At 44.5% G+C, this 143,601-nt stretch overlaps 2 protein-coding genes and 1 pseudogene across 14 annotated transcripts; 1 reads left to right on the forward strand and 2 right to left on the reverse strand.

Annotated features, from left to right (window-relative positions):
• Positions 1-1,812: 1,812 nt before the first annotated feature.
• ROCK2 (Rho associated coiled-coil containing protein kinase 2) lies at positions 1,813-90,690 on the forward strand. 7 transcript variants are annotated; one of them, XR_004971937.1, is made up of 36 exons: positions 1,813-2,456; positions 29,586-29,667; positions 30,893-30,993; positions 42,539-42,676; positions 48,872-49,132; positions 49,417-49,561; positions 52,111-52,249; positions 54,244-54,335; positions 55,025-55,184; positions 56,934-56,994; positions 57,558-57,569; positions 58,919-58,998; positions 59,154-59,202; positions 59,778-59,913; positions 60,012-60,103; positions 60,341-60,587; positions 62,844-62,950; positions 66,046-66,205; positions 69,102-69,262; positions 69,633-69,817; positions 71,274-71,343; positions 71,931-72,034; positions 72,187-72,373; positions 73,709-73,802; positions 73,896-73,990; positions 74,784-74,963; positions 75,142-75,310; positions 75,665-75,841; positions 77,721-77,791; positions 78,713-78,801; positions 79,244-79,322; positions 80,686-80,947; positions 81,029-81,242; positions 81,344-81,415; positions 83,132-83,193; positions 87,413-90,690. XR_004971937.1 is itself a non-coding variant. In XM_036335319.1 (35 exons), exons 1-34 carry the CDS (start codon positions 2,316-2,318, stop codon positions 81,408-81,410), a joined length of 4,407 nt encoding a protein of 1,468 aa, XP_036191212.1. In that variant the 5' UTR covers positions 1,813-2,315; the 3' UTR covers positions 81,411-81,415; positions 87,413-90,690. The 7 variants fall into 7 exon arrangements, 6 of the variants coding, with proteins under 6 accessions (XP_036191212.1, XP_036191210.1, XP_036191213.1 ...); XM_036335319.1 differs by lacking the exon at positions 83,132-83,193; XM_036335317.1 differs by lacking the exon at positions 81,344-81,415 and having other exon boundaries at positions 83,070-83,193.
• Positions 37,638-37,782, reverse strand: LOC118669565 (annotated as a pseudogene).
• On the reverse strand, positions 86,473-101,794 carry SLC66A3 (solute carrier family 66 member 3). 7 transcript variants are annotated; one of them, XM_036335323.1, is made up of 7 exons: positions 100,854-101,280; positions 99,545-99,627; positions 99,343-99,412; positions 97,098-97,155; positions 95,671-95,791; positions 95,200-95,241; positions 86,473-89,119 (listed from the first exon to the last, which is right to left on the reverse strand). In XM_036335323.1, exons 1-7 carry the CDS (start codon positions 101,078-101,080, stop codon positions 88,782-88,784), a joined length of 939 nt encoding a protein of 312 aa, XP_036191216.1. In that variant the 5' UTR covers positions 101,081-101,280; the 3' UTR covers positions 86,473-88,781. The 7 variants fall into 7 exon arrangements, with proteins under 7 accessions (XP_036191216.1, XP_036191218.1, XP_036191219.1 ...); XM_036335326.1 differs by lacking the exon at positions 100,854-101,280 and adding an exon at positions 101,525-101,794 and having other exon boundaries at positions 87,706-89,119; XM_036335329.1 differs by lacking the exons at positions 86,473-89,119; positions 100,854-101,280 and adding exons at positions 92,783-93,673; positions 101,525-101,786.
• Between the last annotated feature and the right edge of the window lie 41,807 nt (positions 101,795-143,601).

Here is a 143,601-nt window from a genome sequence, read left to right on the forward strand (position 1 = left end):
AGGTGCATGCCCTTGACCGGAACTGAACCTGTGACTCTCCGGTGCATGGACTGACTGACGGTCTAACCACTGAGCAAACAGGCCAGGGCAGGGGGAAAAAAAGCTGTTTTGGATCCCGCTAGGGCCTCCTCCTGCCTAAGTCCCAGTGAGGGTGGCTTTAACACAACACAAACAGGAGGCGCCTGGAACGCAGTACTGATTAAAATGTTACTTTGACAAGGTCTGGGTTTAGAACTAAGTTGCCAAATGCGGGCTTATCTCTGGCATGCCATTGAGAATGGCTCTTAAGATTCATTACTTAGTGGGTATCAGATTGTAGCCTTTTTGGAGAGGCCCATCTAAGTTAATACAGTTTTTCAGTTATTGAAGTTTTAATGTTCTCTTGAGCGTCTTTACAGGAAAAAAACATCCCACTTCAAAACAACTGTATCCCCCTTCTGTTCTTACAGCTGCTCGTCTTACACGGTTTTAAATAGTGCCTACATTCCAGTATTGGTTGTTTTATTGAATCTTATTTCCGACACATCTTTCCGCGTGCCTGCCAGCATTTCATGAGCTTGCCATGCCTCCCGCATCCGTGCTAGGACCCTCTCTGCTCATGTGGCGGAGCTGGTTTGGATTCCTCCCCAGGGGCTGGACCCCTGGGTCCATTCTGGTTTGGACCATTCTGAATAACCCCGCTATAAACATCTTTATCCAGTCCCCCCTCCTCCCTCCTTTCCCCCTTGGATCATTTCCTTAGAAATGTACTTCCTTAAATGGGTTTACTGGGTCAAAAGGGTTCACTGAACAGTTTTATAGCTCTTGGCACATATTTTTCCGATTGCGCCCTGGGTGGACCTGGCCAGTGGCACGGGCCAGGAATGTGGAGGAGCGGCCCCTATAACCGCCCCTCTTCCGCCCCCCAAAAGTCAAGGACCTTGCGGAGGCCTTGCCGATGGAAAGCGTTTTTGTTTTTCTGCTGCCCTGCGGGCTTGTGATTAGGGGTGCAGCCCGGCCGGGAGAGGGCTGCAGGGCAGGCGCAGAGCGCTTCTCGGGCTTCCAGGACGGGTGCCCCGGGGCCGGAGGAGCGCGGCCAGGCCCGCCTGCCCTGGGACCAGCATTCCAGCCGCCGGCCCTCTCTCTTCCCGTTTCCGACTCCCACTGCACCCCTCCCAGCCCTCCCGGGGCGATCTTCCCGGCCCGGGCAGGCCCCTCGCGAGCGCCGAGCTCGGCAGCGACTAGCAGCCGCTGATTTTGGCGCGGGTGATGCAAGACCCGCATAGCTGCGCGCTGAGTCAGCCGAGCCCGGCAGGGGGTGGGGGGCGCGGACCCCACCCCCCACCTCCCCGCCCCGGGAACAGCGGCTGCGGGCCGGGCCGGGTCGGGCCGGTGGGGGTGGGCGGGCCGGCCTCTGAGCCTGCAGGACGCCCGCCCGGGCCGGGTCTGGCGGGAGCGGAGCGGTCGGCCGGTCCGAATCCGGGGCGCGTCCTCTCCTCCCCTCCGCGGAGCTCGGCGGGTCAAGGCGGGCGGTGACCCCGCACCCGGCCGTCTACCCTCGGAGAACGCAAAAAAGGGGAGGAGGCAGCGGGGAAGAAGGGAGGCTCGAAATGGAGAAACGCTCCGCGGGGCAGACCCGAGGAAACGAAAAAAAAAGGAGGAAAGGGGGAGAGAGGCGACGGCGGCAGCCCGCGGGCGGGGGCGGGGGCGAGGCGCGCGCGCACGCGCAGGGCGGGGCAGGAGGGGGCGCGCGCACGCGTAAGGCGGGGCGGGGCCAACGGCGGCGCGCTCAGGGCGGGGCGGGGCCAGCGGGCGCGCGCCGGCGGCGGCGGCGGGCCGAGGGGCTTGTGGGTAGCGGCTGCGCGCGGCCGGCGACGGGCGCCGCGCGGGAGTGTGAGGGGGCAGCGGGCTGGTGGGACCGAGGCGGCCGCGGTCATGGGCGCGGGCTGGCGGCAGCCGTAGCGGTCTGACCTGGGCTGCAGCCTCCCGGAGCCGCAGAGGGCGGGGCGCCCGGGCCCCGGGGTGGCGGCGCCGCTTCCCCGCTCGCGCTCTCGGAGCCTGAGGGAGCGAGCTCGCGGCGGACGAGCGGACCGGGCGGCGCGAATCTGACTGAGGGGCGGGGACGCCTCCGCCTGCTCCTCGCCGCTCGGGCTGGGCCGGGCCGGCCCCTAGGACAGCCCCAGGCCCCGGACCGGCGCTGAGACCCGCAGCCGGAGCTCGAGGCGGCGGTGGGCCCGGGCGGAGCCCCGCCCGGAGCCGGCGGTTCAGGGGCGGCGCTAGGCCCTGAGGCGGCCCGGCCGGAGCGCGGGGAGCGGGAGTGCGGGCCCGGCGGCGGCATGAGCCGGCCCCCGCCGACGGGGAAAATGCCCGGCGCCCCCGAGGACGTGCCGGGGGACGGGGCGGGCGCGAGCCGCCAGAGGAAGCTGGAGGCGCTGATCCGGGACCCGCGCTCGCCCATCAACGTGGAGAGCTTGCTGGTAGGTGGCCCGGGCCCGGAGCCCTGCCCGCGATGGCTCGGACCCCCGTCCTCCCTCCGTCCACCGCTCAGTGCCCACCCATCCGTGGGGGAGATCTCGCCCCACCCTGCCCCGCTTCCGGCAGCCGGGCCGGGCCGGTGACCCTGCGCCGCGGCGACCACGTTCCGGGAGGGAAGCCCACCTGGGAGCCCTCCCCGGACCCCCGGAGCTGGTGTCAGACCCGCTGCCCCTTTCTGGGAGCGCGGGGAGGAAAACACCCCTTTTCTCCTTCCCTCCCACCCGCTCGGCGTGGGGAGGTGGGGCGGGGAGTCGCTACCCTGCACCCCCAGACCAGTCCGGGTGAGAGGGTGTCGCGCGGCGCGGGCCTTGGGTCCCGGGGGGCGGGGGAGAGAGCCGGCGCTGCCCCGGTGGGGGCGCCCACCTGCCCGGGGTGCACGACAAAGAGCTGCCCTCGCGCTCTCCACCGGGTCCGCAGCTCTGAGACGCGGAGCCAGAGTTTGCCTGTTCTCAGTTGCCTTGGAACATTCATAGTTGCGATTTCGTGCGTGTTAATGTCTGTAAATTAGGTTTCCCGTCAGCGGTTCTCAGCCTGTGGATCGCGACCCCTTTGGGGGGTCGAACGACCCTTTCACAGGGGTCGCCGAAGACCATCGGAAAACAATATGTAATCACATACTGTTTTTGTGGTTAATCACTATGCTTTCATTATGTTCCATTTGTAACAATGAAATTGGGGGTCACCACAACACGAGGAACTGTGTTAAAGGGTCGCGGCGTGAGGAAGGTTGAGAACCGCTGCCTGAGATGCTAGCGCCAGAGCCAGAGAGTCAGTCTGGATTCAGAGCGGAGCGAATCTTTTTCATTGTATCTCTCTCCTCCCGGGCCTGTGAAATCCAGATGGGCAGCCCCTGATGAAGACAGGACCGTGTTTTCACAGATGAGAAATGCACGGGAGAAAGTGTGCCCGGTCCTCATTTCTGTGAGGGTAGGCGGCGGTGCTGCGCGGACCCTGCATCAGCGTGCTCTCGAGAGGCGACCGTGGGGACCGGGGCGGGGGCTTTTCCCGGGGAGGATGCGCTGCCTGTTAAACGCGCTCTGGAGGTCCTGGGTCCGGGCGGTGAGCCTTAGGTTGTTTTTACACGGTCTCTCCCAGGACTCCTTCCTGCTCAGTCCTCCTCCGGCCGGGAGAAGCCCATGACTGCTGAGAAAGAAGGCGTCCCTCCCTTTCCAGGGACGGACTTTTCTTCAGAAGCAGTTGCTTGTTCTCTGAGGTTTCTGGACTCGTTTGCAGAGTGACTCAGTGCTGTTTGGCCAAAGTGCAGGAACGGACTGGAGGGCGCGCACCCAGCGTGCAGACTGTGGGATGTGCTACTGTCTGCTGTCAGGGCGGCCGACGTCTTCTTTCACTGGTTTTCACACGAGTGTGTTGGTGGTGTGTTTTCCTGGGGTCGTGACACCCCGGACAGCCTGTAGGCGTCTTCCGTTGGGGGAAGGATTGGCCAAAGCAGAGACTCTGGGCTTCACTCCCAGCATGTTCACTGTGGTATTTTGCTAGCAAAACTTTGACCTAAGGCCAGAAAGTTCAGTTAAAAATAGTACAGCAAATCTCAAGTATTCATCAGGTTCAATCCCAGAAAGAAATTTTTTCTGCTTCATTTTTGGGGTCTTTAACTGATGTTAATGATAATTATTAGGGTTATTTTGAGCTTGAACCTAAGCTATTTATACATATAATATACATTCTCTTTTATTAAAGTGTTTTCTAAATTATCAAAATTAAGGTTGTTTTAAATGAAACATTACACATGCTCAGGAAACAATTTGGTCCATTCATTTGATGAGCAGCGATCAATATGTACAGCCAACACACTTTTCACTTTGGTTAGGTGACATAGTACTGGTATGAGAGTTGACATCAGACTTTGTCATTGCTGTTTCTAGTTGTTTACAGGGCAGGGCAAAAGCAGGCTTACAGTTGTATGGGAAATAATACTATAATTAATAAATAATAATACAAGAGTAAGCTCTTTCGTGTACTCATAGTGTAAACCTGTTTTTGCCCCACCCTGTATAGTCTCCTCACATAGAGATAGCCATTGTTTAGGTTAACATTTTTGCTATAAATTTATGTCTAAAAAAATTAAAATGTAAGAAAAGTAAAATTACACTGTACACATGCCTTGTCACTTTTTTTAAATACTTAATGAATAGTAGAAGCTTTCATGTAGTCAAATTTATCAGTCTTCTCATCATAGAACAGTGATGGCGAACCTATGACACGCGTGTCAGAGGTGACACATGAACTCATTTTTTTGGTTGATTTTTCTTTGTGAAATGGCATTTAAATATATAAAATAAATATCAAAAATATAAGTCTTTGTTTTACTATGGTTGCAGATATCAAAAAATTTCTACATGTGACACGGCACCAGAGTTAAGTTAGGGTTTTTCAAAATGCTGACACGCCGAGCTCAAAAGGTTTGCCATCACTGTCATAGAGTGATTTCTGACTTAGATGTCATACTTAGGACATTCTCCATGACCGAGATTATGATATCATATACCTGAATTTTCTTTTAGTACTATAATGGTTTGTTTATTAATTAATTAATTTAATATGTGTTTATTGATTTTAGAGAGGGAGGATGGGAGGTACGTGCCCTTGACTGGGAATAGAACCTGTGACCTTTGGTTCACCGGAAACACTTTGGGACTAGGCTCCAATCAACACTGGCCAGGGCTGATGGAAAGTATGAAGCAGGGGTACAGAAATTTTATCAGAAGATTTGACTAAGTATTAGTATTAGAAACATCAATGGGAACCTCTGTTTATAACTGTGTTCTTGTCATAAAAATTTCTATTTGGAGAGTGGTGTTTGGGGGTTGGGGTGAGAAAGAGTAATGATTATGGGTTTGGTCTCCATTGGGGCCTCTTTGAGTTTCTTCAGGAAATACTACTCTACAGCTATATTTAAAATCCTATTCTGTGCTGACATTAAAAAACATGTATGAGCTGTTAGTGATAGGGTTACTGATGAAGAGAATGGAAGTGACTCAGAGCAATTTTAGTATAGCTTTTGGGAAAAAACAAAAAGTAACATTTCCCATTGGTAGGTTAGCTTATATGAAGCTTAATATTTAAATTGATGTGAAATCATGGTGACATTTGGGATTCTACTAAGTCTCTTCTTATTTATCCTTGATGGGAGTCATTCTCCTGTCCTTTCATCTGTACTCCCCGCTCCCCTCTTTAAAGTATGATTAACCTATAGAGATGTATTTGTGAATTCTGCAGTTGGTTGTCCTAAATGACCCTCACTTATTTTTGGGAAAGCATTGGGGTCACAATGGTTAGCATTTATCTTCACACACGTGTTTGTGTGACAAAATGGAAATATTAAGATTATTATTGGCTCATCATTGATAATCTTTTGGGGAATGTTTCTAAGTCCAAGAGTGTTACATGGTTTGTTGGTTCATTTTGGTAAGATGTGGGTTGTTCAGATATCAAAGGGCTTTACAATTGTTTCTTATAGTTAATTGATCACTTAGTATTCAATGTCTAATTTCCTTTATTATTTTAAAGAGATTATAGACTTGGAACTAATTTCTAACAATTCATTATTGGGGTTGTTTTTTTATGCCATAGAAATGAATAGCAGAGCCTCCTCCCAAATGCTTTATGTAGATGGAAACAGAAAGCAGGGTTGGTTTCATCTTAATGACCTGGGTGATTGTGATGAGCATTGCTTAATATTTTAAGTGTTGTTGTCTTATATACATACTTCTTGTTTTTCTTTTAGTTTATTCAATGGGTTGAACACAGGCTGAACACTTTTAGGAGATGTATCTTTTTTTGTCTTCCTATTGTTGTGTCCTGTAAATATTTGTTGAATGAAGTAACAATTCTTTTTTAAGTAACAGGAGTTACCTGTAGAAATATATCCCTGCTTGAAAAGATATTAATGTACTTCCCAAATAAACATTTTGATCTATGTTCACTTATTTCTTACCTATAGGAAGACAGATAAGTAAACATCTGTATATACAGAGAGGGTAGGTTTGAGTGGTGGAATTAATTGGAGGTCAAGCAGGAAAAACATTGTGATTTGGATATTTTCTGGATTGTGCTGAAACAGTTTGTCTTGGAAAGGATTTAAGCTAATTTTATTTAGTGTTTTAGGTGAAGTAAAAACACCTTGTGTGGTGGACTGTATAGCCTTTATTGTTTATGATGTGTCATCTGTTCCCTCTACCCCCTAACTTTTCTTTTGGTTAAACATATCCAGTTCCTTATATACTTAGGTGATGTCTGTGTTGAAACCATACTTCATGAGTAAGAGCAGATGAAATGCTGGTGGTGTAGTCACAGGATGAAATTCTTTAAAATGGCATATTGGCTGTTATTAATAATAAGGCAATATTTCAAAGTAAAACCAACCCCCAACGGACATGAGAGATTGTGATCAGAAGTCAAAAGTGTTATTATAAGTCAGTATGAATGAGCTGTTTTGAAAATGTATCAGATATTATCAAGCATTCAGATTGTTAGCAGTTTGTTTTGTTTTAATCCTCACCTGAGGATTTGTTTTATTGATTTTAGAGAGAAAGGAAGGAAGCGGGGGGGGGGGGGGGGGCGAGCAGGAGGGAAGGAGCGAGAGCGAGAGCGAAACATCAATGTGAGAGAAACATTGATGTAAGAGAAAAACATTGATTGGCCCGGGCACTAGCAGTTTTATTTAGCTTTAACATGCAGTGGTGGGCAAAGTAGGTTTTTATGGATCATTTGAGCAGTGAGAGAAATTTTAGGACATAATTCCTTTAAAATTTAAGATGCCTAAATGTATTTAAAAACAACTAGAAACATTTTTGGTTGCAGTGATATTTATTTTTCTAAAAGGAAAGTGCACTAGCACAGTTGTCATGAACTTTGAGGCCTGCAAGATCCAGTGGAATGTGTTTTTGTATGTGAAGGCTCTGCAGAAGTATTTAAAATATTAAATGTCTGAATATTAGTATGACTTTGAAAAATGTTTCACCATTTTGGAATAATGTTATTGTAAAGTTACATTTGTGGCACTTTGGACTTTTATACATTTGAAAATATATAGCCATATTTTGTGTTACATAGTGAATTAAATTCAGGTTGAAGTTGAATGGTTAAAAATGACTAGTTTGCCTTTGTTGAAAGAATCAAGATTTAAAAAATTTTTCTTTGTGTGAACCATTAGATTTCATCAAGTGCTAACAGGTCATACAATCAGCATCTATGGGAATTAGTACAGATTAGAGGAAAAATATATTAAAATAATGTTTTTCTTTCAAGAAAGTGAGATACCTAGTCAGAAACTGGGAAAAGAGATAATGTAAAATACAAAGTTAGTGTTAATAATAATATTGCAACTACTCTAAATTTAGAAACATTTGTTTGAATATTCAGAGTTGCTTTTAAATATCTAAAACAGGGACTTTGAATTTTTGAATTTTGGCTTCTTCATGATTATATTTCTTAAAATAGAATCACTGAAATTAATGTCAAATGGAATAATGATGAACTTTTCTCTGAACTTTAGATGCATGCTATGATCCTATATTGCATTCAATAGGAAACATTTTTTTGGTCTTACATTCAAAAAAGGTAATTGTAAAGGTATTTTAATTGAGTAAATGCATTGAAAAACTTTTCCTATTGGATTGGAATAAAAAGAATACTGTGTGTGTGTGTGTGTGTGTGTGTGTGTGTGTGTTTAAAACGTAATTTAATACCAATGTAGTTTATATCCTGGCTCTTTTTAAGTTAAGATTTTTTAAAATCTATATCTGCTAAATCCAGTAACTTAGGCAGTGATTTCCAAGCTTTGGTATACATAGATCTCTACTAGAGATCTTTTAAAAATATTAAAGACTGGCTTTCACCCCCAGACATCCTATATAATAAAGAAATAATATGCAAATTGACCATCACACCCTCACAAGATGGCTGCCTACAACCAGGCCGTCAGGGAGGTTAGTGAAGGACGACCAAATGACTGAACAAGCAGGCTGCGTGGGGCGACCAGGCCGGCAGGGTGGTTAGTGAGGGACGACCAAACAACTGAACAAGAGGCTGCGTGGGGCGACCAGGCCGGCAGGGGGTGCAGTTGGGGCAACCAGACCAGTGGGGGTGAGGGCAGTTGGGGGCGACCAGGCCTGCAGGGGCGGGCAGTTAGGGGCGACCAGGCTGGCAGGAGGTCAGTTGGGGGCAATTAGGCTGGCAGGGGGAGCAGTGAGGGGCAACTAGGCCGGCAAGGGGGGCAGTTGGGGGTGACCAGGCTGGCAGGGGGGGCAGTTGGGGCAATCAGGCTGGCATGCAGAGGCAGTGAGGGGTGGTGATCAGGCTGGGGGGGGGGCGGGGAATTTAGGGGCAACCAGGCCGGCAGAGGGGTCAGTTGGGGGCCATTAGGATGGCAGGAGGGGCAGTGAGGGATGACTAGGATGGTGGGGGGGCAATTGGGGGTGACCAGGCTGGCAGGGGGGCAGTAAGGGGTGACCAGGCGGGGGGGGGGCAGTTAGGAGCAACCAGGCTGGCAGGGAGGGGGCAGTTGGGGGCAACCTAGCCAGCAGCGGGGGCAGTTAGGGGCAACCAGGCCGGCAGGGGGGGCAGTTAGGGGCAATCAGGCCGGCATGCAGAGGCAGTGAGGTGCGATCAGGCCGGTGGGGGGGCAGTTAGGGGCGACCAGGCAGGCAGGTAGGTGAGCGATTAGGAGCCAACGGTCTAGGATTGTGAGAGGGATGTCTGACTGCCGGTTTAGGGCCTAAACCGGCAGTCAGACATCCCCCAAGGGGTCCTGGATTGGAGAGGTTGCGGGCTGGGCTGAGGGACTCCCCCCCCCCCTCCCCCCGCCCATGCGTGAATTTCATGCAACAGGCCTCTAGTTCTAATATAATTGCTATGTGATGTGACCTGGGGATTAGGAGTTTTAAGATTTTCACAGGTGATTCTCAAGTGCATGAAAGTGTGGGAACCACTGAGCTGAGGGGTGCAATATTGTAATTCAAAGATTGGTGGTGGGGGCGGTGTGTGTCCCAAATGTATCTGAGAAAAGGAGAACACTCATTTTTTTTTCTTCCTTTATTTTTGTGGTACACTGAGGCTTGGATGAAGCCAGAAAGTCAGAATTATCTGATGGAAGCCAGAATCACACTTAGGATGGTTGGTGGAAATGGTGTCAGATCTTTTGATTTAGATGGTGTGTGGGGCCAGGAATTTGCATTTAAACAAGCATCTCAAATGATTCTGATGCAGCATTCTACAGGTCACAGTTTGAGAAACACTGTAGGTGTTGTTTCTTTCTTGTACTGACTGATTGAGAAAACCAGAAACAAATACTAGTTGAGATCTCTTTGGCACACAGAATTGTGTATGTGGAAAAGGCTGGCATATGGAGAGATCCAAGATTTTCTGAACTATCAAGGGTCATTACATTTTATATCTTCTTTTAGTGTTCAGTAGGAATCAGACCAAGGCTCTTTTTCTTATTTTAGAAGAAAATTTAATTTGACAAGTTTTTATGAAAAGAGAATCAGACAAGATCTACACCAAATAGAAATGAAAAAACTTTTTTATTGTGGCAAAATACAATATACACTTTCAATATAGAAATGTTATTACATTTTATCCTTCTGTGAAAAATATAGTGTGCAGAGACTTATTGGCCTGGAAATATATAATTTTGTTGTTTCACATTTAATAAATGGCGATGGGAAAATAGTGATAGCTTGTTTAATCATTAACAGTTGATATAATTTAGAAAAGCATTGTCTTTCAGGGCATAGCATTTAAAGCAGGATGGTATATGTATAAATGTTATTGTACCTGTGTTTAAAAAATAATAAAATAATTCAAAAATTAAAAGTAAGCAAAAAATGTAAAATATTCAAAACCTTTATATTAAACTATTTTGAAATTTTATTTTCAAAGCAGCTTTTAAGTTATTGGTTACATTACATAATCATTAACATGCTACTATTTAGATTTTTTAACATTTGTATTCTCTGCAATTATCTTTTCACATCATTTAAAATTAAGAGATGACCAAACGATTTATAGGCAATAAACTATTCATATTTTTCATCTTCTAAAGTATTTGTGTATCAGATTTCCTGCTCTTTGGCCATCTTAATTTTGGTGGTTAAGGGTATGCACATATTTCAGAAATTTGAAAATTAAAATTTACATTTATTAATTCTTGTGATAATAGTTATGAGTTGTAATTTTTGTCTTTTTAAATATTTGATATATTTACCAACTCACTTTTTGAAGACCTTATCTTGTGGCTAATAAAATTGCATATACTGCCCTGACTGGTTTGGTTCAGTGGATAGAGCGTCGGCCTTCGGACTGAAAGGTCCCAGGTTCGGTTCCGGTCAAGGGCATGTACCTTGGCTGCGGGCACATCCCCAGTGGGGGGTGTGCAGGAGGCAGCTGATTGATGTTTCTCTCTCATTGATGTTTCTAGCTCTCTACCCCGCTCCCTTCCTCTCTGTAAGAAATCAATAAAGCCCTAACCGGTTTGGCTCAGTGGATAGAGCGTCGGCCTGCAGACTGAAGGGTCCTGGGTTCGATTCTGGTCAGGGGCATGTGCCTTGGCTGCGGGCACATCCCCAGTGGGGGGTGTGCAGGAGGCAGCTGATCAATGTTTCTCTCTCATCGATGTTTCTAGCTCTCTATCCCTTTCCCTTCCTCTCTGTAAAAAATCAATAAAATATATTTTAAAAAAAGAAAGAAATCAAGAAAATATATTTTTAAAAAATAAATAAATAAAATATTTGACCAAATGCAATTTAATCTGATACTTCATGATTTGTTATGGCATGTCCATACTAAAATATTCTAAGGCATTATTTCTGCCTATAGCTTAAATGGAATATATAATTCATGATTGCAACATTTAAAATTTGAGTATATGCTTTGTTAATGTTTAGGCTAAAGAAGAATTTAGTCATAAAAGAGAGATGATATGGGATAAAGAATGAGAAAACTCACTGAAAGGATTTGCTGGTAGTTCTAAAACACAGTTTCTTCTGCAACCATATATTTTTGTAAATAGGAGGAAACTGTAATATTACAAATTGAAGGCATTGCTGAAAACAGATTTCTTTTTCATATTTGAGACATTTCCATAATAGGAGAACAACGGATGATACAAATAAAAACTAAATTTAGAACTAATAAAAGGAAAGTCTAGTACAAAATTAGCTTATGAAATTTCCTTTAGAGGAAAGTCATAATGTAAAACACTGAATAAATTTGTAAAAAGTTAATTACTAATTTTTTGAGGGGTGAATTGGGAAGAGGTGATTATTATAAGTTTTAGCAGGGAAGTTTTGTCTCTCAAGATGATGTGGTGACTGTAACTTCCTAGTATAGTGCTTTACTGTGCTTTTTCCCCCTCTTATAAACAAAATTCTTTACTTTGGTTCAAGTTACAACACATCTATTAAATAAAAGTTTAAAAATCCGAACAATGGCTTGCTCATTTCAAATCATTTTTATAAATAAAATTCCATTAAAATAAGCCCAAATAGATCTTGTTTAAACTGTGTTAGTTAACGTGAAAATATAAGTTAATTATTTTTCTTAAAGATTTTTTGGGGGTCGGGGATAGTAAAGATGGATAAAAATGAAGGGAAATGACTTGATTATTTTCTAGAGTATTTTAAAAAGAGAAGCAGAGTAGTATAATGGAAATAACAGTGACTTTGGAGTCAGAAGAGCTAAGACTGGTATTTAGTTGTATTATCTTTTTGACTGTAAGTGACATCTTATAAGTCTATATGTGTCTGCCTCAAGATGTGGATTTGAATCCAGTGAGAAACTATACATGCTAGTGTTTTATAAACTGAACCGAACTTGAGCTTTTTGCATCCTGTTGAAGAATTACTTGTAAAACAGCACACGCTGCATATGCCTGTAAGTGCCTTTGAAAAGGTATCTGCAGACAGAATCAAGCTTCTGATGTTAACCTGCTTTTCCCTCAGAGAGGTAGCATGATGCTTGGCACATACTAGGTTCTCTAAAGTATAAAAGCAATGAATGAAAGTTAGGTGACATTTTTATTTTTTAGTTCACTGAGAATAATTAGTTGCATTGAGTGAATATTGGCTTATATTCATTTTTTGGATTAGTCTGTTACTTTCCAAACATTACGTTTTCCTAGCTAAAGTTTACTCTTTTTGAGTAGTCATGATTTTGAACAATCAAAACAGAATCTATATAAAGTTTTAGCAATCCTAATATATAAATATAAGAAAAATTCACAATAGAATTTTTAAACCTTTGCATTCACTTCCAAAAATGTTAATCGTGCTTCATATAAGGCTTGAAGGAGCTCTTGAGTTGTACCAACCATTCTTATCTACGGCTGAATTAAGCAACTTTTGTCCTACATTTAGTAAGAAAGGTAAGTTTTGGGACAACTATAAAGAATAGTTTGGAATATGCAAACTTCTTATGTTACGCTGTCTCACCTCTGATACAGATTTGGTCCTTAGGCATATCAGGGTAATTGTAGTTTTATCATGTAGAAAAATATATACAAATATTGTATGTGATATGATAGATCTGCATTGATGCCCATTGCAGTAATCAGTAACTTTAGATTTTTTTGGATCATGTAATTTTAAAGCTGATTTTAGAGTTTAGGATTTGGTAACAGAGCTGGGTCTTAAGTCTATTGCCAACCATTTAATATCCTCATGGGATTAGAGTTTGTACTTCTATAGGCTAGGAAAAACTGGATTAGTACCCAGTATAATTAATATGAATATGGGGAGAAGCCCATTGGTAGCCACTGTTATGGTGATACACACTTTTTCTGTTGTGGCGTTTATGAATTAAGAAATGCATTTTATATACTATTCTTTTTTTTTTTACTTTTTCATTTTTTTAAATTGTTTTATTGCTTAAAGTATTACAAAGAGTATTATATATGTCTCCTTTTTTTTTCTCCCCTTGACCTTCCCCTTGTCTCCCATACCCCCCAGTGTCTTGTGTCTATTGGTTATGCTTATATGCATGCATACAAGTCCTTCGGTTGATCTCTTACCCACCCCCCCAACCCTCCCCGGCCTTCCCGCTGTAGTTTGACAGTCTGTTCAATGTTGCTCTGCCTCTGTATCTATTTTTGTTCATCAGTTTATAATGGTCTTAATTATCCATAAATGAGTGAGATCGTGCTATTTTTCTTTCATTGACTGGCTTATTTCACTTAGCATAATGCTCACCAGTTCCATCCATGCTGTTGCAAATGGTAAGAATTCCTTCTTTTTTACAGCAGCGTAGTGTTCCATTGTGTAGATGTACCACAGTTTTTCTAATCCATTCATCTGCTGATGGGCACTTAGGCTGTTTCCAGATCTTAGCTATGGTGAATTGTGCTGCTATGAACATAGGGGTGCATATATCGTTTCTGATTGGTGTTTCTGTTTTCTTGGGATATATTTCTAGAAGTGGGATCACTGGGTCAAATGGGAGTTCCATTTTTAACTTTTTGAGGAAACTCCGTACTGTTTTCCACAGTGGTGCACCAGTCCGCATTCCCACCAGCAATGAAAGAAGGTTCTCTTTTCTCCTCATCCTCGCCAGCACTTGTCCGTTTGTTGATTTGTTGATGATAGCCATTCTGACAGGTGTGAGATGGTACCACATTGCCGTTTTGATTTGCATCTCTCGGATGGTTAGTGACTTTGAGCATGTTTTCATATGTCTCTTGGCTTTCTGAATGTCCTCTTTTGAAAAGTGTCTATTTAGGTCCTTTGCCCATTTTTTGATTGGATTGTTTATCTTCCTTTTGTTAAGTTGTATGAATTCCCTATAAATGTTGGAGATTAAACCCTTATCGGTGATAACATTGGCAAATATGTTCTCCCATGCAGTGGGCTTTCTTGTTGTTTTGTTGATGGTTTCTTTTGCTGTGCAGAAGCTTTTTATTTTGATGTAGTCCCATTTGTTTATTTTCTCTTTAGTTTCTAATGCCCTAGGAGCTGTATCGGTTGAAGAAATTGCTTCGGCATATGTCTGAGATTTTGTTGCCTTTGGATTCTTCTAGTATTTTTATGGTTTCCCGTTGTATATTTAAGTCCTTTATCCATTTTGAGTTTATTTTTGTGTATGGTGTAAGTTGGTGGTCTAGTTTCATTTTTTTTGTATGTATCTGTCCAATTTTCCCAACACCATTTATTGAAGAGACTGTCTTGACTCCACTGTATGTTCTTGCCTCCTTTGTCAAATATTAATTGAGCATATTGGTTCGGGTCGATTTCTGGGCTCTCTATTCTATTCCATTGATCTACATGTCTGTTCTTGTGCCAGTACCTGGCAGTTTTGAGAACAGTGGCTTTGTAATACAGCTTGATATCTGGTATTGAGATCCCACCTACTTTGTTCTTCTTTCTCAGGATTGCTGCAATTATCTACTATTCTTATAAAGTGTATTTCAGTGGTTTTTAGAATAGAGACTTCAGTGGAGACTGCTTTCTCTATTGTGGTTTGTCTATGCTTACATGCCTATCTCTCTGTCTCCTTCATTAGAAATAAAGGAAGGGGTTGGGTTTGTCTGGAAGACCCTTAGGATCAGGAGAAAATAGCAGGGCAAAGTCTTGGTGGGGTTTATGGCTCGTGAATGATGGGCTTTGGGCTTCTTCAGAGATGTGGAAAGAAAAAGAGTGAGCAGGACCAGGGGTAGAGGCAAACATCCTTTGGCTTATAACTGAATACCATGTATCTTTGCTTTTGTCTCTACCTGGAATGATCTCTCTCCTCTGCTTTGTCAGCTTACAAAAAACAAACTTCATGTTTTAAGTTACAAAAGTAATACATGACTACTTTAAAAATTGAAAGTTACAGAAATGTACATAACATCTAAGTTCTCTTCTTAGCCCTCTCTCGATGTCAATCTTTGACGACAACCACTTTGTAACCTGTAGTGTACCACTTTCCTTTTTCTATATAACAACATAATGATATACCCATTTTCATTGCATATAAAAAACACTAATATATGTAGGCTGTTTATTTAAATACCAAAATGCAAATATACCATATCTATTGTTCTGTATTTGCTTTTTTGTGTGTGTGTGTATTTGCTTTTTAAATTTATTTTTGAGGTCTAGTTAGACATATTTCACCTACTTGTTTTTAAGGGTTGTGGAGTGTTCCCTTATCTGGATTTACCATAATTTATTTTAATATAACAATATTGATAGGCATTCAGGTTGTTTTCTGTTATAAACATTGCTGCAGTGAACATAATTGTAAATATTTTTGTGCATATATGTGAATATTATATTGTGATTATTTACTTACTAGAGGCCCAGTGCACGAATTTGTTCATGGGTGGGGTCCCTCAGCCTGGCCGGCGATCTCGGCCGATGGGGGCTGTCTCACCCAGTCCCGATCAGGGCTGGCCGGCGGGGGGGGGGGGGGGGGGGGGACACAGGAGGTTGGCTGTGGGAGCGCACTGACTACCAGGGGGCAGCTACTGCATTGAGCATCTGCCCCTGGGTGGTCAGTGCACGTCATAGCGACCGGTCGACTGGTCACTTAGGCTTTTATATATATAGATACTCTAGGAAGTCCTCTAGGGTTGTGAACATGTAGTATTCACTTTTAAAAACTTTTACATCTCAGTTAATTGTCAATATGGAGCCTAAACCTTCTAGGTTTTAGAGTAATGGGGCATAGTGCTTTAAATAGTATTTCTTTTTTTCTTTCAGTTTTATTGATATATAATGAATATATAGCATTGTATAAGTTTAAGGACCACAGCATAATGACTTGACTTACATATGTTGCAAAATGATTACCACAATAAGTTTAGTTAATATCCATCATCTCATGTAGTTATGTAGTAGTCATCTTTATATCTCTTCCCAGTATCTAGCACAGAGCCTATAACACTTAGTATGGGTTTAGGAAACTTTATCAAGTAGTTAGTCTGATTTCCAATTGGACGTCTATATGTAAAGTTGGTTGCTTCCTCCTTTTGGGGGGAGGGAGAAGGTTGGCTCTTAACTTAATGGTAGTAGTTCTAGTTCTGTCCTTTCATTTTACAAATGAGGAATCAAGTCTAAAAGAGGAATGTCTTATTTGATTATGAGATGTTTTTATTTCTTTGCCACACCATACTAGGTGTTACAAAACAGCAAAGTTCCAAACTGGGGTCACTTAGGGTCAAGAACAAATGTTGATTTCTACAATTTTAGGTAGAGGGTGAGCATTTATTCGTTCTTAACAGACTAGGGCCAACAAATGAGGCTTTTGCCCGGTGGCCTTAGCATGTAGACTTAAGCCAGCACAATTCATTCAAACTTCATTTGGCTCCTTCCAAAGAGGTATGAGTCTTCTAATCATAATTATCCCAGGCACTGCCTGACTCCTGAGAGGGCTGATATCTTTTCTTCCAGAGAACTCTTGAAACCTATCCAGTAGCCACCTTCCCATGAAGTGACCTCACCAAATCTCATTTCATTGTTGCCTTTTCCTGCCCAAGATACAAGCCCTTAATGCACTTCTCATCTTACTTTTTCCCCCCACCTATTCTTCCCCTCTTTTTCAAACATCTCTCACCCTTGTTCTAAGGTTAACATAATTGCATCTTCAAACTCTACTGAATGTTACTTTATATTTGCTTAAATAGCACCTATCTTTCTCCTGAGGGGAAGCCCTCTCTAGTGGAACTTGTACCGTCTTTTATTCTCTACATGCATATCTCAGTCTAGGAACGGGTAGGAGGGGGTTTCTTTCTTTCTTTGCACCATGGTGCCTGTACTAGTAAAACCTTCCTGTTAAAATTTCTGTTGAATCTCGTGTAGTTGGAATATTTATCTCTTGCTCGTTGAAGACAGTGTGTTTTTTTCCATTCACGGTTATGCCACCATTCCAGGTGAATTCAGTGTTTATGTAAACAGAGTACCCAGGACTCTGGCTTCACAGTTTTCTCATCTCTAGTGGTTTTTATCTTCATTTACTTCCATGAAGCTACTCGGACCTCACCAAAAATCAGCTTTACCTTTGAGATTAATGAACACTAGAAGCCCAGCGCACGAAATTGTATGGGTAGTATCCCTAGGGCCTAGTCTCCTGCAATCAGGGCCATCTTCTGCCCTTTCGCCAGTCCCCAGGCCAAATGCTGCCTCTGCTGCCGGGCTGTCAGGCCATTGGGATCACCAACTCATCCCCGGCTGCTCGGGGGCTCAGGCCTGTGGGAAAGCAGGCGCCGGACGAATTCACCTCCATGTGTGTGCACCAGCTGGCCGCTGATGGAATGTGCTGCCAGCTTGGGGCCGCTCACGCCGTCGCTGCTGCTGGGGCTTGAGGTGCTGACAGAAGCTGCGGGGCGCACCCGTGACCTACCCGCCCTGGCGTGAGCGGTCCGAGTGGGCAGTGCATTCCAGCAATGGCCAGGCCGGCGCCCGCGCATGGAGGTGAATTCGCAGGCACCTGCTTTCTCGCAGGCCTGAGCCCCTGAGCAGCCGCGGATGAGCTGGTGGTCCCAATGGCCTGACAGCCAGCCCGGTCCTCCTGCCACCCACCCCGATTCCTCCGTTCACCATCGCTGATCCATTGGAACCTGTGGGCCAGGGGCAGGGACCAAGAGGTCAGCCATTCAGCCAGCTCGCTAGTCCCCAGTCCCCAGTCCCGCCCCGCCCCACTCGTGGGCGGGGGGAGTGGGGAGGGACTGAGAGGTGCTCAATGTACCTCATGGTGACCGGTTGCTTGGTTGTCACAGACACTGGCTTTTTATATATATAGATTCTGCTCCTGACACTATTCTTTTTTCTAAACCTATTCATTGATGCTTTTGAGATATGTAGTTGTTTGACACCTCTGTCCACCAAATGCTTCCTGTGTAAATAGGCAAGAATTCCTTGTCCATCACTTCTTACCTCTTGCCAGACTTCTCTAGGCACTGGCTGACTCCTGAGAGTTTCCTTACCTTACTGAATTTCTATCATATGCATCTGGCAAAACCTAGATTTTGGATCAGTTTGTCTCTCTGGCCTACATAGGAGGTGCTTGTTGAGCACTAATGGAGAGAAATCAAACAAGTACCCAGATTAGTGGTGCTTCAAACTCATGGTCTTCAGTTCTTGCATGAGCTGAAAGAATGTATACAATGCTATATATCCATTATTTCTTTTGGGGCTATTTTAAACATTCTTTTCTTTCTTTAAACTTAAGAAACAAAGTATTCTCCACAGATGGTATTTCTACTTCATGAGAAAATAGAAGCCATCAAAAAGAGATCCCTTAAATTTCCTGTTACTTGACTCACCAGTTTATTATCTCCTCTGTACCATTTGTTCTTCCTTTTCCTTCTGTTTCAGTGGATGAGATCCCATATTTTTGTCTCAGGCTGATTCTCCCACTGTGCTTTGTCTGTTTGTCTTTAATCTTTCCCTTAATTCTGATTCTTTTTCATCTTGCTAAACTTGTTCAAATGCCTCATCTAAAACAAAAACCAATAACCAAATTACCCCCAGAAAGAAATATCAATTCTTTCTAGCTTCTGCCCACTTCCCTTATCAGCAAAAATGTAACAAGAATCATATGTTGTATATAACAGACACTTACCTGGTACCTTCTTCAGGTTGCAATCTGGTTGGCTACATTTCAGATACTCAACAGATAGGCTATTTCTGTTTTGTTCAATATGGTACCCCTTAGTCACATGCGACTATTGAGCAATTGAATTAGCCATGTGTAGTTAACAGCTATCATATTGGGCAGAGGTATATTTCTATACATTCTGAGACAGCTCTCTTTTTAAAAAAAATTACTGAATACAATTACTCTCAACTGGTAACAGTCAAACTTAAAAACTTGAAAAAGTAGACAAGTACTGTAAAAACAGAGAGGAAAAAAATAAAACATATATCCAATATCAAAGGTTGGTGAGAAGGGAGGCAGTGGATAGGTTTTAAAGCTCAAGAAAATTCAGAATTTATACATTTGTATATATAATATTACCAGTTTTAAATGATTTTCCTTGTTAAATTTACATCCATACATTGTCACTAAATAAAAAAAACATGCTAAATTTATAAAATAATAAAAGTAGCATTGTGAAATTCTATAGCATAGTGAACATGTGACCAACTGGGAATGGCAGATTCTTCCGTAGTATTTAATTTCCTGTACTCCAAAAAAAAGGAAAGACTCGACAAACTACAAGGTTACACAAACAAGGACTTATTCTTAATGGTTCTGGCATCTCTCTCTCCCACCAGTGAATTTCTCTTTCAGGTATGCAATCAGTCCTGACTTCATGTAAGAGATAACAGGTAAAACAGGTTCTAAAACGCGCAGGCTTTAAAATTATTTTGCCATAACCGATTATAAAAATTAAATTTCTTCAAAAAGTAAATGTTTTATGTGATTATGTACTTTAAGTAATTCTTGGCACTCTTACGACCTAGGATGTGATGTTAGTCCTGTGACTGCTATTATGCCACTATAAAACAGTAAGAGTAGGCTAAAACAAAATAATAAGAATAACCACCAAAAATACATCAAAATTTCTTAATGAATTAAGAGATTTAGAATTGACTAGAAGAATCAAGCTGTTTTCCTCAGATACTAAGCACAACAAGTTAAAAGTAATCATTCCTAGTACGGCCGGCGTGGCTCAGTGGTTGAGCATCAACCTATGATCCAGGAGGTCAACTGTTGGATTCCTTGTCAGCGCACATGCCTGGGTGGAAGGTTTGACCCCAGTGGGGGGTGTGCAGGAGGCAGCCAGTCTATGGTTCCCTCTCATCGTTGATGTTTTGATCTCTCCCTTTGCTTCTTCTCTGAAATCAATTAAAAAAAATAAAAACAAAGAAAAAACTATTTAATACCTAAAACTAAATCTTCAATTGATGAAGGACACTGGCATAGTTAAAAGACTTAAGCAAAGGCTAGGTTGAGGTCTTCAATATAACCATCATCGATGGTTGTGTTGACCATGAGCCTACGGTTAATGGTGGTTTTCAACTTTGCATATTCAGAAGTTTAACTTCTCATTCTTCTTGTTAATGAGCAAACAAAAATAAGTACCCTGAAACAACTACTTTAGTCACTTGTGTAGCGCACCTTCTAAGTAAAGAGATTAATTTATCAATCAGAAGGTGTCTCAAGAATAAAGGTTTAAAACAAAGGCATTAGAAAAGTCATGGTTTAGTGAGAAAAGTGTGTGATTTGGAGTTAGAAAGACTTGAAATGGAATATGAACTCTACCACCACTACCAACTTACATAACTTCTTAACCTCAATAGGATCAGTAAACAGAAAATATTACATTGCAGGATTGTTACAAAAAAAGGCATGCTAGATTTATAAACGTTTGCTTATAGAAATCTCTTTTAAAATAATATTGCCTGTCATTTTGGTTACAGTTATGCAAGAAAGGAAGGTCAGTTGTATTATCTGGTGGCATAGGAGAAAAAAGCATTTATAAAATGAGATGCTACTGTTTGGCCACTGTAGAAACCGTAAGATCATTTTGCATACTTTTGGATTATACTTCTTTCTTAAATATGAACTATTTAGTATGTTTGCAGTACGTTACTTGAGATCATTGTGCTTAGCTTTAACTATACTCTCGGTAGTTTTTCAAGGAAATGGGGTAGTAAAATATGAGACCTCGATTATATGTCCCTTGGTTTGCACCACCGACTTTATTTGAATTACTTTATCCTTTTTTCCTGGAGAAAATTTGCTTTCTCTGTGTATCTGTATTTTTCAGTCAAGTCTGATAAGGTTAATTCTTATTTGTCAGCATTTGGATTGTTTCTACTGTACTTCTCACATGCTGTTTATAGATATTTTCTTGTTATATTAGCTGGCTGCAGTGTTACAGCATTACTTTCTGCTGGAAATAGGTTTGCTCACTAAGCTCCTTGGAGCCAGGAACATTAGCTCATTCATTTATGCTGGAGACATATTTGTTGGCCTGATGTCCCAGAGCTATCAGATTAACGGTAGAGTTCTTTTTACCTGTTTCAATATCCCCTTGCTATGATTGGAAAGTGAACTTATTTTGTAATTGTACCTTAAGTCCTTTGTGTTCCAAGTACTTTGTGTACATTGTCATTTAGTAAATATTTATTTAGCAACTACCGCATGCCAGGCCCTGGTTCCAGCCCTGGATTAGGCCCTGGGAATGTATCAGTGAACAAAAATTCCCTGCCATCAGTTTACATTTTAATGGGGAGCTGGAGAATAATAAAAAATTAAGTTAATTGTATGTAACATGATGATTTATGGTAAGGAGAAAAAAAGTAAAAAAGAAAGATACGAATCTAAACTTTAGAGTTCTCAACCTTCCTAATGCCGCGACCCTTTAATACAGTTCCTCATGTTGTGGTGACCCCCAACCATAAAATTATTTTCGTTGCTACTTCATAACTGTAATTTTGCTGCTGTTATGAATCGTAATGTAAATATCTGATATGCAGGATGTATTTTCAGGGCTTGCGACCCACAGGTTGAGAACCGCTGCAAAGGGTTCACAGTTAAGATATTAAGGTATTCCTGAAAAGGTGACTTAAGTAAAGACCTGATGGAAGTAGGAGAGCTAGCTATACAGATACATAGATGTGAGCACTTCAGACAGAAGGAAATAGCAAATCCAAAGGCCCTAAGTCAGGAACATACCTTGGTATGATTTAAAAACAAACAAAACCCAACTTTTTATTGGAAAGAATTTCAAATTTACAGAAAAGTTTTTAAAAAAATTCTGTATACACTTTGCTTAAAGACCTCATTCAAGTTTTGTTAATTGCCCAAATAGCAACATTCTTTAGGTCAAAAATATCTAATCCAGGATCACTCATTGCATCCAGCTCTCATGTTTCTTTAATATCCTTGGGTTTTTCGTGCTGTTCACAATTTTGAAGATTACAAGCTACTCATTTTGTAGAATATCCCTCAGTTTGGGTTTGTTTAATGTTGCTTGATGATTAGACCCAAAATAATGTGGTTTTGGCTACAATTTCACAGAAGTGATTTGTTCTTAATGAATCCTATTTGGTGGCATACAATTTACTTCATTAGGTAGTGTTAACTTTGATTACTTAATTAAAAGTGATGTCTACCAAGTTTCTATTATTCCTCCTATTCCTTTGTAACTAATAAGTATTTTTGTGGGGGGTTTCTTTGAGACTATGTAAAATTGTGTTTCTATTCATATATTTACCCACTAGTTTAAGTATCCATTGATGTTTTTCAACTAAATTAATTTTTACCAAGATGGTTGACAAATAGTGATATTTTGACTCAAGTATTCCTTCTACATATATTGGCATTTTATTGTAAGAAAGAGAATTAATTAACAAATCCATTTACATCAGGAATTCTTGTTTTATTCAATGGGTTATATTCCATTACTATCATTATTTATTTTAATACTCAAATTGTCCCAAATTTGCCACTGGGAGCCCTTTCAAGCTGGCTTGTATGTCCTTTTGACATGTTGCCATCAACCTTTGTGTACTTCTTTACTTTTTAAGAAAACTTTTATCTTGGAATAATTATAAGTTCATAGGAAGTTGCAAAAATAATACAGAATAGTTCTGTGTATCCTTCCCCCAATTTCTCCCAATGCTTATATCTTACATATAGTACATAACCAAAATCAGGATATTGGCATTGATACACTGTATATGTTTAGTTCTATGTCATTTTATCCCCCATGCACCTCCTTAACTTTGGGCACAAGATGCTATAGATTTTCCTGTTCAGTTCTGGAATTGGCCATTTCTCCAAGGAGCCCTAATTTCTTTTAGTGGAGAGTGGTATTTCAAAATTGCAATCTGGGTACTAGGTGGGTTCAGTGCTCTTGGAGCTGTACTTAAGACCCACACAGGCACCTACATCTAAATATCCATATCTTCATATATTGAAAACCGTACATTTAGACTGCTACCTCCAATTTCAGGCCAACACATGTGTTCATTCTATGCACCCACCCATATTTGTACTTCTCCCATTAGTAAGAGCTGGCACCTGGTTATCATATAGTTACTGATTTGCTCAGTTCCTCCATATATAGCCAGCTCCCCACCCCATAGGACTGTGATGCTGCTCAGATGTCCCTTCTTGTGAAGGCTGCAACTGAGTTACCTTCCTACTCCATTCCCACTTACTCCTCGTGTAGGGCCCCTGTTGAGATTTTAAAACATTTGGAAGGCCAGTGTAGCTGGAGCAAAATGAATGAGAAAGAAAGTAATAGGGGTTGAGGTTTGACAGTTAATTAAGGGGATAAGGGCTGATCATAAAGAGCCTCATAGGTTATAGCTGGGGATTTCTGCTTTACTCTCAATGATGTAAAAGCCATTGGAGGTTTTGAACAGAGGAGTGATGGGATCATCTCTGTTGCATTGAAAATAATCTGAAGGGGAAGGGAAGCGCAAAGCTGCAAGTAGGGAGACATGATAGTAGGCTTTTGCAGTAATTGAAGTAAAATGATGAAGTCTTAAACTAGGGTGGTGGTAGCGAGGGTAGTGAAAACTGGTGGAATTCTGAATTTATTTTGAAGATAATGCTGGCAGGATATGTAGGTGCTTGGATTTAGGTTCTTGAGGGAGAGAAAAAGTCAAGGTTGATACCAAAGATGTTGGCCTGAGTATTTGGAAGGGTGAAATTGCTATTAACAGAGATGTGGAAGACTGAAGGGTGAAGTGGTTGCCGTGGAAATGGATAGGGCACGGTTTTGGACATCAGCATTTGAAATATTTATTAGACATTGAGATAAGCTGGATGGCACATAGGCAAGAGGAGATAGGGTCTAGAATTTAGGATTTTAGGTATCTGGGATAGAGATAATGAATTTGGAAGCCATCAGCACTTAGAGGCAAGATAAGATTTCTTATGGAATGAGTGGATTTGAAAGAGAAGAGACCCAAGGACTGAGGAGAAAACCAGCAAAGAAGACTGAAAAAGGGCAAACCATGTGAATGCATTGTCATCAAAGTCAACTGAAGAAAAATTTTCAAGAAGTAGATAGTGAAGGATTGATTGTTCAAAGATGTTTATAGGTCAAGTAAAATGTGGACCGAGAAATAATAATTGGTTTCGCAATGTGGAGGTCATTGGTAGACTTGAGAAGAACAGTTTAGATAGTTTGGTTATGGATGTGGTGGTGGGAAAGGGGGAAAACTGATTGGAGTTAGTTCCAATGAGATAGGAGGAGAAAAGCTAAAAACAGTATAAATAATCTCTTTCAAGGAATTTCCCTATCATAGGTTCTTGCAGTGGTTCTCAACCTTCCTAATGCCACGACCCTTTAATACAGTTCCACATGTTGTGGTGACCCCCAACCATAAAATTATTTTCATTGCTACTTCATAACTGTAATTTTGCTACTGTTATGAATTGTAATGTAAATATCTGATATGCAGGATGTATTTTCATTGTTCGCGACCCACAGGTTGAGAACCGCTGCAAGGGAAAGGGAGAAATGATATGATAGCTGTATGGGAAGTGGAATCAAAGGGATTTTATTTTTTTAAGGGTAAGAGAAATAACATGCCAGTGGCAGTAATCATGTAGAGAGAGAATAAGAGATGAGGGGATGATGGGATGGCTATGGTAGGGGACAGAAGAATTGCTGTAGTGTTGTCTTCTAGTAGGCAAGAGGGGAGGAGAGATTGTGCACAGGTGGAGAGATGGTTGTGGCTAGCACTATAATATAGGAGGAAAGAAAGTAAAATATATGGATACAGATGTAGGAATATAGACAGATTTGGTATGAGAACTTGTACAAGTTCTTAATGAGATAAGAAGTCAGGACTATAGCTGAGAATGAAATTAGGAGAGGAGATTTTTGAGGTTTGATGAAAAAAATTTGAGTAGAATGGGAGAGAAAATGGACCAGGGAAATAGTCTAGGATTGCCAGTCAGCTAAGGGTCACTTGAACATGGTTGTGTCCTTTTCTTAAGACAGATTTAGCTCTAGGAAGTTCAAATACTAAGTAGAAAGATAATTGGATTTAACCAATGATGTGCTTTTTCAGAAGAGTATGATTAAATGAGAAGAACAAAAGAGTAAGTGCAGGACAGTGATTATTATGATTGACTGGAATTTAAGTATATAAAGAGTCAAACAGTCTGGCCACTGTGGCTCAGTGGTTGAGCATCGACCTGGGAACCAAGAGGTCACTGGTTCATTTCCTGGTCAGGACACATACCTGAGTTGTCAGGGTACACGCCCAGGTTGCGGGCTCCATCTCCAGTAGAGGGTGTGCAGGAGGCAGCCGATGGATGTTTCCCTCTCATCGATATTTCTCTCTTTCTATCCTTCTCCTTTCCTCTCTAAAATCAATAAAAACATATTTTTGAAAAAAAGTATAACATAGGAGGGGGTGGTAAAAGACAATGGAAAATGGTAAGGTTTGGATTGAAGGTTCCTGGTGAGTCAAGAGATTGTTGGAGTAGAAGTATTAGTGAGAGTGAGCTGTAAATATAAGAAGGTGATGATCAATGAGTAGAATGTTTAAAATTGACATTATGCAGGTTGCAGTTACTGGACCACAGGAGTGAGTGTCCTTAATATTAGATATTAAGATATCACTGTTCTCTGTCTCCTACAAATCATATGTTTCCCCCTCCTTTCTCCAGAGTTCTCAAGTAAATGTTGCTTCTGACCAAAACTTGAATCTTTATTGCGATCTTTATAGGAATTTAAAATAGGATATGTTTCAGTAGAGATAAGGAGAGCTGTAAATTCTATATGAAATTTTTTTAAAGTATGTATTTATTAAGGTGTGTTCTCTAATACCTTAGATTTTGTTCACTTAGATTTTACTATATTTTTTCAAGATTTTTAGGTTGTTTTGAATTTTTGCTCTTGTAAATAATGTTGCTCGAAATGCTTATGTGTTGTATGCAATCTCTCCCAGATTTTAATTTGCTGAAATAAAATTTCAAGCTACATAAAATTGAAGTAAGATTGAAAAGAGTTTTAAAAATTGATTACAATCTAAGTACATTTATAACAAAAGGAGGTAGCAACTAGTACTTTTCAGACTTACCTTTATTTAATTTGGCTTCATAAACAATACTTGATTAGTTGCCAGACTAGCACTGTGGTAAAGATATTGGGAATAAAAACATAAAAAGTAAAATAGTTTTCTTTATGGAACACATTAAATTAGTGAAGAAATGGTTTTTGGCTTAATCTGTTAGTATCAAAGATGTGCTGATAAATTTAGATGTTAAAGTTAAATTAAAAACCCTTTAAACTCTACATCTCTTTAATTAATCCTTAAATGCAAAGTTTGTATTTAGGTAATATTGAAAATAATGGAAATAATAATAACCAACATTTATTGAGTGATTGATCTTATTTGAGAGACTTTTTGTAGAAAAAACTGAAATTTAACTTCACAACTTGTGGAAAATGGTTTTCTACAATTAGGTTCTGGTGGGTGGAAATCATATGGGCAGACTTCTAGTTATAAAATGAAAGAGAAGGTTCTATTGGTTTAATGATCTGAACAATTGACTGGAAACTGGTTTGGAGGACTGTGTTTTGTAATGTTGTAGAAATGTAACCAAGTTGTTTTACCTTCTGTAAACAAAGCACTAGTAAACAAAACTTTGTTCATCTGTTTATTTTACTTTCAAAATTAATAAAAGGCTGGAACAGCTCTATGGTTAAAGTGGCTTCCTCCCTCCCCACACACAGAGATAATAAGCAAATGTTTTGTGTTGATGGTCAGCATCATCCTCAACATCCTTACTTACTAATAGACTTTGCAGTAAAAGCCATTTTTCTTTTTATTTTTTTTCTCCCTCCCTTTGGCTCAAAATTTTTCTTTTAAGTAATCCAGTCTTCTCTGGAGTGCCTCTTTCATGGAGCACAGTATAAACAGACCTTGCCACCAATGTCCTTAAAATATGGATGTTGAAACCACTTGGCTTAAGAAAATGATGCCAGTGAACTGTGTCATTATTGTAATATCAAAATACTGAGACCATGTAATTTTATTAATATTAATTCTTGTAATAATACCTTATGCCTTATCAATTTAAATTTTTTCTTCCTCTGGAGATTAATGGAGGCATAGAAGAATGCTTTTCACATGAAAGCACCTTTCTTTGATTTGAAAGTTTAATACAGAGTATAAATATGGATATATCTAAAAATATAAATGTTTTGGATTTCACATTTAAAATTTTTTAAAATATCAAAATTATACCACTCAAGATATATTGCTATTTGGTACTTAAAAATATCCTGGTATGATAAAATGCTGGAGTCTTTGAAAAGCAGTTCAGCTGTTATGGAGATGGGAATTGTGGGCATCGGGTGGGAGATAGCCTCAAAATGAATTAACAATCTTAACTTGACTGGAAGTTGGATATTTATTACTTTTAATGTATTTTTCTTTCAGTTAAGGAGAATCTAGATCGTTTAATGTGTCTAAATCATTTTAATTGCAATTGAAAATATTTATAGTTTATTGTTAGTACCTTTGACATTCTGTTTTTAAAGAATGTTTTTATAAAGTACTGACATTTTTTAAAGAATGAAAAATTTATGAAGTATAACTGAATGGTAAAATATACTATGTGCAGCCCTAGCCGGTTTGGCTCAGTGGATAGAGTGTCGGCCTGTGGACAGAAGGGTCCCAGGTTTGATTCCGGTCAAGAGCACATGCCTAGGTTGTGGCTTGATCCCCAGTAGGGAGCTTGCAGGAGGCAGCCGATCAGTGATTCTCTCTCATCATTGGTGTTTCTATCTCTCTCTTCCTCTCCCTTCCTCTCTGAAATCAATAAAAATAAATTTAAAAAATATATAGTATGTGCAATTCTTCTAGAACTAGTAACTTAAAGACCCGTTACCTTTCTAAGTTTTGCATGTGATTTTCCCTCAACCCAGACCCCTAAAAGGTCTCTTTATTGCTGTGTTGTTTTTTTCCCCTGCAATCCTCCAGCTTACTTCTTTACCCTTCCAAGTTCCCATTGGTGTTAGTCGGGTCATTGAGACTAGGGAGATGAATTAAGTATATTGGACCTTTTAAGATTTAGGTAGTATCCTGCTGGTCATTTCCTAATAGCATGACCTTGGGCAAGTCTAAGTCACTTAATCTAAGCCTTATTTTGTTATTTTTAAAATGAATATATTTTATCCTGCCCTCCTCAGAGTTACTTGAGGATGAGACAATATATATGATAGTGCTTTAGAAACATGGTTTCCTACACAAGCACATCCACTGAGTAATTTGTTTCTTAGTTTTTTTCACCCCCACCAAGTTATATGTACGTATATGCTTTTTCCTATTTTGATTATAAATTTAATGCGTTTTAAAAATATATTTGTATTGATTTCACAGAGGATGGGAGACGGGGAGAGAGATAGAAACATCAATGATGAGAGAGAATCATTGATTGGCTGCCTCCTGCATGCCCCACACTTTGGATTGAGCCCGCAACCTGGGCATGTGCCCTGATGGGGAACCAAACCGTTTCCTCCTGGTTCATAGGTCAACACTCAACCACTGAGCCACGCTGATCAGGCAATTTAATGCATTCTTATAGAAAGTCTGAAAAATATAGAAAACTTAAAGAAGAAAATAGAAATCTGAAAAATGCATCATCCTGTTTTCATATTTTTATGGGAAATTTAGTTTTGAGGCTGTTTCCTGAAGGTAAGGATAGTTGGTGTATTACTTATTTTTGAATTTTCTATTCTTTGCACTAGGCACAAAATTAATGATTGTTGAGTGAATGGCAACTTCCTTAGTCTGGGTATATTTCTTAAAGTCAAAAGCTTGGTGAAATTTTTCTGGGCATTTGAAGAGAGAAAAGAAGACATCTAACCCACAAAAATAATAGTGGGTGCATATTTTAAAATGACTGTTTCTTTTGGCTAAAAGAACAAAGGAAAACATATTAGGGTCAATCTTAATTGTCTGACCAAGTTAGGAAATCAGTTAAAGATGTTAGATACTGATCTACTTTGCAGTTTCATATCAAAATGGGTTGACATTTATTCAGCGAGAATAACATATGATAAAATGTAAAGACCTTTTTTTTTTAAAAAATGCTTGGAAATTGTAACAATTTTCTTTTTCCTTTTTACATTTTTTATTAAATAGGATGGCTTAAATTCCTTGGTCCTTGATTTGGATTTTCCTGCTTTGAGGAAAAACAAGAATATAGATAATTTCTTAAATAGATGTAAGTATGTTAAACTTCATATTTGATCCCATGACTATACTTTGATGAGAGATTTATGTTTGATTAACATTATTAAAGTCCATAAACTTATTAACTTATTAAACTTAAGTAATTTTCAGCTTGCCACTTTAATATACTTTTATTGATTTCAGGGAGGAAGGGAGAGAGAGAGAGAAAGAAACATCAATGATGAGAGAGAATCATTGATCGGCTGCCTCCTGCACACGCCACACTGAGAGTCGAGCCTGAAAGCTGGGCATGTGCCCTGACTGAGAATTGAACTGTGACCTCCTGGTTCGTAGGTCGATGCTCAACCACTGAACCACACCGGCTGGGCTAAATACTAATATTCTTTATTTTCAAAGCAAAACTGCAGAACCAATTGTAGCATATAATGTAGGTAAAGTTCAAGATTTTGTATAAATTATTAAGACTAGTGGTTTTCAGGACAGGTTATTTATGGCAGTTTCAAGAGAAGTTTTAAATTAATATTAACAACACTAAGACCTCTACATTATCCGGAAGACTTAATGAGCTTTATGTTTGCATAAATGTAGACATTTCAATCTAGTTAGTAAAAGATAATGTAATAATTATTGTCATATAAGTGGTAACTCTTAATATTTTGTTGGTATTGATGTTGATGTGAAGGTGTAAATGAAGTTGAATTCTAAGAATAAGAAATTTTTAAAATAACTAATACATATTTTATATCAACACAGTAAGCTCTTTCATTTGGAATTGTCAGAGACTGGACTGTTTTCCTAATTCCACAATCTTGTCTATAGTTACCATATCTATAATATGTGGTTACTAAAGAAGTAGGCTTCCAAAAATTCATTGCTAAGATTAGCCCTGCAAGTAATTTTATAGCAACTTTCTTTCATGACTTAGAATGCACTCAGGATCACTGGGGTCATTACTGTTTCAGCTGTCATCTAACTTGCCAAGCAACAGAGTCAGAAACAGAATAGCTTAACTGCTACTTTTGGTAGTAGTGTTTGTTTATATATGTTAATAAACCATAGTGTTTTGATTCTTTGACGTGAAGTTAATGTGTATCTTAGATTTTTAAATAGCAACCTTTAAAAACTGACAGATATAGCTGAAAACTAAGCCAAATTCCTTGGAATAAAAATTTGTTTACAAATATGCTGATTATTTTAAAATATTGTTTATAAATGTGATGATTAATATTATAAATATGGTGACCTTTTTATTGTAGATGAGAAAATTGTGAAAAAAATCAGAGGTTTGCAGATGAAGGCAGAAGACTACGAGGTTGTAAAAGTTATTGGAAGAGGTGCTTTTGGCGAAGTCCAGTTGGTAAGAAAATATTAGTATTGTTCTTCTTATTATTTTGACGACATAGTTTGTGAAGCATTATCAGTAGCCCTGGAGTAGATCTAACTTCTTTGCCCAGCCAGGCCAGAGTTAGCTTTCTGAGGTTGGTCAAGTCATTCCATCTCTGAGAGCCTCGGTGTGTTCATCTATAAAAGGAGGCAGTCCTATATAATAAAAGCCTAATAAGCAAATTGTTCGACCAGGAGTTTGGCCACTTGCTATGATGTGCGCTGACCACCAGGGGCGAAAGAGACCATGGCTGTCATTAGCGACGTGGCACTGACAATGGGCGGCAGTGGAGGCACTGCCAGCCCTGATGAGCCCTGATGAGAGCAGGACCATGGCGGGATGGTGGAGTAGATGAGCAAGTGGTGCCAGGCCAAGGTGGGTGCGAGTGGGGGCCTGATCGCCCTGCCCATTGCCCCACAAATGGCAACCAGCGGTGGGGGGCAAGGCCACCACCTGGCTCCCAGGTGCTGAGGGAGCTGGGCGGGGGGCCTGGCCCTGACCAATCGTCTTGTAGTCAGGATGGTGGAGCAGGTGAGGCGGCAGCACCAGGCCACGGCGGGGTGCCAGGCAGAGCTGCGAGACTGGGGGCACGAGCTAGGGCTGCGAGCCTGGAGGCATGAGCTGGCTCCCAATCCCCGCAGGCCCCCCGAAGGGCCCCATCCGTGCATGAATTCGTGCACCAGGCCTCTAGTTGTGCTGTAAACACCAGGTCTCTTACTAGCTCTGAAACAATGAGATTTAGAAGAAGGCTTCACACATGCTCTCCTAGTGAATATTCCACCAGAACTACTGTGTTTTATTTATATGTTCAGATTAATAGCATCTCTGCTTAATTAACTAAGGTTTATTCAGATATATCAGAAGCCCAGCAAAGACACTTTAATAACTGAAATTTATCTTTACAAGACATAGTGGTACCAACTAGAAATATTGTAAATGTTTGTAATGAATATTTCATTTATAGTATTAAATGAGAAACTATAATAATATTCCTGTTTCTATCACCTGTGTATGAAACTTCTCTGTGTCCTTACAGTTTAATTATGGACTCAAATTCTGTATTTTACTCAATAGTGTTTTATTCTTCTTGACTGAGCACTGAGAAAAGCTGTGATTACTATGTACCAGCCCAGGGTTTCTCTAGGAACAAGTCATGACAGACTAATGTTTGTCTTTTTCTTCCCTTTTATTACCTCTTTCTTTGATATATTTATTGAATTTATAGATCAGAGTAGTGTAATAGCTGTAATATGTATCTGTAATAGATTTGAAAAAGTCTGACATACATGAGGATGTTAAGGAGAAATGTTAATAAGCATATGGGTAGGCAGCTTTATATTAATTTAATAGGTGTATTCTAATGAGCCTGATGAAGACATAAATGGTACTTTGGACAGAGATACCCAGGGACAGGCTCTAGGGTTCTCTACTCTCTTATTAAATATTTTATTAATAAATTTTGTGGAGGCAGTGGTGGAATGTTGAATAATTTTGCAAATGAGCTAAACCTGAAATAATTTTAGATGATGAGCCCAAATCCAGAAGTCATCAGTTGGGAAGATAATTATCTAGATCAGGGGTGGGCAAACTTTTTGACTCGAGGGCCACAATGGGTTCTTAAACTGGACCGGAGGGCTGGAACAAAAGCATGGATAGAGTGTTTGTGTGAACTAATATAAATTCAAAGTAAACATCATTACATAAAAGGGTACGGTCTTTTTTTTTCAATAGTTTTATTCATTTCAAATGGGCCGGATCTGGCCTGCGGGCCGTAGTTTGCCCACGGCTGGTCTCGATAGAAGTGAAATTTAACCAGAGTAATGACCTATAGTGGGATTTGAAGAACTCAGGAATAGATTGCTTAATAGTAATTATGGATGAAAGAACAATTTTCCTTGAATGTTCAGACACAGTCACATTCTGAGGTACTGTAGGTTAGGCCTTCAAAATATGACTTGGGGGGGGGGGGGATACATAACTCATCCCATAAAAGCTATAGGTACTAGAGGCCCGGTGCATGAAATTCGTGCATGGGTAGGGTCCGTAGTCCTGGCTGGTGATCAGGGCCAATTGGGGCCTTCCTTCATTCCACGCTGCCTCCTGGTGGTCAGTGCACATCATAGCGAGCAATCAAACTCTCAGTCTCCCTGTGGAACTCCCGAGGGGACACTTTGCATATTAGCCTTTTATATATATAGATGCTGGGATGACCTTCAGTGACATCAACCCTTTTGACCACAGTATAAATGCTTCCTTGTTTGTTTTTTAGTTTTTTTTTTTTTTACTAATTTATCTTGGATATAACCCTCTTTACTTTGAAAAAGAAGGTTAGAAATTCTAGCCTTGCGAAGGTTTTCTTAAGTTAAATATGGCTTTCATCTCTATTAATATATTTACTCTTCAAATATTCCTTTGGTTAATCCATTAACATGTTTATTGAATGTCAGGTACCATTTTAAGTGCTGGCAGTACATTATATAGGTCAGTGATGGCAAACCTTTTGAGCTCGGCGTTTCAGCATTTTGAAAAACCCTAACTTAACTCTGGTGCCGTGTCACATATAGAAATTTTTTGATATTTGCTACCATAGTAAAACAAAGATGTATATTTTTGATATTTATTTTATATATTTAAATGCCATTTGACGAAGAAAAATCAACCAAAAAAATGAGTTCACGTGTCACCTCTGACACCCGTGTCATAGGTTCGCCATCACTGATATGGTGCTCACACAAGGCACCTGCATTCAAAGAGCTTTTATTTTGACCTGGTCAGTATAATAGTTTCAAAATGAAACTGTGGTCTAAGTTCTAAAAATAGTTCTAAATTAACCTTTTGAAAACATAATGCATAAATATTAGGAACTAGAGGCCCGATGCATGAAATTCGTGCGAGGGGCTGAACCCTTGCAGTCCTGACTGCCTTGGCCAGCCCTCACAGCCCTTGCAGCCTTGGCCAGCCCTTGCAGCCTCAGCTTCATCTGGAATGTCGTCCGGCTGTTCGGTCTAATTAGCATATTAGCTCTTTATTATATAGGATTACTTATATGATTGTTTATTTGGAGGAGGTATAAGAAAGTTTTCATGGTTAGCAGTAGAAATATTTTTAGCAATTTTTATTTTTGAAGTCTTCTTATTTTTGGCATTTGGGAACCTTATATTTAGCTAGGTTTGTGATATTGCCTACTCCACTTGTTCTTAAGAAAAGTGTTAGGTGACATTAAATTTTTCCCTGATGGTTGTTTTATTTAAAACTACACAAATTAGTATATGAATGCATTCTTACTCTCAGCATTCTAAATTATTTAGGATTAGGTAGAATGCATTGATAATTGGAAACATTTGGGGATGTTGGAAAATTTGTGTCAAATTATTTTCAGTGGATATTTATATTTTATCCTAATTACTTTTATTTGAGGAAAGTTGAAACCTTTTCCTATTATTTAGAATGATTTAAAAAGCTTTTGTCTAAAAATGTTTCAGGAGATCTAGGTCACTTTAGGATTTTCCATGCATGTCTCTAGTTACATGTACGAATGTTTTATCTACTTAAAAAAAATTTTTTTTAAAGAAATACATATTAGCCTTAGCCGCTTTGGCTCAGTGAATAGAGTGTCGGCCTGTGGACTGAAAGGTCCCAGGTTTGATTCTGGTCAAGGGCACATGCCCGGGTTGCAGCTCGATCCCCAGGTGTGCAGGAGACAGCCAATCAATGATTCTCTCTCATCATTGATGTTTCTGTCTGTCTCCCTCTCCCTACCTCTCTGAAATCAATAAAAATATATTTTAAAAAAAGAAGTACTTATTAGCTGTAGAAAATACAAATCACCCAGAATTCCATCAGCTGAGATGAAACCACTGTTAAACTCTTTTTTTAGGGAGAGAAAGAAACATCAGTGATGAGAGAATCATGGATTGGCTGCCTCCTGCATGCCCCCCATGGGGATTGAGCCTGCAACCTGGGCATGTGCCCTTGACCGGATCGAACCTGGGACCCTTCAGTCCGCAGGCGGATGCTCTGTCCACTGAGCCAAACCAGCTAGGACAGTGGCCGGCAAACCGTGCCTCGCGAGCCACATGCGGCTCTTTGGCCCCTTGAGTGTGACTCTTCCACAAAATACCACGTGCGGGCGCGCCCGTACAGTGCAATTGAAACTTTGTGGCCCATGCGCAGAAGTCGGTTTTCGGAAAGGAGACAGACGAAACAAGTATACAAGATGAGTGTGGATGGGAGAGTTGGAAGGGGTCGACTTCAGCGAATGTACCTCAATCAGATGGAGGACGTTTTTAGCAAAGGCCAGCTTAGGAGTACCCTAATTAAGTTAGTAACAATGTACCTACCTATATAGTTTAAGTTTAAAAAACTTGGCTCTCAAAAGAAATTTCAATCGTTGTACTGTTGATATTTGGCTCTGTTGACTAATGAGTTTGCTGACCACTGAGCTAGGACTATTGTTAACTCTTTTGGCCCTTGCCCTAGCCGGTTTGGCTCAGTGGATAGAGCGTTGGCCCGTGAACTGACCAGTCACTATGATGTGCACTGACCACCAGGGGGCAGTCGCTCCGACTGGTAGGTTAGCTTGCTGCTGGGGTCCGTCCTATCAGGACTGGGTGAGATGGGCTGGACATGCCCTGGAGCCCTCCTGTAGTACCTCCCTGGCCAGCCAACCTCCCATGGTCCCTCCCTGGCTGGCCAGCTGTGATCGCCAGCCTGGCCGAGGGACCCCACCTGTGCACGAATAGTTACAAAATTATCTACTTCGAATGTTGATTTATGTTACCTTTGTAAAATCTGGAGCAATTACACAGATATCAACTGCATCATTATCAACTATGAGTTACTATAAGTGAACGACTCATAATATTCTCCAAAACCACTATTATATTGCAATGTCATTATGGCATAAATAAAGGACTTTCAGCAATAGCCTGTGTGCCCTGGTATATATATACCCCAAATATTCTATATAATAAAGAGGTAATATGCAAATCGGCCCTCACACTGTCACAAGATGGTGGCGTGCACAGCGGGGACGGGGCTGGCGGCTGCTCCACGTGGCTTCCGTTGGGGTTCCTGCAGCCTCATGGGGCCGTGGGGGTCCCAGCGGCCGCTTTGCACGGCTTCTGCTGGGGTTTCTGCGGCCCTGCGTGCATGCTGTGGGGGCGGGGCCCGGTGGCCACTCCACGCCTCCTGGAGGCGGAGCATCGGGCGGCACTCCAGGACTTGGGGCCATCCCTTGGCGCGCCAGCCAAACAGGGCAGGACTCTGGGACTCGGGGCGGTCCCATGGCGGGGGTTGAGGGGTTGGAGGGAGGGGTCCCAGGTCTCGTGTGATTTCACGCGACAGGTCACTAGTCCTATATAATAGAAGGCTAATATGCAAATCAACTGAACAGTGGAACAACCGATCGCTGTGACATGCACTGACCACCAGGGGGCAGATGCTTAACGCAGGAGCTGCCCCCTGGTGATCAGTGCGCTACCACAAGGGGAGCGCTGCTCAGCCAGAAGCCAGGCTCACAGCAGCAGCGGTGACGGGAGCCTCTCCCGCCTCCGCAGCTGCGCCAATGATGTCTGACTGCCAGCTTAGGCCCGCTTCCTAAGGGCTCCCGGACTGGGAGAGGGCGCAGGCTAGGCTGAGGGACTCCCCCCTCCACCCCTCCTTCGAGTGCACGACTTTTGGGCACCAGGCCTCTAATTCACCTATAAAAGATTAAACATACCAATAGCTAACTATTTTTTAAATTAAATATTGTTGAAAGTATTACATATGTTCCCCTTTTCCCCCCATTGACTCCTTCTAGCCCACCCACACCCCCTGCCCCAGGCCTTCACCACCTTATTTCTGTGTCCATGGGTTATGCATATACCAGTATGCCTACAATTCTTTGGTTAATCTCTTCCTACCCATCCACCCTCTCCCGCCTTCCCTCTGAGATTCTGTCGTCTATTGTATGCTTCTGTCTGGATCTATTTTGTTCCTCAGTTTATTTTGTTCATTAGATTCCACATATCAGTGAAATCATGTGATACTTGTCTTTCTCTGACTGGCTTATTTTGCTTAGCGTAATGCTCTCCAGGCCCCTCCATGTTGTGTTAAAGGGTAAGGGACCCTTCTTTTTTATGGCTGTGTAATAGTCCATGGAATAAATGTACCACAGCTTTTTTACCCACTCATCTACTGATGGGCACTTGGGCTGTTTCCAGATCTTAGTTATTGTAAATTGTGCTGCTGTGAACAGAGAGGCGCATACATTCCTTCTGATTGGTGTTTCGGGTTTCTTAGGATATCTTTCTAGAAATGGGATCACTGGGTCAAATGGCAGTTCCATATTTAATTTTTTGAGGAAACTCCATACTGTTTTTCATAATGGCTGAACCAGTCTGCATTCCTACCAGCAGTGTACTGGAGTTCCTTTTTCTCTACATTCTTGCTAGTACTTGTCATTTGTTGATTTGTTGATGGTAACCATGTGGGTGTGAGGTGATACTTCATTATCATTTTAATTTGCATTTCTCTGATAATCAGTGACTTTGAGCATTTTTTCATATATCTCTTGGCCATCTGTATGTCCACTTTGAAGAAGTGTCTGTTTAGGTCCTTTGATCATTTTTTTTTAATGTGCCTCAGTCATGAAACAGCTCTGGCTACCGACACAGGCATCAAGCTAGGATGAACTAAGGACCGTACATCTGCTTTGCCCCTGATTGATATAAGAGCAACACCACCAATCAGGTGTCTCCTTGCCCATCGCCAGGGGGTCCTTTGCCCATTTTTAAATTGGATTGTTTGTCTTCCTTTTGTTAATTTGTATGAGTTCCTTACATATTTTTGATATTAACCCTTTATCAGATGTATCATTGCAAAATATGTTCTCCCATTCAGTGGGCTCCCTTTTCATTTTGTTGATGGTTTCTTTTGCTGTGTAGAAGCTTTTTGTTTTTAACTATTTTTTTTTACCAGCTGACAAATACCTTTTAATTTCTGTTCATAACTGTACCTTACAGCAGAATTCTTAAAACTCTTTTATGGTCTGAGTCAAGCATAAATTAATTGATTGACTCAATGTTATATGGAATGTTTTTTCTAATGAAGTTAGGAAACACTCAAAATTTAGTTTGTAGTGAAGGGTTGAAGAGTGGCATAAATGTGGAAGAGGGAGTACCTTAGCAACCTTTTTAACATCATTTTAAATATTTTTTAAAACAACGTATAACAGCAGTGCTAAAATGAGCATTTGCCTTGAGATAATTTGCTAATTCAACATAAATCAAACATCTAGTCTTATCTGCTGTGCAAGGTATTTCTAGTTTTAAGGCTAGGATCCTTTACCCCTTAATCTACCTACCCATGTTTTCATATTGCTTTCCCCATGCATTTATTTTCAGCACCCTATAAATGTTATAACACTAAATCGAAGGAATTGTTATTCCAGTTTAATAAGTTAATATAGAAGATGGATGTAATCTTTGACCCTCATCATAATTTATTTGGCTCTTTGCATATATGAGTAGATTCTTTTCATGTACAGTTACAGTATATCAAAGTAGTTCAATGATAAGTGATATAACCTATTGATGTAATAACCTTTATACTTATAATTTGATTAGGCAGTTTTCATTCTGCGGCTGTATTTTCTCTGTAGCCATATCAAAGTTTTGTTTACTTCTTATATCAAGTACTGAGGGGATATTAAAATTTCCAATTGAAATCATGGATTTGTCTTTTTTGTTTTTCTTTAATTCTGTCAATTTTTGCTTCATGAATTTTCAAGCTCATTTATTAGATGCATACATTTTTAGAATTTTTATGTCTTCCTGATGTGTTATACCAGTGATGGTGAACCTTTTGAGCTCGGTGTGTCAGCATTTTGAAAAACCCTAACTTAACTCTGGTGCTGTGTCACATATAGAAATTTTTTGCTACCATAGTAAAACAAAGACTTATATTTTTGATATTTATTTTATATATTTAAATGCCATTTAACAAAGAAAAATCAACCAAAAAAGTGAGTTCACGTGTCACCTCTGACACGCGTGTCATAGGTTCGCCATCACTGTGTTATACTCTTCTCTGAATTATCCTTTTATTCTCTTTGCTTTGAAGTCTACTTTGTGTGTTATTAATATTTCTCTGTCCACTTTATTTATTTATACACACACACACACACACACACACTAGAGGCCCAGTGCACGAAATTCTTGCACTTGGTGGTCCCTCAGCCTGGCCTATGCCACTCATAGTGCAGGGAACGGGCCTAAGCTGACAGTTGGACATCTTTAGCGCTGCCAAGGAGGCCGCTGTGGTTGCCAGCCGTGAGCATGGCTTCTGGCTGAGCTTCGCCCCCCCTGTGAGATCGCACTGACCACCAAGGGGGCAGCTCCAGCTTTGAGTGGGATCGGGGCCGAAATGGGCTCTCTGACATCCCCTGAGGGGTCTTGGATTGCAAGAGGGCGCAGAGGGACCCCACCAGTGCAGGATCACCAGGCCAGGGAGGGATGCAGGAGGTTGACCAGCCGGGGAGGGACCACTGGAGGGCTCCAGGGCTCAGTCCTGATTGGCCAGACCCCAGCAGCAAGGTAGCCTACTGGTCAGAGTGTCTGCCCCCTGGTGGTCAGTGCATGTCATAGCAACTGATCAACCGGTCGACTGTCTGCCCCCTGGTGGTCAGTGTATGTCATAGCAAGCAGTTGAGTGGCCTTAGCATATCATTAGTTTATTACGCTTTGATTGGTTGAACAGACGACTGGACACAGCATATTAAGCTTTTATTATATAGGATTTTTAGTGATTTCAGAGAGGCAGGGAGAGGGGGAGAGAGATGGAAACATCAATGATGAGAGAAAATCACCAATCAGCTGCCTCCTACACGCCCCCTACTGGGGATCAAGCCCACAACCCAGGCATGTGCCCTTTATCGGAATTGAACCTGGGACCCTTCAGTCCATAGCCCGACGCTCTATCCACTGAGTCAAACCAGCTAGGGCTCTGTCTACTTTCTTACCTTACTGTTTGCATGGTATTTCTTTTTTCATCTTTTCATTTTCAACCTCCTTGGTCTTATGTTTAAAATATATAAGGTTAGGTTTTGCTTTTTAATTAATTCTTATAATTTTTGCCTATGAATTGGAGTGTTTAGTCCATTTATATTGACACATATTTTAGATGGTTTAAAATGGCCTTGCAGGCCCCCGAATCTTTGTTTATTTTAATGTATTCGTCTTTCTCTTTGTTCTTCAGATTGATTTGTGTTCATTGGTTCCTTCCATTTCCATTCTCTGTTTAGCCCTTCCAATGAATTTTCCATTTTAGTTTTTTTTCAGTTATAGAATTTCCAGCTGGTTCTTTTTTTGTAGTTTCCATTTCTCTGTAGATATTTCCTTTTGTTCATTGAAGGCTATTTTTAAAATTTTTAAGTATTTGCTAGCTAAGTCCAACATCTATTGGGGTTTTCTATTAACTGCTTCTTTTTTTTTTTTTTTTTTTTTTTTTTTTTTGAGGATGAGTCTTTTCCTCTTTGCCTATCAAGTAATTTTTAAAATTATATACTGGTCCTTGTCAATATGTGATGGAGACCCTGGATTTTTTTGTTTTTCTTTGATGTTGATTTTTATTCTAACAAGCTGTCCAGTTGCTGATCACCCTTACCTTGTGCAGGCGTAGTTTTATACTTTATATGTAAATGTAGATGCGTGAAAGACCAAGTTGTTTTCCAAATTCTTTTCATTGGCAAGAGTGAACCTCTCAACTCTAATCCCCTTTTGTTCTTTTAGGGCATGGTATTATTAAGCTTTGTTAGGGAGTTCTAGAGTAGGCCTTGGTTTAGAATATAGTTCTTCCTCCTAATTTTACCTGGATGTCCAGAAAAGGTTTCTCCACTCTTTGTGACTGGAAATCAAACGTCTCTCCAATGCTGTCTAAATTGTAGTGTCTCTGTTCTGCTATCAACCCCGTAGCAGTTGCAATCTGTAAACCTTTGGTACTTTCTCTTTGGATAGTACCCTTAGCCAAGGACTCACATGGTATTTCTAGGGACCTCCCTCTGCATAACTCTTTACTTTCCTGTTTTTTTGCTAGCATAATCCTTGTGCCTCACCTGTCTTGAACTCTGATCTCTGCTTCCTCAACTCAGCAGGACCACTGTGCTTAGCTTAGGTGATCACTTGTATGCTGGTTGAGATAGTGTTTGGGTAATTATGGTGTTGACTTGGTGAATTTCTCTTCTCTCAGGAATTGTAGTCTTGTGCTGCCTATTTGATAAAGTCTGAAAGCAGTTAGTTCACATGTTTTGCCGTTTGGATGGTTGCTTACAGTGGGAAGGCTAGCCGGTACTAGTTACTCTACTCTGGCCAGAAGTGCATGGTTCTGAGTGATAACATATTTGTATTTATTGTTTCATGCTAAGACCTGTCTATCTCTTCTGTCAGTGATATGTTCAGGTCCATTCAACCAGGAACATTTCTTATGTGGGTTGAGGGTGTTCTCTTTACTAAAGAGGTACAGCACTGTATGATTTTCTAAAGTTTTATTGCATTTTATAAAATATCAGATCTGTAAAATATCATATCTTTGCTAGGGAGAACATGAGCATTCCTTTGGTTGACCTTTATTTTAATCAATATAATAAAAATATTGATTCTATATATGGATAGTACTTAATGAAAAATAACTAGAAATATTACCTGTTATTTTCTTATAACTGGAAATTATTTATAGTTTGGCCAATTATCAAATACAAAATTTTCCCCCAGACATTTATTTATTCACCAAATATTTAGTGAGTGTCTCTATTCTGTTATTAACCCTATAGCAGTCACTCTCTGGTAAATCTTTGGTACTTTCTGGAAATATTACCTGTTGATTATTTTCTTATAACTGGAAATTCATAGTTTGGCCAGCAATATAATATAATTTTTTTCACAGACATTACTTTTTTCATTAAATATTTAGTGAGTGTCTATTTTAATTGCCAGTGATGACATTGTACTTGGCACTGAGAGTACAATGGAGAATAAAACAGGCATGAGAAATCTTTACCTTCATTGAGCTTACATTCTAATATGGGAGACACAATAAATAAAAGGAAACAACATCAAAAAATTATTAAGTATGGTATCTGCTAGGAAGGAAACATGTAGAGTTCTAGGGTAAGGAACAATGAATTCCTACTTTGGATAGGGTGGTCATCCATTTGAGGGGTTTATATTTCAGCTGAGTGAAGAAGGGCACATGTGGGAGGCAACCAGTCGACATGTCTCTCTCACATCAATGTCTCTGTCTCTCTCTTTCCCTCTCTCTTTCTCTCTTCCTCCCCCTTTCTACTCTCTCTAAAAATTAATGGAAAAAATATCCTCAGGTGAGGAGCAGCAAAAGAAAGTTAGGTCTTTACTTTTTATTAGGTAGCTGAGGATCATTTTGTTTTGTAACTAAAGTCTCTTAATAATAGCATTGTAATGATTTGTTCACCTTTCTCATAAAATTAAAATGTTAATAATTTTTGTGTTTTAAAAATCAATAGGTTCGTCATAAAGCATCACAGAAGGTTTATGCTATGAAGCTTCTTAGTAAGTTTGAAATGATAAAAAGATCAGATTCTGCTTTTTTCTGGGAAGAAAGAGATATTATGGCCTTTGCCAACAGTCCCTGGGTGGTTCAGGTAAGCATACTAACTTTTATAAGTTTATTTCCTTCTTTTATAAGTGCTTATCATTCTTAATTATTGATTTTGTGTGCTAAATATCCTACATCTCCTTTACATAGTGACAGTGCAGTTATTTTTAATAAGATCTGATTTAATACGCTTGTTTAATGTTCCTAAGTAGTATGTCATATAGACATGACATACAATACTTACATTTTGTGTGTGGAAGCAAGTATTACTTGCAACTTTTTCTTTTTTAATTCCTTTATAAAGAATTGTGTTGGGTTGATTAAAAGTATGCCTACTCTTTGTTGTGATTTATGTAATAAAAACAATAATCGGACTATCTTAAAGGAAAAAAAGACTTCATGCAACAAGGATTTTGAAAATTCTGTTTCTACAGTCCTTTATATATTACCTATAATGTAAGACAGTCTTGAGGTTCCTAATTCAGCCTCATATTTGACTCTTAAGTAAGGAACTGATGTTCTATTTTATCTTCTTTTCAATTATATTCCTCACCGGCTTTGTCTAAAGATTTTTTATACTAATATCTAATTTTACAAACATTTTGAACAAATGTCATGAGTAAGGTTAGGTATATACCAATGCATGTTCAGAATGCTTAAATGATCTGGGAGTTTGATATCTTGCTTGTGGAAGGCAATTTGGATGTAAAAAATATTGCCACATTGATGAATATGTAATTTAAAAACTTATATTATTGCTTTTTTTTATTATGTTGAGCCTCAACCCTTCTCCTCCTCAATTTTTTTATTCAGTGAATAGAAATTCTGATAATGTGCAGCTAAAACTGATATATGATTATAACAAGTCATATATAATGGTAATTTACCTGATTAAGGAATAATTGTAATAAATTATTCCATTTTTAGCTTTAAATTGCTTTCATAGTATCAGAGTCATTGACATTTCTAGTTTATAATTTTGTAAATTGATATCTTTAATCTTTAATTCTGCTAAATGGACCTTTACAAAGTGTTCACTGGTATTGTGTGCTTGTGGCTATTGGAATGTCAGTGCTCTCAGGCATTCTCAGTGGATTGAGTCTGTACACACACACACACACACACACACACCCCTCTGTTTTTTTCTATGTCCACTGTAGATATTGAAAATCATAAGTTCACATTGATGCTTCTTAATCTAACTCCATAGGGTTCATTTTAGTTTTATTCCTCTTTGTATTTGTGACCTTTTTTCTCCAGTTGTGCGAAATGAGGCTTCCATTACCTTTAATACATTTAAATAGTTGATCGGTCCACCTGGTGCAGCCTGCATAACCAGTGTCTATCTTTGCTGCCCCAGTCTCCTCCATGAACCCCCACCCTCTTTTCTCTACTTGGGCTCTGATTCTTTCTTCCTGGATATCTCGTCCCTTCTCATCCCTTTTAGGCTCTCATATCCCTTGTCAGACTGCCCCTCTGCCTGGATGTCCTCATCACCCTGCTTGGGCCTTAGTAACCCATGGCAGCCATCCTCATGCAGGAACAGCCCTCCTTACACTGTAGAGCTCTGATACCAATGTGCAGCTCATCTTTTGACTCCTTTAATAACATGTTTTGATGAATAGAAATGTATAACTCTTATGTAGTACAATTTAATAAAAGTTTTATGATGAATAACCTTTGGTGCATTTAAGAATTTTTTTTATTATCTTGATAATATCCTACCTTAAATTTGATGAAGATAATCTGTTATGTTACTTTTTTAAATTTTTAAAATTGATTTCAGAGGGAAAGGGGGAGGCGGGGAGAGAGGAGAGAGAGAGAGAGAGAGAGAGAGAGAGAGAGAGAGAGAGAGAGAGAGAGAGAGAGAGAAAGAAACATCAGTAATGAGAATCATTGATTGGCTGCCTCTTGCACACCCCCCACTGGGGACTGAGCTCGCAACCCAGGCATGTGCCCTTGACTGGAATGGAACCCAGACCCTTCAGTCCGCAGGCCAACGCTCTGTCCACTGAGCCAAACCAGCTAGGGCTGTTATCTTTTTGACTTTTTGTTTTTTGCCTGTGATCACACCAGGATTGATTTTTTAAAATAGGGTGTTACATAAGGATTATGGGTGTGTGTTTTTGTTGTTTGTTTGTTTGTTTGTTTGTTTTTTAAGTGGAAGAGAGAAGGAAAGATAGAGACATCAGTGTGAGAGAAACACATCCATGGGTTGCCTCCTGCACAAGCCATGAACAGGGCCCAGGCCAGGAAGGAGCCTGCAACTGAGGTATATGCCCTTGACTGGAATCGAACCCGGGACTCTTGGGTCCACAGGCCGACACTATCCACTGAGCCAAACTGGGTAGGGCAAGGATTATGTTTTATTTGTTTCCTTGTGGATATCTAGTTGTTCCAACATCACATTGGGGAAAAAAAACAAAACAGTTTTCCTTTTCCTATTGGTATAGTTTGCCTCCTTTTGTAATACAATTGTCCATGTATGCATGGGTCTATATTGGGGTTTTCTGTTCCATTTAGTTGTTTTATTTGTCTATTCTTGCCACCAAGTACCACAGTGTTTTAATTAGTTCTTTTTAAATTGCTTGATATTGATTGAGCTTTTTAGATCTATGGGTTTAGAGATTTCATAAAATTTGGAAAAATTTTGGCCATTATTTCTTCAAGTATTTTTTTTCTGTCTCAGCTCTATCATACATAACTCTCAGCCTCTTTCTCAGCCTCGAGTTACACGTATATAATCTCCTTGGTGTTGCCCAGATAGTCTCTTTATTTGTTGTTTTATTTTTTTCCTCGTCTTTTGTTGTTGCTCTGCTGTGCCTCATTTTGTATTATTTGTTTGAGCTATGTCTTTAAGTTAACTTATCTTTTCTGCTACAGTGTTCATTCTAACTTTAATCCCATCCTACCTGGCTTCTTCATTTAGCAAAATTGTTACTGAGATTTATCCATGATGCAGTATATCAGTAATTCATTCCTTTTTAATGCTAAATAGTATTCCATTACATGATACATGATAATTTGTTTATCCATTCATCTGTTCAAGGACATTTGAGTTGTTTCCAATTTTTGTCCCTTGTGAATAAAGCTGCATTATTAAGTTACTTGCAGATCAACTCGTATAATTCAGTGATTTTTTTTAGGAAATTTACAGTTGTACACCTATCACTGAAATCTGATTTTAAAACATTTTTACTATCTCCAGATGATAACTTGTACCCATTTAGAGTTATTTTCCATCTTCCTCCCATCCCCAGGCAACCACTAATGTGCTTACTGTCTCTATAGATTTGCCTTTTCTGGATATTTCAGGGAAATGGAATATACAGTAGTTGTCTTGGATCTGGTGTGTTTCCCTTTGCATACTGTTTTGAAGTTCATGCATAGTGCAGTATGTGTTGTACTTCATTTCTTTTTAGTGCTAAATAATATTCCATTGTATGGTATGGAATAGTAAAGAATATATTCTCTTTGTCCCCAGTTCCTAAACACAGAACTTTTAAAATTGCTTGAATTTCCAGAGTGATAGGAGTGTCTTTGTTATGTTAATGAGGCAACTCCTGGTAGCCTTTTGATAGCTTTGAGATGAGATTGGTTGCCAGAAAGTACAAGCTGCTCAACCTCCAGGGAGGGGAAGAGAGTTGAAGGTTGAGTTTAATCACATGGCAATGATTTATTTAATGATGCCTATGTAATGAGACCCTAATTAAAATTCTGGACATTGGCACTCAGTGGAGCTTCCTGATTGGTTAACACATTGATGTGCAGAGTGTGATGCATCCTAATTCCACAAGGAAAAGGCACAGAAGCTGTGTGCTGTCTCCCAGACTTCACCCTATGTGCATCCTTGATAATAAACTGTGATCATAAGTATAGTGCTTCCCTCTAAGTTCTGTGAGTCATCCTGGTGAATTATTGAACCTTAGGGGGTTATGAAACTCCTGAATTTTTAGTCCTTTAGTCAGAAATGCAGGCCTGGGGACTCTGGAAGTATGACTAATGTTTGAAGTGAGGGCAGTCTTGTAGAAGACTGAGCTCTTGTGGGATCTGATGCTAACTCTAGGTGTTTAGCATCAGGATTGTATTGCAATATACCTGGTTGGATGGAAACACCGTATATGCATTATACTCAGTTTTGTTTGTCCATTTATGCCGGGGTCCAACCCCAGCAGGTCCAGGGGTCCCCAAAGGTGTGGATGGAGTCGGCGAAGAAGGAATGACACGGAGATGGAGTTCAGTTGATCAGCAGCCTAGCCAGGATCTCTAGCCAGGATCTCCAGCCAAGTTCTGGTCTGGATCTCCAGAGAGGTTCTGCTGTTTATTGTTTTGTTACATCCGTATTTATACCAATTGATTTTAATCCTGTCAATTTCTATTACAAAGGTTAGGGCGTTTCTTATCTCCATACCAGGGAGTAAAGATTATGTAGCTTAAGCATGATTGTTTGTAGTGATTAACTACCCGCCTGGCACTTAGTTAAGGAGTTTCATCCCCTCCCTAACTTCAGGGAAAAATTCCTACCTGGGGAAACAACCTTTCTAGGAGAGGCATCCCCTCCCTGACTTCAGGGAAAAATTCCTACCTGGGGAAACAACCTTTCTCGGAGAGGTGACCTTGGTTAAAACACACAGCGCTAAGGGGAGCAAACATATTAAGAACAGTATGCTATATACACCAGGTCCCTTGAAACATATGCTGTGCAGATGTTTCTATCCTGCAGCGACTGTGTCAAGCAGCAAGGATGGACCGGCTTCCGGCACATTTACTGATTGATAACATTTGAATTGTTTCAACTTTGGGACTGTTATAAATAGTGAACATTTGCATACATGTCTTTTATTTCATTTGTCTAGACCAGTGATGGCGAACCTTTTGAGCTCGGTGTGCCAGCATTTTGAAAAACCCTAACTTAACTCTGGTGCCGTGTCACATATAGAAATTTTTTGATATTTGCAACCATAGTAAAACAAAGACTTACATTTTTGATATTTATTTTATATATTTAAATGCCATTTAACAAAGAAAAATCAACCAAAAAAATGACACACGTGTCATAGGTTCGCCATCACTGGTCTAGACAGAGCATAAAAACTGCAAGATGAAGCATATCAGGGTTAAAAAACGACTAAAAGAAAACCCAGAGAGACTATCAGTTACCCATAGGACAACACCAAACAGATTACATATGTATAACTACAACCTGAGAAAGGGGTGGGGCAGAAGCTGAGAGAAAAAATACTTGAAGAAATACTTGAAGTTTTCCAAATTTGATGAAATCTATAAACCCGTAGATCTAAGAACCTTAATCAATATCAAGCAAGTTAAACAGAACTAATAAAAACACTGTGGTACTTGGTGGCAAGAATGAAAAAACAACAACAATTACATGGAATAGAAAACCCCAATATAGACTCATGCAAATATGGGCAATTTTGTTGTTTCTTGAATTGCTTTATCTGTATGTCATGGTACTGGTTTTTCTAAAATGTTGATTTCTTGGTTTTGTTCTCTTTGTGGAAACCTTTTCTGTTTGCAATTGCTTGCTTCTGGGTGGAGTGGGACATGTTTTAGGATGGAATATGGATAGCTTTCCTTCTGAATTTGTGATTTCTCTGTCTCTTGGAAGTTAGTAGCAACCTAGCTTGGTGTATTATTTCTCTGGTCCCAATGTCACTATTTTAGTGTGGATGCAGGTAGCACTGCCACTTGCTGCTTATTATGAGCAAGAAGATGGAGAAGGGAAGAGAGGAGAAGGACCTGTTCCAAATGTGACTACCAGCTGCTCCCTCTCCCAGTGGAATGGGGCTCGCTCCCTCTTCCTGTGGCCATTGAATCTGGTATCTTTTAGGTTTTTCTAAACTGCGACTACCTCCCCAGCTCCCTTCTTTGTGAGTTATGTGCAATAATTTGTTGTTTGTCTTATTCTTTTTCTCTTTTAAAAATATTTCTATTTAAATAGATTCCTATATTCTCCAAGAGGGAAAAATGATATGTTTATACATATTTTGTTAGTAAGTATGAAGAAGATACCCATATCAAAGTTTTGTCTGTTAACTATTTTTCCCTTAAAGATGTCCAAATCTAAAATCAAACATTTCATAAAATTCAAGTTGGTTTTGGATATAAAGTAATCTGTCTTTTTTTTCAATAATAAAAACAGTTTTGGGGTTTTGTTCTGTTTATGGTTTGAGTTTTCTTTCTTCTTAAAAATTCTTTTCCTTCCCATTTTATTTTTCAGCTCTTTTGTGCCTTTCAAGATGATAAGTATCTGTATATGGTAATGGAGTACATGCCTGGTGGAGACCTTGTAAACCTTATGAGTAACTATGATGTACCTGAAAAATGGGCCAAATTTTATACTGCTGAAGTTGTTCTCGCTCTGGATGCCATACACTCCATGGGTTTAATTCACAGAGATGTAAAACCTGACAATATGCTTTTGGATAAACATGGACATCTAAAATTAGCAGATTTTGGCACATGTATGAAGATGGATGAAGTAAGTTATAAGCAAGTAAAAAAATGCTGGGTTGTTTTTTAGAAACAAAAATAAAAGAAACACTTCAAATTGGGATTTTATAGTTTTAAACAAAGATAAATTTAGTTTTGCTTACTGTGTATGACTCAATGCATTTGTCCTCTCTCCTGCCAAAGCTGTGTCAGCAGTGAAGTTCTGTTGGTAGCAGTTTATATCACTTATATGAATAATAAATGAATTAGTTGCATTTATGTGTGGGTGTGTTTACATGCATCTTTTTCTCTTTATCTCTGCTATTTACCCAGACAGGCATGGTGCATTGTGATACAGCAGTTGGAACACCTGATTATATATCACCCGAGGTTCTGAAATCACAAGGGGGTGATGGTTACTATGGGCGAGAATGTGATTGGTGGTCTGTGGGTGTTTTCCTTTTTGAGATGCTGGTGGGTAAGTAAATATTTAACATTCTTTTTCAAAACCCATCTTATAACACTTTAGTTCTAGTTCACAAATTTTGGACTATAAGGAAATTAATTGCATGTGTCCTAGGGAAGAAGTAGAATTTATGAAAACTTTGAATTAGTAATGTCTGATATGACAGATTATTAATTGGAGAATTAAAACCAAACCTTATACTGCCAAGTTGAGTAAAATAGGAAAGGAAAGGAAAGGAAAGGAAAGGAAAGGAAAGGAAAGTATGCTGCTGGGAAATATTCCTCAAGTAGACCTTTTGAAATTGCTTTTGATGACCATCCAGTGTATGTAGCATTGATCTTGCTATATGCTTAGTATTATGGCATAGTATGACCTACTATGTTTTAGACCTTTGTCTTTGTAGTGTGTCTCTTTGTATTCACCATATGTTTCCAGGTAAACAGTCCATTCTCCCCACCTCTGGCCCGATCTGATGATGCATTAGGTGTGTCTTGTAATCATTTGAAAGTAGAATGTATTCTATTATTTGTGTAGATTCTCCAAACGATTTAGAAAATAATGTATTTTGTAGGAAGTCTCATAGCTCATTTGAAGAGATTTAAATTTCTGCGACTGTTCACAACCCTGAGAGATAAATGTACTGAGTTTAAATGACATTGATTTGCAGTATTCTGAGCTTGCTCTGGTGCTTGCTCAGGTTGGTTGGCACTGGAGTTCATTTAAAGGGTTCTGTTGCAATTAAAAATGGCACTAGAAGCCCAGCTGGTCTGGCTCAGTGGTTGAGCATCCATCCAGCAGCCAAGAGGTTACAGTTCGATTCCAGGTCAGGGCACATGCCTGGGTTGTGGGCTTGGTCCCTAGTAGCGGGTATGTAGGAGGCAGCCAATCCTTGGATGTCCTTCTCTCATCATTGTTTCTCTCTATCCCTCTCTCTTCCTCTAAAAAATAAATCAATAAAAACATACTTTTTAAAATGTCACTAGAAGAATCAAATTCAAAGCTTTCCTCCGTGCCCCTTTGAAAACAAATAAAAACTACTTACCTGAATACCCCTTTTGAAGTTTTGGATTGGCTGCTTGGGAAAGTCTGTCTTATACTAAAGTGACTTGTAGTTGAAGTATTCTAGCAGGACATTTAACCCTGTGGCTTTAGATGAGAACTGGCCAAAATGATACTTTTCAGCATTTTCTGTCTTTACACTTGTTTGAATATCTCTTTATCATAGTCATTAGTCAGCAGGAACACTGCACTGGGAGACCATTTCTGCCATTTTCAACTCTAGATTTGTGTCATTGTAGGCAAATCACATGTCATCTTCTGGGCCCGGCTTCCTCGTATCTATAATAATAAAAGCATAATATGCTAATTAGACCAGACAGCTGAACGACCTTCCCGATGAAGCTGGGGCTGCAAGGGCTGAGCCCCTTGCATGAATTTCGTGCATCGGGCCTCTAGTATAAAATAATAGGGCTGACCCTGGCCAGTGGGGCTCAGTGGTTGGGGTGTCACCCCAAGTACTGAAGGTTCTCAGGTTTGATTTCTGGTTAAGGGCATATGCCTGGGTTGTGGATTCATTCCCTGTCTCCTGGTCAGGGGGTGTGCAGGAGGCAACCAGTCGAAGTGCCTCTCTCACATCAATGTTTCTCTCTCTTTTTGTTCCTCTCTCCCTCCCTCCCTCCTACCTTCTCTGAAAAGCAGTGGGAAAAATATTCTCTGGTGAGGATGAATAGATAGATAGATAGATAGATAGATAGATAGATAGATAGATAGATAGCTGGTCTAATTCTTAGAGCTGCACTGTCTAGTCCAGTGGTTCTCAACCTTCTGGCCCTTTAAATACAATTCCTCATGTTACGACCCAACCATAAAATTATTTTCATTGCTACTTCATAACTGTAATGTTGCTACTGTTATGAATCGTCATGTAAATATCTGATATGCGGGATGGTCTTAGGCGACCCCTGTGAAAGGGTCATTCGACCGCCAAAGGGGTCGCAACCCACAGGTTGAGAACCGCTGGTCTAGTCTGTCATGATGAAAATGGTTTATATCTGCGTCCACTGTTCTAGGCACTGGCCACATCGAGCACTTGAAATGTGGTTGGTGAACTAGGGAAGTGATTTTTTCATTTGTTTAGTTGCAGTTAATTTAAATTGGTGCATGTGACTAGTATAACAGAGTTCTAGAGAATAATCTCAAAAAGCTGATCCGTGATCTAGCTTAAGCATTAGACAGGACTCTGATCTGACCTCACTTAGTAATCTTTTTCTTTAATTATTTAGTAAATTGTTTCCTGTCCCATTATTTAAAACTTCCTACAAAATTCTAGAGTTATACTTAGCCTTGATTTTTTTACTCATAAGGGTTGATGATTCATTGGTATGGTTAAAATTTAAATATATTGGTGTGCACCTTTTTGTTTTGTCTGAAACTTCTGGCCCATAACCATTCATTTTTTCATGCATGTGTCAAATTTAAACTTAATGTACTTAAATATTAGATGAAAAGTGTTTAATTTGCTTTCTCTATTACACTCAATGTCTTATTTCTTGGAATTTTAGGGGATACTCCATTTTATGCAGATTCACTTGTAGGAACATATAGCAAAATTATGGATCATAAAAACTCACTATGTTTCCCTGAAGATGCAGAAATTTCTAAACATGCAAAGAATCTCATCTGCGCCTTCCTAACAGAGAGGTAATATACATTGAATGTCTTTGTAGAGATGGCTCCTTTTACTTTTACATTTGTAGAAATGAAACTTATTAACGTATGAAATCAGTCTCTTTATCTAAATGCATTTAATTCTGGATTAGCCATTTTATTTTTATTTTTTTTTACTGCTAAGCTTGGTGTTGGGTTACTCTTAATCATTTTGTATGTGCAGCCTAATTGTAATTTAACTCTAACCTTAACCCTCATGTCTAAAATGAAAAAAATAATGCATTTGAGAGAAATAAAACTTTTGTATTATTCACATTTCCTCTAAGGTGGCTTGAGCCATGTTACCCTTGATTGTACAGTTTTTGTAAGGAGTATTTTGTGCAGATAAATACTGAACAGGTTATAATCTTAAAAACTGAGCTGGGAGTGCCTCCTTTCCAACCGGTTTTTATTTGCATTTGAATATGAACAAGTCTGTCCTAGTAATTCTATATTTCTTAAAACAAAATAGATGAACAGCATTTTGAAAACCTGCCTCAAAGAGAACAACTAGAAAGTTATTAAGAGTTTCTTCCTTGGCCTCTCCATTCAATTCTTCTCTGGTTTCTCTTCTATATTTGTGAGTCATCATATCAAAGCACCAACACATACAAGAGGGTACTTGCTCCCCCATCCAAATTTGACTTACTAGCTTTATGGTTTAAGGATATTATTTTACTCTTCTTGGAAATAATTTTATTCATCCATAAAATCATGGGATCAGAATAGATTAAAGTAAGGGCATTTGTAGCTCTAAAATGCTATGATTCCTTATGTTTGTTAGCTAGTTGCTATTATAAGAAATTCTATAGTGACTATCCTCATACAATCATCTTTGCATACTTTTTGTAGGATAAAATCTTAAAGATGGAATTCTGGGAATTGAGTGATGTTGCAAAATTGACCTAGAGAAGCCACATCAGGGAATATTTTCAACAATAATTTTTCCTCATTCTCATCAAACTGAATATTATGAATTTTTTCCTTTTTCCATCTGAAGCAAGAAAAGTTATTTTTATTGTTCCTCATTAAAGAGGTTAATCATTTTTACATGTTTACCAATCATTTGTAGAATAAAACTTTAAGATTTGTTAATTATATGATTAATGTACAATCCATGCTGTTAAACTCAAAACAAAACCTGTATCATGTTTTGACTTGATGGGATGATCATAATTTGTGCTGAAAGATCAAATATAAAATAGGATATAGCATATGTTATTGAAATGAGTATCATTCATGAAAGATTTGTCTTAGCAATTTATTGGGAGGGAGGTTGCAGGAAAGAATGATTGTAGGTAGAGAAAAGATATTTTGAAAATAATTTAATGCCATTAGTGTGGCTAGGAGCACTTCCCTCTAAAGTTTACAGTTTTTTCTCTTAAACATAACTCCAAGGCATATAAAAAAAAGTACTTTTTATTTTCAGTCTATTTTATTTTCATTTTTCATACAGTCTTAATTGGAGACTCAAAGGGTCAAAGAATGAAATTAACTTTTTTTGTATTCAGAGATATAATTTATCAGAGTAAATATGGATAGCTTCAAATATAAAATGTGATTTTTTTTTAAGAAGGGGAGAGATTTTTAAAATAATGGTTTTATTGGAAAGGTTTTGATAATTGTTCTGGGCCAAAAGTTAGATCTTCATCCATTTTGCGTCTTAAAGTTGGTTATGCAATTTTGACACACGTAGGTGAATTTTTTTATTTGAAAGTCTCATGTGTATTTTTTGTTTGGCACAAACTACTGATTGAAATATATTTCACTTTCCATGACATTTCCTATATACACCAAAGTCTTCTTTATCTATAGAGATTATATATTATAAAATTGAGATTGCTTTTTCTTGAGAAACATTTATGCTATACTTTTAAAAAAGATATCTCAAACTCATTTGTGATCCTTATGTTGATTATTGTCTAGATAAAAGGTTAATGTTGTCGTCTTTTCATAACCTTTTTACATAATCTTTAACTGCATCGTAGGGAGGTACGACTTGGGAGAAATGGGGTAGAAGAAATCAAACAACATCCTTTCTTTAAGAATGATCAATGGAATTGGGATAACATAAGAGAGAGTAAGTCAATACATTTAAATATTTCCATTCCACATTTTAAATTGATTCTTAATTTGAATTAAGAAGCATATTTCATATACTTAATACTAATTTTAAAATTGGGAGTTCCATTTCATATTTGTTCAGTGGCAATATTTATAACTAAATTCATATTACCTCAGTATTTTAGCAAACTAAGCATACGATAAATATGTATTTATTAGCAATATTTCCCAATACTTTTATAAAAACATAGGTTTCTTTATTTTTCATGTTAAATTTGATGGATCTCAATAATTTTCAGAAAGGGGAAATATAAACTTTTAATTTGAAGAGTAAGAAATACTTAAAGAATATAGAAAAATGAAAACCAAAGAATGTATATGCAACATATTGCTGTTTGTAATTTTAATGCCTAGAGTAATATCATATTGCTTTTTTTGTTTAATTGGTTTATCTGTATTTAAAACTGCTTTAAGGAAAAAAAAAATAAAACTGCTTTAAGGTAGTAATAAAATACTTAAAAATTTTAATTCTTTGAAATGATAAAATGTTACTAAAATTTTCTATAGTAAATCATAGATATGTTATTAATTATATATTATTGTACAGCATGTTAATATTAATATAATATATTGTTCATAATGCAAAACGAAATAGGGGTAGTTTATTTTTTTATTATGAGTGAAATAATTTCTTTCTTTTAATAGCGGCAGCTCCAGTAGTACCTGAACTCAGCAGTGACATAGACAGCAGCAATTTTGATGACATTGAAGATGATAAAGGAGATGTAGAAACCTTCCCAATTCCTAAAGCTTTTGTAGGAAATCAGCTGCCTTTTATAGGATTTACCTACTACAGAGAAAATTTGTATGTGATTTGTTTGTTACATTTTTATTGTTTCAGAGTCTAGCTATAAAACATTGTCTTACTTTGGGACTGGATTGTTTTAAAAAGTATTAATTTGTTTTAAACTTTGAGTTTTTCTAAAAGGACTATCAAAAGAGTTATTTTTAATTTCATTTTATTTCTCTAATGCTATATGACATTCATTTACAAATGAATGCAAGGCAATGCTCTATATTATTTTGGGCTACAGATAAGACCAAATACCTGTTTTTGAAGATTGTCAACTAATGAGGGATATGAGAAGGTTATATACTCATAATGAAAGGTAGAATGTGATATTTGCTCTAAGAAAGGGACCCAAAACATCTAAGATGCTTTGGAAGAAAAATAAGTCATGTTTGTTTGGGTTGAGGGTAGGGAGAAGTTAGGCAAGACCTCAAGGCAGAGATGGCATGTTAGCCAAATTTAAAGATAAGAAAGGGTTTTTTGAGTGGCCGAGATGTGGGGAGGTGAGTAGTGGAAGCAGAGTTTGGAATGTAAGCATACATTGAGAGCAGAGTAGTGTAATCCAGTGGGGCTCAAACATAGGATATATATTAACTGGCTTATGACCATTTGGAGGACTTGATAAGACTGTGGCTTTCTTGCCCAAATCCATCTAGCACAGAGCCTGGCACAGGTCATTCAATACATGTTGGTTGACTGAAGTGATTTTTGGGGGTAAGATTAGAGAATAGATTGAAGTTGGAGTTTAGGGGAAGAATAATGCAATAGATGATTGTTATGTGCTAAGGGACTTTTGACTTTATAGGCAGTGAGGAGCCACTGAAGTGTTAAATAGTTGAGTGAAGCATTAAAGACATTGGAGAAACTCTTTGGTCCTTCCATGTGTAATGATGAGGGTGACCAACCATTATGATTTTCCCAGGACTAAGTAGTTTCCTAGAATGTGGCGTGGGACTTTCATCCTAAAACATTTTTTCTCTTTAAAACTTATAAAATCCAGGCAAACCAGGAAGACTTGGTCACCTGTTACCAGTAGTGTTCTCAAAACTATCGTAATGCTGACTAAAATGAAGGTATCCGTGCCAGGAGAATCCCACGAATGTTTATAGGCAGTGAGGAAGGACCCAATTAAGAGAGAGATTGACAAAAGTGATCATTTTATGTGTTAAGCCCTTATCTTTGAAAAGGAGGACAGAAGTCTCTTTCTAGAAAATGTCTAGAAAAGAAGAATAAAATAGTTACAGAACTTGAGATGAAGAGGAAGCAAGTATAGTTTCATTTAGAGACTCCAATCTCAACAGTGTTAAATAACAGAATATCTGGTAAGAGTGAGAGGCAAGAAAAGTTTAGCATTTTATTTTTTATTATTTTTAATATATTTCTTTATTGATTTCAGAGAGAGAGGGAGTGAGAGAGAGAAACATCAATGATGAGAATCATTGATCGGCTGCCTCCAGCATGTCCCCTACTGGGGATCGAGCCCGAACCCAGGCATGTGCCCTTGGCGAGAATCGAACCTGGGACTCTTCAGTCCACATGCCAACGCTCTATATCCAGTGAGCCAAACAAGCTAGGGCAAGTTTAGCATTTTAAATGATGGAAAGTCTAAATATCCAGAGGGGAAAATGTTGCTTCATTTAAAATAAATTGAAGTGGAAAGACAAAGATCTTGGTGATTATAATTTAATTCTGAGAAGAAGTTGGTATTAGAAAATTGATTAAAATTACATGTAAAATAATTTATTTTCCTGCCTTTTCTTCTAGGTTATTAAGTGACTTTCCATCTTGTAGAGAAAATGATTCAATACAAACAAGGAAAAATGAAGTATGTACAAATTTTACTTCTCTATTTTAATCACATGTCCAAATATTTTAGTAATGTCCATGCATTTTTAAAAGTTTCTTTGATGCTACTTTTTGAATCATTAGATGGTATTCTTTATTGCAATATAGTTCAACATAACATTGAACTAATTAATTTCTTTGACAAATGTCATTGTGTAAGATACAATGGCTAGTAAAACGATGAATTATACACGGCTTTAGGCTTAGTTTTAATACCAAACATGACAGTAGGTTAATGAACAGCTATAATACCAGTTACAAAATGTTATAATCTTAGTTCTATAAAAGTACAGAAAATAAGTTGTAAAAGTATAGAAATAGTGGAGAGATTCAAATTTTGAGTATTTAGCAATAAATTCATATAAAGGATGATTTTATCAAACAGTTACAGTATTTTGTGAGGCTAACCATTTTTCTCTTCAAAACTTATAAAATCTAAAATATTTGGTTGAATAACTTTGATACAGTTTGTGTTTTAGGAATTTGATAAAGCAAAACAAGCATTTTAATATTTTCTGTTTTTTTTTTCTTTGTTTTAAATAGGAAAGTCAAGAGGTATGTTGATGTCATATATCTTGGAAAAACTGAGACAACAGACTCATTACTCTAGCAGTGGTTTGATATAGCCTTATTCCACTTAGCATTTGGAACACTATATCTCCCAACAGAAGTTCTCAACCTTTTTTCTACCAAGTATCCCTTTTATTATTGCTCCTATGGATCTGTCATTTAAAATGTATATTATGTATTTTTATGATTTCATTTATCAAAGACATAATTGGCAGCAATTAGCATGTGACAACTAGTGTGATCAAATTATATTAATGCAATAGTAATTACATTTAACTAGTTCATTGGTCTGTATATTCTTATTAGGGGAAAAATATAGTTTTGTTTAAGGTATATGAAATTTTTTAAAACCTTGGAGAACCTAATCACTAGAAAGAATAGTGGGAAGAATATTGGCCTTGGAATCTCAAAGACTTAGGTTGAGTGTTTTTGTTCTGCCACTTATTAACTATATTGTCTTGGCCCAGTTATTCATCTTTTTTGGATTTTAGTTTCTTTATTGAGTAGGTATAGTACTACCATCTTTTTAGGGCTTTTTTTTAGGATTAATGAAACCACATTTGTCAAGTGCCTGCCACTGTTCCTAAGACATGAAAAGAACTCAAAAGTTAAAGCCTTTATAAAAGTAATAATGCTCCAAAAGTGGATTATTTAATACTTTCTGTAACTTTAGTTTGCTTACAGACTGACAGATGTAGCCTAGAAAGGAGACAACCGATCAATGATTCTCTCTCATCATTGATGTTTCTACCTCCCCCTCTCCCTTCCTCTGAAATAAATAAAAATATATTTTTTAAAAGAATGACAAGATGACTTGTAACTCATTATTTGTCATTTACTCAATAAAATTATTGATTATAACTCTTTACAGTACGGTGCCCAGCACTGTAGAAAGATATAAAGAAGAACTTATATTCTTATTTTTAAGAATACTAGTATATTTGAGCATGCTCAATCAAATTTTCTGAATATTTGTTTTGTATATAGGCCTTTTATAAGCACAAATGGTAATAGTATTTTTACATAAATAATCTGCAGAAGAACAGTGGAGGCTATCCTTTATTCCTAATGAATGAGAAACTTGTGTCAGAAGGTTCTTATTCACATGTTTACGTAGTGTGGTTGTACATACATGTTTACTGTCCTAGACAGAAAGTAAGAGATGGGGGATTGCCCCCTGTCAATAAAAGCCACATTAGAAGGTATAAATATGGTACCACTATAGAGGAGATTAAATTAAGCTAAAAGAAAAGAGAAGCTTATCATTGTTTTCTTTAAGCCTCTCATCTTTTAAGTGTGACCAAATTTTATAATTATAATTTCTTTTCTGACAGATTCAGAAAAAACTATACACATTAGAAGAACACCTTAGCACTGAGATACAAGCAAAAGAGGAAATAGAGCAGAAGTGCAGGTATATTTTGTAGATAATTGAATAGTATATTATAAAATTTAAGTTTAAACATATTACTAAAAATGTAATTATATGATTATTTTTAAATTTATACTAAATTATTTTATTGTAAATTAGGAGTAATTTTATTTACAGTTTCTTTTGAAATTCTTTAGATCTGTTAATACTCGCCTAGAGAAAGTAGCAAAGGAGCTAGAAGAAGAGGTAAAGTTGCTCTACACTTTTATTTAACATTTTTGTTTATAAAAAGTTTTGATTCCTAGTGTTCTCTTGGTACCATATTAATATACATCTTGGTTTATGATAAAATCTACCAGTAGCATGGGTGGATAGGACTAAAATTATAGGATAATCATGATAATAGGCTTCATTTTTGTTGTGTTTTTGCAAAACTTGAGTTAATTTAGCATGTGTAGATATTTAAAGTAAAAAAAAAAATTGCATTTGTATTAATGACATGGCTTAAAAACAGAAAGTGACCATTGTTTCTTTTTTAAAATTTTTATTCCTAACATTTTTGACCCATGCTTTTATCACGTAAAAATGGTTCAGTGGTGACAGAATGTTATCGACAGTTTGACTTTCAATAGTAAACAAAACACAGTGTTAAGAGTAGTGTGCTATTTTTAAAATATGGAAAACAGTATTGTAGTTTTAATAATATAGCAGTTACAGCTTTTTATGTTTTCTTATCTGCTTGAAATAATTGAAATAGTTTTTGTTTTATTATAATTTTTATACATGCTTTTTTCTGATAATAACTTGAAGCACTATTTCAGATTACCTTAAGGAAAAATGTGGAATCAGCATTAAGACAATTAGAAAGAGAAAAGGCGCTTCTTCAGCACAAAAATGCAGAATATCAGCGGAAAGCCGATCATGAAGCAGACAAGAAACGGAATTTGGAAAATGATGGTTTGTGGTATAGAATATTAAATACCAAGAAAAAAATTAAGTGTGTGTGTATGTGTGTGTTATGTTGACTCTTGCCACTGAAATGCTTTTTATCATAGTTAACAGTCTAAAAGATCAACTCGAAGATTTGAAAAAAAGAAATCAGAACTCTCAAATGTCCACCGAGAAAGTGAATCAGCTCCAGAGACAAGTAAGTTGATCTCAGTTTGTAATAAGGATATTGAATTTCGTTTATGACTGCCCATTAACAGCTTTGTCAGTGTTACTAGAGGATTTTACCTCTAATTTTAAAGTGAAATCATTAAGAAGTATTTTCAGGTATTTGTTTATTTTAAGTACTTTGTAATGGGGTAAGAAATTGAGGTATTTTCATCATATACACCTGTGTTTGTTTGTTTGTTGTTGTTTGATTTGAATGGAATGACAGCTGGATGAAACCAATGCTTTGCTGCGAACAGAATCTGATGCTGCAGCCCGGTTAAGAAAAAGCCAGGCAGAAAGTTCAAAACAGATTCAGCAGTTGGAGTCTAACAATAGAGATCTACAAGATAAAAATTGCCTGTTGGAGACTGCCAAGTTAAAACTTGAAAAGGAATTTATCAATCTTCAGTCGGTTCTAGAATCTGAAAGGAGGGACCGAACCCATGGATCAGAGATAATTAATGATTTACAAGGTATTAACATAGATATTGCACTTGAATTCATCTTAATGATTTATATTTTGGAAATAATTTTAGATGATGGATAATGTACTGGAGTAGCACATTTCTGAATATGTAAAGTTAGGGTATTAGAAGTACATTAATATGAAATTTTGTGAGCAAAAGATTTACTTTCAAATAGTTTGAAGTATTTTAAGTATCAAGCTGCCTCCCAAGGTCGTAGATTGGGTTCCAGTTGCATTAACTATAAAGCAATATCTCAACTATATCATCTACACCAACAATTATAAAACTTCTCCTCATAAATACCAATTTCAAAGTATGAGGTGACATCCAAATTTTTTACTCTTAACATATATGTGTGTGTGTGTGTGTATATATATATATATATATATATATATATATATATATATACACACATACATACATACATACATACTAGAGGCCCGGTGCACAAAAATTTGTGCACTGGGCGGGGGGGGCGGGGGGGAAGGGCCCCTCAACCTGGCCTGCGCCCATTCACAGTCCAGGACCCCTTGGGGGATGTCCACCTGCTGACTTAGGCCCATTCCCCGGGGGATCAGGCCTAAGCTTGCAGTCAGACATCCTTCTGGCAGCCAGGGAGCCCTCAGGGGATGTCCGACTAAAGGCTTTGGCCCCCAAGGGATCAGGTCTAAACCATTGGCCATTCTTAGTGCTGCCACGGAGGTGGGAGAGGCTCCTGCCACCACCACTGTGCTGGCCAGCCATGAGCCAGCTTCTGGCTGAGTGGCACTCCCCATATGGAAGTGCACTGACCACCATGGGGCAGCTCCTGCATTGAGCGTCTGCCCCCTGATGGCTAGTGCACATCATAGCAACCGGTCATTCTGCCGTTCAGTCAATGTGCATATTAGCCTTTTATTATTATTATATAGGATGTCCCTGTTTCCCCCCTTTTGACCCCTCTACCCAGCTCTTACCCCCCACTTCTCTCGGGCCATCACCATACTGTTGTCTGTGTCCATGGGTTGTGCATATATTTTCTTTGGCTAATCCCTTCTTTAAATTCACTTCTTAAAATTTTTATTTTCAGATAAGTGCTTATAACTGCACTATTACATATTTTCTATTATATCATTTTTAGAATTAAGATATTTTTTAATTGAACCCTTGTAAATTTTAGCACAATTTAATAAATTATGCTAGAAGCAATTAGGAGATTTTTAATGTAATGCAGATACATTTCAATTAATATTTTATTTTTAATTTTTTAATACTTTAATTTGAAATAATCTCATACATGTAAAAAAAACTATTAAATACTACAGCACATTTTTTAAAAAATATATTTTACTGATTTTTACAGAGAGGAAGGGAGAGGGATAGAGAGTTAGAAATATCGATGAGAGAGAAACATCGATCAGCTGCCTCCTGCACAGCCCCTGCTGGGGATGTGCCCACCAGCAAGGTACATGCCATTGGCCGGAATCGAACCTGGGACCCTTCAGTCTGCAGGCCGACACTCTATCCACTGAGCCAAACTGGTTAGGGCTCTACAGCATATTATATGTACCCTTCACCCAATTTCTTAGGTGTTAATAATTTAAAGATAACCGTTATACAACTAACAAAATTTGGAATATATTTTTCTTATAATCTCTTTAATGTTACTTAATCCATTTTACTTTGTTTTTGTTAATCTTCACCCAAGGATATTTTTCCATTGAATTTTAGAGAGAGTGAAGGGAAAGGGAGAGACACATTGGTTGGTTGCCTCCTGCACATGCTTTGATAGGGACTGGGGATCAAGCCAGCAACTGAGGTACATGCCCTTGACTGGAATCGAACCTGGGACCCTTCATTCCATGGGCTAATGCTCTATCCACTTAGCAAAACAGGCTGCAGCTTAATTCATTTACTTTTAATCTATATGTGTCTTTATATTTAAAGTGGGTTTTGTTTTTGATTCACCCTCATAATCTTTTAATTGGTGCATTTATGCCACTGACTTTCAGAGTACTTACTGATAGAGTTACTACCATATCAGGCGGCTTCTGGGGCCGGCCCGCCCTGGATGGCGGCACGCTGGCGGCTCGTGCTGTCCCACCCTGCCTGCAGTATGCAAATTAGCCGCCATCTTTGTTGGTGGTTAATTTGCGTATCGCGCTGATTAGCCAATGGGAGGTGTGGCGAAGGTACAGTCAATTACCATGTTTGTCTATTATTAGATAGGATACACATACACACTTTGTGGATTTATTGTTCTTTTAAATGTTGCAATATTAGGTAGAATATCTGGCCTAGAAGAAGATGTAAAGAATGGCAAAATCTTATTAACAAAAGTTGAGATGGAGAAGAGACAACTTCAGGAGAGATTCACTGATTTGGAAAAGGTAAAACATATTAATCTTTATATTTGTGTAAGAGTTTCAGATTGGAAAACTTACTCTAAAATAAGAGAAACCATTTATTACTGCGTACTTATGGATTCTTATATTTAGACTTGGTTCTGTAGACTAGGGACATATATATATGTGTGTGTGTATATATATATATGTATTTTTTCATATGTACATATTTTTTAATCTTCACCTGAGGGCATGTTTCCATTGATTTTAGAGAGAGAGGATGGGAGAGAGAGAGAGAAACATCGATGTGACAGAGATGCATCAGTCGGTTGCCTCCAGTACGCATCCCAGTGGGGGATCGAACCCCAACTTGGGTATGTGCCCTGTCTGGAAATTGAGCCTGCAACCTTCTGGTGTATGGGACAACTCTCTAATCAATTGAGCCACACTGGCCAGGGCAGGATATATATTTCTTAAGGTTGCCATAGCCCTACATAAGCAGCTCTTAGTATGTTAGATGCTTATGGAGGGACTCTCCTGGAGTGTGTATAATGAGGATGCTTCTCTCTAGAGGTCCAAGGAAAACTCTCATTTTCTCTTATAACAGGTCATAAAAATTATACATAGTTACGACTTTTGGCATTCAGAAGTTTTTCTTTAAAAATACTATAAGCTAGGGATAATTTCTAGACTCTGTGAAGTTAATATTTTATTCTGTTTACTCATTTCAAGTATTTAGTATGTTCTATGTGGTAGAAATATCAGGATGCAGTCTGTACTTTTAACAATTTTACAGTCTAATGGGTAATTTCTAAAGCAATAGTAACTCAGAGATAATTATAAGGCAGTATGGTAAATAGAATGATAGAGGTATGGACAAGGGACGGAGTAGGTGCACAGGATGAATTCCTGACCTGACAGGGCAGGGTTGGTTGACAGGGCACATTGTGAGTTGGGGAGGAAAGCATGAGCAAGGCACAGAGGGTGGAAAATAAAAAAGGTCTAGTCTGTTTAAGTATAAACTGTTCAATATTTCTGGAGTATAGAGCAGGGGCAACAAATTTCAGTCTTTTAAGGGAAAGACAGTAAATACTTTAGGCTTTGTGGGCTTTAATGTCTCTGTTGCAACTACCCAGTTTTGCTGCAATACATAAAGGAGTGGGCATGGTTGTGTCCAATGAAATTTTTAAAAAATGGCAGGCCAATACAGTCCTCCTGTAAGAGTGAGAATTTAGTGGCTAGAGTGAGGCTAGAGAGCTAGGCATGAGCTAGATCATGCAAGATTTTGAATATTCTGTTAAGAAACTTAGTTTCTTTAAGTACTGGACTGGCCACTGAAGATCCTTTTTATTTTTTCCCTTTTAATTGATTTCGGAGAGGGAGAAAGAGATAAACATCAGTGATAAAGAGAATCATTGATTGGCTGCCTCCTGCACGCCCCTCCCCTCCCCCCGCACTGGGGATCAAGCCCGCAACCCAGGCATATGCCCCTCATCGGAATCGAACCTGGGATCCTTCGGTCTGCAGGCCCACACTGTATCCACTGAACCAAACCGGCTAGGGCGCTGCTGAAGATCTTTAAGTTGGTAGATCACTGTATATCAGGAGGAGAACAGATTTGAGGAGGATAAGACAAGTCAGACTCTTTCAGTATTCAGATAATGGAGACTTTTCTAGTGCAATGGTTAAAAGGATGGGAACTAGAGGTGAATCTGAGAAATAATTTAGTAAAGGAATATTTGGCAGCAATTAGTAATTGGTTAGATGTGGCATGTGAGTAGTATAGTACTCAAGGATGAGTTCAGGTTCCTACTTTGTGAAGAAATATGGAATAGTGCCATTAATTTATTTTAAAGAAAGGAAAAATAGCTCTTTTAGAGGAAACAATGATAAATCAATTTTAGTCCTAAGTGTGAGGGGCCTGTGAAACAGCCAAATTAGGATATCTATAAAGCAGTAAGTTATGGTAATAGAAGCTAGAATTATTTGCAAGTCATCGGTATAGAAGTAGCTAAAATCATGCAAATGGAAGAGCCCATCTGGGAAGAATTTGTTTAGAGCAGTAGTTTTTCAGGACAGAGACTTGTGAATTATTAGTTTGAAAAAATTATTTCAGCATTAAATATTTTACTTAAAACACAAAAGAAATATCTATATTTATGGTACAAACTATAGAAAATAGAATTAGGAAATCTTTCGAGGACATATAGAAAATAAACTGATTTCTGTTATTAAAGATTCTCAACTTAAAACATGTCTCCTACATGTTGAAGATAAGTGTGAATGGTAGAGGATCCTGAGATCTTTTAAGATAGAGCAAAAGGAAACATTTGATATGTTTTATTTTATTTATTTTATTTTTTTTTTAAATATATTTTATTGATATGTTTTAAAAGTTTAAGATATAATAGTATAGGAAGAGGAGAAGCATTGGCTAAAGAACACTGCCTCCAGCAAACACCAATGTTTAAGTCTACCAGACCTGAGGCCCTGAACCTAACTGTCCCCTATACCTGGGCTCCTGAGCATTAAAGAGAAAAAACCAACATGATATAGAAAATTGTTAGTTACATGCAAACAAGTGGTTAGAATAAGATGGAACTTGGAGACATTGTAGAAAATAGGTCTACGCATTTTTTTCACGTACTTGGCAAAGTACCGAAAATTAGGTATAGCGGCAGATTCGGAAATTACCGAAAAATCGGTATAGCGGTCTGGTAGGGTTAAGCAGTGATTTGGGGGTAAACTTCACAAGCAACAGAAAAGATGAGAGCAGAATGGGGAGAACCAAGTGAATTCAGTGTCAGGTAGGTCAAGGAAGTAGTTTCAAGGGCAACAGTGAGTTCAAGTGAGATAAAGACTGAAAGGTGTCTGTTGAATTTGATATTGAAAATATCATTGGTCACTTTATTGAGATCAAACCATCTCAATACAGATCTCAGAATAGTAGAGCGGAGTTGTGGGAGGTTAATATAGTGGGAAGAGAACTGGTAGAGTTATGTAGATTACTTATACAATTTTAATGAGTAGAAAAGGGGAAATATTGGACATTCTTGGTAAGTGTATTTAAAAAACCTTTGTAAGCTTTTGAAATTGTCAACAGTCTATTTGTTGATAGCTGCCATTTTCATGTTTAATAGGAAAAGAACAACATGGAGATAGATATGACCTATCAACTAAAAGTTATACAGCAGAGCTTAGAACAAGAAGAAGCTGAGCATAAAACTACAAAAGCACGGCTGGCAGATAAAAATAAGATTTATGAATCTATTGAAGAAGCTAAATCAGAAGCCATGAAAGGTATGCATTTTTATAAGAGGGTTTTCTAGCATCATCTTACTACGAATTGATTCTGTATTCAATTCTTTGATTTTGAAAATATTTGTTTATATTTCATTGCCAAATACTGGAGGAGAAACACTATTAGGGAAGCTTTACATATATAACTCCACCTTCCCCTTTAGCAATAATTTCTAAGACAGGAAGGCCCCCAAAAATTACTAGATTAAAGAGAAATTACTATTTTCATGATATCGGAAATGACAGGAATGCAGAATGTGAAGTTCTCAGATTTGGGGGGATATGCTTTTTTTTAATACTTAGTTTAACATTCCATCGGCTTATGTTTCTTGCCACTTTCTTCAAGATAAAGATTTTAAAATAATAGCTGAACTAACTAGAATAGAAGCTCACTAAGTATTTTGAGCTCTGGCATGATGAAGGTATTAGTTAGATTTGGTCAAAACCTTACAATACTAATGAATATAGGGTAAAATTAACAAAATTAACTTTTTCATAAACCAGCTTGTATCTTGGAATTGTTTTAAGCTAATTACTTGTTTTCCAAACTGTGTTTATAATTATGATGGATTTGCAGTTACAAAGGAAATCAATATTCTTATGAAAGATTCATAAAACTCTTAATAGAAACTTTATTTCATATTGAAATATAACATTTATGAATAACTTAGCAAAAAATAGGCTTATAATTATTTAATGTATTCATGGTGGAGATTTTTTGGTTGATATTACTTTAAGGCACTAATTCAGGATGATAAGAGATGAAATGGCTCTTTTTCTGTCTGTGGCCTAGAAGACAGATAGGAATTTCTTTTGGAGTATAATTTGGTGCAATAAAATGCAAACATTTTTTTACATTTGTAGTGCACAATGTGTGACTAGCACCCAAAACAAGGTATGGAATCTGTCTTTTCATCACCTCAACAAATCCACGTATCACTTACGCCTCTTTTTATTTTTTCTCTGTCTACATTAGGGTGATTGTTTTTTTAAAATGTGTATATTCATTCATAGGTTATTCTCTAAACTGATGAAAAGAAATTCAGTATAATAATACCTGCCATTTTTTTTCAAACTCCTTGTTATAACACTAACATAAGATACATGATGACGTTAGTATTTGAAGGAGTGCACAAAACGTAAATGTTATAGGTGGTGATCAAACCTGGCTCTAAAGCCTTGGATCTTCTCACTGCAGATCATTGCCTCCGTTGATTAAGAATATGCCTTCACCATCAATGAATTACTAGCTATGTGACTTTGTCTGGTTACATAACTATCTGTGCCTTGTTTCCTACAAAGGGGCAATTAAAGTATTAGGTTGTTGTGAAAACCAAGTTCAGTGATACATGAAAAGTGCTTAGAAATGCTAGCTATTAATAGCATGTGAAGAATAATTTCATTTTCCACACTTTTGAAGACAGTTCATTAAAAACTGAACATTCAAAGGTTTAATTTTTACTTAACATAACTTTATAGTAAATGATAATTAGATGTTCAGCATTAGATATGAAGGAGCAGAGGAACCTAGTTGGATTTGAACAGATTTTCAAGTATAAAAAAGTAAGTAAAGATTAATCATAGTCGTAGTAATCAATGTTATACTTTTATATTTTCTCAATTTTGTATAGTTTTTCTTTTTTCTTTTAAAAAATAATTATGAACATTTCCTTAAGTTATTAGAAACTCTTTTTAAATAGTGAGCACTTATTAAGTGTTTGCCATAGTTCAGGCAGCATTTAAGTGCTATACATACATTAACTAAAAATCTGTATAATGTCCCTGTGAGGGTAGGTATTATCACCATTCTAGACATAAGGACACTGAGCCTCAGAGAGGTTAATTAACTTGACCAGTGAAATAATTAGAAAGTGTCCGGGCCAGGGTTTAAACTCCAAGAGTTTGGTTCCAGAGCCCTGTCCTTGACCACCTCCCTAAAACGTAGTTGTTATCCTCTGCCTGGTAATATGCTAGTATGGAAAGAGCCATAGAGGTAATAGACTCTACCTTAATGTCTGAAGATAAGACAAGTAACACTGAGGGGCACAGAATAGCAGGGGGAAAATCTTTATTTAAAAGATATAAGTATCTTTTTGTATCCTCCCCCGAGGATATGTTTATTGATTTTTATTTTTTTTAGAAAGAAACAGAGACAGAGAGAGAGAGAACACGAAACAGATGTTCTCAAGAGAAAAACATTGATTGCCCCAACTGGGAATGGAACCCTGAAAGAAACCTAAGTATATGCCCTCCTAAGTATGTGCCCTGACCGGGAATCAAAACTGCAACCTTTTGGTGTATGGGATGACGCTCCAACCAACCGAGCCACCCAGCCAGGGCTAAAAGATATCAGTATCTTTTAGAACCATAAATAAAGGTAGAATTATTTTATTTCCATTAGAACACATATAAAATTCCAGAATGTGGTAAATTTTTATATCCTGTAAATGAAATACCTAATTTTCAAGCATGAAATTGTTGACATTTCAAATACGTTAACAGGAGTGATGAAAATACTAAACTGAGGATTTAAAAATATTTTTATTATTATTATTATTATTAGTTAAGGTATTACAAATGTGTCCTCATCCCCCCCCCATTAACCCCCAACCTTCCCCCCCCCCCCACCCCGCACACTCACGCTCCCATCCCGCTGTTGTCCATGTCCATTGGTTTGGCTTATATACATGTATACAAGTCCTTCGGTTGATCTCTTCCCCTTACCCACGCCCTCCCCTACTTCCCTTCTGGGGATTGATAGCCTGATCGCTGTTTCTCAGTCTAAAAATATTTTTAAGAAGCATCATTTACTATCATTTTTATTAGCACTACATTATGTATTTGATATGCTTCTTTTGTTTATAAATTCATGGTTATGTTTATTTTGTGGCAATAGAAATGGAAAAAAAGCTCTTGGAGGAAAGGACTTTAAAACAGAAAGTGGAGAACCTGCTGCTGGAAGCTGAGAAAAAATGCTCCATATTAGACTGTGACCTGAAACAGTCACAGCAGAAAGTAAATGAACTCCTTAAACAGAAAGATGTGCTTAATGAAGATGTAAGTATGTTTTTAATAAATAATATATTATTTAATGAATTAATAGTAAACTAGGCTTATTTGTAAAGGAACAATGATGATTTCATAATGTAAAATATTTTTCCTATAAAATAACATTTTATAACCTTTAAATTTTACTGAATTTGGATAATATACTAAACAAATAATAATTTTTAAAACTGTAAAGTTATTTTTAATGTAAAAGCCATATTTTATTTTTTAAAACATTATCAGAAATATTTTACTGTGAAATGAATTCACTGCCTGAGGGCAAAAATCTGTTTTGGATCATCATCTATGCTGCAAACTTATTGATAAGAAAAATCAAAATAATTTACTTACATACCAACTACACAATTTATTTTTTTAGGTTAGAAACTTGACATTAAAAATAGAGCAGGAAACTCAAAAGCGCTGCCTCACACAAAATGACTTGAAGATGCAAACACAGCAAGTTAACACACTAAAAATGTCAGAAAAGCAGTTAAAACAAGAGAATAATCATCTCATGGAAATGAAAATGAACTTGGAAAAACAGAATGCTGAACTTCGAAAGTAAGTTAATTGTTTGAGACAAAGTTTTACTAATATGCACAACTATCCACATGTAAATTCCCTTAATTTTGGTTTATCTGAGGATTCTTTTGGACCATTGTATTTTCTTGACCATGTTTTTTCTTGTTGTTGTATAAGTGGTGTGTAGAGTGCCACTATCGTTCTTTAAGAAGATTACTAGTATATTTGCTTCCCCAGCAGTGTTGTACTACCACCTTATTGTGATGCAGTGACACAGGGAGTGGTGGTATTGGAGCGGAAGAAAACGTCTGGGATTTCACCCCATGCTCTTAAGATTCCTCTTGGGACTGTCTCTCAAGCTTACTTCCCATGTATTCTTTGTTTGTCCCTTAGTACCTAGGACTTGGAAATGTTTCACTGTTAAGGAAATACCATGTAAATTTTTAAAGCTTTTTTTAAGGATATACTCTAGTGCCCTATTTATTAGAAGCTAGAAAACATTAAGATATGTTTTTGAAAAATTATAATTTATTTTTAATAAGCCTAGAATTAGGCTTGCTTTTAATTTAATTTTTTATTTAACTTTATTTCTTTATTGAAAATTAACATACAAACAGAAAAAGTACACAAATAAGTGTAGAACTTACTGCGTTTTTGTAAAGTGTTTACAAATCTTTGCATTTACCATCACATTTAGCTATAAAACCCTGTACTCCTAATGTCCACTTAGGCCCTCTCCCAGTCACTTCTTAACTCATAAGATAACCAATTTGGGGGTGCTCTTTTAATTCTAAAACTTGGTTGGCATAAGTGGCTGATTAACAGTGCATGTATGAAAATATGTAATTTTGTGTTACTGGTTTAATATAGCACTATTTGGTCTTAGAACCCCTTTATACTCTTAAAAATTATTGAGGGCCAAAGAATGTTTATTTTATATGAGTTACATCTAATGATTTTTTTTCTTAGAAATTAAAACCATTTTAAAACATAAAAGCATACATTTCATTAGCTGTTGGAGTGCTGACATCATGATATCTTTTACCCTCAAGAAAAGTCCGTGTACAGCTAGCGAGGGAATGGGAGTTAAAAAGAAGACACACCAACGAGCCCGAGCTGGTTTGGCTCAGTGGATAGAGCTTTGGTCCTCGAACTGAAGGGTCCTGGGTTCAGTTCCAGTCAAGGGCTTGTATCTCGATTGCAGCCCTGGTTGGGCACGTGTGGGAGATAATCCATGTGACCATCTCACGTCGATGTTTCTCTCTCTCCCCCTCCCTTCCATTCTAAAAAAAGAGTCAATGGAAAAATATGCTTGGGTGAGGATTAAGAAAACAAACACAATGATGCTTATTTATTAGTGTTATGAAAATGATGACTTCCAGGATTGTCTGAAAGGGTCTCAGGGACTTCCAGGGTTTCCCCAGAACACATTTGAAGAGTCACTGACTTAATATGTGTATAACTTATTTAAACATTTGACTTAATGTTACCACAGAGAACGTCAAGATGCAGATGGGCAAATGAAAGAGCTCCAAGATCAGCTTGAAGCAGAACAGTATTTCTCAGTAAGTTCCAGGCACATTCATTAAAAAATTATTGAACAAAAAATATTTTTGCTGCAGAGCCAGGAGAATGATTCTTGCCTTTAGAATAGTTTCTGTTATCATTGTTAGAAAAATAGTTCTAAGCACATGCCCATACTTTATGAAGTTGATTAAAAGCATTGCTTTTAGAGGAAGACTGTGAAAGAAATAAAATTGTCATTTTAACATTTGTACTTTTTTGAGCTCAGTTTTAAAATATGAAATAGTGTATGTCACCTCTGTTTCATTGATTTAAGCCAACAAAATTTCTTGTTTTAGTAATATTTTTTTGCCTCTTCATCCCTATCAGTCTACATCATTTAATGAGAAATCTCAGTATGATATTCTGTTGAAAATCACACTTCTAAATTATTAGCTGAACTTTATTGGTTAATTGGTTGATTATACGAAATCAAAAAGCATATTAAACTATAATTTGCTCAGGGGGCTCAACATTTCTCAGTGTTATTAATATATTTGTATGTATCAACTTTTTGTCTGGGTAGTTTTTTGAATGTAGAACGATTCTTGATGATGATGATATATGTCTATTATATTTTGCTGTTTAGACTCTCTATAAAACACAGGTGAGGGAACTTAAAGAAGAGTGTGAAGAAAAGACCAAACTTTGTAAAGAATTACAGCAGAAGAAACAGGAATTACAGGATGAAAGGTAAGGACAGGGTCCTGTCTCTTGTTCATAACCACATGCCCTGCCCCTAGAAGAGTGCCTACTATACTCCAAATAAAAGTTGTTGATGAAGAATTAGACGTAAACTTTGACTTCAGAGTGAAAATTGAAGATGCTATGTCTCTAAAATGTAGGGACTCATTGGCTGCTCAACTGGAGATCACCTTGACCAAAGCAGATTCTGAGCAGCTGGCTCGTTCAATTGCTGAAGAACAGTATTCTGATTTGGAAAAAGAGAAAATCATGAAAGAGCTGGAGATCAAAGAGATGATGGCTCGGCATAAACAGGAACTCAGTGAAAAAGATGCTACAATTGCATCTGTAAGTAAAATTCTTGGTTCATTTTTTTATTATAATTAAATTACTATATCATAAATCTTCCTTACAAGGTCTAGTAAAATAACATAAATCCAAATGAAACATTGTACATGCTGGCTACGAGATTTTCGATCCACTTAACTGGCTGCTTTCTAGTGTTTTTTCCACCCATCACACTGGCAGAAATTAAGTACCTTGATTAATTTTAAATGTTTGAAGGATGTTTGGAAAATGGCATTTGTATTTACTGCTATGGGGAGTGTAGATTTAGTATGGCATAGAAGAGGATTATAAATAGTATGGCAGTTTCCAGTAATTTTTAAAAAAATACATTTTATTGATTTTTTACAGAGACGAAGGGAGAGGGATAAAGAGTTAGAAACATCGATGAGAGAGAAACATCCATCAGCTGCCTCCTGCACGCCCCCTACTGGGGATGTGCCCGCAGCCAAGGTACATGCCCTTGACGGGAGTCAAACCTGGGACCCTTGAGTCCACAGGCCAACGCTCTATCCACTGAGCCAAACCGGTTAAGGCAGTAAATTTTAAATATTTATATTATCCAAAGAAAGTCAACATTAAGATAAATGTGCTAGAGGAATTCAGGCACAATACTCATAGCAGTAGGTATATTTGTAATAGCAAAAATTCAAATGTCTTATCAATAGAGGAATGAGTGGATGGATGAAATGTGATAGAATATGCAACTCTGTCAGTTAAAATGAATTAATTAGGTCTCTGTATCAACAACTAAATATAATATCAAGTGAAAGTAGGTACAGAAAGATAAATACAGCATGGTGCTATTTATGGACAATTTAAAATCACATGAAAATCCACTATATATTATTTCATGTATATATAATGAAAGTGCACGATCATGAATGAAGGATGAACACACAGTTCACAGTGAGAATTCCTTCAGGAAGAATAGAATTCGGCGAGAATACAAAAGGACATCAACTTCTTTAGTAAAATTTTATGTTCTGTTTTAAAATAATGTTCTGAAAGAAGTACTGCAGTTTTAACTTTTGTTTATTCTGCACGGTGCAATGCAGAGCTTTGTTACAGTATTTGCGCTTGTTTTTAGTTTATTAAGTTTTTTCTCACTAAAAATACTGCTGAGGATATTTAAGAAGAGGGCATTTTTTTGGCTTCCTGGGGTGTATATGAAGTATATTATGGTTTAAATTTTCTTCAAAAGTGAAGTTTGGTAAGGTAGTGCAAAGACAGGAAGTTTAGAGATAGATGTACTTAGAAAAACAGGAGTTTTAGTAACAGTCTAGGATATTTTCATTTTGAATTCTTGCTTGATAACTTAAATTTTTAATTCCTTAGCTTGAAGAAACTAATAGGACATTAACTAGTGATGTTGCCAATCTTGCAAATGAGAAAGAAGAATTAAATAACAAATTGAAAGATGCCCAAGAACGTATGTATTAACAAAGAATGTTAATTTTAAATATACCTAATGGTGGTCAGTGGCTTAGTTATAATATAATGGTGACATTTTTCTGTGTTTCAGAACTGTCAAGGTTGAAAGATGAAGAGATAAGTGCAGCAGCTATTAAAGCACAATTTGAGAAGCAGTTATTAACAGAGAGAACACTCAAAACGCAAGTATGTGTAATAAACTCTAAATAGGACTTTGAAATGTTTTTAGTTTGTCTTTTCTATTTGACTTCTGGCATTACACATTGGCTGTAGCTGTCAGTGAATGTATCAGTATTTATGAACAGTCCCAGTTATCTGACTTTTGCCAAGGTAATAGAAGTTAGGTTTGATTAACATTGTTTAGTTCAATATTTATTAAAGTTTTTGTTAATTTTTCCATGTGGAATCACATTCCCTCCTAATTTTTTATTATAATCTGATAAGTTTTTTTCTGCTTTTTAAGAAACTTTAAAGAATGACCATTTGCTGACAGCCTAAAAAAGGTCATTCTGAAAAAGGTACCTGTGATATTGACCATCCTTCTGTCAACTCTCATGGTGGTGTAGACAGCACCAATACTTTTGAGTCCCACATGTTTTGCCCTGTGCTTGGACATGTAATTTATTAATGGAGTACAACTGCAAAATTCTCTTCCAGATCAAAGAAGATCTGCCTAGTAAAAGTCTGTCTTAAAACCAAAAACTCAAAGTGGAAGAAAGTGACATCAGATCAGACCTATAAGCATTTTAAATCACAGTTCTCTGAAAACAGGAATGAAAAACTAGTAGAATAGAGGTTGGGGAAGGATAACGAGTAATGAAAGGAGGTGTGTTTCCTAATCTGTAAGGTGTTTCTTTGTGGCCCTGTGTATAGGGAAGGAGATCATTAGTGGCTATGTAACTTGCTATTGGTAAGTTACCACGAAACCACCAATGTAATGTATTTTTTGTTTATATATTTTTATTTTTATGTTTTTAAGGCTGTGAATAAGTTGGCTGAGATCATGAATCGAAAAGAACCTATCAAGCGTGGTAGTGACACAGATGTGCGGAGAAAAGAGAAGGAGAATAGAAAGCTACATATGGAGCTGAAATCGGAACGTGAAAAATTGACCCAGCAGATGATCAAGTATCAGAAAGAACTGAATGAGATGCAGGCTGTAAGGATACCTTTGGAATTCTAGTTTAAAGACTTCTTTTTAAAGAAGTAGAATTGCTTTCATGTCTGTATATATTTTATTGATTATAGAACATTTATATTAATAATTACTGGACTAAGAAGCAACATTATGAGATGTATGGCATCCAGTTAATTTGATACAATTTAATTCCTCATAGCAAATAGCTGAAGAGAGCCAGATTCGCATTGAACTGCAGATGACACTGGACAGTAAAGACAGTGACATTGAGCAGCTGCGGTCACAGCTCCAGGCCTTACATATGGGCATGGACAGTTCCAGTACAGGCAGTGGACCAGGGGATGCTGAGGCAGATGATGGATTTCCAGGTACAACAAACTTGTTTTCAGCCCTATCTTTATTTTCATTAAAAGCCTTTTGTCTTAAATATAAACCTGTTGATTATTTAAACCCTGTGACTGACTTTGTTCTTGAGGAAAAGTGTTTGTCATTTCTTTAAGGCAGAAACCTACTCCTTGGAGTAGGGATTCAAACAACAGTTTTAACTTATTTTACTTTAGTGATCTTTGACAACATCCTTCATTAAAAATGCAAAAAAAGTTTCACATATTTAGATATTTAAATTAGCTCATTACATATTATAGGCAGCTCTCTTTAAACTTTCATTTTATTTTCTCTTAACTCTTTTCTGCATTCTTACTTTTTTTATGTTGCGTGTTTAGTTCATATCACTCAATCACACACTATGGAATCCATGTCATTCACCTACCAACGTTCCTCTACCTCTCTCAATATTGCCACTAAACCTTCCAGCTCTCATGTGCTTCTTGACTCTGGTTCTGACTCAGAAGAAGAATCTTTGCCTTACTTACCTATTTCATCGGAACCTAATGATACAGGTGATAGCCTGAAAATCTTTCACCTTTGAGGTTTTTCTGACTACCCTTAATTTTAGTCCTTGTGGAAAACTTTTGTAACATTAACTAATATTCACTAACTCTAACAAATTGCTCTAGTCCCAGTTAAAAAAGGGACTCCTGCATGGACAAAGAGTTTGTTTTGGGGGGCATTTGCACTTGGCATTGCTGTGACAATTGATAGACTTATTTAGTCAGCTTACAAAAAATGAGACAGTACTTCGTATCATTTAAGGGCATGTGGTTTCACTGCCTGTTTCAGCCATTTTCAACCAAGAAGAAACTCTTTTCAAGGCTTCATATCAAGAGTGACAGTACTGAAAAAGCATGTAGACTGTCTCAGAGATCGCGTTTGGGTTTTTATCAAGTGCTTGCCTAGGCAACATTTTGCCTGGCCTTAAAAGAGAGTATAAGACAATTTGACCTGATCCTTGCTCTTATCGTTTAAATGAAGAAACAGGATAGAAAAATACATGAAATTATGTTTAACACAAAGTTAGTCGGGATACAAAAACATGTAATGTAAATGCCACAGGAAATTAATATATGAGCAGTTGAATGTCAGGTAAAATTTAGTCTCTTATTAGTTGAATTCAAAGTAAAATAACTATAGTTACTTACATTGTCACCACATTTCCCAGGTATATAATATAAATCATAAGTGATCCTGCTGAAGTTGTTTTAGAGCTTAGCAATAAAATTATTTCAGTCTTATGCACAGTGTTAGATGTCACCTGACTTAGTGCCTTAAGCTGGCATAGGACCATGTCCAGACAGTCGAGCACGTGGGCTCTTTTTTAATGACAGCGTTTCCTTCTGTTCAGACAGTTTGGAAGGGTGTTGATGTCCGAGAGTATATAGGCGCTGGAGTCCCTGTGTGACCTTTCTATGGGGGGTAAGAGTTAAGAAAGTTTAGGTAAAGCATCTAGCACGGATTCAGACATGTAGTAGCTGTTAAACAAGTGATAGCTACTTTTATTAATAGAGTAATATCCAAAAATGCTTATTTCACTTAATTATTTTATTGAAAGATGCTGATCAAATGCCAGTAGAACAAATTATAAGGATTCAGTCTTTACTAGAATTTTATTGATTTTGATATTTTGGAATTTAGAAATCATGTGGTTATATTGCTATGCATTAATCAATTTTAATCTGTAATTTACATAATTTTATTATAGCCATTCTAAAAGTTAATTTTCTCTGAACATGCAATTACTCCCTTAAAATGTTTTCTCTTCTTTGCCCTAACCAGTTTGGCTCAGTGGATAGAGCGTCGGCCTGCGGACTCAAGGGTCCCAGGTTCGATTCTGGTCAAGGGCCTGTACCTTGGTTGCTGGCACATCCCCAGTAGGGGGTGTTCAGGAAGCAGCTGATCGATGTTTCTGTCCCATTGATGTTTCTAACTCTCTATCCCTCTCCTTCCTCTCTGTAAAAAATCAATAAAATATATTTTTAAAAATGTTTTTTCTTCGAAGAAAATGTGCAGTAAATCTATAATGAGGCCTCCTTCCAAAGGAAAAACCAAGGGTTCTAATACAGGTGTATAGTGAGAATAAAGAGCTGCTTCTCTTCTTTGCAGCTTTTCTGCTGAACTGTGCAAATGCATGCATTTAATCAGCAGGGCATTTGACTTTATAAACTATAGGATATATATTTCCAATGTGATATAACCTGGATTTTGTTTTGCATTGCATAACTTGCTTTTACTGATCCCGCATTGTTATTATATCCTAGATAATGAGCAATGGTAAATTCTGAAGGATATAATTGATTTGTTTTGTGACTTTAATATTAAAATATTGTTAAATTTCTCATTTTCTTAGAATTGTTATATTTATCCTCCTATGTGTATTTATAGAATCAAGATTAGAGGGATGGCTTTCATTACCTGTGAGAAACAACACTAAGAAGTTTGGATGGGTTAGAAAGGTAATTGTTACTTTTCATTGTGGTTCTTTTGCTTTGCTTTTGGTTGGTTTAGCTACATACAGTCATTTCACTTTTGTAGGTATAAAGAACATATAAGTAATATAACTAAAACATTCAGACACATAAAACTTTTTTGCACTGTCTGATCTGGAATGACATGGTTTTATATATCTTTGTAAAAAATAACTTTTATCATTAATATATTGTTAATAATAAAATAAGTTTTGGTGGGAAACAAATCTGGATATGACAGAAAGACCCATTTATTTATTTTCCTCTGTTACTATGAGTATTGATGTTGTGTTCGTCTTTGAGGTGTCTTACTTCATTGAGGCTTATATACTGCAACTCGGTAGCTTATGAAAAACAGAAACTTATTTCTCACAGTTCTGGAGGCTGGAAGTCCAGAGTGCTGGCCTGTTTGGGTTCTGGTAAAGTCCTTCTCTCAGGTTGCACAATTCCCGTTGTGTCCTCGCGTGGTAGAAAAGGCTGGGTCCTCTCTGGAACTCCATTAATCGCATTCATGAGGACTTTGCTCTCATGACCTAGTCACTTCTCCAGAGGCCCCTCCTCCTCATATCATCCCATTAGGAGTTAGGATTTAACATATGAACTTGGGGGGAACATAAACATTCAAACCATAGCTATAGGTTGGCAACCTATGTTATTGGATCTTAAGCTGAACCAGTCCAAAAAAATATTTGAGTTCATTTTCAACTTGCTTATTTAAGTTATATACAAACAGAATTTCTCATTATCTTAGGGAAAACTTTTCTAAGGGTATATTAAGAACTTTTTTAGTTATTTAACTTAGGTTTTTTATATGATTTTTATTGCTGATAGAGAATTTATTTTCAAAGAAAATAAGATACATATCAATTTTAAACATTGTTTAATTTCTTCCCTTCCTCTTTTTAACAGTATGTGATCGTAAGCAGTAAGAAGATTCTTTTCTATGACAGTGAACAAGATAAAGAACATTCTAATCCATACATGGTTTTAGATATAGAGTAAGTGTTTTTATTAGAATATTTAGGAACTTCATTTTTTAAAGTATAAGAGAGTAACATGACATTTTTTGTCAAATTAATGCATGTATTGGTCACCTGGTATGTCTATTTACTCATATAGTATAGCTGCTGCTGGACTGTTGTTACATTTTCGTATATTTGCTTCATGTAGATGGACATCTGAGATATAAGTTAGCTAAGACATTTTTATTTCATGGGTCTTTACTAGTTGTTTTCTGAAATGAATTAGAAAGTTTTATGACTTACTAAAATTTTCTCCAAGTCTCAAGGAGTGATTGATGTAATAGAATTAGCAAGATATTCTTTCTGACCTTCTAGCATGGGTCAAAGTAGTCAGTTTTAATTTCTGACTAGTATAGGATAACTAATGTAATTTCACCTTTTGCTAATAGTTTATTTCTTTATTAAAAATCTTTTACAGCAAGTTGTTTCATGTCCGACCAGTTACACAGACAGATGTATATAGAGCAGATGCTAAAGAAATTCCAAGGATATTTCAGGTAAACATAGTTTTATTTCGTTTTTGGATGGTTTGTTTTTTGTTTTTTGTTTTCTTTCACCTTTAGAGATTCTAAGAGTGACATAACATAACGATTTTTCTTATTCTTGGGCTATCTTCAAATTACCTTTAAATTTTAGTTCCATTTAAAGATGGTTCATTCTTTTGTGATTTTCATGCCTATTCTATTTGGATATATCTTCATTTCTCCATTTTACATTTTAAAGTCTGTAGTGTATTTATATCATGTTTCTGGCCTTTGCTATTCTTTTGTTCAAGGTTGCTTATGACATTTTTTTAAGCATAAACTTTCCTCTTCTGTTGATGGTTTTATGCTCAGCTCTCTAGGAAGTGAAAAAAGTTGCTTGTGAAGTTAAAATGTGAACCCAGTAGCCCTTTCCTTCTGATTTAAAGTGAAGCCTAATTCTTCTTTTTACTACTTCCTTTTTAAAATTAGTCAGACCAGCCTTAGCCAGTTTTGCTCAGTGGATAGAGCATCAGCCTGTGGACCAATGGGTCCTGGGTTTGATTCTAGTCAAGGGCACGTACCTTGGTGGCAGTCTCCTCTTCAGCCTGGGCCCTGGTCAGGGCACGCGCAGGAGGCAACCAGTCAATGTGTGTTTCTTTCACATCGATGTTTCTCTCTGTCTTTTCCTCTCTCTTCCACTCTCCCTAAAAATCAATAGAAAAATATCCTCGGGTGAGGATTAACAACAACAAAATTAAAATTTCTTAAAAAAAAATTTAGACCACCAGTTAGTTATTGATGAGCTCCTTCTGTGTAAAAGCCATTATGTTTGGTGTACTATGGGGAAATTATTTTCTGGTGCTTATCATGTTTATTTGGAGTATATCATATATCTTTTCCTTTTTTTCTTCCTTAACTCTCCAAACACAAGTCTTTTCAGTTATAGCTGTGTTTACAATTATCACCAGTTGTCTATTTTTGAAAATCATAAAAGCATCAAGTCATATAATTGCCACATCTCTTCAGGCGATTATTTTGAATACTCCCTCCCAGAAAAACTTTCTAACACCCATCACGTGCAAATTTACCTTGCTAGCCTGTTCTGCTAAGACTGTTCTGCTAAGACTGCTGAACATAGTAAGATATCATGGAGAAAAAAAGAGGCGCCATTTGAACAGGAATGATTCTTTTGAAATTAACCAAAGCGACTATATAATGACTTTTCTCCTATAAGCTCTTGATGAGATAGAATCTACTGATGTTAGAACATCAGGTGCATTTTCTTCTTATTGAATAATTTAGGTTAATTTCATTTTATTTATGCTATAAGAATTGTTACTATTTAAAAAATAGCTTTTGTTTAGAAATCACTCATTGTGCTTTTTGGTATTTATAGATTCTGTATGCCAATGAAGGAGAAAGTAAGAAGGAACAAGAATTTCCAGTGGAGCCAGTGGGAGAAAAGTCAAATTATATTTGCCACAAAGGACATGAATTTATTCCTACTCTCTATCATTTTCCAACCAACTGTGAGGCTTGTATGAAGCCATTGTGGCATATGTTCAAACCTCCTCCTGCTTTGGAATGCCGTCGCTGCCATATTAAATGTCATAAAGACCACATGGACAAAAAGGAAGAGATTATAGCACCTTGCAAAGGTAAATAGTAAACTACTCGCTCCATCAATATTTATGTTCATATCATTTTAAACACATTAATTTTTTCAAATATTTTTGTAGTCTACTATGATATTTCAACGGCAAAGAATCTGTTGGTATTAGCAAACTCTACAGAAGAGCAGCAAAAGTGGGTTAGTCGGTTGGTGAAAAAGATACCTAAAAAGCCTCCAGCTCCAGACCCTTTTGCACGGTCATCTCCTAGAACTTCAATGAAGATACAACAGAACCAGTCTATTAGACGGCCAAGTCGACAGCTTGCCCCGAATAAACCAAGGTAATAGCTAAAAATGTGGTAAAGATGAAAATATTTTTAGAAATATTTTACTATTCATATTCAAACTACAAATTTTTCTAATTACAGTTTTATTTTCCTAGATATTTTAATGAATTATGGAATACCAAATCTTTGAAACTATTTAAGCATGCATGTCTCATTCATTGATTGAGGTGAATGTAATATAAATTTATTTACTAAATCACATATATTACACTCAACCAAAAATATTTGAAGGGCTAATTTTTTGCCATGTTTAGGTCTATAATCATAGCATTCTAGGGGTGGATAAGCACATTGACCAACTTCATGCTTTAGTAGGCAGGATGCGCACCCAGCTCCAAGTGTCAGGCACGCACATCGTGTTTGATATTGCAAACTCCTAAACCTCTTTCATATTAGATGACTTGGGAGGTAGGACTGAAATCTTAATTCAAATTTAAGTTTAAAACAATAATGTGTCTTTTATTTAAAGGGCAATATAGATCAGCTTTAAAATGCAGATATTAACATGGGTGAAGTGGACATTCCTTGTATTGAGGTGGAGTTGGGAATATGGCGTAAGTTCAGAGAGGATCATTAATGCACAAAAATATTTTGGGGGAACCACTTTTATATGGCGACAGTATAGTAATGTAGTTCTTTATTCAGAATAAGCCATGTCTTGTCTTACTAGATACAGCATTGATAATGTTGCTATTTATTAAAATGAACATGAAGAGTTGGTTAGCTAAAGGCTATACTTAGATCAGGTGTCTAATTTCAGGTACCCTCTTTGTTCCCTAACACAGGACCTTCAGTATATAAATAATGATGTTCATTGGCTATCCTATCAGAAATCTTTTCATTCTAACCACAGACATCTTATATGAAACTTTTCTTGGGCGGGGGGATAAAATGGACACATATGTAATACCCTTTGTAATACTTTAAGCAATAAAAAAAAAATAAAAATAAAAATAAAGAAAAAGAAACTTTTCTTGAAACTAATATCACAAGGAAATAATTTAGAATGACAAAGGTAGAATTGGTGTTTCAGCAGTGAAAATGTTGAATTTTTATGTGAGGTATGCTAAAAAGATTACAAAATTAGTGATTATATGATAGTAATTAAGCTGAAGAAACTTAAAGAATTCAGAGACGTTCAGGGTCATTTCCGTGTGCCATGTACCAAACATCTAAAAACTATTAAATTTCTAGTATTAATATTATAGAACTATTAGCGTATTAATGGCATTTTAATACGCTATATCATGTTCTACAGCTTTTGAGGTGCTTCCATATATAATTTAACTGTGTATTCTTTTATTTGATCTTTAAAATACTCCTATGGGGTAGATTTGGTATTATCTTTTTCTTTTTTTTAAATATTTTATTGATTTCAGAGAGGAAGGGAGAGGGAGAGAGAGATAGAAACATCAGTGATGAGAGAGAATCATTGATCAGTTACGTCCTGTGCTTCCCACACTGGGATCAAGCCTGCAGCTGAGGCATGTGCCCTGATGGGTAAGTGAACTGTGACCTCCTGGTTTATAGGTCGGCACTCAACCACTGAGCCATGCCAGATGGGTGGTATTATCTTTCTTTATGATTTAGACTCGAAGGACAAATAATTGGTTTAGTTTCAGGACTGTAGGAGCAGTAGTCTTTTTTATATTTTTTATTCTTTTGTCCTGTTGAATAAGTTAATGATGTCACTACATATGATAACACATAGAATTAATTTATATAAAGAAGTAATTTCCAGACAAAATGAGGCATACTTCACTTCCATAACCGTTTCTCGTTCACTGACTTTCCTTTTTCTCCCCTCCTCCCCCAATTCAGCATCATGGTCTATTTAAAGGCACCTTTACTTTTGATTTTTGTTGCTTTTTGTTTTGTTTTAGTTCTGGCCCTGCCCTTCGAATCATTCTTCATTGATTTTTTAATACATTTTGCGTAGCCAACAGTAAGTAATAGGGATTTCTTTCTCTCACAACTGTGCATGTAGATAAAACTAATAGTAAAACTGACTGTAAAATGCATAGGGTATTTTTGTGAAAAAATTTTAATCTAATATACTCTGACATTTTAAATGTAAAGATGGGCACATTTAAAATATGATTTTGTTTTTTATTATGCCTCTGCAACAATATTTCCATTGTTTTTAACATCTATGCCTCCATTGCTTCATTAACTCATAAAATTGTATATATCTTGTCTTATATGAATAACCATACAGTTTGCACTCGTTTTTTGGGTGTCACATTTTGAGAGTAAAGTGCTGACTTTTGATGAAGATAGTTTGGGGAGATCCTAATTTGTTTGAGTGCCAGACACAAAATACTGGTCTCTGCTGAGGACCATTTCTCTTTAATTAGTTTTCTTTTAAAGATCTTTTTTTGTTAACATAAATTTATTGGGGTGACATTGGTTAATAGGCTCATATAGGTTTCAAGTGTAGATTTCTATGATGCAAGGTCTATATATTGCACTGTGTGTCCACCCTCAAAATCAAATCTTCCATCACCATATAGTAGGCCCTTTCACACCACCAAAGATCTTTTGTTAAAAATGCAATATTTAAGCCTTAAAGAAAAGGGTAAAGCAAAAACTCAAAAAAATTCTCTTCCAGTTTTATGAAGTAAGGCATTGCAAACACAATTTTAAACTTGGAGTGGAGGGAGCTATTATGTCATTATTATCTTTGTTGGTTTTTTTTTTTTTTCATTTCTAAATATCAGAAAATTAACAGTAATTTTTTGGAAAAAGTTAATAAGGTTATATACAATTTGAAGTGTCAAAAAAAATCCATAAATGAATTAGAAGAAATAATGTATCTGATCTTAGATTGGAGAATTTTCTAAGAATAAAAACAAAGGAAGAAAAGAAAGCTACAAATTGACTAACCAAAAATAAAGCCTCATAAATTTTAAAAACACGCATCTATTTGCAATATTATATATATATATATTTCTCAAAGAAATCATTAAGAAAAAGGAGGTTGCCTCTTCCCAATATAAAAATTAGTGAGGAATATGCAGGCATTGCCATAAAGATGAAAAAGTGCAACCTGGTTATTAAGCGAAGAAATTTAAATTAAAACTAAAATGTTAAAGTCATTTTCACGTGCCAAACTGGTCTGGATTAAGAAACTTAGTATTGGCAGGGTGTGAAGAAATGGGGACCCTCATGTTCTGCTAGCAGAACACAGAATTAAATGTACCCTTTCTGAAGCCGTCTTTGGCAGTAAATTTCACAGGCCTGGAGTGTGATGAATTAAATGAATGAGATAGACAGTTAAACAGATACTTACAGTAAGCTTAAATGTTTATCATAGATTCATTAATATTATGGAGGCCAAAGGAAAGAGTGGAGAATTTTGCCTGAAGGCATCAAGAAAGAGGTCCAAAAAATGGGTCTCAGTAATTTTCTGGGAAAAGACAATCTCAGGCAAAATGTGATATGCAGAGGGACTAGACTGTCAGAATTCCTTAGTGTTTGTGGTCTTTTATTGGAGTGGTAGGGAATGGTGCTGGAGAGGAAGTGTTGAGCCAGGTTGAAAGGGACCATGTACGTTTTGCTGCAGGAGTTTTTCTTTTGTTCTTCAGATTGAAGTCTTTCACAAGAGGTTGGTATGTTTAGACTTGATGAGGTCCTGCCCTGAAGAGCTGACAGTGGGAGAAACCAGGCTAACTGAAAGATTTAAGTTGAAATGACAAGTATTAGATGACTGGGAGGGGTTGAGGGATAGGTTTTAAGGGAAGTGCTTGTCATGCACTGCTACAAGAACTAGTGATTATACTTTTAAAATTTGAAAGGCACACACTTCAAAGGTTTGGAAGGATTTAAAGTGCAGGTTTCTCATAAAATAGCTAAAATTGGGTGGACACCCAGGAAGGCCTACTGATCTCAATCTGCTGAGCGGGAGAGTCGAAACCATAGCTAAAAGTTGCTTTCTATGTAAGCCTAGAAAAGTTAGTATGTGTTAGATACCTGTTAAATAAATAATTATATCGGAGTTTGTATAGTTTTTCAAATATTATTCTGCATTCAGCCCATTTTTTAAATAGAGTAATTTGAGTTGGTTTGTTTACTTTTAAATTAGGGTAATCATCCATCAACCCACTCTGTCAGTGATTCTCAGAGCCAACCAACTGCATCAGTATTTATCTCGGGATTTAATTTAAAATGCAAATATTTGCCCTCCTTTTGTTCAGTCCAATTATATCAGAATCTCCTGGGATATGTCCTGGGAATATATATTATAAATAGCATTGGGAAAATCACATATACTAAAATTTAAGAACACAGGACAGTGATCACAGATGAGACTTTAGGGACCAGATGAGTTCCTTGACATAAGTTGATGCATGAACAAAAGCTATTCCTATTTTTAAAATAAAGATGATTGCAGTATTTTAGATTATTGGATTGGGTTGGAAAGAAGACCACATATATCTCTGCTGTAAGTCCATTTTCTTGAGCCAAGATAAGTTGCTAATGTTGTTACATACCTGTGGATTTTCCCTCATCTGTAGTTTTTCATGAAGTGCATAACTGTTGGTGACCCATTGAGCAAGTAAGGTCCTACTGGAATGGAGAAAGCTGCATTCTGAAAACTACTTCCTATCTTTGTCTTCAGTTCTCTGGTATTCTAGAAAGCATACCTGGCCAACATGATTATATACATTTTTATAAAAGAGAAAGATTTCCTGGCTGTTTCCATCTTAATTATGTTATTGATGGAGGGAAAGTAAACATGCTCATGCACATTCAAAGTGTGATTTCTAGATCATAATTTATGAAACTGCCATTTCTAAAGAGTATTCGTAAAGTATAAATTTGCAAACCTCCCATTACAGATTGCTTGATTTGGCATTTAAAGACTGGGATTGGTCATTTGATGATGTTGATGGTGGTGATGATGATGACGATGTTTTTGATTTCTGAAGAAATAAATGGGGTAAATCAAAAAGTGAAAAATGAGTTATTTTACAACTTTCAAGTAGCGCATGCGGTTTGCACTTGGGTTTTCATTATTTTTTGCTACTTTTGAAATTTTATTAATTTTTTAATAGTACATATCTAAAAAGTAGTTTTCAAAAAAGTTCCTAACAAATTTTTATGTTAAGTAGAAAAGTGAAATGCTATGTTCAGATTCTTTTTTGGCTATATACTTTTCAATACAATTGGAATTATAATTTTTTATCTTAGGAACAAAACATGTAGAAATAACAAAAGCAGCTAAATATGGTACTTTCTGTTTATTCCAAAGAAGCCATATTCAGAGAAGTACAATTTGCAATGTTTTCAAGTTTCTACAACTGTATTAGTTTGTGAACATAGCATGAGGTTCCTTTCTCCTTCCATCCTCTCTCCTTCCCTCCCTGCCTTCCTCCTCTTTCCTTTCTAACTGCAAGAATTGAAACCGTTAAAACGTTGTAAGTCTAATAAGTGCTGTGAAATAGTTGTTTCTGATCTGGGCTTCTTTGTGATGCTGTGAAATGTTTGCTTTTTGGAAATGTAATGTTTCTCTTGCTGAAGGATGCCAGTGATCTGGTGTGGGAGTTCTTGTGCTTTTAGAAAATGTAAAATAGTTTGGTTAATAGTGGCTGGAGTAGATTTGAATGAAAATTTAACCTGAGTTAAATGTTTTGCATGGGATGGATTTAAAAAGAGGTCTACCTTAATCTAAGTAAGCACATTGCAAAACATACTTCAATCAGGTAATATTGGCGATCTGTTTATAACAAGGATATAAAGAACATTTTATTTACTACAATGTGTATGTTTCCATTTCATAGATTTTAAGGGTCAAATAGTCAAGTAAATCCTGGTCCATAAGTCCACTGTTCTTTGAGCTACATGAGGCAGCTAGCAGTTAAACTCCAAGTCAAATTTATGTTCACATGAGTTATTCAGTGACATATTGTCTAAACCTGACAGTCAGTTAATTGTATTAAAACTGTGTGTCATGTTTGTAGGCAATATGGAAAATATGAAAAAGACTATAATTGCATGTACCTAAAAATAAAAAAAGTAGCACGATAAATATGTTTTATGCATGACTTAGGTATTAAAACTTGTCGTTGGAAGACTATCTAGCTTAATGGTGTACATGGAATGCTTAACAATCTCTTATTATTTCACTATCTCGGCTAACTTTATTTTTCCTTTCTTTGCAGCTAACTGCTTTCTATGAATGCAGTCATTATTCAAGGTGATCCTATTCTTCCAGTTAAAACAAGACTGAAATATGATGGCCCAAAATTTATTGAAAAGCTGTATTTTCCTGAGAGACTGATACACACACATACATATTCCCTTTATTCCTGCAATATAAATTATAAATCTTGGAGAGATTTTTCTAGGCTCCTTTGGCACAACAGGTTGAACCAGCGGAGATTGGTTAATAGAGTAAGAACATCATACACAACTCTTCCAAAAGCTCCATAAAGCTCTCTTGGTGGTCACTCACACTCACACTACATGGCACAGAGGGTTGAGAAGAGTCAAAGGAGTCATCTGTTCAGCTTCAGCAGAGAGGTTTCACCAGCATGTTCGCCGGAAGAATCAGAACGGATTTCACTACAGTGATATAGACTGCATCTTTAAGAAGTGACCATTATACTGTGTGTGTGTGTGTGTGTGTGTGTGTGTGTGTGTGTACATATACATACACATATATAGTACTGTAATACTGCAGGAGGGTTTTTTAACTTCCCACTTTATTTTTTATACTCATTAATCAAATATCATTACTACAGTTGCAACTATGCACTTGTATAAAGCCATAGCATTGGGGTTATACACTCATCTGTGTGGACCTGATGGAGCTGCATGTTCATGTTGCTGTAACAGAAACTTTGAACTTAATTATATCTGTTTCCTAATGCTTCATGATAGGCAACTTTATCCATTTTGAATGCCTTAATTTAATTTTTTCCAAGTCTCAGCCCTTTTCTGTATTAAAAACAAGTGTTTACCAACTCTTAGAATGCAAATTTGCTTTGCAGAAGATAGTGCACTATTTTTACAAATAATAGTTATCAATGTCGGCCTATTTTGATTGTCTAACAATTTTTTAAAGTATGGTGATAGAAACAATAATGGATAGTATTAGAACTAATATATCTTTTATGTATATCTATTATCCATCCAAGCCTTTTTACAGACCTCAGTATTAGTGTGTGACTATGAAATGTTTTCTTTGCTTGGAATTTGCTGACTACCCTAGATATGTTTTTATTTCTGGTAAGGATATTTGTGACTATTTTTACATTTCACACTCAACATTCAAAAATTATCTCAAATATAAAGAAAACTAAAATATACTCTAGATATATTTTAAGTATTGACATGTGATCCCTCATCCACACAATTGTGTATGGCAATATTTCAGTATTGGGTTGTGAAAACTGGTGCCTAGGAAGAAGTGGCCTCAAAGGCACTTAACTTTTTATTTAAATGCTGTTAAAATTGCAGCACATGCAGGACCATTTCTGCTGTATTTCTCATCCCACAGAAGTCTGTTTTTTACTGTGACAGTATGCATCAGTGAGAAGCATCAGGTAAAAAATTGTGTAGTCTTTTATCAGTCTCTATATACATAAACACATACAGTTTGGTGTGATACTGAAATACAGCATCTGATATTTCAATGAAGGAACTAAGAGATTTTTCATTGTTCCCTGGGGGGTCAGTGTGGAGATGTTTAAAGTTAGGTCCCCAGTTATAGATACTGTTGTGGAAACTGAAGAGTGGCCTGTGGCTACCGACGTCCTGAATCGGAATCTCGTTACTCTTCCCGTGTCGGTCGGCACGCCCTCGGCTGTTTGTGCTGAAACTCGCGGCATGCGGGAGGCGGTCCCTCGCAGGTGTGTTCTGTGGTCCTGGTTTGGGGGCACAGATTTTTTTAAAGTAAGATTTTAAAATGAAAAATATATAAAATTTATATAGAATAAATATTTCCACTCATTAGACTTGTTAAAAGGAGACTGAATTAATATTTTATATAAAGATTTTGTTACACTATGGGAGGTTCTATCATATTATTCTGAATTGGAGAGTATATATATATATATTTTTAATAAACTTTATTAAGGTAAAATAATTTGAAGTTTACACATGAATAATTGAAATATTTGAGTAAAAATGGCAAAAGTTTAAATTTTGAATGCTGTATATATTAGAGAATATGGAGAATCATGGTGTGATGCAGCTATACAAGGAAGATCAATGTGACTGTTGGGGATTGGGGGAAGATAATCTAAGGAGTGAACCAAGTCTCTCCCATGGAGATTATTCACATTATGTGGTTTGACATAAGAATTTATAAAGCTGTCCAGCTAACAGAAATGTGCTTAATAAAAGATTCTGACCTTGGGTAAGAATTTGCTTTTTACCCTGTTGCTGGTTTCATGTACGAACATGAATGATGCATGCACCTACCCAAATGTTCTCTTCCCAGCACTCACTCAATGTGATACTGACTTGGTGTAACAGCCAGATTTTGTGCCAGCTTCTCTTTTTCTGGAGGCTCCAAAGCTTCCAAGATAAATAAAAGACCAAAAGTTGCTTCTTTTCTCACACCTGATTTCTCCTAGAGCCATAAATACCTCCTATTGAGAACTAAGAAGTAGTGAATACTGGGATTTTCTTAGAGTTTTGTACTTTCGTGGGGATAAGTGAGACAAGTAGAAGTAAAATTGGTATTACTGTTGAAAATTGGTGTATAGTGAATTTTTGAAAAGTATTTAAAAAATTGTTATCTAGAAGCAAGAATTTTTTTTTTTTAATCTGAACTTTTAAAATGCTGTAGCCAAAGGATAAGTGTCCCAGTCAATCTAAAATGTAGGTGAGTGTCTGCAGCTGGCCTACGCTGAGTACAGGAGTCTGGCTCGCAGGTGCGTTCTGTCTGCCTGGGTCCTGGAGGAGCGCTCGGCGGCCAGACCCCATTGCAGAAGTGCTGCGGCTGCTGCTAATCTGGTCTAGGACCCTGGTGGCCACCAAGCCTCGGCACCACGTGCCCCTGTGGAGCTGCTCCAAGAAGCCTGTTTCTATACTCCGACGGGAGGAAGTCACACCTGAGCTGCTCCGCCTGCACTGACACTGCTGCTGACTCCCGTCCTCCGGTGGGCTTCAGCTTCCGCCGGCGGGGAGAGGCCGCGGCTGTGGCTGTCCCGGGAAGCACTTTGAGGAAGGGCGCTGTGTGACAGTGCCGGGTGTTATGCTGGGGGGACGTCATGTCGGCTCCTTGGTTCCCTTCCCCATGAGTTTTGTTTGAAGTTGTACTAAGTTGAACTGCATGGTTTAGATAATCAAATATTTGATCAGCTGTCCCCTTTGAACAAAAATCATATCCCCCTGATTTTCTTTCTTTTAAATTTGCTGCATCTTTGTAGTAATGTAATTGTATTTTATGCCTGCTTTTTATATTAAAAAATAAATAATTAAGACACAAGCATTTTTATACTTTTCCTGTGAAATACTCCTGGCATGCTGCAACCTAAAATTTACTCCCAAAATTTGCCTTCCCTAAAAAGATGGGTATAGCCAACAAGTCATAACTAAACTTAACCCATTGTATACCATAAGCATCTGTAGACACAAGCAGCCAGCCTTCCTCACACACCACGCGCGTCTCTAGGAAGAAAATATTTTCCCTAAGTGGCAGCCCTGACCAACTTTAAAATCATTTTTCGTGAGAATTTTCAGCTGAAAATATTCAAGAACAACCGAATTGTGAGTAATATATTTATTTTTATAATATTCATTGCAAATTTATTGTATTTTTATTTGTTTATTTATTTTAATATATTTCATTGATTTTTTACAGAGAGGAAGGGAGAGGGAGAGTTAGAAACATGGATGAGAGAGAAACATCGACCAGCTGCCTCCTGCACACCTCCTACTAGGGATGTGCCCGCAACCCAGGTGCATGCCCTTGACCGGAATCGAACCTGGGACCCTTGAGTCCGCAGGCCGACGCTCTATCCACTGAGCCAAACTGGTTAGGGCTAGTTGTTGTTTTTTTAAATTCAAAATATCGTGGCATGTGGGGATGGTTTCCGTTTTGGATGCATGGTGGTTAACTTGTGAATCTTTGGCCCTGTCGTTTACGCGCAGAGAAATACAAAAGGTAGCTTCACCCAGGGGTCTGCCTCTGATTTGATGTTGGCATTTTAAGGGGCGTGCAAACCTCCGCTCTTGTGTTGAGAATAGAGGAGAGCCAGGGTGCCTGTGTTGTAAGACTAGTGTGTTGACAGGTGGTTTCCAGGAAGCATTTCTCTGGTAATCAGTGCGTTCTTTCCTGGACATGGCTTGGCTCTAACCTGGGCCAGGCCGCTCACCGAGCTGAGTGCCTTCATCTGCAAAATGGAGATGGTTTACTGCCAGGGTCCTTGTGGGATTAGCTCGGAAACTGGTGTGGAGGGTCTGAAATGGCTCAAACGTTTATTCCCTTCCCTTGGATGGAGACTGCCCTCCAAGGGGGCATATTCTTAAAGGAGTGACTTTAAACCAGCGGTTCTCAACCTGTGGGTCGCGACCCCTTTGGCGGCCAAACGGCCCTGTCACAGGGGTCGCCTAAGACCATCCTGCATATCAGGTGGTAACATTACGTTTCATAACAGTAGCAACATTACAGTTATGAAGTAGCAACGAAAATAATTTTATGGTTGGGTCACAACACAAGGAACTGTATTTAAAGGGCCAGAAGGTTGAGAACCACTGCTTAAACAATGATAAAGTACTAATAAGAAAAGTATGTGTAAATATTTGTTGGACTAAAGTCACAATTTGTATGTATACCAACAGATTGTAACTGCACACGAGAAAGGATTTACTTGGATTTTTAAAAAGTGACAACTATGATCTAAGAACTACGGAATGAATGATGTTATTTTTAGATGCCATGTTTCTGTTCCTGCTGTTCCCAAGCAGTCGTTCTAAAAGGATTAACCACAATCTATATTTTTAAATGGCACTTTACATAACTGAAAACTAATCACATTGAAACAGTTTTAAGACTCAGCAGATTTCAAAATTTGAAAGTTTATTTTACACAGGAAACCAAAACATCCAATAAGCATCATTTACTTACTGCATATATGTATATACACAATAATGCCATTCAGTTATAAGGGGGAAAAGAGTTTTTTAAGTGTTAGGCTTTATAAACTTTTATAGAAAAATACCATGTATAATAATAATCTTGTCATGTTTAGAATGATACTGTAATGAGAATAGAATCCATAAGGATTGCCAGAACTCAGCGATACCCTTTACTACATATATTTTCAATACACAAAACCTGGTCGAGATAAGCTGTATTTTGTACCAAATTCTAAGAATGGTTAATTGCATGGCTGTGGCCTCTATAAAAATGACAGCATTGCCCGGCCAGTGTGACTCAGTGGTTGAGCGTTGTTCTATGAACCAGGAGGTCACTGTTCGATTTCTGGTTAGGGCACATGCCTGGGTTGCAGGCTTGATCCCCAGAGGGAGGCATGCAAGAGGCAGCCAATCAGCGAAATGATTCTCTCTCATTATTGATGTTTCTACATCTCCCTCTCCAGAATCAATATATATATGTATGTGTATATATATATGTGTGTGTATATGTACTAATACACACACACACCACACACATATATTAAAAGCAGTTTTAAAAAAAGGCAGCATTGTGCTTAAATCAGAAAGTGAATTGCTTCATCACAGAGATTGCATCCAATAGTACATTTTGTTAGGAATTACTTAAAGGCACAGTATGAAGTTAAAGGACTGCTGTGGCATATGAATTCAAGCCAGTTACATTTTTGCTTGCCCTGAAGGACTTGTGACACGTAAGCAGGTATTATACTGTATTATGATACAATAAAGCCATCCTGTCATATCTGTTGCAATTAGACACTAGTCCCAGAAAGTGAACCCCTAGTAATTGAATACAACTCTTCTGACCAAGCAAAACCCACTTGATGCTCATTTTTTCTGTGGAGAGGACTTATTTCTTAAAAGATTTTGAAAGCTGAAAAGTCAGCTCTTTGGAGAGAACTTAATCATGACTTTTAAGAGGCAAAGCAATCTCAAAATGGTTGTTGGATGGTTTCCATTAACCACCAACCTTCTCAACACTGCAGATGTCCGTGTCCCAACTTGACCTAGTAAAGTGGGGGGTGGAGGGTCATTTTTAAACACGTGTTTGAATGGCTCTTTCAAGTCTAAAATACCTTTGGCTCCCGAGTTTCAGAAATGATTGACTAATTTATAAAAGACCTCGATTTAGCAATGAATTCTTCTTTCCTTTGGTTCAGTTACTCCAAATCCACTTTGTGTGTCAGAATTACCCATCCATCATTCAGCCTTTACACCCGTCTTCCGGTAGCGGAGGACTGTCGCTGTCACCCACAGGTTTAAAGCCAGCGTGACCACAAAACGTATAAGGACTGAAGGCAGCCAAGAAGAGAAAAAGTATATGTTAAATACTGTTTTCACATCAGAGAACAAAATCATTCTGCTCTAAAAGCCTAAATAAAGCTCCACACACCCCTCCCCCTCAAAGAAATGAACTACAGATCATGAGAACTTTTGAACAACTTTGGTCCCAAATGTGGTTCCAAATATTTCTGGGAAAATGATCTTCCCATCATGACTACCATTGGCCACTTGGCCTAACTTCATGAATAATTCTCATCTTCAGTGTTTAACTTGGAGGAATCTGGCTCTGGCTGACAAGGAATATTACAACTGTTCACTCCCCTTTAGTCATATTTTTAAGTCTTGAGGGCAGTGAGGGGCGTCTCAGAACACCGCATGGGAAGGAAAGGTGTGGAGCACTCTCTTAAGGTCAACCTGAAAAAATGCACGACGTCAAAGCCCAGTCTATATTGAGGTAACCATGGAAACATGGCTCTCAAAAAAAGTGCTGGTGGCGGAGCACTCCTGGGAAAGACTTGATGAGGTCTGCCTGGTGTAAGCCGCTTACTAGTATGAGGTATTAATGAGCTGAACGGGTTTTCAAAGGTCATCTCCAGATGCAGGGATCACTTTCTGGGACAGGTGTCACAAAACAAGTGAGAACGTTCTCAATCTTTAAACTTAATTCTCAGTAGCAGGTGGTTCTGTTGGGTTATGGTTTGGCCCTTCTTTCCACGCAGGGACTTAGGTCCTGTGAGGAAGGCCTGCCTCCTTCCCTTTCCTCTCTTGGCCCAAGTTTGTGCTTCGACCACAGCACGCTCACTCCCTCACTCCCTCTAAGAGCGACAAAGTGTCCGCGACAAACCCCATCTGTTGTAAACATTTCCCAAAATGTTTGTACAGGCACAGTTTGGGAGTTAAAAACTCGTAGGGTAACCCACGCATTTTCTCCATCACAGGAACCCTTTTAAGAAAAGCAAGGACATGGAGTCAAAAGATTCTGTCCCTCCCCTGCTTTCAAGGGCCTCCGCTGCTGTGGGCTGTTTGAGGGGCTGGACCATCATGACACCACCTTCCCTGCCCTCCTCGGGCACCCCATGTGCAGTCCCGCCTTCTGACACTCCCAGGCCAGGCCTGTGTCCTCTCTGCTGCTGACCTCACGCTGCTGCTTGTAGCAGTCTCTTCCCACCTCCTCCAGGCCACCCATCTTCAAGCGGACCTTCCCAGCTTCCTCCATCCCGGCAGGCTCCCTGCGGGTGCCCATCCCGTCCTACTCTTTCAAACACAGTTCACAGTATTTTTCAGTAGCTAAGTGTGTGGTTGCTTTCCTGTCCATTCCCACTGGCCGTGCGGACGCTCCACAAAGATAGGAACCGACTACCAGGCACCACAAAGGAGATGCTCAGTACAAACACGGTGACTGGCGGAGACCAGGAGTATATGCCTGGCCTCTACATGCATTACACAGGGGAGCCGGTGACCTGCTAAGGACATTGACAAACGAAGGCGGCAAAAGGCATTGAAAAAGGAAGTGGCAGAAAAATATTTTGCTTACTTGTGAGGTCATTGGTGGTCATTAAGGTAGTTATTATTCTTGCTGCAACAGAAGATTTTTGGCAATAAATACCAACTCGCTTCTCAGACAGTTTGGTATTTAGCGAATGTCTTTTCACTTTAAAGACAGGACTTGATGCTCACTGTTCCTGAAAGACTTGGCTAGCACAGAACCCTCACTAGCGCAGTATTTCATAAAGCAGCAAAGCCAGCCATGCCCCGGCTGAGCTCCCCTTCCGCTCTGTGCTAACTCACACTTGCCCACCCCAAACCCAATTTTTTGAAAATCTCATTTACATAATAAGCCCCTGAAAAGGTTCATTGAAAGGCTCCCACTAACTAAAATCCATGTTAAATCACTGAAGTCTACCCCCTTATTTTATAAATAAAGGAAACGGAGCTCCCCCTCCCCTTCTTCCCGGGGTGGATGCGGATTCAGGGAAGGACTCCCGTGGCAGGAGTCTGTTCTTACTGGCGCTGGTGTAGGAAGCCAGGCCCCAGGTCAGCACGCTCACCGCCCCGGAGTCCTGCGTCTTCCACAGGCACTGCAGCTGCGCAAACTTACTGGCCGCGCTGATGAAAGTACATAAATTCTGTGGCAGGTAAAACGGGAGAAAGTTAGGAGTCCCCTCGTGAGAAAAGAGCATCAGAGACGGAAGGCCACCATTTCAGGTGAGCGAATAGCCCATCTATACCAGGGCAAGACCCAGGTTAGTGATAACCCGCCATCTCCTCTGCTGGGTGAGCACCTGCCGCCTGAAGCTGGTGAGAAGATGGGAGTGAGAAAAGTCACTGCTTGGCCAGGAGGCTCATCAGCCCCCTCCCGCAATAAAAAGAGAGGCCCAGCCCGGCTGGCTTAGCTCAGTGGTTGAGTATCAAACCTATGAACCAAGAGGTCACCGGTTCAATTCCCAGTCACAGGCCTGGGTTGTGGGCTCGATCCCCAGTGTGGGGCGTGCAGGAGGCAGCCAATCCATGATTCTCTCATCATTGATGTTTCTATCTCCCTCTCCCTTCCTCTCTGAAATCATTTTTAAAAAAGATATTGAAGAATAGAGAGAGAGAGACTTTACTGTGTTTCAGAGCCCAGGGAGGGCCAGGCCGCTTTGAGCTACAGGCTCACAGAGTCACAGCAGCGGCTGGGGCGTCACCTCTGGACTTCTGGCTCCTGTAATGAGCCCACGTGGTGACGCACCAGGCCCTGCACCCCTGCCAGGACCCCGACCCGCTGGCCTGCTGCCTGGCTGCGCCCACCCAGCACCTCTACAAACCCACTTCAGCTGCGGGTGGAGTAGAGCATTTCCTTTGGGGACTAACCAAGGCCTGGACAATCCGGTTTCTCTGTCACAGAGTCCAACCCAGAACGGGACTGGAAGGAAGAAGGGTGCTTAGATGTTGGGGGGAAGGGGGTGAAATGCATGGGTTGGGTGTGGCAGGCAGTAACTTGTGCCCTCTCTTCCCCTGGGTGTAAACCTCCACTCTGTCACCTGGAGAGATCTGTAGTCACCTGACCCCCATTGGCATCCTATTCCCACAGCATGCGCATTTGGGCCCTTAACCAGGAAGGAAAGAAGCACTAGTATAGAGCTCAGTACCCTCTTCCAAGGAGGACAAAAAGAATTCGTAAGTGGCCAATATGTAATGACTAACCGGACCGGAAGCTCTTTAACTTCGGCTCAGGTCCCAATCTGGTTCTCCAGGGCGCAGAAAGGGAAGTAAAACACTTCCCAGCACGGACGTGGGAATACTGGCTCCCTGTCTGGAGAGCCTGCCCCTTCTCCCCACCGCCCTTCCGTGCGGGTGGAAATGAGCAGGTTGAACATTTGATCTATTGGGTGCTCGGCGGGGCCGGTGACAGGGAGAGGGGAGTGGCAGGCTGCTGTCTCGGGCGGCACTCACCACGGCCAGGTCTATGATCCACTTCTGCAGGGTGAGCAGGAACCAGGACGTCACAAATCTTACCAAGTGTTAAGGAAGTGGCTTCCCTGGCGGCTCCGGCAGCCTCGCCGGTGCCATGGAAACTACCCCAGACCCCGGTGAGAACTTGGTAGACTTGGAAAAGACAAGGCTGGCTCCCAGTGCTCGTGAGCCAGGAGTCCAGTGCACAGCAGCGGCTTATGGGAGAAGGCACAGAGCCCTGAGCGCTCGGCCTGCTGCCGGGTTGGGAATTCCCAGGGTATTTTAGCTTCCGGTTTCATTCCCGACCCTGCAGACGTCGCCTGTGTGATGTCCTGAGTTCAGCTCTTACAAGGGGCCAACATTATAAAGCAGGCACGTCCTGCAAACCCGTGTCACATGAAACTCTTTCCCCTCTTCCCGAGCCCCTGTGTGAAAATGGGGTGACAGCAGCGGGCAGCAGAGCTGGCTGACAGGAGGAATAGTGCAGCTGGGGAAGCTGGACAAGCTGAGGGGCGTGGCCAGGCCCTGAGGACCGCCGGGACCTCTGCTGTGACCACGGGCAAGTTCAGTCCTGTCTCTCCACCTTGGTTTGCTCATCTGCAAAATGGACTTAACATTCTTTGCCCCCTCTTCCTACTCAGTGCTTTGTGGCTCATTGTAGGGACCCAGCAGGTTGCTGTGAGTGTCATTAAGAACATTATTTAAATGAAGGGACTGAAACAGACAATGTTCTGTGCTAAAAGTCAGTAGACTAGCTACTAGCCACCTGGGCGACACCAGAAAGGCAGCCTGAATCCAGGTGGATGAAAGCTGGCTCTGTTTTAAAAAAGAACATTTGCAGTAATTTTTGTCCAATATTCTACCACTGCACCTCATTCCATTCATCCCTGATAGACATTTTATAAAACTTGGTCTACACTAGCCACTACCGAGATCCTAGAGATGACTTTTCTGTAGGGTGGCTAGATTTAGCAAATAAAAATACAGGGCACCCAGTTAAATGTGAATTTCAGATCCTAAACAATTGATTCATGTAATTACGTCCCCTGCAATATTTGGGACATATTTGTGCTAGAAAGTCATTCATTACCAAGGTGGCAACCCTACTTACTTAGGTGCCATATGTCACAGCCGACAGGAGGCGGTGATGAACATCCCGCTGACATTCCAGAGGTGCCGAGGGCACCCACATTATCGAATCTGCAGCCTCCCCACTGGCACAAAGGGAAGTTGTTGCATTTTATTTAAATAGTAAATCACGCCACGCTGTTCAACGTCAGAGTACTCTGTGCTCAAAAACTTTTAAGCAGCTGGGGCTAACCTTGAAGTGCCCAAGGGCAGGAGGACTGTGCGATCCCTGGGTTTGCAGAGGGAAACTGAGTCAGGGGGAAACACGATCAAACAGCAGAGGGTCGGGACTGTGCACACCCAGCTCCACTCTGCAGAGGGGCTTCTAGAAAAACAGCCACAACGACTGTGCCAGGCCCTCAGCCTGTCCTGTGCTCCCAGGACTTGCTAGTTCCCTCAAAAACCCTAAAGAGGCATCGTTGTCCCATCTCACAGACGGGCAGCAGCAGCTTAGAGGGGGTACGGGCCATGGCCAGGGCTGCCCAGGGCGGAGCGGGGTCAAGGCACTTGGGGCAGACAGGCCGGCAGCACCTCCCCCTCTCCTCTCTGGGAAAGACCAGGTCACAAGTCCCAGGTGTGGCAGGTTTAACTGACTGCCAATCAAAGGCTTGCCTGGCCCTTTAAGGTGTGAAAGTCAACAAGAGAGGGAGTTTTTACAGAGTTGAAAGCCAGTACCTGGCTCAAGGAAGATGGGATGTGTCTGTGTGAGGACCGCACCCCCGCTGAGACCCTCCTGAAGTTTGCACGAGGGGCCTGACCTTGACCTTGAGCAAGCTAACAGGTGACCAGGTGTGTCAGCGCACTGCGTTAATGTCAGACATTCTCATCACGTAACTTAGATTCTGTGGGGACATCTCCCCCTAAAGAAAAGTTAGAGCTGGTAGCAGGGGGGGCTTCTGCTCAGCAGGCCCAGCAGGGAGCTCCCAATCCACCTCCCATGCGGCCAGCTGGCCCCACGGGTGCCCTGGCCTGGGAGGGGAGGGCACCTCTGGGCGGTGGAGACCTTGGCTCGCATGGAGTCTGCATTTGGGATTCTTTTTAGCGCCACCAACAAGGCACGGTGGGTAACGGGCCTGCTGAGCGAGGCCCATCTCCACCCTCCAACGCAGAAGGATACAGGGCGACGTAGGGCGCAGCCCGGTACACGTTCCCGCTGAAACGGAACACGCAGAGGAGCAGGACGAAATCTGGGGGGAAAGGCTCCGTGTGAGAGGGAGGCGGGGCCAGGGCAGTGCCGGGGGGGGGGGGGGGGGGGGGGGTGTGGAGGGGTGGAGGCTGGGGGGCTAGAGGGGAGGAGGGGGGAGGGGAGGGCGCCTCACCCTGTGCGATGAGAATGGGGTACTCCAGGTAGGTCAGCAGCGGGTACTCGTAGTAAACCTGGTACCGGAGGAACACCAGGAACCTGGGGAGAGGGAGGGCACCCCTGAACTCGCTGACCCAACAGGGAGGCCAGCCGCACCAGAGTGGTTGCAGCCCGAAGGTGTGAGGAGGAAGATGGAACACAGGGTGGAATGTTCAGGTCATGATCTCTGTGGTTTTTGGAGCATCCCTCCCGGCTGGGTTCTGGGTGTAACCCGCACAGGCGTTAGGATGGTCACAATGATTTTTACGGAGGGCAGTGGGCTGACCAGGATTGGAGATGGACAGGTCTGCTGTCCCCAAAGCTGGAAATCTGTCTGGACAGCTGTTCCAGTAACAGCAAAGTGACAGCAGTCGTCTGTCCGCCCCCCCCACCCCCCCGCAGCTCCGGGGTCCTCTCTGTGTCCAGTCCTCTCATTGGCGTCTCTGTGCGCCAGCCTCCACGCATGATCCCTGCCGGACCCTTAGACCAGCCACCCCGCTCGACGCCCACCCCAGGCTCCGGGGCCAGAGGAGCCGCAGCCCTGCCAGAGGGCTGGTTTTTGCTCAGGAAACTGTTAGATAAGGTGACAGGGGAGGGGCTGGGTGAAGGTCAAGCCCTGGACTCCTTTATCTCCGGAAGCCGGAAGCCGGGCAGGGAGTGGGCAGGCTCCTGGCTCTACGGGCACCTGCCAGTCTTCCCGGTGCAGGTTCATTCATCTTCCCGCCCAGGGGGTAGGGTCACTCACCCTCCCCTCTGCCAAGCCTTTCCAGACAAGGCCTCTCATTGGCTGGGCCCCTCACCCTCCACCCCCCCCCCCCCCCCCCCCGCTCCTCTGCCGCCCTCCTTCCCAGACTGGAATCCCCATCCGGATCCCGGGGGTGCCCCACGGCTGCCCCTCCTCGAGCGCTGGTGCCAGGGCAGGCCCTCAGAGCCTCCGGGAGATGGGAGGGGGGTGGGCAGGAGAGAAGGGGGAGCGAGGGGCTAGACCGCTAGGTTTCTAGGTTGTCCCCCTCATTCGAATCTTCCTGGCCAAGTCCTCCTAGTCTGCGACTTCCTGTAGGTCTTTAGACACGGAGTCAGGGCCCGCACCCCGATTCTGATGGGTGAACCTTCGTCTCCGGGAGCGGCCTCTGCTGGTCTCCCCACCCTTCAACCCAGTGTCCCTCCTCCGCGGCCTCTAAAGAGCCCCCCATTCTCCTCATCCGCCCCACCCCACCCCACCCCACCCCAAAACGTGGAGTTTTAAAGTCCCAGGGTCCTCGGAAAAGTCCAACCCCTCATCTTACAGGCGAGAAACCGAGGTCTGAGCCAGGGAGTGAGGCTGGGGGGGTTGGGGGTGATGTTCAGTCAGACCCCTGGAGGAGGGGTTCTGGGAGATGCATCCTGCTGCCGGTCCGCCCTGCGAACCTCGCCGGGGCGCCGCGATGCCCGTCACGCAGACAAAGCGGGGCGTGGCCCGCGGGGGGGGGGTGCGGTCATTCCCGGCGGCGGGGGGCGCTGCGCACGCCAGCATCGCCCAGGCCCGCGGGGTGCGGTGTCCGGACACTCCCCCGGCTCAGGGACCGCTCGCCAGGCGAGAACGATTTCAGCTCCAGGGTGACCCGGAGCACCGTGGAGGTGCGGCCGCGGGGACCCGGACGCCGCTGGGTGACAGGTGACGGCACCGGAGAGCCTGCAGGTGCAGCGGCCTGGCTCACGGCCACAGCCGCTTTCGTCACTCACGGGGGAGTGAGAGATGGTTGACTGGGCGCCGGTTTCCTCATCTCAGCGTGGGTGTGCGCGCTCGGGTCCTTCCACGCAGGAGGCTGGGCAGCAAATCACGAGGGGCAGTGATGCCCGGGAGGCGCCCTCCCCGCGGTCAGGGGCTCTCGCCCCCACCCCACCACCTCCTCCCCGGGCTCTCGGGGCTCCCGCAGGCAGAGGCGGGGGAGGAAGGCCCGGCCGCCAGGGCACTTACCCCGCCAGCTCCAGCAGCAGGCTCGGGAGGCTGAGGCCCCGCGCGCTGCGCGCCGCCAGCAGGGCGGAGATCTGCGGCAGCTTGAGCGCCACGCACACGCCCAGGGCGCTCCAGTTGCAGAACCACAGCAGCGCCGAGTCCATGGCGCCGGCCGCTCGGGGTCGGGGCGCGGGCTCCGCGGATCCCGCCGCAGCGCGAGAGGGAGCGGCTCCGCGCTCGGAGGCTGGGCTGGCCCAGTCCTTCCGCCTTCCCTGGCCTCAGGCCTCCGCGGGTGCCCCGGCCCCCCGAGCCCGAGCCCGCCCAATCGGGGTCCGCCCAGCCCGAGCCCGCCCAATCGGGGTCCGCCACGCCCGAGCCCGACCAGTCGGGGTCCGCCCAGCCCGAGCCCGCCCAATCGGGGTCCGCCCAGCCCGAGCCCGCCCAGTCGGCCCGGGTCGGCGCTCCCGCCCGGATTACCACCCCGCCCCCCTAAGTGTCCACTCCTCCCACCCGGCCCCGCCCTTCCCTGTCTGGTCACGCCCACCCAGACACCCAATTGGCCCGCCCACGTCCGAATGGTCCAATCAGCTTCCACCCCGCTCCCGGGTCGCCCCGCCCAGGCCCGCCCAGGCCACAATGAGTCAGCCCTGCGCTGGGCCGGCTACGCCCGCTGCTGATTCACTTTTCCGGGTCAAGTCCAGCCGCGCAGTGCTGAGCCCCGAGACCGCCTCCCCCGGCCCCGCCTTCTCACGGGCTGGGTGGGCAGACCCCGAAGGGCAGATGGGCACCCCTCGCAGGGGGATGTATTGTCGGCGGCTGAAAGGCACCGGGTGTCTGACCGGTGGGCTCAGGCCAAACCTGGATTTAGCAACCTCCCTACTTGGGTTCAGGTCAGGAAAGAATTCAGAGGCAAGACCCAAACTATAAGAGAACATTTATTGGGTAAATCACAGGAGTACAAGAAGTAATTCCTAGAAGAAATGGGCTTAGGAAACGAGTTATGGAGGTAAAGGAAGGGCCCTTGGAACTTGGGAGTGAGGAAGCTAATGATAAAGGGGGGGGGGGGGGAGCGGTATCCCTGAAGGGGAGGGAGGGGAGGGGAGGAGAGGGAAGGGAAGGGAAGGGAGGGGAAAGGTATGGGCCCGCTCCCGGGAGGGAGAGCACACGGGGTCCTCCCTCCTACTGGCTTTAAGGGCGGAGACTGTAGGCAGCTCCCAGGGAAGATCTATAGAATTTCCTGCGGTTTTCTAGGTGGGTCCTTGTAGGGTTGTGGTCCCCACTGGTTGGCCGGCACCTGGGCAGGGGGTCACTATTCCATGCAGCTGGTCCTGAGGTCAGCGTGGCTGGTTTGGTTGCTTATCTGGCCCAGAGCTGCAATACAACTGAGGCCTGGATGTTATCTCCCGGAGGAAAGGTCAGGGGGTCTAAACCCAGTGACCAGGATAGCTAGGGAAGGAAAGGTCACACTGGGGGCGAGGCCCCACCCTACCGCTGATTGTCCCTTGCCAGGCACCTGGGGCCTTCCACCTGGCGCCCTTCCTACCAGGCCCATCGTCCTTGCTCTGCTCACACCCGTCTAAATGCCTACAGCGGATGGACCATCTTGTTGGGATTTTTCACTTCCTAAAAGTGTTTTTCTTTGGTTTTCTGACTACTTGTTGCAGAGATTAAAGCTTGTAACGACCTTTACTACCCGCCTTTGTAGATGAGCATCGTCCTCCCTTTACAGTCGGGAAACAGTCCTGGGGGGACAGAGATTCCCCGGCTGAGAATGGGAGCGCCCCTGCCCCGGACACCTCCTCCCTGGGGGCTAGGGCCTTCGCCGGGAACCCGCCCCGCCCCCGCCCGCCTTGCACTGCAGCACTCCACAGTGGACATTTTCCTTAAGGCGGTAAAGGAGACTTCTGTTGATAAAAGAAGGCAACTTAGATGGCACAAAAGGAGGGATGGGCATTTTTCAAACTCAGAATTGCATGGGTATTGATCCAGGTTATGAAGCAGAAAAAAGCACACAATGCAATGCCAGCAGGATGGCTGGCTTTGTGCTCCTAACCTCAGCCTCTCTGTGCCCCAGCCTCCCTCTTCCCTCCTCCCTCCTCCCTCCTCCCTCCTCCCTCCTCCCTCCTCCCTCCTCCACCGGGCCTCCCCTGGCCTCCCCTGGCCATCGTCCTCTCCCTCTGGAAAAAAAGAGCTGGTTTCGAGTCCTCCTTCCAAAGCTAAAGGAGAATAGGATGTTTAGCAGGAAAGTTTTAAGAGATTATGCTTGTGTGTATGTGTTTAGTCCTTATCTTTTAGGCATCCATCCTGACATATTTACAGCTTAAATATTACGATGTCTGGAATTTCCCTTAAAATGCTGAGGGTTTGGGTGAGAGGGTGGAGATGTAAAGAAAGATTAGTGTGAAGTGAACATTTTTGAGGTCAGTTATGGTAATAATATGGCACATAATTCAGCCATATATATACACATTTTCTGTATATATTCACATGCCTCATGTATAACACACACACACACACACACACACACACACACACACACACACACTGACCCAGAATCTTCCTTTTAACAAAACTCCCGCATTGCACACACACCAATTAGGGAGTGTGACTGCGCCCCCTACAGGTCCCTTTCATCAAGACGGGTTCTCTTGGCCAGGCTTTGCCAAGGATAGCAGTGGGTTTGAAATGCCACTCCCTGGCATGGGTTTAAAATGCACCTAATTGTCCTCGCTGGTTTGGCTCCGTGGACAGAGTGTCAGCCCAGGTTCGGTTCCAGTCAAGGGCACGTGCCCGGGTTGCAGACTCGATCCCCAGTTGGGGGTGTGTAGGAGGCAGCCGATCAATGATTCTCTCTCATCACTGATGTTTCTCTCTCCCTTCCTCTCTGAAATCAATGAAAATATATTTTTAAAAAAATAATAAATAAAATAAAATGCCCCTAATTGGCAAAGGCTGCCCGCTTTCACCACAGCCCTTGGGAAGGTAAGAGTCAACATTACTCTTCTTTTTTTTTTAAATGTGCCCTGACCAGGAATTGAACCGTGACCTCCAGGTTCACAGGTTGACATTCAACCACTGATCTACGCCGGCCGGGGGACACCACTCTTCTTTGGGTCACAGAAGTGCATGCTTGAGAACTCGATCGCCATGGTAAATTCAAAATGGGTCCTAGATGAGCCACTCGGACAGGGCCCTAGGAGACGATGGAATGTTCTGGAAGGACGAGGGGTCAGAAAGATCTCTGTCAAGGAGATGGCATGGATGAGAATTCGATTGCAGACCATACAGCCTTCCTCTTCAGTGAGCGTATTAATTACCACCAGGAACATTAGGCAGTATGCTGCATCACCTACCAGCGTTACTGGCAATGCCGGCTTTGGTTCTTGAGTTCAGCAAAGAGAGAATTCAGAGCCAAAAACGCTAGCACAAGAGGAAGTGAATTTAACACGCAAAGTGAAAGTACACGGGACGAGAGGATTCGATCGGGCTGCTCAGAGGCTGCCTCGGCCTCTTAGAAAGAAAGCCACAGGCAGAAGTGAGCCAGCTGGCCGCGTGGACTCAGGGAAACAGTTACAGGTTGGAGACGGGTTCAGGGGGTTAGCCTGGGACGAGGAGCCGCTGCCCGCTGGTCCCCTGGTTGCAAGTCTCCTGGGAACCTTAGAGCTTAGAAAAAAGAAAGCAAAGATACATGCGGATAACTCTCTGCTCCTTCCTGTCGAGAAGTGACAGGGCCAGTTATGTAACGAGACCCTGGCTCCCACCTGGGAGAGTCTGGCCCAGGTGGCCGCGCTGCTGGGCCATGTGGGTGTCCGTAGTCAGGTTGCTATGGAAGCCGCAGCACAGAGAGACCCCGTGGGCTGGAAGCCCGGGCCAGGAGCGCGGTGTAGATTTCAGGTCCCAGGCACGGAATGTTCTCTCGCGGAGTAGACCGGAGCCCATCAAGGCCAGCAGCGCCGACGCGAAACCTTCCCTAACCCTCGCAAGGTCCCCGTCAGTGTGGCCACCGCCTTGGTCAGCTCACTGCCTGCTCATCTCCCAGGCGGTCCTCTGACCACTCTTCCTATGGCCAGAGGAACCCGGTGTGGGGTTCCTGAACTGCAATTCATTTCCCTGGGTGCTGGGCATGGGGGGGCAGGAATGACGTCATCTTTGCCCTTTCTCTGAGGGAGCCCACAGCCTGGGGAGACCGAGCTCTGCAGCAGGGCATGCTTCACCCAGGAACGGGTTAGACACGCTGGAGAGTAAGGCGCTGCGTGGTCTGGTCAAGCCCATGAGGAAGGGGAGACTCCCCAGGTGAGGAGGTCCCTGGAGTGGGGTCTTTTTTTAAAAATATATTTTATTGATTTTTTACAGAGAGGGAGGGAGAGGGATAGAGAGTTAGAAACATCGATGAGAGAGGAACATCGATCAGCTGCCTCCTGCACATTCCCCCCCCCTCCCCCTCCCCCCTCCCCCCCACTAGGGATATGCCTGCAACCAAGGTACATGCCCTTGGCTGGAATCGAACCCGGGACCCTTAGGTCCGCAGGCCGACGCTCTATCCACTGAGCCAAACCGATCAGGTCAGGAGTGTGGTCTTGAAGGATGAGTAGGAGTCCATCAGGCTGACAAGGTGGGAAGGGCATTTCAGGCAGGGAACAGCATGCACAAAGGCATGGATAAGAGAGTGCGGGGTGTTCAGTGTGGGGCAATGCAGGGAGGCAGGATCAAAATCCTGCTATAAGTCTAAAAAGAAAGCAGACTTATCGAAGGACTGTAAGCCGGGGAGAGCGACGGTCAGGTTTGCAGTTTAGGAAAATTACTCACCTGGGATACAGCGGAGGCGGTGCTCTCTGAGGCTGGAACTCGTTTACAAAGGGTTTCACCCAACTCGCTGTCACCCCGTCTCATCAGGTGAATAGTGTCAGTTCCATTTTGTGGAGGAGAAAACTAAATCCAGGACAGAGGCAGCGAGTGAAGGGCCGTGGAGCCCGTCACTTAAACCTCCCTATAGACTCCACGCTGCAAGCAGAAGCCGCTCTGCACCTGAGGTTTGACAGCGAGCCCACACTCTGCAGCTGGGCGCGTTTAGGGCGGGAGCTGAATTGGGAGTGATCGCAGCACACGTGCGGGCCAGCAGGGGGCAGCCTGTAGCTTCGCATGCTCCATCCGGGCTGCCTCTCCATCCCAGGGCACCGCCAGGAGCCAGGCACGGGGAGATGTGAGCCCTTTCCTTCCCGAAGACCATTTCGGATCCGAGACAGAAAGTGAGCGGCATGGCAGGTGCCCCGAGGGAGGCCAGCAGGGCCTGGGAGAAGGTGCGGCACGGAGCCCTCAGGCCCCAGCAGGCTACTTTCCCTGTTCAGGAATGGGGCGGGGGAGGGGGGGGGTGGTAGGGAGGGAGGGGTCTGAGCCCTGTCACGCCGAGCTGGCCCAGCTGGCGGTGGCCATGGCCGTGGCCTGTGGCCTCCCAGGCGGACTCTCACGGGAAGTCTGGTAACAACAGGATGGAGGATCCAGCGGAGCTTCCATCTGTGGGTGGCCCAGGTCACCCAGGGGAGGGAGGACTGAGCTCAGGGGAAGATGAGCCCCACCCCAAATAAATAGGATTCAGGTGGCATCTCCAGGCCAGGAGCGGGGAGGTCGGGAGCGGGGAGGGTCTGCAAGCTACTCAGCTCCTTCCTTTCCCAGCCCACGGGCCAGACCGTCCACAGACCCACAGCCACCAGCAGCACCGACATGGTAGAGCCGGGGGGGGGGGGGGGGGGGAGTGGCAGCCGCCTCCAACCAGTTCTGTCACCTGTGGGACTTAATTACTTACTCCTTTACCCTCAGCTGTGCCCTCCTCAGCCTTTCACAGAGTTTATTTTTATTGCTTGCTCTGTGCAAAGCGCCTGCCCCTTCCGGTTTAGCTCCTGCACCTGTAACGTGTGAAGGCTTAGACTAAACCAGTGGTTCTCAACCTTGGCTGCCCATTAGAATCCCCTGGGAATCTTTTTTAAATCCTGATTTCTGGACCTCATCCTCCGGAAATTCTGTTTCTTTGTTACTAATGTTGTGGCCTCACCCCATCACAAAGAAACAGAATTTCCGGAGGATGAGGCCCAGAAATCAGGATTTAAAAAAGATTCCCAGGGGATTCTAACGTGCAGCCAAGGTTGAGAACCACTGTGCTAAACGATATCTCAAGGACCTTGCAACCCAGAGTCATAACTGTGGCTGCAGCGATGAGGAGGGACCAGGCCTCATGGGCCTCCATTTGGGGGCGGGGCTGGTGGGGGGGCTGATTTCCCCGATAGCTCAGTGTTGGGCTCACTTCCATGTCTACCTTTAAGCTGGGAAGGAGGATTTATTTATTTTTTAAAAGAATATTTTTATTGATTTCAGAGAGGGAGAGAAAGATAGAAACATCAATGAGAGAGAATCATGGATCGGCTGCCTCCTGCACGCCCCCTACTGGGGATCGAGCCCGAAACCGGGGCATGTGCCCTGATGGGGAATTGAACCCTAACCTCCTGGTTCATAGGTTGATGCTCAACCACTGAGCCACACTGGCCAGGCTAAACTGGGAAGGAGAATTTCGATGGCGAAGTGAGGACAGGAGGCAGCCGCAGAGCCGCCTGGGGACTGGCTGCTGGTGTGAGTTGGTACCACCTGGCCCTGCCCCAGGCTCCCTTCTGGGCTGACTCCTTAGCCTTCGAGGCGCCAGGCATTTGTTGCAATTACAGCAAGATTCTGGCCAAGCGGAGACTGGCCCTGCACAACACAAATGTTTCCTTACGAGCTCACACCTGCAGACAGGGGTGAGCTCACTCCACCTCTGCCAGCAGGCCCGGCCGGGGACCCTCTGCGCACCTGCTGGCTGGACTCCCCTGCTGCTCACAGGGCCTCCCCCGCCCCCGGGCTCAGCACAGGGGCTGTGAGACACTGAGGTGCATCTGGGTCCCCGAGAGACCGCCTCCTGCAGAGCTGGTTCCCACGGCGCCTTCCCTGCGAGGGGCCAAAGGGCTCAGGGACCCTCTTCAGAGTCTGCGCCAGGTTTGGGGGCGCAGCTTCTTCCTCCGTGGCCATCTCTCCATTACCCTCCATTCACTCAGCACCGCCACTGCCCAGCACCCAGAGAGCTCGTGGCACGAGCAGGGGGCCCCTCCGCCCAGCGCCCAGGGCTGCCCACCCCTAACCTGGTACACTTTCGCCTCCTTCCTGGGTCTCTCTGGGCCTCCCTTTGCGGAGCCACACGGAGCCGCTTGTCATGTCCAAGATGTGACCAAGTGCCTGGTCTCTCTTCCCAGCCCCAGCCATCCTGCAGGACTCGCCGGCCCCTCACTGAGGGGTCTTCCCCCACCCCCATCTGGACAGAGGTGCTCAGCCCCCCAACCGCGGCCGGGAAAGCTGCCTGCGGGGGGCTGGCATCTGAGTGTCCTCCCAGGAGCCAAGTGCCAGGCCACGCTCAGGCCCTCCCAGGGCCGCCCGGGGCATTGGTTGCTGAGCCTCAGGAGCCCGGCCGGCCAGTGGCCTCCACTCAGGACACCATGCAGGCCTGAGCCCCAGTCCCAGCCCCTGCCCCAGCCCCACAGTGATTCTGGCTGAGGCCACCTGCTCAGCGGCACCCCTACCTACTCAGCCCAGCATCCTCACCCCTGGCAGGGGCTGGTCTCCGGCATTCCTGATACCCTACCTGCACCCGCCTCCACCTCAGAGGCCTTCCCAGCCCGCCCATGGGCAGGGTGTCCTAGCTCACCCGGGGGAGTGGGCAGGGTGTCCTAGCTCACCCGGGGGAGTGGGCAGGGTGTCCTAGCTCACCCGGGGGAGTGGGCAGGGTGTCCTAGCTCACCCGGGGGAGTGGGCAGGGTGTCCTAGCTCACCCGGGGAGTGGGCAGGGTGTCCTAGCTCACCCGGGGGATTGGGCAGGGTGTCCTAGCTCACCCGGGGGTGGAGTGGGCAGGGTGTCCTAGCTCACCCGGGGGGAGTGGGCAGGGTGTCCTAGCTCACCCGGGGGGAGTGGGCAGGGTGTCCTAGCTCACCCGGGGGAGTGGGCAGGGTGTCCTAGCTCACCGGGGGATTGGGCAGGGTGTCCTAGCTCACCCGGGGGTGGAGTGGGCAGGGTGTCCTAGCTCACCCGGGGGGGGGGGGAGTGGGCAGGGTGTCCTAGCTCCCCTGGGGGGAGTGGGCAGGGTGTCCCTAGCTCACCCGGGGTGGAGTGGGCAGGGTGTCCTAGCTCACCTGGGGTTGGAGTGGGCAGGGTGTCCTAGCTCCCCTGGGGGAGTGGGCAGGGTGTCCTAGCTCACCCGGGGGAGTGGGTGCCCTAGCTCCCCTGGGAGAATGGGCAGGGTGTCCTAGCTCACCTGAGGGGAGTGGGCAGGGTGCCCTGCTGGGGGAGTGGGCAGGGGGCCCTGGCTCTCCGGGGGGAGTGAACGGCATTTCTCTCTCAGACACCGAGCAGAGCAGGCCGGCCCCAACCCAGCCCGGTGGCTCACGGAGCTCTCTGTCCCCACCCCGCCCCAGGGCGTCCCCTCCATACGGGCTGGGTGCAGGCTCGGCCGGAGAAGAAAGCGCTGGGCTCGCCTTGGGGGCCCGGCCCTGGCAGCAGGACAGTGCCCGGGACTTGCGTGGCCTCTCTGGCCTGTGCCCCTATGTTCTCTGCTTCCTTGCTCCCTGCTGCAGACTCGCCTCCGAGTGCTGGGAGCCTCTGCTGACGCCATGCTTCTGGGACCCTGAGGGCTGGGGGAGTAGCCTCCGGCCTCGGGGCTGAGTCCCCGGGGATGTCCTCACCGGGCAGCGTCCCCGCGGACGGTGCCGGTCAACGATGCTGTCAGCAGTCAAATCCACGGGGACCACGTGCTTCTCCTCCGTTCATGCCTTTGGTCACACACTCCTTCGCTTTACAACTACTTCCTGAGCACCTGCTGTTTGCGATGCTGGCGGTCAGAAAAGGCTCACGAAGGCCCTGGCCGGTGTGGCTCAGTGGACAGAGCGTCGGCCTGCAGTCTGAAGGGTCCCGGGTTCAATTCTGGTCAAGGGCATGTACCTTGGTTTCAGGCTCCTCCCTGGCCCGATCAGGGCTCATGCAGGAGACAACCAATGGATGTGTGTCTCTTACATCGAGGTTTCTCTCTGCCTTTTCCTCTCTTTTCCACTCTCCCTAAAAATCAATGGAAGAATGTCCCCGGGTGAGGGTTAAAAAAAAAAAAAGGCTCCCGGAGGAGTGGTCCTGAGCCCTAGCCAGATGCTAGCTGGCTTCTCTGGCGTCACCGGCCAGGGAGCAGGGCCAGGCCCGGCCTGAGGACTCCCAGCTCCCGTCCTCGCTGCTCCTGCCCACACCTGCTTTCTGTCCCTGGAACCTACTGGCAGGCCCCGTCCCTGCTCGTGCCGGCGCCCGGGCGTGCATCATTGCGGGAGCGGGTGGCACCCCGGGCCCCTTAACCCCCTGCTCTAATCGTACCGGCCCCGAGCCACGGCCATCGTTTGTCACCACTTCCCAGGTAGACGCCCGAACTCAATCAGCAGGCCCGGCGGCGGAGGAGTAAATAAACAGCTCGCCAGCCGGCCGAGCGCTATAATTAGAACCACCATCCGGCTAAAGGAAAGTAAGACGTTTCATTCCAGGCTCTGCCCCGGGTGAGCTGCTGCTAGGGAACAGCCCAGCCCGTGTGTGAACACGTTGGGAGCTGCGAGGCGGGAGGTGGGGTAGCTCAGAGATGGGATCTTGTGAGCGGGGCTGGCATGCACTCCCCACATTTCCGTCCTGTGTTTACCTCCCAGAGCCACGCTAACGTGGTGATTGGTATCCTTCAGGCGTTTGACAGTTACTCGGGTGATGTCGCCCAACATTTCTGACTGTATTCGTACAGCAGGTTGGCATCGTTCACTGGCAGTACGGGGTGACGACAGGAAGGACGCGAGCTAGTCATTTAACACTTTCTCTCAAGTACCGTCTCCACGCCAGGCACCGTGCTAGGCAGTGAATACCAAGGGACTTGCTTTCACGGAGCTCACGTGTAGTGGGTGCAGGCAAGTAAGACAACACACAGGCATCGACCTAAGGACATAACACCCACAAAATGCCCGGTGGAGAGAAGCGGTGCCAAGGAGTGTGCAGGGCAAAGGGATGGAGAGCGATGGAGGGCGCCGTCTTAGCTCAGGTAACTGGGAGGAGTCTGATGAAGTGACACTGCAGGACAGACCTGGATGACATGAGGGAGCGATGTGCTGTGAAGGGAAAGGGCAGGTAAGAGTGGGAACAGCCAGTGCAAAGGTCCTGGGGTAGGAGTTGGCCGTGAGGGTCCGAGGGTCAGTGTCTGGGAGCAGAGCAGAATTTAACTGACTGGGTTTTCAGATTGTAGACACCTGCTGATTACAAGAGCCTGATGCAGCTGAACCCATGGTTTCACCTTGTTCCGAGGGAGAGGTCACGGTGGCCCTGCTGCATCAGCTCAGGCCCCTGCTGCTGGGCCGAGCTCTGCTGGCTCACATCGGTCTGTTTGCCGTTTTCAATATTTATCGCCTAATGACATGACAAATCGCATCGCATGTCGCTGTCTTGTCAATGAGGAAGCAAGGTAATTAAGTGTTAAAATTCTATTGCTTCAATCCCCCAAGCTGTGCTCGCTTCGAGTAAATTGAGTGACTGTGAAAGACCTCGGTGCCGGCTGGTAAATGGCCTGTCACATCCGGGGGGACGGGAGCCCTGCGCTCAACAAGACCTGCTGGACTCGTAATGTCAACATGACAAATGGGCCAGGCTTTCGTCCTTGATCGCGAGCATTTGTCACCCGCCGGCGGCAGCGGAGCAGGCCGGCTGCTCGTTTGCCTGATCTGCTGAGGATGAAGGTGACTGGCAGGTGAGCTGTAAATCCCGTGGGCCGGGCACCTGGAGGCCACGTCCGGTCCACAGCGGCGCCCGGGGCACTGCCTCTTCGGCCTCCGCCCGCCACAGGCCGGGTGCCTGTGCCCAGGCCTGACCTCCCCACTCCCAGCGGACTGCTCCCCCTCCCCACTTCTCTCATTTCTGATGCCAGGACTGAGCGCCCATTCTCGGCCCAATAGGTTTTTTACAAATCATTGTAAAATATACATAACATGGTATTTATGAATCTAACCACTGTCAGTGTGCAAGTCGCTGGCATTAAGTGTTGTACAGGCATCACCACAATCGTCCCTGAGACGTTTATTGTCCGTACCCACTGAACACAGACCCTAACCCTCCCCCTGCCTCCCGGCCCGGGGGCCTCTGTTCTGCTTTCTGTCCCTGTACCGTGGCCACGCCAAGTACCCACAGAAGTGGGAGCTGCAGTGTCTGTGTCTGGCTTACTTGGCTCACCACGTTTTCCAGGCCCATGTCGGAAAATCCCGTTCCTTCTTACAGCTGTATACGCTTCCACCATGTTCTGTAGCCACACGAGGCTGCGTTTGGAAAGGGCCAGGCAGCCGCGCCCACTGCACCGGTCGCTGCTCAGGCCTGGTCCCTGCTCAGGCCTGGGTGTCGCCATCTCCTTGGCCTCAAGGCCCGAGCTCGCTGCTGTGTTAGCCCCGAGGACAGCGGATGGTTACTGCCACCCCTTTGACCTTGTCCACGAGGGAACCTGGGGGACACGATGGGAGAGACCAAGAGCAGGTTCTGTCCTGGGGTCTGCGGAGCGCTGATGCGATGCTAACGCCCACAGAGTAGAAAATCCATTTGGTCATAGACAACCAGTCCCAGAGAGCAAGCCTGTGCGCGTTGCCATGGGGACAGTGGAAGGTGGCTGCGCAGTTCATCTCGAGGGCTGGCCCGCGTCCTGCAGCCCCGAGGACTGCTCACCTCCCAGGTGAGTCAGCGAGAGTCGCTCTGCCGGCCCGGTGCTGTCGCTCTGCCGGCCCGGTGCTCCCGACTCCGCTGTTGTCCCCGCTGACCAGGAGGTCTGGGGCCTGCGGTCAGGGACGCGGGCGGTCCCAGACGTTCAACCAGACTGCTCGTTCCCCTCGACCCTTAGCGTCACCAGTGCTTGCGTCGGAAAGGGCCTCCTCATCCTGCAGGACTCAGCTTTCTGAAGAAGGGGATGGGCACGATGGTCTCAAAGGGTCACTCACGCTTTATTGCTTTTAAAGGAGACAAAGAACAGCCCGCCACCTGGCTCAGTGCTTGAGCGTTGACCTATGAACCAGGAGGTCACGGTTCGATTCTGGTCAGGGCCCAGGTCCGGGTTGTGGGTTTGATCCCCAGTGTGGGGCGTGCAGGAGGCAACCGATACACGATTCTCTCTCATCATTGATGTCTCTCTCTCTCCCTCTCCCTCTCCCTTCCTCTCTGAAATCAATAAAAATACATTTGAAAATAAATAAATGAATGAATAAAAGCAGGCCTCCTCTCCTGAGTCCTCCCTGAGCACACGCTGGCTCTCCGAGGGAGCCGGGGGGACAGGAGGATGCGCGGTGGCTGTGGAATTAATGGCAGGAAACCCTCGTCTGGGGACTATTCCAAGAGCGGGCATTCATTTGGGGACTTGCTTTAAGAGAGAAAATTCACGTGTTCGCTCTCGAAGCTTTAAAAGCTTTTCATGCTCCCCTTAAACAGCGTCGCTAATGGCAGGAGCGGCTTTCTCCGCGGATCATGGCCTTGTTAGTGCTTCAGAGCCGGCAGCTGGAGCAACACCGGCTCTCTCGGCCCAGCCCAGCACTGACGGCCGATGCTAAGTGCTGCTGCCAGGCCTCTTCCTAAAAGTGGACAATGGCAGCCGCTCGGAATGACCCTGACAACGGACGCCTTTGAGGACGTGAGGCCCGGAGGCTTCTTGCTGGGCTTTCGGCCGAAGCCATTCCTCAAACCTGCCCGTCGCGGCCTCCAGGCAAAGAAGGGAGTGTGTGTGTGTGTGTGTGGGGGGGGGAGTATTCTAGACCGAGTGGAAATCCACGCAAAGGAGCAGGGGGGGGGTGGGGGGGGAGAGAGGAAATACAGAGAAACCGCATCCGCCTCTGGCCCGCAAGGTGTGAGGGTGGGATGGGGCGCAGGGGAGGGTGAGCGATGGGCCCTGGAGGACATCCCCCCCACCCGGTCGGGAGGGGACTCAGGGAAGGGTGTTTATCAGGAAATTTAAGCCAACACTGTAAACAGCAGGAGCGGCCAGCGCGTCCTTGGACAACACGTTGTGTGTGTTTTTTTCTCACCTGAGAACATGTCTTTATTGATTTTAAACTGGTTTCTTTTTTTTGTTTAACTATGTTTTTATTGATTTCAGAGAGGAAGGGAGAAGGAGATAGAAACATCTACGATGAGAGAGAATCATTGGTCGGCTGCCTCCTGCACGCCCCCCACTGGGGATCGAGCCCACAACCCCGGCATGTGCCCGTGATCTTTTTTCTTTTTTAAAAGGAAGGCACTTCTTATTTTTTAAAATATTTTATTGATTTTTTACAGAGAGGAAGGGAGAGGGATAGAGAGTTAGAAACATCGATGAGAGAGAAACATCAATCAGCTGCCTCCTGCACACCCCACACTGGGGATGTGCCCGCAACCAAGGTACATGCCCTTGACCGGAATCGAACCTGGGACCCTTAGTCTGCAGGCTGACACTCTATCCACTGAGCCAGGCCGGTTAGGGCATGTGCCCTTGATCTTTTTTTTTTTTTTTTTTTTTTTTGTGCCCTTGATCTTAATCGAACCTGGGACCCTTCAGTCTGCAGGCCGACGCTCTAGCCACTGAGCCACGCCAGCTAGGGCTCTTTATTGGTTTGAGAGAGAGAGGAGGGCGAGAGTGAGAAACATCGACCAGTTGCCTCCCTAAAGCATCATGACCGGGGACTGAACTCACAGCCTGGGTATGGTTCCTGATCTGGAGTTGAACCCTAAACCTTTTGGTGCACGGATGATGCTCCAACCACTGACCCACCTGACAGATAATGTGCATTCCCTCCCTCTCTCCCTCTCCCCCCCCCCCTCTCTCTCTCACACACACACACACACACACACACACACAGTGCCCTTATAAAGTGGGCCGTTGTCATCGTTTTTTGTGAGTTTTATGAAACAGCATCTTAAACTACGGCCCCTGTCCTGGGGCTGCAGTCAGAGGCATCGCATTTTTTGTATTCGTTTTTTAAAGCTACAGAGTAATAGAGAAACACTTCTGCAAGAGTTTTGCTTTTAAGAGCTGCCTTTATTGGGTGCTTTTAGAGGGCCGGGAGCTTTCACTGCTTCGCAAGCCACAATATTGTTTCCAACAATAAACCAAGCCCTGCCCTGGGGGGTGATCAGGAAAACGGCACAGAAAGCGGCCCTGTTCCCATTTCCATCGGCATGATGGACAGGCTGTCGGTGGGGGACCCTGAACAGTGGAGGCCCCTGGAGGTGAAGGGGGGGAGAAATATGAGGTTGAATGTGACTTTTCAACAAATTGAAATGGAATTTGAGCCCATTATCATAAGCCCCGCAGGGCGTGCCTGTCTCCATGTAGCTGAATTCCTTTGTGAGGACTGTGCTGTGGGGTTCAAACCCCTCGGCCCCCCTCCCTCACTCCTAGTGACCAAGAAGGAAATGGAACAGGGGGAACCCCGGCGGGCAGCTGGCTCCACATTTCAAATTCATTTCTCCTTCCTCTTGGCTGATTGTGTCTAAATGTCCACTCTGGCCCTGGGTGGTATGGCTCAGTGGATAGAGCATTGGCCAGCGGACTGAAGGGTCCCGGGTTCGATTCCAGTCAAGGGCACATGCCTGGGTTGTGGGCTCGATCCCCAGTAGAGGGTGTGCAGGAGGCAGCTGATCAGTGATCCTCTCTCATCATGGATGTTTCTATCTCTCTCTCCCTCTCCCCTCCTCTCTGAAATCAATAAAAATATATTTTAAAAAATAAATGTCCGCTGCCCACAGGATTCAGGGGAGGCCGAGGCCAGTCGCTGGGGTCTCATTCCCCTTGTTCGTGATTGGTGTAGGCGCCAGGCCTGAGGAACAACGCTGGCCAATGAGAGCCTGGCTGGTTCGGATGCGATGCCTGGACGGCTGCAGCCCTCTCACAACCAGGAGGAGAGCCTGCGACGTGGGGGCAGGTCCGCCTGCTGAGCGCGTCAGGGGGACGTGGAAAGACGGGTGTTTGGAGGGTACGGAGTCACTGAGCTAGCCAGTTCTGGACCCATCTCTCCTCGGAACGCTTTAGTAGGTAAGAGCTTTCTTTTTTTTTCTTTCTGCTTCCGACAGCATTCTCACCACAGAGAAGGAAACGGCTTTAAAGAACGCCCTCCACAGCTCTCGCCCTGGGTCTTTGTGCAGGCAGGGATGTCCTCAGGGGGCTTGGAGGTCAGGTGGAGGTCATTGACTTACAGAGGATGAAGGGGGACCTGTAATTAGTGACGACATGAAAAGGCCAGGGACCAGCTCCGACACCTCCTTCTCCAACCCGACGTGTTGTCTATATTCCCGCGAACACTCTGCCAGGAGCCAGTGGGGGATCCAACCCCACGTGTTGTCTGTACAGTGGGGCCTTGACTTACGAGTTTAATTCCTTCCTAGACCGAGCTCCTTAAGGGGCTCGTTAACTCAAATTGCTCTATCAACTCAATGAAAAAATCAGCGAGAGACAGCTGGTATCTCAAAAAACTCATTAGTCTGGGCACTCGTAAGTCAAGGCCCCACTGTATTCCCGCGAACACTCTGCCAGGAGCCAGTGGGTGATGCGGAGGGCGCCGTGGGCCAGTGCTGTTTCTTCCCGCGACGTCCTGGGTGCGCTCATGCGAGCGCCTTCTTGCGGGTCTCGGTCTTTTCATCTGAGGAAGGGAGGGTGGACCGACCCTTTTTGGGGTCCCCCAGCCCTCACACTCAGTGACGCTGGACCCCTTTGCCCGACTGTGCTCTCGGGGGTGCAGCAGCATCGCCTGCGCCCTCCAGGGGGGAGATCTCTGCTGGTGTGTTTCTCTGCGACTGGCGGTCGGGGCCCAGGACACCTGGCCCTGCCTGGATGGCGTCCTCATGAGCGTCCTCCCTGGGACGCGGGTCTGCCTGTCTGGGGGTTTGGGGCAACGCTCCCCGAGAAACTCAGGCCCCTGAGAAGGGATGTGGGCCGTGTCATTTGTCAAGGATGCCACCGCGTGAATGACGGGGGGCAGGCACAGAGTGGTGCCCAGCGATCACATCTTATTCCTACGGGGTTGTTCGTGCCGATACAGTGGAACCTTGTTTCTCGAACTGAATTCATTCTGGAAGGCTGTTTGAAAACCGAATCATTTTTGCCCCCTTAGAAATCATGTAAATTGAATTCATCTGTTCCATACCCCCAACCGAGTCCCTGTTTTAACCTTTCTTATACACAGGACATGGCTCTCGTGCTGTTTAATCTATAAATAAGCACGTTAAAAACAAAAGGGACATGCAACGTAAACGAAAATTTAACAAAAAGGGAGGAAATGTACAGTAAAAAATGAAAATTTAACAATAATTATAAGCAGCAGAAAGCCATGAGAATATTCACAGCACAGTATCTGAGGCTTTCACAGTGGGAAACGCACTCATATTCGCGCATCCTCTCCTGTGTCTGCCACCGGAGACGCGACTGGCCCTGCAGGTGCTCGACGCAAGGGTCGTCAGGTTGAGGAGGGAACTGCTCGAGAAGGGGGCTCCGCTGTGGGATGCCCCCCCCCCCCCCCCCCCCCCGGCACAGGGATTTCCCACGTGCTGCCCGTGGAGGACGGCTGCACTCACAGGCGGCGAGCCCGCGGGAACAGCGAGGCTCATTGACCTGTTGGCTTCTGCGCCGGCCCCTGACGAGCTATAGGTGTGTGGGGGGACTGCTCCCAGCGAGGAGAACCCACAGGCTCCCGACCAGCTCTCGGTTCTGGGGATGAGGCAAGATGTCCTGGTTCATAGATGCTGGTCTTCTCCTTGTGTCCTCACATGATGGGAAAAGAGGGCCACAGAGCTCTCTGGGGTCCCCTTAAAAGCCCCATTCGTGAGGGTGGAGCCCCCCGCCCCCAAAGGCCCCACTTTCGAATACCATCCATTGAGGCTGGGCTGGGCTGGAAAAGACTCTGGACTGAGAAATGGATTGCCTTTTAGAAGGAGGCACTAGGAGAAGACGGTGCCTTATGAGCCTGGCCGGGCCGTGCTAGGGACCTGGGAACCCTAGCGGGAGCCTGGACACCAAATAAACACACCAAACCATCCAGTCAAAGATGGCAGAGGACCTGAGGACACACAGCGGCCAGCAGACACCTGAAAAGGTGCTCAACATCACTAATCACCAGGGAAATGCAGACTAAAACCCCTCACACCTGTCAGAGCGCTACATCAGCAACTCAACAAACAGCAAGTGCTGGTGCGGGGGTGGCAAAAGGGGGACCCTCGTGCCCTGTTGATGGGATTGTAACTTGGTGCAGCCACCGTGGAAAACAGTAGGGAGATTCCTCAAAAAATTACAAATAGAACTGTGATGGGATCCAGCAGTTCCACTTCTGGGTGTTTATCCGAAGGAAACAAAAATAGTAACTGGAACAGATATTTGCACCCCTGTGGTCATGGCAGCATCACTAGTAACAGCCAAGATATGGAGGCAGCCTAGCCGTCCACCCACAGGTGAGCGGATAGAGAAGGAGGGTACATATATACATACATACAGTGGAATATTATTCAGCAACAAAAAGGGATGAAATCTTGCCATTTGCAAAAAAAAAAAAAAAAAAAAAACAGGAATGGACTTAAAGGGATGCTGGGAACACGTCAGAGAGAGGGATCATGGGAATACTGCCAGAGAGAAAGATGCTGGGAACGCCCTCAGAGAGAGGGATGCTGGGAAATCCTCCGAGAGCTGCGGTGTCAAAGGGAAGACCCTGAGACGCCCGGCATTAAACCTACAGCCGCACATGCTGTCAGCGGCCGGAGACATGCGGCGCGATGGGCTTTGGCCGCAGACTTACCGAGTTAACGGTTATTCCAGCAGAAGCTCCCCCGCGCGCTGTCAAGCCCGGGCTCACCAGCTCAATGGGAAGGAATCCCACAAATCCCCGTGCCCAGGACGTACTCCGCGCTCGCTGTGCGCTCAGGACGTGGGGACCACCTTTGGCACCCCCGTGCTCTCCCCGGAGAACATCTCCCAGGCGGCCGCGCCACACCCGGCCGGAGAGGCAGACCTGGGATTCAGTATTTAAAAGATGCCTCGGTAGTTGCGGACTGCCGGGGCCTCTGCTGGGACGGGACAGCTTGGTGATTGCCTTTATGCTGATTTAGCTGCATCCTACGGGCCTCACCAGGCATCGCCCACAGCACCTGCCCGCCTCGCAGGGGAGCCCGCGAGTGGGCCTCTCCACGGGAAGCCGTGCCCTGAGCCGCGGGCGTCCCTGTGCAGCCCCAGGCCGCCCCGTGGGGAAGGAGAGGACGTTTCGGAGGAAGCAGAGGCGGCTCACAGCATTTCTCTGCCATTTCCCGGCCGAGTGACTTTGGGGAAATTCCTCAGCCTCCCTGGGTGTTTCCTCATCCGCAAGATGCAGATGACGTGTCTACTTTAGGTGCCGCGTGTTTTTAAAAAATGAATGTATTTAAGCGCCTGTGGCCGTGTAACCCGGGCACGCGCCTCTCTCTCCCTTTGAGCAATCAGGACACTGCTTTTCCCAAACAGGGACCGGCAGGTCTGATGGGGACCCTTCAGTCTGCAGGCGGACGCTCTATCCACTGAGCCAAACCAGCTGGGGTTTAAAACATTGTTCTTGATTGTTTCATTTCCTTAACCATGTGTGACTATATTTCTCGTTCTCTCTCGGACATATCCAAACACTCTGCGAATGTTTGAAAAACGAAAAGCAGCTGTTCTCCTTCAGCACGTGGCCTTTGGAATGTGGGAGGGGTGAGTGGAGGGCGGAGAACACGGCGCACCGGGGGACAGCGTGGCGGGCCCTGTGTGCCTGCCTCACCCGCCCGAGCACCCTCGGGCCTGGGGTCACGCCTGCTGGCGCGGAGCGTGCTTTGTCCCTCCTCGTGGTCTGCCTGGGACCTTCTTCCCCGGCCAGAGCAGGTCAGGGCATCCCGGCCGCTTGCAGAGGTTCCCTCTGGTCCATGCTGGGGGTCTGCTTCTCTCCCTTGGGCGGCAGCGGGTCCCCTGGGCACAGCCTGTGGGCCTCACAAGCAGGCCCAGCTCCTAGGCCTGTGGCCCTGGGAGGCCGCGTGCCAGGCAGAGGCGCTGGGAGAGGCCAGGGAGGGAGGAGGGCCTGGCATCTTCACCCGGACCTGACGCTGGGCGTGGGAACAGACGAGGCCCGAGTCCTACCGGACAGAGCCCACAGCCGTCCCACCAGTGATGCCCTGGCGGCGACACGGAGGCGGCGAGGCCGCAGAGGAAGGACTGCACGCGGCCCAGAAAGAATCAAGGGCCCCTGGATCGGGGAGAGCCGGCATGGCCTCTCCAGGACCCTCGCGGCTGCCTGTGACCGATGAGTTGACAGCTGCAGGTCCAGGGTCAGGTGCAAACGTGGGCCCAGCCCGGCCGTGCACCCATCGTCCGGGCAACAGTGACCGCCGTGTAGCGTGGGCGGCAGGACCGCCGGGTGCGAGGCCGTGACCGGGCCTGAGGCCGGAGCCAGCCCTGGGGCTGGGGCCTGGTCTTCACTCCCATTCCTGGGTGGCCCCGCTCCATCACTGGAGATTTTCCCATCAGCCTCCGAGTTGCTGGAGGTTTTGAGTCACCTCCCCCGCTTTTTTCAAGAGCGACGCTGATGGAAAGCAGGCTGCGCGTGGGCGGCTGTGAAGGGGCTGCCCCCACAGCAGATTTCAGGCGCTTAGAGGGGGGCCTGGTTCGCCTCTCAGCTGCTGTTACAATAAAAAGCCCTTCAACCGATTATGCAGCTTCCAATTCCACCTTCTAGCACTTTCCAGCAGGGGGTGGCCCGGGGCAGGGGAGGGGCCGTGGGGAGAGCCCTGGACGCGGGGGGGGGGGGGGGGGGGGGGGCGGCGGTCGGCGAGCCAGCTCTGCTGCCGATGAGCTGTGTGAGTCACTTCTCTCTTGGTCCCTGTCCAGGCCCCTGTCCGGGGACATTCACGCCTGCGTGTGCGTTTGCAGCACCCCGAATTTCCTGGGGGCTCCCTGGGCAGAACCCCAGGCCGCCACCGCCTGTCGTGCAGCCTGTTGTAGCAGCCCCTTAACTCGTTTGTTTCTCTGTGGCCCACCTTCCGGGCAAAGCCGGAGAGAGCTCTCCAGCGGGCAAGCGAGAGCAGTGACCCCCGTGCTGGGAACAGACACCCCCAGGGTAAGCCAGGAACTCTGCCCGTGGCATTCGAGGCTCTCCTTGCTCTGCTCTTCCGGCCTGGCTGCCAGCTGCTGCTCACCCCTCGCGGTGATGCCTCCTCCAGGCAGGCGGCGGTGTGGCATCCCTGGACTCCTGTGCACCGGGAGCAGCCTCCGCCACCCTCCCCGGCACCTGGAGAACCCTGACCAGCTGCTCTGCTCCCGGCTGCGAGCTCCCGGCCTCCCTCTCTCCCGCCCGGAGGGCCGGCCTGCGCTGTTTCACCAGGAAAGACGCGTCTCAGCCCGGCAGGTAACCCCCCCAGAGCGGCACTGGCAAGGAGGCCGGAGTTCACGCCCTCCATCTGACCTCAAACCCAGTCCTCGCCCCGTGTCCCCAGCTGCCCACCCAGGTCCCCGCAAGAACCTCAGCAGGGCCCGGCTGGCCAGTCTCGGTTGCATCTCAACAGAGCGCGATGGCTTTGACCTTGGGGCTCGGCTGACATGCAGGCCACTGGTGGAGCTTTCCTCTGATTTTGGAAATTGCTCTCAACTCCCGCCCTGGCTGTTGGGTCTGAAAGCCCAGGGCGCCTTCCGTGTGGGCCCAGAGCCCGCCCAATCGGTGACCCCCTGGGGCGCGCTTTCCTGCAGGGCCTGCCCGCCTTGCGGCCTGGGGCAGCGGCTGTGAGAGTCGCTCAGTCCTGAGAACGCCGTTTGAACGTCTGTTAAAAATAAACGCGAGGCCCTCTGCTTTGTAGGCGCCGCTTTGAGGTCCGGCTCTGTGGCTCTGGCGCGGTGCCCGGAGGCCTGCCTGGTCCCGGCAAGGAGGTGGTGTTCCCGGTGGAGCGAGAGCCATCATGGATCCTGCTGGACGCGCGTTAATGGCGGGTCTTCCGCGTAAAGCGCTGCTTTTAAAAGTAGAAAGGATGGCAGCAACTACATAATGTTTGTTTCTAAGTGCTGGACGCCCCGAGCCCGTCTTCGGCTGCACCTCGGGGGAGTCCTTCCGGGACCTCTGAGGGCCCCTTCCATTCCGGACTTGGCTTGTCCCTGCTTTTAGTTTTGAACAAAGTGTCTGTGAAGCCACGGAAACCGCCCCCCGCCCCCCGAATCCTGTGTGAAATCAGGCCTGGGCCCTGTCCCGGCTCCGTCACTCACTCACTGTGTGACCTCGGGCAAGGCTGCTGTGCTCTCCCTCGGTGGCTCAGTGGTTAGAGTGTCTGCCCACCTACCAAAGGGCTGCAGGTTTGATTCCTGGTCAAAGGCATGTACGTGGGTTGCAGGTTCGATGCCCGGCTCAGTGGGGGCACGTGTGTGTGCAGGAGGCAACCAATTGACATGTGTCTCTCTCATCAATGTTTCTCTCTCTCCCTCTCTCCTTCTCACCCTCTCTCTCTCTCACTCTCTCCCGCTCTCCCCCTCTCTCTATCTCACTCTCTTCCTCTCTCTCTCTCTCTCCCCCCTCCTCTCTCCCCCCCCCCTCCCTCTCTCTCTCCCTCTCTCCCTCTCTCCCACTCTCCCGCTCTCCCTCTCTCCTTCTCTCTCCCTCTCTCTCTCTCTCACTCTCTCCCGCTCTCTCTCTCTCTCCCCCCCTCACTCCCTCTCTCTCTCTCTCTCCCCCCCTCTCTCCCTCTCTCTCTCTCCCCCTCCTCTCTCCCCCCCTCTCTCTCTCACTCTCTCTCTCTCTCTCTCTCTCCCCCTCTCCCCCCCCCCCATCACCTTCTCTCCCACCCCCTCTACCTCCCTTCCACTCTCTCTAAAAATCAGTGGAAAAGACGTCCTCGGTGGGGATTGGCAAGAACAGAAACGACTAAGGAGGCCTCAGAGCCATGCCAGCCCGAGGCTCAGGCAGCACGTCTGCAGGCTGGGAGCCCGCCGCTCGGTCCAACCAGCTGATGGGTCTTGGACTTTTCTGTTGAAGCTCATCCTCCTCGTTCTGTTCTGTGCCTGTGTTCTGTGGGGCATGGTTTTGGGTGACGACTGTTCTCTCTCTCATCCTCCCCCCTCACCCCGTGTCTCCGGCTCAGCTCCCTCCGTCTGCTGCCCCCGGGCCCGGCCTGCGTCCTGACAGTGGTCGCTGCTCCCCGAGCCCCGGGCTCGCCTGGTCCCGTCATTTCTCTGCATCCACCCTAAGCCTCAATCTCACGGGCGCATGGAGGTGTCTTCCATTTCCGTACAAACAAGCACGTCTTTCCTCCTAGTTCCTTTCATCCAGAAAACGCTGAGATGCTGCAGAGGAGGGCCTGAAGCTGGTGCCGCGGGGAAAGGCGGGCTGGAGGCGGCTTTCTTGCCGAAGGTCTTAGTAGTGGCCACTTGCTCTCTTCCTGCTCAGTATTTGGCTTGGGGGGCAGGGCGGTGGGGTGAGGAGGGGCAGGGGTGTAAGAACTGAAATGATTTAACTTGTCGCTGTGAAGTGTGGAGGTGGGGGGCGGGGAATAGGGGAGAGACAGGCTTCACAATCAGAGACTCATTGTGGACCTCTACTGGGCACCTTGGCTTTTTTTCTTTATTTACTTCTTTTTAAAATTTTTATTATGGATCTCAGAGAGGAAGGGAGAGGGAAAAAGGGATAGAAGCATCAATGATGAGAGAGAGTCATGGATGGGCTGCCTCCTGCACGCCCCACACTGGGGATGGAGCCCGAAACCTGGGCCTGTGCCCTGACCGGGAATCGAGCCGTGACCTCCTGGTCCTAGGTCAACGCTCCACCCCTGAGCCATGCTGGTCAGGCTTTTTTTCTTTTTTAAAGATCATTAAATTTCCTTCCGGATTTAAAGACATTTAGACCTTCAATGCACCCAGAATTCGTGTGTGGGACGGGAGGCCAGCGCCACCTTCCTTTCTCCTACACGGAGAACCCCTGGTAACAATACCGCTTGTGGATTTGTCTGTCTTTGCCCTACTGATTGGGAACACCTCTCTCCTGGGCTACATGGATGATTTCCAGGTCTGTTTCTGGGTCCGCTGTTCTGTCCACGGGCTTTTCTAACCCTGGGCCAGTACACGTTTTCATTGTGGTCCGACAGCCGAGGCTCCTGCGCCAGAATATCCATGGATACTCGTAAGTCAATGCTTTACGAGAATAAGAGGGTAGTTGCGGACTCCGCTGTTCCTACCTGCCATCTGGTACTCCCCGACACTGGTAAAAATAGTGCAGAACAATCCCTTAGCTTCTATCTGATGATTTTAGAAGTTATCGTGAGCGCGCTACTTCAGGAGACGCTCACTCAATCTTTGACCCGAAGAGAAGCAGATTGCAGACATGCACGTATGAGGTGCCGCTCCTCGGAGACCAGCTGGTTTCCAGATCTGGGACGGCAAACGGAACTGGGGCGAATGTTCTCTCGCCTGTCGGTCCTGGCCTGGCCAACAGCTCGTGCACAGCCGTGTGTGCTGCACTGAGTTCAAGGCGGCCGGCTGTGCTCCATTCCCGGCCTGGACGCCTCCCTCCAGATGTAACTATCGCTCCAGCCGCGGTCAAAGTCAAGTTGTGGCGACTTCCCTGGGGTCGGGAGTGGGTCGGTCACGGGCCATCAGCTGTCACCTGCCCGCGTGGCACCTTTCTCTGATGTCTGTGATTTTTCTGGAGTCCGGTTACTGGAGGCATCAAAGGCGGTGGTGACTCACCCCTCTCCGCCTCACCTGCTCTCTGCGGGGTGATTGCTGCGTTCTACCTCTCCCCTGGCGGTTTAACATTTTTCTGTACTTTCAAAGAAAGGAATTTCATAAATTTTTTTAAAGTCTCCATTGTGAAGCATAAATAGAGTTTTTGGGGCTATTTAGGGAGGGGAGGGCGCTGACTGAGCATCGGGCTTGCTCCTCCATAATGAGACGCTTCACTTAACTCTTTAATGTGATACTGGGACCCACGGTCGCTGGGCGCCCTGTGAGCCCACAGGCGGAGGGAGTTTCTGTCATTTGCCCCGTCGACGCGATCCACACGTCATGGGACAGGAACCCGGCCCCTCCCCTCAGGCCGTGGGCTCTCTGCCCGCAGCACGTTCTTGGTCAGTGGCTGTCGGCTCAGATTCTACTTGGTTCCAGTCCCAAGTGCCCACAGCACACCCGAACGCTCTGTAACCTATCAGGAGGGTTAGCCAGGCCAAGGCGAAGGCCAAGGCCAATGCCCCTCGCTGTGCCCGGCATTTCCTACACTGGTTTTAAGGTAGTGCCAGGCCTTGTACTTTTAGGCACAATTATAGAGCTGATGTCCCAGATTTCAGATTTCAGCTGATGTCTGTTCCAGTCCCTCCCCCGCTGCAGCCGCTCAGAAGGCTCCAGCCAGGCCCGGAGCGATCATACGGGTTTCTGCCCCCAGGAAGCCCCGGGGTAGTGACCTGCACGAGCAGGAGCAGCTGATGGCCTGGACCTCTCACCGTGGTTCCCTCAGTACTTTCCCATTCATTATTTCGTTAATTCTTCCCAATGTGAGATCAGTCCTGTTGTTATGTCTTCTGTACATCCCGTCGAGTCGGTGCAGCACAGTTTACTAAATCCTATTGTGAGACAGCGGGATTGTGTGCAGTATTTTGCTGCTATAAATTATGAGGCACCAGCTTATCACACCGAGGTAGGGGGTGAGAACAGAGCCCTGCAGCCAGACTGCCTGGGCCGGAGGCCTGGAACCGCCACGCAATAGCTGTGTGACTTTAGGTAGGTGTCTTAACCTCTCTGTGCCTCACATTTATACAGTCGAGATATTAACAGCATCTTTCTTGGAGGCTCGGGGGTCCCTAGAACAGGGAGGCCTGGCGCTGCTCACTCAGACCCCGGGGTCCATTGCTTCCCCACGTCATACGGAAACCCCTTTGGTGGCTCTGAAAGTTCCTCTGAGGGGGGACAGGGTGTGTGTTTCTGAGGCTGTCATGACGTATGACCTCAGCTCAGGCCGCTGCACTCGGGATTTAAATTTTCAACAAACTAGCTGGCCGGTTTGGCTCAGTGAACGGAGCATCTGCCCACGGACTGAAGGGTCCGGGTTCAATTCTGGTCAAGGGCGCGTTCCTTGGTTGCAGGTTCCCTGGCCCTGGTCGGGATGCGTGCAGGGCACAACCAACTGATGTGTATCTCTCACGTCGATGTCTCTCTCTGTCTCTCCCTCTCCCTTCCACTCTCTCTAAAAATCAATGGAAAAATATCCTCGGGTAAGGATTAACTAACTAACTAACTAACTAACTAACTAACTAAATAAATAAATAAATAAATAAATAGAAATAAAGAAATAAAATGACTTTTCAACAAACGAGGCCAATCTCTTCTCAGTGAACTGTCTTCTATTGATTCCATTTCGAAGAAGCTAGCCGCTCTCTGAAGCTGAAATAAATATTCAGGTCTATTTTTAGCACGCTTCCCTCTCATGTCGCATATTTAAATTCATTTACCTCCTCGGAGCATCTGGAGTCTATTTTGGCAGCAGGCGTGTGGGTCTGAGTGGATTTCCAGGTCCCTGTGCCATTAGCCTGACTCCGCGTCACGCACGGCCTTCTATTCGGTGCTGCTGATCTTAGTGCGTTCGTGTCTCCCCCGCAGTATAAGGACTCCTGCAGGCCGCGGGCGTCGCTCTGCCGCCTCCGGCGCGCATGACGCGTGTTTGGGTGACGAATCCTCCCCCACGGGCACCGTTTTCTGCCCAGCCGGGGCCTGCAGACACCTTTCTTTTGTCTTGGGACGTGGATGATTGGAGACATCAAATGCGGTGACTCATATCCTTTCCTTGCGACAGGCCTTCCTGCGGGCGATGGCGGGGTTCTGTCGCTTCCCTGTGAGTTAAGAGTTCGATGAGACACCGCGTGGGTGGCTGCCTCTGATGGTCGATTTCGCCTGGGGCTCTGCCAACCTTCCCTGTCCCCAGCTCAGCGCTTGTTTTGCCAGTGTCTCCCCCCACCCCCACCCCCAACCGGAATCTTGATTTTACTCTTTTTATTTTTAAAAATACATTTTTATTGATTTTTAGAGAGAGGAATAGAGAGGGACAGAGAGATAGAAACATGCATGAGAGAGAAACATCGATCGGCTGCTTCCTGTATGCCCCCCACTGGGGTCACGCTCACAATCCGGGCGTGTGCCTGACCGGGAATCAAACCGTGACCTCCCGGGTTGTGGGCCGATGCTCAGCCACTGAGCCCGTCGGGGGGCAGGTTTCATCCTTTATTGTTGGTTATTTTTATGTCTTCTAATCGCGGCTGCCGTTGTCCTGTTGTGATGTTTACTGCTCGGCTAAGATAACAATGGCCGGTGCATTCCCATTCACTTGCCGCCACGTCCTGGGTCATGTCTGTGAGTAGAGACTCCTAAACCGGGGTGTCTGCCGGGTGTGTGAGACTCCGGGGTCTGGCTGGTGAGCCCTTGGCGGGTGCACGCTCTGCTGGCAGCCGTCGTGTCTCTCTGCCTGCTGCTCGGAGCTCGTGGGCTTGGCTCCTGCTTGCACCTCGGCCCCAGGTCCCCACCAGGCAGGGGAGGAGCCAGGAGCGTTCTCTTTGCACAAGCACAGGGCGCGGTCGGGGACTTTTGCTCGCATCTGCATCTCGTTGCTCAGTACCGGGCCAGCTTCCTGGGGCCGCAGAGCGGACCCCCACCGTCTGGGGGGGCTGCAGCGACACACACTGACCCCCAGCGCCGGAGGCCGGACATCTGAGACCAGGGGTGGGCAGGGCTGCTCCTGAGGCTCTCAGGGAGGACCTTCCTGCCCCGCCGGCTCCTGTGTGGCCGCCGTTGTGCCAGGCCTTGGCTTGTAGACGCGTCACCCACTCGCTGCCTCGTCCTCAGGTGATGTTCTTCCTGTGCGTGTGCGTGTGTGTGCGCGTGCGCGTGCGCACGCGTGTGCATGTACACGCGTGTGTACGTGTGTGCGCGCACATGTGTTTGTGTGTGTATGTGTGTACGTACATGTGTTTGTGCGTGCATGCACATGTGTTTGTGTGTGTATGTGTGTGCACATGTGTTTGTGTGCGTGTGCATGTGTGTGCGCACATGTGTGTGCGTGTTTCTAAACAGGCCAGGCAGAGCCAGTTAGTGTGAGCCACGAGCTCAGGGCATGGACCCCACACCCAGGAGACCCCGAGGAGCCGTTCCCCTACGCCTGCCCGCCTGGCACTCACTCCTGGCTGACCCACAGGCACACCAGGCTGCGGGAAGGGACACGTGCCTCTGTGATTTGTTCTGGGTGAAATTCCATCAATATTTTATTTTATTTCATTTTATTAAATTGATTGGGGTGACATTTTTAAAATCAAGTGTTTCACTTCTTAAAGGGTAAAGCGGTCATTTGAAAACCTTCACTGTGTCAAATATTCTCTAAGTGGCTCAGAGGCGGAGCCAGGTGCAAACACAAGCTCCACTGTATCTGGGGGGAGCGGCAGGTCACTAGCCTCAACCCTCTGTCAGCCGCCCCCCCGCCCTGTGGGATGGAGGCGCACGGCCTCTCCTGGAGGCTGCAGGCACTGTGTCCCCCACACCCGCGGCCTCTCCACACGCCCACATGTGACAGCAGCGTCCACCCCGCGCACAAGGCCAAGTCTACGCCTCACTCCTCATTTCTCTCATTCCCTCTCCTCACCCACCCAACCCGTCAGCACACCCTGTCAGAGCTGTTCTACCTCTAAAGGGTGACTTTTCCACCCTGGCTGGTTTGGCTCAGTGGATAGAATGCTGGCCTGCAGACTCAAGGGTCCTGGGTTCGATTCCGGTCAAGGGCACATGCCCGGGTTGCGGGCTCAATCCCCAGTGTGGGGTGTGCAGGAGGCAGCCGACCAATGATCCTCTCTCATCATTGATGTTTCTCTCTCTCTCTCCCTCTCCCTTTGAAGTATGGTACCTATTTGCTTTGTTTAACAATGGACAGGTTATTTTGATTTTCTGAATTGTATAAATCATCCCATTCAATTGAATGCCTTATTGATTGAATGACTGTCCCATTGATTGTGATCTTACTGGTTATCGAAGCACATTCTTCTGTACCTGGAAACAGGACAGCTTAATTAACCTAAATTGTTTTAGTGGCCACAGGTAGTGCGTTCCAGCTGACTCAGTGGTCCCGAGACCAGGACAGCACAATTACTCTAAATTGTCCTGACAACTCAGTGGTCGGGAGACCCAAAACTGTAATTTATATAACATGCCTAAGTTTAACCCAGGTTACCCAAGGGCTCTAGATAATGTATATCTGTCGATTCAGTGACCCCGAGACCCGAAACTGTAATTAACATGCTTAATTCTGCTTCTGTAATCTGCTTTTTTGCAAGCCAGGTGCCTCATTCCAAACCCTGGGATGTAATCAATACCTTTTGATTTTTGCCTATCTAAGTCTGGTTTTGCCACCATCTTATTACTATGAGATTTGGGAATGACCCCTCATAGTCCCGGATTGCAATAAACGTGACTCTTTAATTCGACTTCTTGAGGTGTCCGTCTGTGATTCGCGGGGTACATTACAACACCTTCCTCTCTGAAATCAATACAAATATATTTTTAAAAAATAAAATGAAGAAAAGGTGACTTTCCCCATCGCTAGTCTCAGGAGCGTACCCTTGACTAATTCCGGGCCCTTGGAACAGGTGGTTAATTAAGAAGTACCTTCGCCTCTCCTCACCACCAGGCCCTCCTCACTGGCCTCCCTGTCGGGTCGCTGGAGAAGGGACTTTCCCAGTCCGGGGACCACACCTCCCCTCTGCTCATCCTGCGCCCCTGGCCCCCTCCTGCCTCTCAGCCTGGCTCTCCCCTCAGCCCACCCTGACGCACTCCCTGCTCTAGGCTCCCCCTGCTCCCCAACGGCCAGTTCACTCCCAGGTGCGCAGGGCTGCGCCCCCCCCCCCTCCCCCCAAGGTGAGCTCCACGGGGCAGGTTCTGGGGCTCCCGGCTCACAGTCAGTCACGCAGCGAAGAAGGAGGAGCAGATGCTGGGAGCTGGTGACTCCAAGAATACATTCTAGGCTCCGCGCCCTTCTTCTGGCTGGAAGCCTTTGAAGTCCCACGACGTTTCTTGGTGAGAATGAAATGAAGAGAGACATTTGCGATGTTAATTTTAACATTATCGCTTTTATGTAAAACCACAAAAGAAAGAACAAGAAACATCAACAAGACCCAAGGAAGTGGGAACCGTGCTGGGGGGGACCGGTGCTGTTTCGCCATTTTGTGTAGACTGTTCGGAAAGGCACGAGTAACACAGAAGAACCCCCCTCGCCAGTTCAGAAGACAGTGGTGCTTAATCGTTGTGAGTGCGGACTCTGCGTGGGCAGGGGGTCCAGAGGGAAGGGGGCTCACAGTGCCAGGGAGAAAGTTCCGGAAACGGCTAATCTGCCGGCAACTAGGAATCCAGACCAAGCCGGTCAGAGAGCTGTGGGGAGTGAGTTCACACAGAGGGTCTCTCCTCAGGGTGAAGTTTATGGCTCCGGGACAGTTGCCCAAAGTCCTCCTGGCTTACGTTTGGTTTTGTGAATTTTCCGGGGACTGAGGTGGCTGGGCTCTCGCCCAGGTTCCCAGAACGCCAGGGTTTTGGCGCGGCTTTCTACCTGACCTTTCTCAGATGCACTTGGCTCTCAGGTCTGTTTCCTCTTCCTTCCTACGTGGGGGAGGAAGGGACCGCCCTCACTAGGTTCAAGGTGTCATGCAGTGGGCAGAAGGCACCATGAGAAGAGAGGTCCTTGTGGACACGGGACCGCTGGGCTTGGAGGCTCTCTCGGAGGTTGTCTCTAAGTTTCATGTCACACACACCGCCTCAGGGCAGTGGCCTCTCAGGAGGACGGTGCCTCTGCATCTTCTGGGACAGCACGTTGGGTCCTGTAGGACAAAGCCGGAAATAACGGTAGATGGAGACCCAGCAGGGCAGAGGACTCTCCCCATTTCCCTCCACTCATCCACTCATCCATCTGTCCACCATCCATCCATTCATCCATCTGTCCATCCATCCAGCCAGCCAGCTAGCCACCCATCCGTCAATCCATCTACTCATCCATCTATTTATCCATTCATTCATCTGTCCATTCATTCATCCCTCCATCCAGCTAGTCAGCCAGCCAGCTAGCCACCCAACCATCTGTCAAACCATCCACCCATCCATCTATCCATTCATTCATCTGTCCATCCATCCATCCATCCATCCATCCATCCATCCATTCTCTCCACCTTCCAGAAAAGAGGAGAAATCTTGCAAAAACACAAACATCGCTGCAAGATAGACATGTAAACTTAATAAGAAGAAGATACAGACAATATAAACAGGTGTAGGCAGGTAAGCTGAAGCCAGGATGAGACTGTCACCCAAAATACGTGCCTCCAAGCCCTAAGCACCTGCTGGGAGTCAGCCACATCCTGGCCCGGCTTTCTCACCGCCAGTGGGAATGGGGGACGTGGTAACACGATTGCTCCCTCCACTCTCGGTGTCTGTAGGTAAAAATAAACCTGTTGCCAAGGAAAAGCATGGCTCTGACTGATTCTGAGACCAGTGAGACTTCTCCGAGGTCTTCGGTAGAGAGGAGGGCGTGGAATTAGGCAGGAACAGGCTCCCGGGCTAGTGGCTGACGCGGACTCCTGTGATGGGGAGACAGTGGTGTGTGATTCACGCAGGGGCCATGCGAGAGGGCGGGGAGGGATGCTGCCCAGGACGGGACGGCTCTGACTTGATGTGGAGGATAAGGTGGGGGTGGGGTGGGCAGCACCTGGGTCCTCCTCTCAGCGAGTCCTTGTTGGATCCGCACCCGCAGGGCCAGCCCGCCTGCCTTGGAGCCCAGGAAGCGACCTGGATTGCCTCAGGCTGAGAAACAGGAACTTCAGGACAGCCAGTCACACAGCACCAGGCCTCCCACCTCAGGCATCGCCTAAGCCGCAGCCCATCAGATCACTTCCTGGCCTGGCTTCTGCTGCTGCTCTCTAAGCGTCTTGCCTGAGCTCCTGGCCACTTGTGAATCAGTTTTTATTCAAAGAAACCCTTTAACTTTTAATTCGCCCCAGTTGGCCTTTCAACAGGGGTTTGCTGAAAACTGTTTTACTCCTAAGGGTGGGGGTGCCCCACATGGGCGGAGGGAATGCAGCTGCTGAGATGGCCCAGCTCCCAGGGGGTGAGGCCCACCCGTCCGGGATGGAGACGGGGTAGAGAACACGGCCACTTGTAGGATACGACAGCATAGGACAGGATGGGACAGGGTAGCACGTTCAAACAACACATCAGAGTATAAGAAAGAAAACAAGCCGCTCCGGCCAGCGTGGCTCAGGGCTTGAGCATCAACCCGGGAACCAGGAGGTCACGGTTCGATTCCCAGTCAGGGCACAGGCCCAGGTGTGGGCTTGATCGCCAGTGTGGGGCGTGCAGGAGGCAGCCGATCCATGATTCTCTCTCATCATTGATGTTTCTATCTCTCCCTTCCTCTCTGACATCAATAAAAATATATTTCTTTAAAAAGAAAGAAAACAAGCGTGAAATCCCACCCAAGAGCATCGCACCTGTGCTGGCTTTTGGCTCACAGTTGACTTGAGCTTCACCCCAGGCAGGACCCCTGCTCTGGACTGAGTGGTCCGTGTGGGTTCCTGGCGGTGGGCTCACTGGGATGTGGCGTGAGACCTCGGGGGGTTCAGTGCAGAGGGCTCCCCCTCTGCCATGCCTCTCACCCTGGGCTGGGCTGGGCCCCGCCTCTCACACCCCGAATGTCCCCCGCAGAGGACGGCCGCCTGGGAGAGGAGCCAGGTCCTTCGGGAACATGGAGTGTGGCTGTCACCACTTTCTTTTTATTGTTGTTAGCGCTTTCCTTTCCTCTTATGTTCATTAGAGCGGCTGCCACGTTGACTGGTAAAGTGCCGGGAGCCGGTCCATGCTTGCTGTTTCAAGGGACCTGGCATATATGGCATACTGTTCTTAATATGTTTGCTCACCTTCTTGGCACTATGTGTTTTAACCGAGGTCTCTGAGAAAGGTTGTTTCCCCAGGTAGGGATTTTCCCCTGAAGTTAGGGAGGGAATAAAACCTCTTAACTAAGTGCCAGGTGGGTAATTAATCACTTTAACTACGAACAGTCATGCTTAAGCTACATAATCTTTACTCCCTGGAATGGAGATAAGAAACGCCCTAACCTTTGAAATAGAGATTGATAGGATTGGAATCAACTGGTATAAATACAGATGTAAGAAGACAGAACCAAGAGAGACGGAACCTAGGCACAGAACCTACACAGAACGTTCTCTAGAGACAGAAGAACTTCGCTGGAGAGAACATGGCAAAAGTTCCTGGACAGAAACTGGCCTCAGAACCTAGAGACAGAACCTAGCGAGAGAACATGGCAAAAGATCCTGGACTGAACCTGACTACAGAAATTGGCAAGAGAACCTGACTAGAACCTGGACAGAACCTGGCTGGAGAACCTAGTGAGGGAACTTGGCTACAGAACCTGGCTGGAGAACCTGGAGAACCTGGCTGGAGAACCTAGCAAGACAACATGGATACAGAACCTGGCTGGAGATCCTAACCAGAACCTCTCTGGAGATCCTAACCAGAATTTCACTGGAGATCCTGACCAGAACTTGGCTAGAGATCCTGGCTAGGCTGCTGATCAACTGAACGCTGTCTCCGTGTCCTTCCTTCTTCGCCGACTCCGTCCACACCTTTGGGGACCCCTGGACCTGCTGGGGTTGGACCCCGGCAGTAAAGGACAGCGAGAAAAGCCTCCGGAACTTTCGAGGAAGAACTGCCTCCTGGGGGTCAGGGACCAGAGGAGAAGGAAGGAGCCAGGCCTGGAGCGTGGAGAGAGGCGGAGCAAGAGGGTGGGACGGGAGGACGGGGCCGCTGCTCTCAGGGGCGGGGGAGCAGCACCGGGCTGGACCTCCCGCGGAGAGCCCTGCGAAGCCAGAGGAAGGCGGCCCTCTTGAGGGAGAGGGGCCGGGGCCGGGGCCGGGAAAAGCCTGCGTGGCCTCTGGGCAAGATGTTCTGGAAACTACATCCCCAAGGCCGAAGGCTTCCGTGGGCCAGGCCTGCCTCCCGAGGCGCTGTCCCGCCCACGGCGGCCCAGCGCCCTCTTGTGCCCTGACCCACGTCCGCCCTGCCCACAGGTCCGCTGTGCCCAGGGGCCCCGTCTCCCGGGGGAGGCCCCCGTTGTGTGGTAAGCAGCCTTTGCGGGGCACAGCCGCCTCGAACACGGCAGCGGGAACGGCCATGCGGGCGGGCACCGTGCGGGCGGAGGACGATTCTGCGGCTGCCTGTCCATCATGAGGAGGCTTGCTGGGTTTTGTTGTATTTTTCTTGTTTGCTTTCAAATAACAGAGCACATCAACAGATGCTCGGGGCAGATGATGGCTCCCTGGCACTTTGCAAAATGCCAGGCAGCAGCTGCAGGCCCAGCAGTGTCCCCGCTCCGCAGGCCGTCTGCAGGGACCCTCCCTGAACCGCGGGGGGATCGGAGCTGTATGTCTCCCCCCGGGGGGCATCCGGTCACCCCCTGCTCAGAACCACCCCGGTCTCATCTGAGAGCCTCCCTCATTTCCTCACACAGACGATCGCGACAGGGACATATGGTTCCTGACATCAGTGAAAACCTTTTGCGTTTGCTCCGCCAACATACGTATAGTTACGTACTCAAGCGTGTATTCCAGGGCTGCTTTATGCATAAAATAGAAATTAAGACGGAATAAGACAAAAACAAAGTACAAATGCCCTGGGTTGGGTAATATCCCCCCAAACTCATGTCCTCAGAATGTGGTCTTACTTGGCAACAGGGTCTTTGCGCCCTGGCTGGGTCGCTCAGTGGTTAGAGCATCGGCCTGTTCACTGAAGGGTCTCAGGTTCAATTCCCTGTCAAGGGCACATACCTGGGTTGTAGTTCGCCCCCCGCCAGGTCGGGTGTGTGCGGGAGGCAGCCAGTCGATGGGCTGCTCTCATGTCACTGTTTCTCTTTCTCTCCCCCCATCCCTCCCTCCCTCCCTTCCACTCTCTCTGAAAAGCAATGGGGGGAAATATCCTCAGGGGAAGATGAACAAAAAGACAAAAAGAAAGGAAGTAGGGTCTTTGCAGATACAATTAGGAGTTTTCCAGAATCCTGGGGGGAGGAGGAGGGGAGTTCATTGTGCTGCAGTGATTTAAATTCTCATTTTAAAAAGACGTGAACTTCCCCGGTCAGGAATGGCTTTTCGCCAGCCTCCTCCATGAGCACAGTCTTGCCCGGGCACCCGTCACTTTACTTTGTATATTCGTGGTTATTCCTGGAAAGAAGTCTTGTCCCCTAGCAAGTGTGAACAGCTCTGGGTGGAAAAGGAATGGATTACCTGTCTGTGGGGCGTCTGGACACCCTAAAAGCCTGGACGGAGGGTTCTCTGGCAAATGCCTTGGGAAATGCATGATGAAACCCCGAGGCGATGAAGATCTGAAAGAAGCTTGAACTTGAGTCTTGAAAAGAGGCTGCCGCTAACTTGGTGTGGCTCCCTCCCACCCACCCCGCGAAGGGTTGTCCTGTGCCTGCCTCTGCGAACACCCAGGGTAACCAGCCATCACGCTGCCCTCCCTCCGCTCCGGCCTGCAGTGCCCTTGGGGGAGCAGGACATCAGGGCTATGACGCCTGTCAGTCACAGAGGCCCGTCTCCAAGGAGAGGGAGGGGAGGTCATGGTCACAGGCCATCTCGGCACCGAGAGGGACCCCCGCTGACCTAGAGGCGACTTCTGAGTGAGGCCGCAGAGGGCCTGGGTGACAGGGCAGGAGGGCAGTGGGGTGACAGGCAGGAGGGCAGTGGGGTGACAGGCAGGAGGGGCACTGGAGGGGAGCTGAGAGGAGGGAGACCCTGAGCACATGCAGGGGCAGTGCCTGGGTCATCGTCCCCTCTCCGGCTCTCAGAATGACCTGTTGGGTGAATGCTGCCATGCGGAGTGGGAAGAGAAAAGAATGAAATGCAGACAGGCCGGACGCAGGCCCTCACGGCTTCCCCTTTATGCCGCTGGGCCAAAGGAGCCATGGCAGGTTCGGGGCCAGTGACAAGGGACGGGAGTCTCTGAGCAAATGCATCCGGGCGGCAAGTCACTGTCCCAAGGCCAGACGAGGGGGAACCCTCCATGCCCTGGGCCCTGCCACACCTGCCTCAGTGGACCAAGGAGTTTCCAGGCCCCCCTCCCTGGTCGGTGGCCTTCTCTCCCGGCGGAGCTAAGGTGAGCAGGACCTCCCAGAGCTCCTCCCTGACACATGGACCTGCTGCGGGAACAGGCCCGGGCTCCTGGTGGCCTGCCCAGTCTTGGTGACCGTGTGGCGGCTGTTCCAGTCTCCTGCCCGCCCTCAAACAGGGTGGCCTCGGAGGAGCGGGTCATGCTAGCAGCCAGGCAGACGCCTGCACCGGGGACTCTGTCTGCAACGGGGCGTGTCTGTTTCAGGGGCTACAGGCACACCCCGAAGGCGGCGGGTTGGGGAGGTGTCCCCACCTGAGCGTTGGTGGGGGGCGGGGGGGGGGGTGGAGGGCAGCCCCTCTCGCCATCCTGGTCCTGGACTCCCGGCCGGAAGGGTCCAAGAGCCTCAATCTGGCTCCTTGTCTGGGAGGAGAAAATGCCCAAGCCACCAGCTGGTGTTGAACGTCTGCTAAGTGGGAGGCCGGACAGACGGACGGACGGAGGAGCCGGGTGAGAACAGTGCTGGGCAGGAAGCGCGGGCAGCTGGCCGTGCAGGGGCCGGCGCCGGAGCCCAGACTGTAGACGGACCGTGGGAGGTGGCATCGGGATGGAGCCCCGGGGTGTTTGCACCCTAAGCACTGGCTCCTTAAGTGGGCCTGGCCGAGAACCCCGTGTTGCTTGGGGTTGGGGTCTTGGCCAGAAGGCATTGTTCCGCAAAGATAAGAGCGATATTCTGGAATTCGATCGTTTACTGGTGAAATGACTGTTTGGCTAAAAAAATCTCATGAGGCCGATAATAACTGTGAAGTTACCATGTACATTTCACCGCCGAGCTGTCCGCTCGCCCAGTGTCTGCCGGGAAATGAAAATAAGGTTCTAAATTTGCTTTTTCATGTGATTTTATCCGTACGTGGGTCCTGGTTTTAAAAAAAACCTCACATCATCCCAGTGAGAAACAAGACGGATGCAGAGAGCAGGCCCCTGCCATGGTGTTGGAGGGGAGGCTGGCGCATCTGTCCGGCACCCGATGTGAGAGTTCCCCGACATGCCGAGGGCAGGGGGAGACCCGCTCCCGGGCTGGCACCCCAAGCCTGGCCTGGAAGACTGGCAGGGCCCGGCTCTGGGGGTCTGGTCCCAGGTCAGGAGACCTCGTCCCGTCCTCTGGGTGTTCTTGTGCCGCCCCCACAGCCGGCAGAGCCCCACCTCCTTGTACTGGAGGCGTCTGACTAGCCATCCCTCCCGGCTTCAGGGGGCCCAGGAAGGGAGGGGCTCTGCTCTTTCGGCCTCGGCACCCCAGTAACCAGCACCGCGCCCACCGCGTGCCTGGCCCCTGGCGGGTGGTGGATGTAGCAGACACCCTCACGGTGACTTGTTTGGTGCTGATCTGATGCCTCCAGATCCCCTGAGGCTGGGCTGGCCCCGTGCCGGGGCTGAAACGGGCTGTATCCGAAATCAAGTGAGCCCCAGCCAGTTTGGCTCAGTGGATAGAGCGTCGGCCTGTGGACCGAAGGGTCCCGGGTTCGATTCCGGTCAAGGGCATATGCCTCAGTTGCAAGCTCTTCCCTGGCCCGGGCCCTGGTCAGGCTCAGGCAGGAGGCAACCAATCGATGTGTTCCTCTCACATCCATGTTTCTGTCTGTCGTTCCCTCTCTCTCCCACTTGCTCTAAAAATCAATGGGAAAATATCTTCGGGGGAGGATTAACAACAAACAAACAAAAAACAGAAATCGGGTGATTTCACTGTGAGGGGCAGAGGAGGAGCCTGGGGCCTGGTGGGACCCGATACCCTCTCTGGCTCTTTTCCGATGAAGACTGTCTTTAATAAGAAGCAGGATTCTCGTTGCCGCAAACCGTTTTCTGTTTAAGGGAGACGTGAAGCAGCGATTCCATCTCACTAAGCAGCTCCTTCGTCTGGCTTGTTGTTTATTTGGGGCTGGTGCTCACGCGCCATCATCGTGCGAGAGCCGGGCTGGCCCAGCAGCCTCCGGTGGAGGGAGGGGGTGGGGGAAGGAAGCGTGAGCTGCTTTTCCGAGGACGAGTTTCGTCTGTCAGCGCCGACCTTTCCATCCCAACTCAGCGCTTATGCAACACAGGCCCTGGCATCGCACAAGGCAGCGCCCGCCCACGCCTCCGTCTCACGCCACGGCCTTTCCGACCCTCCTTCCCGGGGCTGCAGGAAGAGGGTAGCCGCATTGCTGCTGCTCCTGCTCCCTGCGTCCTGAGGGGAGAGGGCGGCCAGCAGGTGGAGGATGAAGGCACTGCTCTCCATCGCTCCCTGCACGCGCGCCTTTGCGGGCGGGAGGGCGTCTGTGTGCCATTTCGCTCTGAAAGGGAGAGGACGCAGGTGCCAGGAAGCAGGATGGCGCAGGTGGCACCCACTTGGCACGCCTATTTTTAGTGCCGATTCTATTTGAGTGCAAGTGAGAACTTTGAGGTGACTGGCAAGAGAAAAGGAGCCGGTTTTGCCCAAAAAAGGAATGAACCTCCTTAAGGTATTCCAAAGGCTGAGTGAAGGGAGAATCAAAACAGGTTACTGAGAGGAGAGGGCCCTTTAAATGACTCAGCCCAGCCCGCCGGCCTGGCTCAGGGGTTGAGCGCTGATCTATGAACCAGGAGGTCACAGTTCCATTCCCGGTCAGGGCACAGGCCCGGGTTGTGGGCTCAATCCCCTGACCAGGAATCGAACCATGACCTCCTGGTTCCTAGGTCGACACTGAGCCACACCAGCTGGGCCAATTAGCTAAATTCTTTTTTTTTTAATGTATTTTTATTGACTCTAGAGAGGAAGGGAGACGGGGAGAGAGATAGAAACATCGATGATGAGAGAGAATCGCTATCGACCTCCCACACGCCCCCCACTGGGGATGGAGCCTGCAACCTGGGCATGTGCCACCTGACCGGAATCGAACCCGGGACCCTTGAGTCCGCAGGCCGACGCTCTATCCGCTGAGCCCAACCGGCTAGGGCCCGATGAACTAAATTCTTGCCGAGACTCTCAACTCCCCGTCCTTTCAGTCACCCCAGCCATCGTCCTGGTCCTGGCAAGCTCCCTCCTGCCGGTGGGCGTCCCGGCACAGCTCTGTCTGGCTCTGGTCTTTCCTCCCAGCGGAAGGATGACGGGTGAGCAGGCGTCGGTCTTGGCCTTCTCTCAGGCAGGAGCTCGGGCGCCTGGTGGGGAGCCCTGGCCTTTCCGACGGCAGGGCAGAGCGGAGCAGCTCCTGGTCTCCGCCAGCGTCGGCTGCGGGGTGTGAGGTCGTCCTCCGGTCTGTCTGCTCTGCCGTTCGCTTGAGTTCGTTGCTCTCCTGGGTTCTGAAGAGGGTGCAGCCCAAGCCGCCTGTCTCCGGGGCTCATGTGGGACTGGAGGGAGCGGGAGGGAGGGACGAGACAGACAGACGGCTGCACCCCAGGGGATGGACAGCTCGCTCTGTGGGAACCCCACGCGGGGAGGGGGGACCTGGGCTCCCACCTCAGTCCCCCACCGACTCTGCTCTCCAGGTGAGCCCAGCACGCCGCTTCCCCCGGGGCATCTGGTTTCCCCGGAAAGACAGGGCCACCCGGGGTCCTGGTGCAGCCTCGTGGCTCCTGCACGCCACGACCCAGGTCTTCTCAGACGAGCTGTGGTCCGCGTGTGCCTGGAGCACGGCGCCCCCTGGCCTCCCCCCTCCCCCAGAGGGAACGTTCCAGAGTCTGGGGGGGAGGGATGAAGGAGCGTTTCCATGAACTTCAGCAGGAGCCCCACGCCAGCCCCGCCTGGGCCAGGCCGCAGGAGGCCTGGTGAGCTGAGCACAGCAAGCTGGACCTTCCTTTCCTATTTGGGATTTTCTCTCTGGAAAGAACAGGTGTTCTCTCCACCCCTCGTCGATAAAAGGGCCCCACAACAGCAGCGACATGTCACACAGCAGCTGCAGGGCTGGGTGAGGGACGCAGGGAATGCGTTTGGGACCTGCCGGCGGCCAGTGAGCGCCCCGTGGAGACGGTATTATTCTTTCATCATCCTTCCTGCCGGTTAGCGCTCCCTCTCCTAAGTTCCCAGCCTCTCTCCTGGCAACGCCACTGCCATTATTTTTGCTTTCAATTCCGTTTAAGTGAAAAACACATATCCTGTTCTTGCTCCTGTGTCTCCTCCTTTGAAAGGATTTCACGCCCTCCATGCGGCCTCAGCAGCTGTATTATATTTCAAGAGAATTAAAAAGAAAAATGTGATCGGAAAATTATGGAAAATTGGTCAATGGGGGGCTCAGCTCTGATTTGCATTCAGGGTACCTCTCCTGGCTACGGCGGGTGCGAGGGAGGGGGGCTTGAAAGGCAGAGAAGCGCCTAGAAGTGTGTCTGGTTTTCCCGTCTCATCAACCCATGGAGACATAACCCTCTTCTTTTTAGGGAAAAAATAATAATTTAAAAATAGTGCGGTTCCTTTTCAGGATAGTTCTGAAGCCATTGCAAGAGCAGATTCTGTTTTGAAATGACCTGCATGTTAATGCAATGAAAAGAACAAAAATTGAAACCCCATCTTTTCAAAAGATAAATGTTAATAGCTCATGACAAAAACATTGGCTGTTTTTGGCAAACAAGCAACCCACTTTGGAATAGCTGTCATTTGTGAACACAATCACGGAGTAGCTGCCCTCCCGGCGTGGCTCCGTGGTTGGTCGTCGACCTATGAACCAGGAGGTCGAAGTTCGATTCCCGGTCAGGGCACAGGCCCAGGTTGTGGGCTTGATTCCCAGCGGGGGGCGTGCAGGAGGCAACTGATAACGATTATCATCATTGACGATTCTCTCTCTCTCTCCCTCTCGTTTCCTCTCTGAAATCAATACAGATATATCTTTAAAAAATCATGGAATAACTTGAAGTTTCTTGGAGAATCGTGGGAGGGAGTCTTTAGACAACATTGAATATTTAAAAGCGCTTCCCTCTCCCTTGGGTGAGGATCAGCTTTGCCCATGTGGCTAATTAGGCCCCAACGTAGACTGCCCAGCTGCTGGGTCTGGGCTCCCAGGTGGAGGGAAGGGCCACCCCGGGGGCCTCTCCCGCCAGGGCCTGTGGCTTCACCATCAGTTTTAGGTTTGGAGCCAACCCCCTGGAGCTTGGTTAGCTCCTCCCAGGCACCAATCCATCCCTGGACGTGTCACTGGGAACGATGGAGAGACAAGGGGGCTCTGGCCCCAAACCACTGTCCTAGAGGTCACTTGGCACGGAGCCACCTTCCTCTGAGAAGCCCACACTTTCTGCCCAAATATTCTCGGCCTTCAAATGGAGTCATAACATGAACAATTTTTTAGAGTGTCTGACAGCTTTTAAAAATACATATATTTTTACTGATTTACTAGAGGCCCAGTGCACGAATTCATGCACAGGCGAGGTCCAGCCAGCCTGCCCCAACCCGGCTGGGGGAGGGGACGTGGGAGGTTGGCCGGCCAGCCCCACCACCAATCGGGGGAGGGGCGGGCGATTGGGGCCGCAGTGCTTGTTCTGGCGTTCTAGTCACTTGGCTTTTATATGTATAGACTAGAGGCCCGGTGCACAAAAATTTGTGCACTCGTGGGGGGGAAGGGGGGGTCCCTCAGCCTGGCCTGTGCCCTCTCACAGTCTGGGACCCCTCGGGAGATAACGCCCTGCTGGCTTAGGCCTGCTCCAGGGTGGCAGAGGGCAGGCCCAATCCCTAGGTGCAGCCCCTGGTCGGGCTCAGAGCAGGGCCGATTGGGGAGTTGGGGCGCCACCCCCTGTCATGCACAGAGCAGGGTGGAGTGGGAGGTTGCCATGCCACCCTCAGTCACGCTCAGGGTAAGGCCAATTGGGTGGTTGGGGCACCGCCCCCTGTCACACTCAAGGCAGGGTCGATGGGGAGGTTGCGGCGCCACCCCCTGTCACGCACAGAGCAGGGCCAATCAGGGGGGTTGGGGCTCCTTACCCCGTCACGTACAGAGCAGGGTCAATCAGGGGATTGGGGAGCTCCCCCCTGTCACGCATAGAGCAGGGCCGATCAGGGGGTTGGGGAGCTCCCCCCTGTCACTCACAGAGTTGGGCCGATAGGGGAGTTGGGGCACCGCCCCCTGTCACACACAGAGCAGGGCGGATCAGGGGGTTGGGGCGCCGCCCTCTATCACCCACAGAGCAGGGCCGATCAGGGGGTTGGGGCACCGCCACTGTCACACTCAGGGCAGGGCTGATGGGGAGGTTATGGCTCTACCCCGTCACACACATAGCAGGGCCTGTGGGGGTGGGGGGGGGGCGCCGCACCCTGTCACACACAGAGCAAGGCCGATCAGGGGGTTGGGGTGCCGCACCCTGTCACACACAGAGCTGCAGGGCGATCAGGAGGTTGGGGAGCTCCCCCCTATCAGGCACAGAGCAGGGCTGATCAGGAGGTTGGGGCGCCTTCCCCTGTCACGAACAGAGCAGGGCGGATAGGGAGGTTGTGGCCCTGCCCCCAGTCACACACAGAGCCACAGGGCGATCAGGGGGTTTGGGCGCTGCACCCTGTCACACTGATCCCGGTGCCAGGAGGCCTCTCGGCTCCGCTGATCCCGGTGCTGGGAGGCATATTACCCTTTTACTATATAGGATAGAGGCCTGGTGCATGGGTGGGGCTGGCTGGTTTGCCCTGAAGGGTGTCCTGGATCAGGGTGGGGGTCCCCATTGGGGTGCCTGGCCAGCCTGGGTGAGGGGATGATGGCTGTTTGCAGCTGGTCACACACCCTTCAGGGTGGGGGTCCCCACTGGGGTGCCTGGCCAGTCTGGGTGAGGGGCTGAGGGCTGTTTTCAGGCTGGCGGGTGACTGAAGCTCCCAACTGCTCCTTTTTCTCTTTTTTTTTTTTTTTTTTATTCTGGGCCAGCTTTAGCTCTGGCTCCAGCTCTGAGGCCTCAGCTGCTGAAAGCAGGTATCTGGTT

The sequence above is a fragment of the Myotis myotis genome, unplaced genomic scaffold, assembly GCF_014108235.1.
Source record: "Myotis myotis isolate mMyoMyo1 unplaced genomic scaffold, mMyoMyo1.p scaffold_m19_p_14, whole genome shotgun sequence".
NCBI classification, from domain to species: domain Eukaryota; kingdom Metazoa; phylum Chordata; class Mammalia; order Chiroptera; family Vespertilionidae; genus Myotis; species Myotis myotis.

Bases quoted from the DNA above. Each gene is read 5' to 3' on its own strand.
- ROCK2 (XM_036335317.1), top strand. From the start codon at position 2,316: ATGAGCCGGCCCCCGCCGACGGGGAAAATGCCCGGCGCCCCCGAGGAC. The intron at 55,185-56,933 runs GTATGTGATTTG...CTTTTCTTCTAG, and splicing joins ACCTACTACAGAGAAAATTT to GTTATTAAGTGACTTTCCAT. The intron at 58,999-59,153 runs GTATATTTTGTA...GAAATTCTTTAG, and splicing joins GAAATAGAGCAGAAGTGCAG to ATCTGTTAATACTCGCCTAG.
- SLC66A3 (XM_036335323.1), bottom strand. From the start codon at position 101,080: ATGCTGGCGTGCGCAGCGCCCCCCGCCGCCGGGAATGACCGCACCCCC. The intron at 99,628-100,853 runs GTAAGATGAGGG...CCCTCTCCCCAG, and splicing joins CAGACCTCGGTTTCTCGCCT to GTTCCTGGTGTTCCTCCGGT. The intron at 99,413-99,544 runs GTGAGGCGCCCT...CTTTCCCCCCAG, and splicing joins CCCCATTCTCATCGCACAGG to ATTTCGTCCTGCTCCTCTGC.